Source organism: Telopea speciosissima, chromosome 8, assembly GCF_018873765.1.
Source record: "Telopea speciosissima isolate NSW1024214 ecotype Mountain lineage chromosome 8, Tspe_v1, whole genome shotgun sequence".
Lineage (NCBI taxonomy): Eukaryota > Viridiplantae > Streptophyta > Magnoliopsida > Proteales > Proteaceae > Telopea > Telopea speciosissima.
Genome location: NC_057923.1, coordinates 55,950,314 through 56,094,492, shown reverse-complemented (window position 1 = coordinate 56,094,492; position 144,179 = coordinate 55,950,314). Strand labels below are relative to the sequence as shown.

The 144,179-nt window shown below is 38.7% G+C and overlaps 6 protein-coding genes and 3 non-coding genes across 11 annotated transcripts; 5 read left to right on the top strand and 4 right to left on the bottom strand.

The window, feature by feature from the left end:
- The first annotated feature begins 5,880 nt into the window (after positions 1 to 5,880).
- LOC122671422 (ribosome biogenesis protein BMS1 homolog) lies at positions 5,881 to 24,312 on the top strand. Of its 3 annotated transcripts, none has more exons than XM_043868622.1 (18): positions 5,881 to 6,217; positions 6,339 to 6,485; positions 6,647 to 6,737; positions 6,880 to 6,998; positions 7,652 to 7,842; positions 7,999 to 8,209; positions 8,479 to 8,719; positions 8,995 to 9,467; positions 10,424 to 10,517; positions 10,840 to 11,030; positions 11,204 to 11,550; positions 12,575 to 12,671; positions 12,750 to 12,968; positions 16,457 to 16,696; positions 22,246 to 22,455; positions 22,726 to 22,995; positions 23,091 to 23,294; positions 23,860 to 24,312. In XM_043868622.1, the coding sequence occupies exons 1-18, from the start codon at positions 6,080 to 6,082 to the stop codon at positions 24,025 to 24,027; spliced, it is 3,651 nt and encodes a 1,216-aa protein (XP_043724557.1). In that variant the 5' UTR covers positions 5,881 to 6,079; the 3' UTR covers positions 24,028 to 24,312. The 3 variants fall into 3 exon arrangements, with proteins under 3 accessions (XP_043724557.1, XP_043724556.1, XP_043724554.1); XM_043868621.1 differs by having other exon boundaries at positions 10,834 to 11,030; XM_043868619.1 differs by having other exon boundaries at positions 10,831 to 11,030; positions 23,860 to 24,311.
- A 2,229-nt stretch (positions 24,313 to 26,541) lies between these two features.
- On the bottom strand, positions 26,542 to 26,614 carry TRNAA-AGC. Its single transcript has one exon. It is a non-coding gene; the product is annotated as a tRNA-Ala (tRNA).
- A 451-nt stretch (positions 26,615 to 27,065) lies between these two features.
- On the bottom strand, positions 27,066 to 27,138 carry TRNAA-AGC. Its single transcript has one exon. It is a non-coding gene; the product is annotated as a tRNA-Ala (tRNA).
- A 4,951-nt stretch (positions 27,139 to 32,089) lies between these two features.
- LOC122672464 (probable leucine-rich repeat receptor-like protein kinase At1g35710) lies at positions 32,090 to 34,397 on the bottom strand. Its single transcript, XM_043869932.1, has 3 exons — positions 33,876 to 34,397; positions 33,259 to 33,835; positions 32,090 to 32,465 (listed from the first exon to the last, which is right to left on the bottom strand). Exons 1-3 carry the CDS (start codon positions 34,395 to 34,397, stop codon positions 32,128 to 32,130), a joined length of 1,437 nt encoding a protein of 478 aa, XP_043725867.1. The 3' UTR covers positions 32,090 to 32,127.
- A 7,478-nt stretch (positions 34,398 to 41,875) lies between these two features.
- On the bottom strand, positions 41,876 to 41,948 carry TRNAA-AGC. Its single transcript has one exon. It is a non-coding gene; the product is annotated as a tRNA-Ala (tRNA).
- A 5,302-nt stretch (positions 41,949 to 47,250) lies between these two features.
- On the top strand, positions 47,251 to 48,130 carry LOC122671864 (protein LURP-one-related 10-like). The gene is made up of 3 exons (XM_043869322.1): positions 47,251 to 47,532; positions 47,615 to 47,842; positions 47,931 to 48,130. The coding sequence occupies exons 1-3, from the start codon at positions 47,284 to 47,286 to the stop codon at positions 48,075 to 48,077; spliced, it is 624 nt and encodes a 207-aa protein (XP_043725257.1). The 5' UTR covers positions 47,251 to 47,283; the 3' UTR covers positions 48,078 to 48,130.
- Positions 48,131 to 56,318: 8,188 nt separating this feature from the next.
- LOC122671863 (protein LURP-one-related 10-like) lies at positions 56,319 to 118,619 on the top strand. The gene is made up of 6 exons (XM_043869321.1): positions 56,319 to 56,600; positions 89,204 to 89,434; positions 108,810 to 108,936; positions 111,816 to 111,821; positions 117,818 to 117,827; positions 118,609 to 118,619. Exons 1-6 carry the CDS (start codon positions 56,352 to 56,354, stop codon positions 118,610 to 118,612), a joined length of 627 nt encoding a protein of 208 aa, XP_043725256.1. The 5' UTR covers positions 56,319 to 56,351; the 3' UTR covers positions 118,613 to 118,619.
- Positions 95,881 to 96,895, top strand: LOC122671066 (protein LURP-one-related 15-like). The gene is made up of 3 exons (XM_043868157.1): positions 95,881 to 96,153; positions 96,262 to 96,492; positions 96,716 to 96,895. Exons 1-3 carry the CDS (start codon positions 95,902 to 95,904, stop codon positions 96,893 to 96,895), a joined length of 663 nt encoding a protein of 220 aa, XP_043724092.1. The 5' UTR covers positions 95,881 to 95,901.
- Positions 118,620 to 126,950: 8,331 nt separating the features above from the next.
- LOC122672463 (protein LURP-one-related 15-like) lies at positions 126,951 to 127,756 on the top strand. Its single transcript, XM_043869931.1, has 3 exons — positions 126,951 to 127,211; positions 127,297 to 127,524; positions 127,610 to 127,756. Exons 1-3 carry the CDS (start codon positions 126,969 to 126,971, stop codon positions 127,754 to 127,756), a joined length of 618 nt encoding a protein of 205 aa, XP_043725866.1. The 5' UTR covers positions 126,951 to 126,968.
- Positions 127,757 to 144,179: the final 16,423 nt, after the last annotated feature.

Sequence of the window (144,179 nt, the reverse complement as noted above, 5' to 3'; positions counted from 1 at the left end):
CTATATTTACCTTAATTAAATTTTCTTCTCCTCGATTTTTTTTAATTACACTTAAACTCCCTCTGGGCCTCTGGCTGACGGTGTTAGTCTAATGTTAGTTTTAGTTTGAAAATATTTGAAATAAAATTACAATGCTACCCTTTTATTCATTTTCAACCTAAAACACTCATAACTATCATTCCTCTTCCACCCCTAGAACCGCCACCGCTGTCGCCGCTGCCGCCTCCTCCACTGCCTCTGTTCTGAGTGTTTACAGTGTTGTTCAAATGAAAATCAATTTAATTGAAGCTTCATCTGCTGGATCGACTACCAATCTAAGAGAAACACTAATCCAACGAAAATCGATGTTGACACAGGAGAAAGAGAACACAACAAACCACAACGAATAAGAAGACTTCGGCCTTCACCCATTCTTCACTAGTTGCAAGGTGGAGGACTCACAGAGCGATCGAGTTTTGAGACTTAGATTTACAAGGAGTCGACGACAGGCCATTGCTGAAGCGAGCAATCCGGCAACTCAGGTAATGCCTTGCTACTCCATCTTCTGTCTCTCTCTCTCTCCCCGTCCTTTCCCTATGCAACTTAGTTTTCGTTTCTCTCTGCCCCGTCCTCTACGAGTGTTCCAAATGTTAGGAACTTGCTTCCTGCGTTTGCGAAACAGACTGCAATATATGGGTTCTGCTTGCACATGCACGAGTCCTGAGTCTCCTGACAAGGTTCTAGATATTTTGAGGGCATCTCTGGCTCTGATATTTCATCTCGAGACTGGAGTTTACGTTTATGGGTATCAATCGATTACACTTCTCTATCTCTCTCTTATTTTGGATGTCTAGTTCTAATTAACCAGCTCGATATATTGGTCAGTCTAGTAGGAAATTATCAAATGATGAAACTAAGAACTTGAATATCTGATTCTGCTCCTTTTTAAGTCTTTGTTGTTTTAGAATTGATAAAGTTAGGTCGTTCCTTTTTCTTTCTTTATTTTATGGAGGTTGTTCTCGGGAAGACTAGTTTCATCGTATAGAAGAGTGGAACATAAGCTTCTTTCTGCATCTTTTGTGTCTCCTGCTGAAATCCCACCAGGCGAGTATGCACTTGAAATTGCCAGTGATATGGTGCCTTACTGATAGTTTCGTTAGCAGAGAATGTTTGTCTGGCCTCATGAGAAAACTATGGTGAAGAAAAATGAAAGAATAAGATTTTGAGGGATAGTTAGGAAAAAATTTTTAGACAGTGATAATAATACTAAGTTTGATCACTTGAAATTTAACCCCAAGCAAAAATCTTAAGCCCAAAACTCTGAAAATGCTTCATATTGTCCACAGTTTAGACAAAACAAATAACTGCAAAATAAAATTGTTGTTTTGCCACTTGTTGCAGCTCTTCTATTTTAGGAGCCTTTGGATAGAAAAGAGAATAGCAGTATTGTAAAGAGTTTGTCTTTCCTCAAAATATATGCATCCTTTTACTTTGATTCTTGTTCAGTCTCCTCATTGTTGCCATCCTGAAGCTCTTGTGTCTGTCATTTTGTTTCACCAAGTTTTATGGTCCTCATTCTTTTAAGAGCACCTACCACATCTGATAATTGATTGACGATGTTAAATATGCATTACAAATATTAGAAATAACATCCGAAATTTTCTGCCCGATTTTTTTGGGTAAACGAATAATTCCCGAATCCAAATCCGAATGTTATTGTGTCTGCTTTTTCGACCGAATTCTTAAATTAACAAAACGAATTGTTCTGAATAATTCTCCATACGAATAGTTCCCGAATCCGAATTAGATAACTATGGTCACAAGTACATCATGAGTTTATTTGGAGCATTTGGGCTTGCGCTCCGTTGGAGCTTTTCTTTCCAATTTTTTTTTGGAAACATACATGAGGTTTCTAACGTCAAGGTAACTACGACAAGGGTGACCTAATTAATGTAGATGGGGTTCAACTAAGAACCACTCTACAGTAGGATTGATGATAGGTTGCAACAGAACATCAAATTTGAAACAAAATCAGTATTAGTTACTTAGTAAATAGGAACCAAACCAGCCAGCAGAAGGTCACCAGGCTTAGGTTGAGTGGAGCAGGGGCTGGGTAGGTCTTGTGTTCCAAATCTCAGCCAGTTCTGATGGCTAAAAAGGGAGATATGAAGGGAATCCCAAAATAGAAGGTTAGGACAGATCTCCCAAATGGAATCTAGAACACCAAACTTGGGATCTAGTGTGGCCTTTGATTTTGGGATTCTGCTCTCCAAACCTCCAAGGAGTATGAGCCTTGGTTGTAGAGATATTAGCACTTGAAGTTTGCTGGAAAATCTGGGCAGAAACTGGAATCGCAGGAGGACTGCAACTCTCTGTTGATGGGAGGCAGTAGCAGCAATTCACGGAGGTGGTTAGTGGCTGATTAGGTCTTCAAGACTGTAGCACAGTGGCGGGTTGGAGTGTGTCAGCAGCAACAACAACTCCAACAGTAGTCTGGATCGAGTTCTGGTCCTTATCAGGTATAGCAACAGCACTTGGTTGGTGACTCAAACAACTATAACAACAGGGAATCGATTGAAGATAGGAGAATAGGATAGCAAAAGGCGGTAGGGGGATGGGCTCTCTCAGCCCTGGGTCTCTCACCCACAACTATCCCAGCTGTTGGACAGGGGTCTTACTCCCATAATCGAGTGCAAGAATGCCTCAAAACTTCGTTCATTAATTCTGTATCAATTAATTACAATAGCTGCCTTTATATAGACTGAGGTTGGGCTACAGAAATAGAAAGTAAAACTTAGCAACTGTTTGGAAAATAGAAACTAATGAAATAGTAACTAATGGAAATAGAAACTAAATGAAATTAGAAACTACTAAAGGCTTTATAACTCAACATTCTAAACATGCAAAGATAACCAAATTAGAAACTACCTAATATAAACTAAACTATGGCAGGATTAGGATAGAATCTTCCTCCACTTGATGGGCCCACAAGATCTTCTAAAAATCAATCCCAAACAAGGTAATTTTTTGCTTTGACACTGTTCACGTGAACAGTGACGTGAAGAGTGTTTTAGTCTTCAACTTGGGTCTTCTAGAAGGATTACCATCAAGGCAATATGGGCTGTGACACTGTTTACCCGAATAGTAATTCCTGACTGTTCTCTTCTTCATGCTTCAATGTACATTACTAATGTTCAAAATTTGAGGTTTGAGGTGCCCAAACACAAAAAAAAACTACTGTAGATCAATGATTGACAATGAAATGACCAAACTACCTGGCCTTCTACATCTTTTGAGTGATATTAATTCTAAGAATACAATTTAAACATCATGTTTTAACATTTTAAACTTTTAATTTAGATCATGGTGTTCATTTAGCATTTTAAATCATGCCAAACATAGTTTAGGATTAGACCAATCAGATCTTCTAGAAGATTTTAATTGGAAGGATATGCTTCACCCATCATCTTTTAGCCTATTTAAACATTTGATTTGGATGATAGTCGTTCATTTAGCATTTTAAATCATGGTAAATAAGATGATACAATTTGATATAAGATCAGCCCAGTACAAGATTCTAAGATTTTAATTGGAATGATATAGTTCAACTGTCATGTTTTAGGATTTATAAACCTTTTCATTGGGATCATGACCCTTTGTATTTAAATCATGGCAAACACAATGATATTGTATGATCTAAGATAAGTCCATCGAAAGCTTCTAAAAGGTTTTGATCAAAAGAATACCATTCAACCTTTTAGAATTTATAAGCCTTTTGATTTTAAGCATAATTTTTTGTTACCATGCAAAAGCATTCGATCATGCAGTAAATATAAATGTTTAAATCATGTGATTAAAGTTCAAACGAATGAGTTCAATGATTGTAACCATTAATTTAGTGAACCTTAGCAGTTGCCATGATTTAAAATGCTGAATAAACCATGCCAATCAAACTCAAAGATTTCAAATGCTAAAATATGAAGGTTGAATACTTGATCTGTTAAACTTAAATTGTTTAGTCATATACTTATAGGGTCACTTTGGTAAAAAATGAATGGATAAACATGGTACAAGATCTCGGCGAGATCTCGCTATTATCTCGGTTTCGATGGATCTCGAGACGAGATCATAGTCGATACCTAAATACTACAATATCTCGGCCGAGATCTCGGTATCTCGCCGAGATCTCGCCAAATATCTCGGTCTCAGTTCATCTCGGTTGAACCAGACCAACTTAAGTCTTATAAAATCCCCCCTTGGAGTCAAAATCTCACCTCTGTTGGTTTGCTGTGAAGGGAAAACTCCTACAAAGTGGAAGTTTTGTGATTTTTTTGGTCAAATCTCAACTCCAACTGAAGATTGAAGCTTCAACATCTCTCTTGGGAGTTGCATTGCATCTCAAGGACACTTTTAGGTAAAAATTCCTTCTAAAAAACCATTGTTTCATAGAAACATGATCTAACCTTGTTTTGTTGACTATGAAATTATTATATGTTATACAATGTCCACCGATGTATTGATTGAGCTTGATTCGACAACAACAACAACATGGTCATTATGATGATCCGGCCCAACACTCGTTTCAGTCTTAGTTTTCAAGGCGTCGCCTAGGCGTCCAGGAGCCTTGGATCGACTTGGGTGCCTTGGTCGCCTAGGCGGGTGCCTTGGACGCCTTGGTTGCCTAATTGGTGTCGTCTTGGATTTGGCCCCTCTCCAACACCTTGGGTCGCCGAGACGCCGTGACAACTATGGTTTCAGTACTAGCTTGTATTTATTTAATCTATGTGACTATGTCTCTTTCCAAGTTTCTAACAATTATGAACAAATAGTCGAACCATCACTATGTATAATAATGAAATATGAATTTGATGCCTAATGCTTAAATGGTTTATGGTTTGATGTATTTTAATTCTTAATGCTTATATAAGTTGTTTTACACCTCTACTTTAATTATATGAGTTCTAAATATTGTGTGGAAGAGCCTAGGGTAGATCTCACGCACGCTGTAGACTACCAACCTAGGGTCCATAGTCAAAGTACCATTTTGGGTTTGAATTTGTAAAAACTAGTGATTCCACTGTGTTTAGAAGGTCTAAAATAGGGTGAATGTCAAGTTTCACGACCTATCTTGGCCATATGGCCACCGAAACCAACCATCTAGTTGAGAAAAAAAAAAAATACAAGATCTCGCCGAGATCTCGGTTTCATGGCCTGGCGAAACCAGTGGTGAAACCGAGATCTAAAACCTTGTGGAGAAAGTTTTTCACACCGTGGTTAAGTTCGGGCTGATATGGACTGCTGGCTTAGAGATTTAGTTTCCTATTTGAGTTGTAATCCTAATTGGGAATCCTAGTTAGACTCAAGTTTCTATTTTAAAGGGGATTTATTCCTAGTAGTTGTCTTAGGTTTTATTATAAATAAGTATCTGGCTGAGCAGAAAATGGACAGAGGTTGAAGAGAAAAAAGTTATGGTTGAAGCTGTGATATGCGGCAATGGTGAGAGGCCCTGGGTGAGAGGATGATGGATTGAGAGAGCTGATCCTATCCCCCCTTGTATATCCCTTTCTTCTTCTTTTCCTTATCCTTTATGTTCTCCTTCATATGTAAACAGAAAATTAGTAATATAAGAAAAGAGTTTCAGTTATTTTATTGTGTTCCTTTTATTGTATTGATCCTGCTGGTTTCCCTGGTTGAGGTCGATTTTGCATTAGCGGGTGCACTATCCTAGGGTCATTATTACTCCCCTACTAGTTGAAGGTCCAAAACTCCTAGTTTGTGACACCCATCCCATGGCAAGGATGGGCTGTGGTGGACCGTGCATCTTATTCATGTTTTGAGCCAAAAGGCCCCAGAGCCAATCATCCCTCACTGGGAAATCAGTGGGGGTGGGGTGCAAGAGCTTCCAATTACCACACTTTTCCCCTTTCTTCTAGCTTGGGAACACAGCCAGAACTCGGCAGAAATTCAACCAACAGGGCACAAAAATCTCAAAAGTTCATTTTCGAATTCTTTTGCTTTCTGAAGTGATTGGTGAATCAGTTATCTATGCTCATCTACAAATATTTTCTAGCTTCAGGTTGGTTTTAGGGTTTAAGCGATAATGGCGGTTGTTTCTGGTAATCAAGACCAGCTTCACAAGGCCCATCGATCTCGTCAAGCAGGTCCATCTGCAAAGAGAAAGAAGAAATCTGATAAGAAGAAGGGCGACGTTTTGGAAGAGAAGAAACACAATCCCAAGGTTCATCTCTTATCCGATATTTATTGTCCTCTTGTTGTTTTCAGTGTTGAGAGGATTAATTCTTGATTCAGCGTTGACTTTTATGACGGTTTTGCATGTTATTACTTCTTTTTTATTATAGGCATTTGCTTTTAATTCAACGGTGAAGGCCAAGCGTTTACAAGCACGAGCCACAGAGAAAGAGCAGCGCAAGCTTCATATTCCTATAGTTGATCGTTCAACTGGAGAACCAGCTCCATTTGTTGTGGTGGTGCATGGACCTCCTAAGGTAGGCACTATTCAGCGAGACGGCAGTTGATCAGTAGCTTTTGAGCAGCCAATTAAGTCTTTCTCAGTTCTAGCAACTAGTAGCTGACAGAAAGTCCACACCTTTAATTTGGTTGTGTATGAATTGTTTCCTGAATAGCCTGCCACATGTGTTTGTCTCAGGTTGGGAAGTCTCTTGTCATAAAATCCCTTGTTAAGCATTACACTAAGCAGAACTTACCAGAGGTTCGAGGCCCAATTACCATTGTTTCAGGTTCTATGCTTAACTAAGAAGTTCCTTTTTTCATGTACTTGATTGTTGAACTGGCCTTTAGATGTGAAGTGAATGTGACGATCTTGCCTAATGATTCTCTCATTCTGCTCCTACTTATAATGCGCATTAATATTTGAATTAGGGAAGCAAAGACGGCTACAATTTGTTGAGTGCCCAGATGATATTAATGGCATGATTGATGCAGCAAAAATCGCTGATCTTGCTCTTCTACTGGTTGATGGCAGTTATGGGTTTGAAATGGTAAGTCTAACTGTGGAGAGATTTACTCAAATTATTGTATTTAAGGGCAAATTTTTTTTGGTTTTATTCTTGTTAAAAATTTCATTGCCAAGTTCTGCTTAAACCTTTTTGAGGCTATGGAATTTCAATGACATTGTCAAAGTTCTCAATGACTGTCCTGTGACCTCTTCCTTCCTGCCTCTGTCCTCCCTTTCTCTCATTCCTTCGAAAGTAATCAAGTTCTGAATCTAATTCTCCGGCAAGCTTTCTCATTTAACCAGTTTTTTAAGTGTCAACCTGCATTATATTCTTCTATTGACTTCAACATCATTCTCTTTGGCATTGTAGTTTGGGATTTTTTAATCCTTGGGTGGTTATATGAAATTTCTTTCAAATTTTATGTGAATTTGTGTGTTCGTTTGGTGTTGCATTTTCAAATTTCTTCCATTTGTGGGTGTGGATGGGGGATTTTTTTGTATTGGTTGGATAATTTAATTAGATTAATACTTAACTGTTTTGTGGTAGTTGTACAGCAGTGGAGCTCTTATTCTTCACTGATGTTCCTGAACAGTATTTTCCATAAACTCGTTTTGTCCAAGAGAAAAAGGTTTATTTACTACCATTATTTGTTCACTCAGATCTCACTGTTGATAAATGACCTTTGTCTTTTTCAGGAAACTTTTGAGTTTCTAAATATTTTGCAAGTCCATGGCTTCCCAAAGATTATGGGAGTTCTTACACATCTTGATAAGTTTAAGGATGTAAAGAAACTGAAAAAGACTAAGCAACGTCTCAAGCATCGGTTCTGGACTGAAATATACGATGGTGCAAAGCTGTTTTATCTATCTGGCCTCATACATGGAAAGTGAGTTCTTTGATGCCCATCAGTTGTAGACTATTGTGTTTTTGTGTTATATGCACATGAATATTAATGAACATGATGGTTTCTCGATCATTTCATGCAACTAGTAACAACATTTGATACTCCTAATGATTTATAATCCTTATACTGAATGAACAGATACCCAAAACGTGAAATTCACAATCTTGCAAGATTTATATCTGTTATGAAATTTCGCCCTTTGTCTTGGAGAACTTCACATCCTTATGTATTGGTAGATCGTTTTGAAGATGTTACTCCTCCAGAAAAATTGCAGATGAACAGAAAATGTGACAGAAATGTGACATTATATGGTTACTTGCGAGGTTGTAATATGAAGCAGGGCACAAAGGTACAGCATTTTGGCCACCCCCTGTGTGTGTGTGTATGGATGGATTAAGTTGCTGCATTTTGGGCCTCTCTCTCTCTCCCTCCCCTTCAATCCCCACTGTTCTGTGTGTTTGTCACTAGGCCGTTCATTGGTCTTGGTTGGGTATGGGTTGGTCTCTAACCTTGCCCCACCTGTTTGAGTTTCTGTATGCTTTCTCCTTCATCCCAAAACTGTACATATGAATATATTTGAGGATGGAAAAAGGAACTGACTTGCATTGTGTAAACTAGGTGCATATTGCTGGCGTAGGAGATTGCAATTTAGCTGGTGTGACAGTCCTACCTGATCCTTGCCCTTTGCCATCTGCTGCCAAAAAGAAGGGACTACGTGATAAGGATAAACTTTTCTATGCACCTATGTCTGGTCTTGGGGATCTTTTGTATGACAAGGATGCTGTCTACATAAACATAAATGACCACCTTGTCCAGTTTTCTAAAGTAGATGACGAGATTGCAGGGACGTCACGAAAAGGTATCCATAGTTTTCATATAAACTGCCTAAAAATTGTGTCTTCAAGTTCCCCTGATAATTCACTAACTCTCGTGGACTGTTTTCTATATGTTTGTTTTCCTCATTGTTGTTGTCATTTCTTTCTTTAATTTTTTTGATTGGTGGATTGATCTGGACAAATTCGGCAATAATGTCGAGTAAAGTAAAGCTTTTGGGATTGTAAAGTGAGATAAAGCCAGAATCTCATCTTGTGGTATCTCCTCCTTGCTAAAATGCTTGTTTTATGATCATTTCAGGAAAAGACCGTGATGTAGGTGAAGTATTGGTGAAGTCACTTCAGAACATGAAATATTCAGTTGATGAAAAATTAGAGAATAGCTTCATTACACTCTTTGGTAGGAAACCTCCTGTTTCAGCAGAAGATAAGGGTGATGCAAAGGCATCTTATTCTGAAGATTGTGTTGAGGATATGGTGCATATGGATGGCCCATTTGCTTCTGAGAAAGCTGAATCAGGGGAAGATGGAACTATTGATACTGACAGTATCTCTGAATCTTCAGAGCAAGATAAATCAGGGGAAAAACATGTAGTTGCTGAAAATGAGGATAATGATTCTGATGAAGAAGATGACGATGAGTGGGAAGGAGATGGAGATAAAGAGCAGCAACCTACACCAAATTGTGATTTTGAAGAAAAAATTGAGTTTCACAATGGAAGGCTGAGGAGAAAAGCTGTCTCAGCTCACGATGTTCATGATGGCGATCTGAAGGTAATATTCGAATATGTCTTCTGGGTTACAATTCCTAATTTCTGTCCCATCCCCCCCCCCCCCCAACCCCCCACCCACACACACAATGAAAAAGAAAAAAGAGCTGTTTGCCTGTGATTTTTGTGTGTTATTAGTTTTGGATTATAATGTTTCTTTTGTGTGATTTGTGGGGTCTGAGGTGAAAAATACCCTTAGAGAGTACTATAAGAACTCTCTCTTTCTCTTAATCACTCTCTTAATTTGTTGTAATATTAATGAATATGTTGTGCACGCATCATGCATGATTTCTGCTACCTAATGATTGGTCATAGAACTATTTCATTATCTCGACTGCAGTGTCGTTTCATAAAAAGCTGTCTTTTGAGCCCTTCATATGATCTGTATTGGCTTAATAGCAGAATGGTAGATAAATCAGTCGAAGATGCTAATGAGTGTTTGGTCTAAATCTCTCCGCTATCCGGTTCATGGTTTGGCATATTGGATCTTCTCATTCCTTTAGAAGCAAGTTACTGAATTTGTTGTGTAACATATCCATATAATTAAAGGAAATGCCATAATTTCTTGGTAAAGGTAACACCACACCTTGCTAATTTTACCTTTTAAAATAGGTTTCATAACATCTAGTTACGTTGTCTTTAAAATCTGGAATTTTGCTGTGTATGCACTGCTGTTAAGAACTCTACTTGCCATTTGCCGATATGGGATTTCCAAACTTAGGCATGTGATTACATTCTTAATGAAACTACATCTGTGCACACCTGAAAAAGAAGTTTGTTAAACTTTTATGTGTATGGTCAATTAATATTTATGATTTTTTAAAGATTATTTATGTTCTAAAAGGTTAATACTGGATGCGATGTATATTTTTCCAATAAAAACAAGGTTTTAACTAAAATTCTAAAGCAGTTTTTTTGTTGTGGCATATAATCATGTTCACACTATTCCCTTAATGATAGGATTCTGATGAGGATGAGGAAGATGATATGGATAGCAAGTCATCTGCTAGTTCAGATTTTGCTGTGGAAGATGAGGAGGACCACCAAACTGAAGGTAGAATTTCACTTCATTAATTAAATGTCAGTACTCTTATATGGGTGTTGGGAAATAGTCAGTCTTTTTTCTCTAACCATTAGTTACAACTTAGTAGCTGCTAATGGATCATATGCTTTTGTAGTTTTGTCAATAGAATCAATTGAACCAGGAATGAGTTAGGACTGGTTATTGCAAATTGTAATGAAGAAAGTTATCCTTATGTTTTGCTTTTTAGGAAATTCTTTCACTTCTAATGTGCATTATATTCATGAATTTCTGTTTGTTCTGAAAATGTCCTTATTTCCTCTTTATTTTCTCATTATCCTTATAGAAGAGGCAGGAAATGCTTCAAAGTGGAGAGAATCTTTGAAAGAAAGAACTGCCATGAGACAGAGTACCAATCTCATGCAACTTGTTTATGGAAAGTCTACATTGGAGTCAGTAACATCTATTCATGAAGAGCAGGCTAGTAGTGAGGATGAAGAAAGCGAGGACGATGACTTCTTCAGGCCAAAAGGAGAGGCTAACAAGGTACTTTCTAAAAGTTACTCATATTGTTCAAATGTCTTCTTTTGTTGCTCTTTTCCTGTTCAGTCTTATGGATGAATTCTTTTTGCCTTCCTAGATCTAGTTTATAAATCGGACTTTGATGGAGCAAAACTTATGTCTTCTGCAATTTTTTCCTGCTCTGATATGAACTACAGAAAAGTGAAGAGTTGGACAGTTACGATGCCAATGGAGAGGACTGCTCCAAATTCACAAATCATGGAAAACTCAAAAACTGGAAAAATGAAGAAATTATTGAAAGTATTCGTGATCGTTTTGTTACTGGTGATTGGTCAAAGGCTGCTCGAAGAGGTCAAGCCTCAGATGATGACAGTGAAGATGATGATGATGATGTCTCTGGTGACTTTGAAGATTTAGAAACAGGAGAGAAGAATGAAAGCCATCAGACAAACAATGTAGGTTCTAGAAGCCAAAATAATGATGATCAAGCAAATGAGGAGAGGAGGCTTAAAAAGCTTGCGCTTCGTGCAAAATTTGATGCTCAATATCCTTTTTCCCTTTGTAGTGTTCTCTTTTATTCTGTATTCTAATTATGTTTTCGAATTTTTATAGATGCAGCCGACCAACCTAGATTCCAGATTAAGATTCAAAGATTAGATCAGCTGCGCTGCTGTCAGTTTTCAAAGTTCTATTGATGCAGCCAACCACCCTAGATTCCAGATTAGGATTCAAAGATTATATCAGCTGCTCTACAGTTCCAGATCTGAACTATTTTCCTGATAAAATAGAGTTTGAAAAGGCTTGCTGATTTGTTGGTTTCAGTAGCCTGTTATTGGGAAAGAAAGAGAGAAAGAAGAGGAGATAGAGGCTGTTCTGGGACTGTGAACAATACCCATGAATAGTAACTGAAGAAAAGGAAGAGAGAGAATAGAGGGATAGGGGAGATAAAAAGGGAAAAGAGAGCCTTTTTGGCTACACATTTGAAACTCAAGCTCTTAATTCTATTTCTTTAACCATCATTATTGGGGGGAGGGAAATTTCTAAGAAAACAAAAGAAAGTTTCCTAAATCTTAAACTCTTAGGTAGCTAGACTAACTTAACTAATAAGGACTCTTTAATACTTAACTAATTAAAATTATTGAAGCCCAAGTCTTCTAGATAACTTGGGCCTCACAAGTCACAACTAACCAAAATAGTACTCTTTAATGATTAAACTATGTCCAACATTCACCAAAAAAAAATGATTAAACTATGTCCAACTGCATTACCTAATGGATCCCACTACTAATTAAATATCTATTTTCGCACATCTCTTTAGGCCTTCACTTTTGGGCCTTAAAATTCTGCCCATTACAAGTACAACACAGATTAAAAATCAGTACTCCATAGTTATTAAAATAGGACCAATTTTTGGACTGGGCCTGCATTATTTGTTGGTGGCAGAAATTGTAAACATTTTTCTGCAGTTTGATCTCATAAGAGCCACCATGGTCTCAGTGTGTGGATTATTTTGTGATTGTAGTTTTAAATCTTCTCTCATAGCTTGTGCAACCTTAACATGAGTCTACATATGAAGTATCGGAGCCACCAGATGAGGAAGCTGATGAAAAGAGTGGTTCTAAGCTCCACGGAAGTGAAGCAAATGATGGTGGATACTTTGACAAAGTATATTGGCTACTTTGTTTTAACCTTGCATTTTTCTTGAGTTCGAGATGCTTATGAGCTCAGTGATGGATTTTGCAGTTGAAGGAAGAGGCTGAACTCCGGAAACAGATCAATATAGCCGAACTCAATGATCTTGATGAGGCCGCTCGATTAGAGATAGAGGGTTTCAGAACTGGAACTTACTTGAGGTTGGAGGTCCACAATGTCCCTTTTGAGATGGTTGAGCATTTTGACCCCTGTCATCCTATTCTGGTTGGAGGCATTGGTCTTGGGGAGGAAAATGTCGGATACATGCAGGTTTGTTTGTGCTAATTGTATGGAAAAAAATTCACATCAGAAATGATAAAATTGAATGTGCTATTTGCACATGCATGGGTGAAAGTTGGTGGTGTAAAATGCGAACTTACTGGAGTAATTATAAAGATAGAAAATGACTTCTAAAACTTCTTGATTATTTAGTTTTTTTTTTTTTTAAAAATACTTAAAGAATTACAATCTGGCTGCAACTAACACTGTTTTCCTTATTTCTAAAGAAACAACAGGTGTGTTCAGTGTTTTAGATCTCACAGACCAGTCAGCCATTGATATCCCCAACATTGTAGGCCTTAGACCGTAGCAATCTTGAATTCTGATGCAGTTGCATTAGACTGGTTGGATCAATGTAGGCTTGAATTCTGTCCACATGGTGCTGGTGGCAGCAGTCCCATGGACTGAAAACAAGCTTTGGGTAGTTATGTTATAGGTTTGGCCTTTTATTTTCTTTAGTTTCATTATAAAGGGTGTGATGCAGATTCATCACTGAAATGAGCTTATTTTATTAGGAATAAGTCTAGGGTTGAGTTATATACATGTTGGACCTTTGATCCCATGGGTTTTCTATGTAATAGGGCACTTTTATGGGCCTAAAATATGGGTAATTAGGTTGCATACGGGTTTAGATGTTTTAGTCCTATACTTGATTTTATTTTCATGTTTTTTAATGTTCTAAATTGAACCGGTCCAAAGCTGGTTTGAACCAATGGTTCAATTTAAGTGATTTTATTAGTTTTCTTTTAAGTATTTAAGTTGGGCTGGATTAGGACTCTATTTTGAGTCTATTTTAGTTTCCTAGTCAATTTAAGTTCCTATAGGTTAAGGATTGGGTTAAGCTTTTCCTTTTTAGTATATGAGTCTAATTTTGAGTCTTTTATATACGGTTGTAAGGGGCATAGTTGTCATGGCGTCCTGGCGTTGGAGAAATGGCCATATCGACCTACGCCATGGCGTCTGTTTCCCTAAATCTCCTATTTTAGCTTTGCTCTCACCATTCGGTTGCCAGCAGAATTTTGGGGCTATTTCTCGTAGGTCTGGGCGATTCATCCTTCCAAACCTTTGGCTCAGCCCCTTTCAACATTGAGGCTCCATCGCACGTCAGACCTGCACCTCCATTACTACCATCAGATTTGGTTTAGTTCCATCGATCTCTTGGTTGCAAGTTCTTTCAATTAGATTTTTGGTGCCCTTGAGAGAACAGGTTTTGGTGATTCTTGCCTGAAGCTTCGTATCAATTGTGTTCTTACGAGGAAGGCCCACCTTCGAAATAACTTCCATTCTGCCACTGGGTTATGGTTCCTTCTTTAGCTGAGGAGTCGTGAGGTTGAAGAAAACTGAATTCCTTTGTTTTTTGTTTGTCTATTTCTTATCTATTAAACCCATTTTCCTTAGTTCCCAACATTACCCTTTTCTTTTACTTTTATTCCCACCATCTATTATTTTCCATTTTGTTCCAAGTATACCCTTTACCCATCAAACGTGCTATCCTACTTCTTCGTTTATTTTCTTTATTAAATTGATTTCTATTAATTACAGTTCTGCCACTCCTTCTTTACGACTTCAGATTAATTTCAATTCTGCCATTGCTCTTTTAAATCTTGATTTATCTACTAGTTTGCCATTCAACTTTGCCATTCAACTTTGGATTTAATTACAATTCTGCCATGGTCGACATGATCGCCATGGCAATGCCATGGCGGGCAACGTATCGATATATCGATCAAACACCCCTCCACCGACTTGGATTGCCGTGACAACTATGGTAAGGGGGCAAACCTTGAACTCAAATTTGATTAATAAAATTAGCTTTTGCTTGCTGCCATTGCTGCTGCTGTTTTGCTCTATTGAGTGTTGCCTTGTGAGTAATATCAAGGTGAAAGGATTGGTGGATCTCTAGTTGACTCCTTGCGTCTTGTAGACAAGAAGGATCTGTTTTAAGGGATTGGTGGATCTCCAATCGACTCCTTGCATCTTGTAGATCGGGAGGACCTGCTTCTAGTCTTCAAGCTACTGCCATTGAAGACCTGCCTTACCAAGTAAGTTGTTATTGTTATTAGTCATCCCCTTCTTCTCCTAATCCTCTAAACCCAACCCCATCGATCCCCATTTTCAATACTCAATCCTTACTACCTTCCTCATCCACCATTAATACCATAGATCCATTGGAACCCTAAAACCTGCAACTATTTTGCTTCCCTTCTAGAAGGTCACATACAAGGTGATTTTCGAGAGAATTCTACCCAGCCCAATCTAATCGTTAGAACCTGCTAAATTTGATCGAATCTTCCTCAAACCCTAAGAGAGACTTGATTCAAATTTCAGCACCATCCACTCAGCCGATTGTCTGAAACTACACTTTTACCCCTCTCTCCTACTTCTACTAAGAAACCTCCATAATTCCATATCTAACCATTTGATTTAGCTGTAAATTTCAGCATGTATTCCTCTCCACCCTACCCACACTTGACCTAAATATTCGGCCCATTCAACCACCTGGATTCCTGTTATTATAACCCTAGATTCTCTCATCTTTCCCCTTTCAAAACCCTAATCCTAGTTGCTGCCCAAATCCATCTATCCTACTTCTACTCATCCCAAAGCCAAAAACATAGTTCATTAGACTCCCCTACACCTGCCTAGCTTTACCATATAAGATACATCTTCATTGACCTAATCCTAACCCTAAATTTGACCTAAAACCTCAATTCTGCCCCCATCGAACCAGCAGCTCAACAGGTCCTGGTTGTCTGGCTCCTAGTAGGTCTCCTACCTATCTAGGACTACATTAGGGTGTGTCCATAAAATGAGGGTGAAGTTAGTACAGGGGTTTAGTCGAAACTGTGAGCAGTAGCTGCCACCTTGAACCAAGCTTCTTGAAACTATTCTTAAGAGGGAAGTACTAGACATGAATGACAGTTTACACAAGTTATGGGGATGATGCCTAATTGAAATATTTGAACACAATAAGCAAGAATTGGTAGCTTCCCCGCCTTGGACTGAGCTTCCTGCCGTTATTTGTGAAGTTGAAATGTCAGATGTGCGTGTTGAGGTAATACAAGTTCTAGAAAATAAGGGAGATAATACCAGAGTGAAATGGAATGGAAGCAAGATGTGAGAAGCGTCTACATTGAACAAAATAAAGATTTAGAATATAAGAGGTGCGAGAAGCAAAAGTGGTACCTTCCACCCTGTACCACGCTTCCTTGCAGCCATGCTTAAAGTGAAGTATTAGATGCTGGTCCCATTTTGAAGTGTACAGTAATGTAGGTTTCCTTTTTTTGGGGGGGGGGGGGAGGGGGTTAGTTGCGGAGAAAGAGAGAGGTTTAATATGAAATGAAACATGTATATTATGCATGGGGGGTACTGCTATTGGGGAAGTTGGCGGGAGAGAGGTTTAATGTGAAATGAAACAGGTATATTACGCGTTGCATTGGTTATTGTACTAAGGCGGTTTTTGTGTTCTCTGCTTTCAGGTTAGGCTAAAGCGGCATAGATGGCACAGGAAGGTATTGAAGACTAGAGACCCAATCATTGTCTCAATTGGTTGGAGGCGTTTCCAGACTGTACCAGTTTATGCCATTGAGGACCGGAATGGACGACATCGTATGCTCAAGTATACTCCCGAACACATGCACTGCCTCGCAATGTTTTGGGGCCCTCTTGCACCTCCCAACACTGGAGTGGTTGCTGTCCAGAATGTGTCAAACAATCAGGTATTATGTTTTCCTCAGTTTTGCTGTTGTTCGAGTTATCTACTTTTCATCGGCATTCTAATACCCCCGAGATTTGAGCACTTGTATATAATTTCTCCTAGTGCAAGAATAGGATTGATTACTGTCAGCAAAGAAAAGAAAACACCCATTTTCTTTTATCAATCATATAATAAGAATAAGCAAGTGTACTTAGCTTAGCTTAGCTTAAGCTTAGATTAAGCTAAGCTTAGATTGAAGAACTAAGTGTTGTTTTCCAGCTTCGGCGAAACTCTTCTTCGCTGTAACAGGGTCCCACACTCAACAATCCTTTAAAAGGTCAGCCTGGCTATCTGAAGGGTTCCTCTCGCGAAAGCTCAATAAAGAAGCAGACCAATTAGCAAAAGAGGCCAGGCTGCCTCAGGCAGACCCTGAGAAGGTTATGGTCGAAGCTGGAATACGGCTGGACGAACTGAAACCTTAGAAAGTATTGTCATTGGTATTGGCATTAATTTGTTTATTATGATTTTGAGTTTGTAACAAATATAGTTACAATCTTATGAATAAACATACTTTTCTATTTCATTCACAGAAGTTTTTTGGTTTACTTATCTTTTTTTTTTTGAAGACTTCCTCAAGGTCTTCATGGTACTTGGGGTGGGGGGGGGGTTAAGATTTTCCATCAAATTCTCTGGCCAATAACTACTGTTTGTTTCTTTGCGTCTTGAAATTCCTAGGGATCTAAAATTATTTTAGACTAGTGTTCTATTTTCTGAGGCCTTGTTTCCTCGTTTTTAGTAGCCTCAAATGTTTAGTCAGGGCTTCCCCATTTTTATTAGCCTTGAAATAGGAAATGCTTTGATATAGATTTATTACTCGTTTGGGAATTAAGTTTGTCTTTACTCTTCTGCTTCTGGTTATTAATTGAGATGCTTGATCATTGAACTGCTGACGAAGAAAGGAGACATGTTAATTTTCATTAATTTTTGGAGGCTTGTTGAGAGATACAATTCCTTCTGTATTTATTGCAGCGCATGTATTAGCCTTAATGAGGTGCCTGTGAATTGGGTGTATTTACACTGCAAATTTGGGCTGCATCCTTTGTTGTTGAGGAGAATGATGACTAAGGAATATTTTTGCAGCCATGTGCTGCACTGGTTCTGTTGGTAGACACACCTAAGCAAGTGTTGAGGTCAACCTATGGTTCACCTTTTAACATGGAGGTTATTTCAACCTGTGCATTTTGAATTTATAAAAAAGTGGAAGCATTTCCCTAATGCTTGTTAGTTGTTAGTTTCCTGTTTGAGCTCACATATACTTCAAGGATGGCATAAGTTCCACCTGCAAAAGGTTATTAAGAAAGTTGTGAGAGTTGTGAGACACCCTTTCAAAAATATTTCATGATACCTGATGCAATCTGAAAATCCAGATTAAGGATCTCAGATGCAAGTAGGCCCAATAATCAAATCTGAGATAAAGGAAGCAACTGTGTTGTCAAGGGAAGAAATAAGATTGATGGAAGGGGAGGGATGAGAGATGAGATCGGTCTTCTTGGGAGAAAGAAGAAAGAAGAAGAGAAACAAAAGAGAAGAGAAGATTTCAGATTTGGGACATCAATCCAGTAAGCACTGCTCAACAGCACCAAAACTCTGTAAAAAAAACTCATTCTTTATTCAAATCATCTCTAATTGATGGGGGATGTATTACATATATATAGACCTTCTAAAATTCCTACTTTGACTCATAAAAGGATTCCTAATCAATCTAATACACTTAATAAAGTAAATAAACTCAAAACAGAATTCTATCTATCTATTAAGTATCCTAATCAAACTCAAAACACTCAATATAACTACTAATCCCGTGTACTAACACTATCCCCACTTTATAGGCTTATAAATTAGGTCCATTTACATCAATAAACTCAAAAATAAGAAGCCTAAGGTCTATAGAACCCAACCATGGGCCCAAATAAAGTCTTTGAAGGCCAGTTGACCCAATTGGACAGTCTTAACTGCATCAATACCCCTTATTTCTTTTTGAGAACAGAAATACTCTTATTTATTTCATTATCTCCTCTCATTAATCGACTAAACTTATTGGTACAGATTAGAGAAGAGAGTACAATTGCCTTCATTGATGTGGATCAAGAGAGTTTCTAGCACAAGTATTCTCGCCGGAACAAGCTCAAATCCTAGTCTAATGGGTTAAATGACTAGCCTAATGGGTTATAGGTTAGTGTCATTGTTAGTTGTGAAAGACCTTGAAAATGTATGGTCCATTAAGTATCTTGAAAAGAGTCCCAATGTAAGTCCTGGGAAATGTACAGGCCATTAAGTCTAGGATGAAGTTCCAATGCGGGTCTAAAAACCTCCCAACCTCTCTATAATAAGAGCTGAGTGTAAGCATTTTGAAGAAGTTAAAAAAAGTTAAATGGAATTTCTGGTTTTATGCCAATAGCTGTGAGATGCTAGTCAGGTTCTGGGTGGTAGGCCTTCATATCTTTCTTTTTCTTCGCCCATTTGTAAAAAAAAAAAGGGGTTAGAAAATTATTTTAGTTTGTCCCTATATGCGATTCTGTTTCGAAATGATATCTCACTGGTTTTACTGGTTCAAGATTGAGTCTCCATTATTTGGTGTTAGAGCTATGGCTAAACCCTGTTCAAGGAATTCTGACCCAACAAATATTTTCAATCAGACCATTGACATGATTAGGCAGTTATTAGATTGCATGACTGCTATCAAATATAGGTTTGAAGCCAAATATGGGCACTTTGCTAAGTTCTGCCCTCAATGCCCAGAGAATGCTATCGTGGTTGCCGTTGACGCCAATACGGAGACTGAGTTATATGATGAACTTCCTCCTGAGGAGGTTGAAAAACAACCTGCTGATGATGAGGACAGTACAGTGGCACAAGGCAGTCACTTTTTATGTTTGGCTCCATCAACAGAGAATACTGAGGAAGACAGTGATGGGGAATCTAAGGCGGCTGCTTCTACAATGGAAGCTGAAGTGGATGGTGAAGAAGTCGACGATACTGTTACGGGAGACCACCTGGGTACATGCTTTACTCTTGATGATGATTGTGACATTGCACAAATTGAGTTTGTCATTCCACCCGAATACTTTGAAGAGAAAGTTCCTAGGGTTGAAGATTTTATTCCTAACGCCTCTACATCATCAGAGTATTGTTTGGAACAGGTCAAAGCTGCTACTCACATGCTGTTATCCCGTCGTCACTACAAAACTCGTGGATGAGTTTTTTTAAAGTCGGTGAGAGCTGATCTAGATCAAGAGAGGTTCCACCACAAGTATTCATGCCGGAACAAGCCCAATTTTAGTCTAATTGGTTAAAGTAGTAGCCTAATGGGTTATGGGCTTGAAATTTTCATGTTTTCTATTGTAATGGTCCTATTTTAACAGCTCATATATGAGGGATAAGTGGGCCATACGAATTTAATTAGTTAGTTGTATCTAGTCCTTTGAACTTGTGAAGTATTGGGGATGTCAATAGGTTAGTTTCATTGTTAGTTGTGAAAGGCCTTGAAAATGTAAGGTTCATTAAATATCTTGAAAGGAGTCCCAATGTAAGTTCTGGGAAATGTACAGGCCATTAAGTTTAGGAGGAAGTTCCAATGAGAGTCTAGAACCCTCCCAACCTATATAAAAAGAGCTGATTGCAAGTGTTTTGAAGAAGTTAAAGAAGTTGCAATGAAATTTCTGGTTCTATGCTAATAGCTGTGATATGTAGCATAGTTGTCAAGGTTTCCAGGCGCCTTGGGTTGCCTAGACATCGTGACAACTATGATATGCAGTGGAGCCTAGTGAGATGCTTGGTTGCTTGGTAAGATGTCTTGTTTTGGACTGGTGAGGTGCTAGTCGAGTTGTAGTTGGGAGGTCTAGTTTGTATCCTTCTTTGTTCTCTCATATATTAAAAAAAGTGTGAGATAATTATGTTCTCATTGTGATCAAGTGGTCACGGGTTCGAGTCTGGAAACAGCATCTCTGCGAAAGCAGGGGTAAGGCTGCATACATTATGACCCTTCCCAGACCCCGCAGGGGCGGGAGCCTTGTGCACTGGGTATGCCTTTTTTATTAATGGATTGTCCCTATATTCGATCCTGTCATGAATGATATTTTGCTAGTTTTATTTGTTTGAGATTGATTCTGCATTATTCATCAAAGACAGCCACAACCAAAACAAAGAGACAAAGCAAGCAACCCTACAAAGGTCCCAAACAGAAACAACAAAAAAATTACAACAGATAATCCCTTACCTCATACCTTCTTGGCCTAACCACTCCTTGCTTAGCTAGAAGATCTGTCAACTCATTCGCTGACCTTGACTTCCATTGGAACCAGCGGTTCATTTATGAAGCCCAATGCTCTATTTTCCTTATGATATTGGCAAACCTTCAAGATTGGTCTTCTGAGACTTAATTTGAGCAATAGCCATTGTAGAGTTCCTCTAAACCAATAAATCTGAAAATCCCTCCCTTATGGACATTTCAACCTGTGTAAGAAAAGCAACCAAGCAAGCATTGAGTCTCTTCTCCAATTGGGCCCAAAAACACCCTAGCAATATCATCCGAACTGCACCTATACCTCTTCCCACCTTGAAAGCCCCAGGTTCCTACCCATCAAAGTGGAGTTTTACCATACCAACTGGGTGAGGAGTCACAAAGACTGCTGTATCTTTCTCAATAGGTAGTCTCACCCTCACCAACTCTTATGACAAGCATACAACCTGAATATCTGAGGACTATTCAATCAGTGGACACAATGTCCGAACCGTGAACATCATTATGCATGAGATTTCATCAATAAATTTGAAATGCGTGTTATGGATTGGAGCCCATGAATTGATTCATATTATCTCCAAGATCTCATGGTCAAGGTTTGTCCAGATTGAGAATTGTGATTGATTTTTATTCCATTCATATTATTTCCAAGATCTCATGGTCAATATGATAGTTTATTGTAGAATTAGATGGTTGAGATCATAAAACTAGGTAAAAAATTAATGTCATTTAATTATATCCAAGGAAGAACGATTGATCATTGATCAAGTGGTGGCTCCAAAACCTTGTACACATATCAATGGTTATGTTACTTTTATCAGAGATACGAGTCAATGAATCCTGCTATTGATCAAGTTTGAGGGACTTGATTTCCACCTATTTTTGGTGAAATTACCATTACAGATGATCCTCCTACATCTCCTTTGAAGGTTTGCTTCTTTCATTGTCCAGACATTTTTGTGATCAATATTGCCTGAAGTGATCCTTGGACCATATATTCCATTTTCCATATGGCGTCCTCAATGCTATTGACCTTCTTCCTTGTTGTTTATATACTTTTCTCGGGGCCTAGCACTTTGATCTTCCATCATGTTAATCGGCCATACCTTCACATAGGAGATTATATATGTCTAGATACTGTGTTAGTTTGAATTAGGATAGTTTAGGAATACTATTTATTTGGAGTAAATCTGAGTGGCCTGATAAACTTTGTTTCCATTTCTACTTTGTGTGAGTTTTAGTTGCTAAATGTCTTTCATTTGGTTTGGCAGGCATCATTTAGGATTACAGCAACTGCAGTCGTTCTAGAGTTCAACCATGCAACACGGATAGCGAAGAAAATTAAGCTTGTTGGCAACCCCTGCAAGATCTTCAAAAAGACAGCACTTATCAGGGACATGTTCACATCAGATCTTGAAGTGGCAAGGTTTGAAGGTGCAGCTATCAGAACTGTGAGTGGGATACGAGGGCAGGTTAAGAAGGTAATGTATGCAGTATGATAAAACTGTTATTCTATGTTTGTGTTTCATGGTTGATGTGTACAATCTAGGTATTTATGTTTCGGTATTTTTGTTGTGATAATTGGTTGTACGGGCATCTTAAAGTTGATCAAAATTTCCTTTCAAAATAAATGTTCTGACAAACCCTTCACAATGTATTGCCATTGGCACTGGCTGATAAAGAGCATGTCAATTTACAGTCTTCATAGTGGGTTAGTTCTGCTTGATTGTTAATTGAATTTTCATTGGCAGGCTGCAAAAGAAGAGATTGGCAACAAACCAAAAAAGAAGGGAGGGCAACCTAGAGAAGGGATTGCAAGATGCACATTTGAAGACAGAATTCTGATGAGTGATATTGTTTTCTTGCGTGCATGGACTCAAGTTGAGGTTCCCCGCTTCTTCAACCCATTAACAAATGCTCTGCAGTCTCGCGATCAGGTCTGGAGTGGCATGAAAACAGTTGCTGAGCTAAGGAAAGAACAAAATCTTCCTGTTCCTGTCAACAAGGACTCATTGTACAAGGTGAACATTTAATGTTAGGCGCAGATTTGGTTGCCCTTTCAATTTATCCTTTCTCTACACTGTTTCTGATATTCCAGTTTCTCCTTGATGAACAGCCGATTGAACGCAAGCAAAGGAAGTTCAATCCATTGGTGATCCCAAAGTCTCTTCAAGCGGCTCTCCCATTTGCTTCAAAGCCTAAGGACAGGTCTAGTAGGAAGCGGCCACTTCTTGAAAGCCGACGGGCTGTGGTTATGGAACCACACGAGCGCAAAGTACATGCTCTTGTCCAACACCTTCAGCTGATAAGAAATGAAAAGGTACATGCTTCTGAACCCAGTCCAACCTCACTCTGCATGGCTGTGAGCTGCAGTTTTACGAAGTGTCTTAGACAGGTGCATGGGATGGGCCACCAACCTCCTCACCATGGCCTTCTCTTCATGGATATAAACCAAAATCCAGCTTCTAGGTGGGGGCATGGGATGGACTTCACTCCGTGTCGGCGAGCTTTCTAAGTTAGATCCTTGGTGATTAAGATGTCTTTGTAGTTATTTGATGATCTGGGCTTGGGAATTGTCTGTATGACTGTATGAGTGGTTGCCCACCAATTGAATTGTTTAGATTGATTATTTGGTGTGTACTGTGTTGTATGTCCTGCCATTCAGTTTCAAGTATCTTATTTGCTTTTTTTGTTATTTTGCCTGCTAAGCCTTCTTTTTTAGCCACTGGTTGGTCCCACCGTTCTCCCTCTTGTGTTTCCTTTGTACCTCTCTGGAAAATGCTATTTATTGACTGATGTTGTAAATATTTTACAATTACAGATGGCTGTTTATATTTCAAGTTCAAAGTTCCTGTCTGAGTTTGTCAATTTATGCCTTTATGTAGATGAAAAAGCGAAAGCTGAAGGAAGACGAAAAGAGGAAAGCACATGAAGCAGAGAAGGCGAAAAATGAGGAGCTGTCTAGGAAGCGGCAAAGAGAAGAACGGCGAGGAAGGTATCGGGAGGAAGAAAAACAGAAGAAGAGGAGAGCTGGGAGAAATGCTGAAATCTGATGTGATTCAAACCCCGGCAGTCAATGAAACATTTTGTGGCAGCAGAGAATCCCTACATTTGCCAGTTTTCCTTTCCAGGGGTAAATCAAGGTTTCATTTTCTCTCAGGTTACCTCACATTCGGCCCGTGGAGGAGCAACAACACTCAAGTTCATCGTCAGTAATTAGTAAGTGTTGAGTTAGATTAGTTGATGTTGGTTGATGCAGCAAAGCTGCCTATATGCCCTCAGGGTGATTTTTTATGTTGCCAGCCAATGTTTGCCCTGAGACATCAATCAGGGCATTCATGTTGATATCCAGAGAAAATATTTATTCTGAAGATTGGTTCCCGGGGAACACCAAAACCTGAGAGGATTCACAATGAGGCAGCTATGTGTATTAATAATAGTTGAGGCTTTTCCTGTATTGTCAATGAGGTTTGTCACAATGGGCGATTTAATGATGGGCCATTGATTTTGGAACATGAACCTTGTGAAAGATGGAAGTGAAATCCATTATTTGCAGATCAATATTTCGAAACATTTTTTCAAATTCATCTGTAAATACTTTCTCAGTCTGGGATTTTTTTGTTGTCTGATCGTGGCTCTAGATGTGGTTATAGGTGTTTGATATGATGGGTGACGAGCGATTGATTCTTTGAGCTCCTTTGCTTTGGTAAATCCAAATTGTTCACAAACCACTGTGTGGTGGGATTCATTATTATGCCGCTTCCTTAGTGCACAGACCAGCACATACGCTATGTGCGACTACCCAAGATTGTTATTAGGCCTAAAAGGGCTGATGTTCTCTGTGCCGCAGCGCAGCTTGCATCTAGACACATGGGTCTGTCATTCAGGGGGGGTAGGGTGGACATTTCACCCACCCCCATGTATCTTGATGCAGCCTACGCCCGGGCACAGAGAACATTTGGCCAATTTTTAGGAGCTGTTTGTCAATTTAGACTTGAAAGTTGATGGTAGCATTCACCGGGCAACCATTCTCTCCCTTCCCTCCACTAATTTCTGGTGGACCTGTGGCCTGTCTGCTGTTCGGGCCAGAGTTTGCAAAGTTGCATCGCAAGAGTCAACAACAGTTCTAGATTCGGCGCGTTTATTAAACATTCTATAAAGAGCCCAGGCCTAGCATCAGCTCATGACACACCAAAGCTGATAATGTGAACCGCCGACTGGGATTTTGGCTGGAATAAAAGTGAAAGGTTTATCTTTCTTGGCACGATGGAGAATGAAGCAATCCATTTCATTACGACTTTTTTGCCCATGATTTCTTTTATATTATTCAATATATTGAGGTTATAATAGTAATTTTACACACTACTAAACTGCACCAAACCCTACGGTTACTTCCCACTCTGGCTGCCCTTTGCCCTCTGTAATTCCCTCCCCTGCCTTGCCCTCTCTCTCTCTCTCTCTCTGTCTCTCTCTCTCTCTCACCCTCTTCCGCTTCAAATCCCGCAACAATCCCCTAACTCGCTTTCTCCCTCCCCTCCACTCTATCTCCCCCACTCCCCTGATTCAAGGGATAGGAAGGACATTTCAGACGACAACATATAAATAAGGAAACTACACTCGGAACAAGGTAACTCAAGGACCTAATTCTCCTTCTACTGATCTATTGGATTCATCTTGAAGCTCTACTATCAGCTTTTCGTCTCTAGCCCTGTTAACTGTTGATTTCTCCGAGATCTGACTTAGGCATGGGATAGTCCCTCCCCCCCCTCCCAGAGTCGGCTCTGGGCCACTCATCCACTTTGTCTTTTGGTTCTTGTGTGTAGGCCTGAACAAGACCACCGGAGAAGATCTCGGTAGCAACACCATCTATGCCTTCCTTTGCTTGCCTCAGCCCCTGCCCCTGCCCCCACCCGTGCACCTAGCAAAATGACCGTCGCACTCACGAGAATTTCTGCCTCTCCACGGGGTGCGATGGTCATTTTGCACGCCCTTATGTTTGGGCGTAGGGGTAGCGTTTGCTTTCATTATATTTTTTTTTGAAGAAAAGTTCTCTATTGGGGAGTGTACCCCCATGCCCAGACTTAGTGGTGGGGGGGTGAAATGATCGCCCCTCCCCCTGTGAAAGACGGAAATCCCTCCCCGAAGATGCGTCTGCACCGCCTCTCATTGATCCCCGCGCACACACTCCCCCATAGAGAACAGTCTCCCATATTTGTTTTGGTAAAGAGGTATTGTTCCAATGGTCAACTCAAAACCTTTGTATGATACCTTGGAAACCAAGGATCAAGTATTGGTATGGTGAAAACCCTCATCTCTAAAACATTTGAACCACCCCTAATGGATAGGGCAAAAGTTTCCCTAGGGGGTAGGTTGGGGAGGAATCCATGGAGGGGTACACTACTTCTGTACATGGTCAGAACTCAAAACCTTTGAATGATACCTTGGAAACCAAGGATCAAGTATTGCTAAGGTGAAAACCCTCTTCTCTAAAGGGAAGGAATCTATGGAGGGGTACCGTACTTCTGTCCATGGAAGGATGATGTAAAAAAATATAGCAAAGGAGAAAATGGAGATGCGGGGTATCAATCCCCGTACCTCTCGCATGCTAAGCGAGCGCTCTACCATCTGAGCTACATCCCCATGAAATATAATTAGTGGTAATTTTGTATATTATACTCATCTATTTATTCTCTGTGGGGTGTACATACCCCCACACCCAGACTTAGTGGGGGTGAAATGACTATCCCGCCCCCTCTGAAAGATGAAAATTCCACCCCCAAGATGCCTTTGGCCCCCTCTCATTGATCTGCGCATACACGTTCCCCCACAGAGAACGGTCTCCCATATTTGTTTTGGTAACTTGGTAAGAGGTATTGCTCCAATGGTTAAAACTCAAAACCTTTTTATGATACCTTGAAAACCAAGGATCAAGTATTGGTATGCTGAAAACCCTCTTCTCTAAAACATTCGAACCACCCCTGATATATAGGGCAAAAGTTTTCCTACAGAGGTAGGTCGGGAAGGAATTTATGGAGAGGTACCCTACAGATACATGGAAGGATGATGTAAACAAATATAACAAAGGAGAAAATGGAGATGCAGGGTATCGATCCCCGTACCTCTCGCATGCTAAGCGAGCGCTCTACCATCTGAGCTACATCCCCATGAGGCTTTAATTGAAGAAGATTGTTACTATTATATTTATTAATTTCTGCATACTGGATATCGACCTTTTGGAGGAGATTACTGGGAGTGAAAGGACTTAAAGTTTAGCCATCTTAGTTTTCAAACCCATGAGTGTGTCCTAAGCGCAATATGCCAATATTGGCACGAGCTGGAGCATGAAAGAAACAAATGAAGGTCTATAGAAATATTTAAATCATTTAAACAAATGATTCAAAATATTAGAGGGTTATCTCGTTTCTTAATAGGCACCTTAAATGACCAATAGATATGTTTACTTGAAGACATATTTGAATGATCAACGAACATGTCTTACGAGAAAAGACTTGGTATTTGGGCATGTATCTTGGAGAAGTACAAATGGGTGGTGTCTCTTTCTCTCCTATATATACAGCTAGAGGAGGTTTAGTCCATTACTCTAACAATTTTGTAAACAATCTTAAAGTTCAACTGAGTGCAACTCTTGGTACCCTTAGTGGCCTAGTAAGGCACCACTTATGCGGCATATGCCTTCCTTTACCTGCCTCAGCCCCGCCCCCACCCTGCCATGGCCACTTCTTTTGTAAACTTAATGGCGTCCATCCCCTGTAATATTCAACTTCTCCTTCCTTCAATGTTCAATACTTCTTTTTAGTTTTAGGTATTCAAAACAAGATAGGATGGTTGAGAGCCTCCAGAGTAACATCTTCGAGAGCCAAAGGTTGGTTTAGAGCACCCATATATCTAGGATGTGTTTTGATTTTTGAGGATACACATTTGCTCTGGTTTCAATAAGCCTCCAACAGTTTACCCATTTTTTAAGCATCGCTGTTGGTCCTTGGTGTTACTTATTTAAAGCTTAAATCATATACTGTGGGAGAATGTTCTCTGTACCGCAGCAGCCTGCGCCTAGGTACATGGGCAGCCTGTGCAAGGGGTAATGTGATTATTGTGTCCACCCCCATGTGCCTGGGTGCAGGCTGCGCTGCTGTACAGGGAACAACACTCCATATATATATATTGGGAAGAAGTATTGAGTATCCAAACATTTGAACCACCAACAAATAACCTTGGTTGTTCCAATGGTCAAAACCTTTATATGATAGATACTTTGGAAATCAAGGATTCGAACCATACCAAGTATTCTTTACTAAAAAAGAAAAAAACCATAGCAAGTATTAGTGTGGTGAAAAACCTCTTCTCGAATTCCAAGGGTCAAGTATTGGTCTGGTGAAAACTGAAAACCCTCTTCTAACTGTAAAAGATTTGAACCATCCGGAATAAATAGGGCAAAAGTTTTCCTAGGGAAGTAGGTCAGGAAGGAATCCATGGAAGAGTACCCGAAAATCCAAATTCGATTCCTATCCGTTTAAGGGTATCTGAATTTTTATTTGAATATTCCAAAAAAAAAAAATATTACCCATGGGTATCTTATCTGGGCACATCCCTACTTCTTTAGATGAGGATGACGTAAAAATATAAAGCAAAAGTATGGAGATAATGGAGATGTGGGGTATCGATCCTCGTACTTCTCACATGCTAAGCGAGCGCTCTATCATCTGAGATACATCCCGACAAGGTTCGAGTGAAGGTATATTTTATAAATTATAATCATGTATTTAAGGAAAAATTTTATTGCCACCCCCTGAAGTTTGTACTAAATACAGTGCGACCAACTGTGTTTTCAAAATATACAACCAGCACCTTTAAATGGGCGGTGTTAAATATAAAATTTAAGTGACAATTTTACCCTTCAATTAAAATAACTCTATTCTTTTTTTTTTTTTTCTAACATAAAAAAATGGGACCCACCACTATTTTTTCCTCTTCTTCTTTCTTCTTCTTCAACCACCACCCCACCACCGCTGCAACTTCCGTCCCACTTCTTGAAAATGGTTCAGAGGCTCATTACCTGGCAGGAAGCTGTGGAAAAATAAGAATCAATCTCCTCATCAAACCCCCAAAAATAAGAAAAAAAAGTTGTCGATTTGCTTTTATAGCGAGAAAATCTCTCTCCCTCCTTCGGATTTCCATCGTTTCAACGAATCAAATATCTTTCTTGGTATTTCCCCCCTAGAAATTTAGAACTGGAAAAACTGAATCCCCTCCTTATTCCTCCCTTTCTCCTTCAGATTTAATTTTGCTTATATTGCAAATCTTTTCAGTCAGTGTAACAGTAGTACGAAGGAACAATGCTATCTCAGACATTAAAACAATTTTATGTGAAAAAAGATGGCAAAATCAAATCAGTCAAACAAAAAATAACCAAATAATTGAATTGCATAGTCCAACCTAAAAGAAGCAAAATAACTCTCTGTACTGCAATTCTGTTCGAAGTTAATGGATGTTGTTGTTGTTCTTTTCTCGTTAAAGTAAAAGAAAAGAAAAAGAAGAACCCATTTCCCCAAGTAAAGGACGAGTTGAGAAGAAAGAAAGAAAGGAAAAGATTTTAATGTCATTTTTTTTTTGTTTTTTTCTCCTATAACAAGAAGACTTCCATGCTTGCATTTTTTAAAGAATTGCAGACAGAGCAAGAATCGAGGAAGGCTTCGCAGGACTTGCACGAACACAGGTGCCTAAAATTTGTTGGAGGGCATGGATCCAGGAATCTCTGGTATTGAGGAAAAACCCAACTTGTTGAAGATCGAGTTCTGGAATGGGGTTAGAGAGTAAAATTTGGGAGACGTTGAGTTCGAGGCGAACCTGTTGAAGATCGTTTCCAATATCTTGGTTGTTACCGTTTCCTTCTTATCGTTTTTCTTTGGCTCTTCTTTTGCTCTGAGATGTTGAGGGGCTGGAGGATGGCCGGTCAGCTGGTTAAGCAGCTTGGACCACGGCTCTTTTCCACGGCAACCAATGACGAACCAGCTACTGAAATTCTAACCGGGACTTCTACTTTCTTCTGCACAACAACGGTCGTGCCAGTTCGCAAAAGCTTTTAGCGCCTTTGAGACGATCAAAGGTGTAGACGACCTTGATTTCCAGATCCGGAATCTGTTGGAGGAAATGGATCCAGGAATCTCTGGTATTAAGGAAAAACCCAACCTGCTGAAGATCGAATTCTGGACTGGAGTTAAGAGAGTAAAATTTGGGAGACGTTGAGTTCGAGGAGAACCGTGTGCCTTCGTCTGAGTTCGTCGTAGGTCATCAGTGATGGCCTCAGCAGATCTCCACAGCAGGAACCTGAGGCAGGTCGTCGGTGATGAGTTTGAAGATGGAAGAATATCAGTGATGCGTGGATTGGAGCACCATATTTTTTTAACCTTTAACCCCATGCTAGTAGCATGGTCTAGACTTGATCGAATACCAAAAATTTCAGGTCCCATATCATTAGTAGTACTTATATAACCTACAGCAAGAAAGATGAATTTGCCATCTTTCAAAAAGATATAGGATCATCCTGCCTGACGTGGTCCAGGTATGCTGTATCCTACACAGATTAAAACAATATTGAGCACTGGGATGAAACTGACCGGGGGGGGGGGGATAATTTTAAATCCACCAACCATTTGCAGATATGTTTCATAATCTAAATTGGATTAGGCTTTCCAGACCCATTGACAACTTTGTTTCTAGTTGCCTAAATAAAGAAGCAAGTAATAATAAAGACACTGAAAAACAGGTTAGCGTTTGTTTATGTAGATGATGATTAAAGTAAAGTGCTTGGCAGAAATCTATCAAACTTTCATAAGCCAATAATTCGGTTCTCAGACCCAGAGGTCCGGCCACTCATAAGTGTTTAACCCAATCACAAGATAAGAACAAATGCCCGGAGGATTCGATACAATTTTCACATAGAGCACAGGAAGAGTCGATCTGAAGCCATTTTGAGAGAGTAGCTCTGATTGGAAGTCCTGCATTTAGCAAACGCCAGAAGAAGAATTTAAATTTTGGATGAATTTTGAGTTTCCAAAAGAAATTCCACCAAGATTTAATAAACAAATTATTAAGACCACAATTAGGAGTGATTTCTCTAGCAGCCAGTTTAGTACTGAGGGTACCATTTTTGACCATAGTACACCATTATCTATCCTCAGAATTTGACAGATTCATTAATTGAATTCGAGAACAGATAGGTGCAGGTAACATAGAATTAAGTGAATCAGAATTCCAGTTAGAACCCACTCTGAACCTGTCAATTTTTTCCATGCTTGCAGCAGAAGTAACAGGAGAGATGGAAAAGGAAGAGAGATTACCTGATAGAAAAGGAATCCATTTTTCAATCCAGAAAAAAGTGGAATTACCATTTCCTATTTTTTCACTACTTTCCTATACTTGGCATCTCCATATATTCAGAGAAGAACTCACAATGGCTTGACCCTTAGATGGAACTATATATGGCCTCTTTTTTTTTTTTTTGGTGAGAGAGAGACTTCCAATATAAATCCAACGAAAGACCAATTTAATCAGTATTCAACAATCTTGATTCGAGTAGACCAATCAATCTCTGTCCAATTTCCATATGTATCGGCTAATATCGTATCGTTGATGTTGGTTTTGATTCTGATCCCAGTCCTTGAAACCTTGAGGACATTGCCTAAGCTTTTTGAGCAGTAAATGAAAGAGTTTGGATTTCAAAATTTGATATGTGAGTAATTTGAAACATGTAATATCAAATATTGGAATTGCCTAATTAGTGGACCACATAGAAAGGTTTTTCTATTCGGATTATTCAAATCCAAGAAGGACCCCGTTTCTCTTAACCCATGATGAAGAGAGAACTTTCATTAGATCTAACCTTCTGATTGAACTGGAGAAGGGTATTTTGGACCTTCAACAATAGCGTTAATTGAGAATATTAGTTTTTACTCATGAAAATGATATGTGAACTACCATAGCATTCATACATAAACTATGAAGAACTAAAGAGTAAAAGATTTTAAAGAACAATTTCCGTTGTAACAAAAATTTAAATACAACAAGAAAGCACCTTAGTAACATATGATTCAGTTCCATCAAACTTTATGGATCTAATTTTATTTCAAGGTTTCCTAATTGCCACAATGAAATTGTGCAAAAGGGATGTTATGAGGGTTGGCAATATTTTCTAGTTCCTGAGAACTGTATTGCATAATTGGACGAGATTTTGGATTGGTGTGCAAGCATGCAATTGCAAGCATCATTGAGAAAGTCAAATATTGTGTTGCCGATTGTGTTGGTGGTTGGAGACGTGGGTCCAACAAATCCTTTAGTATTATACCATTTCCATTTGAGAAGGATAGTGAAGAGATGAGTTCACCCGGATGTCTTCCCATAATTGTCTCTGGTGTCAAGACCCCAAAGCTAAAAACATCGCATTTTTCCGTCACAACCATTGTATAAGCAAGCTCTGAAAAAGCAGAAAGATAAAACAACAAATTCAGCTTCTTAATAAAATTGTGAACACACTCATATTCAAAGAATATCAATTCAAGAAATATGTAATATGAGACAACAACAGAGGTAACAATTTTTCTTTTCACCTCTTTGCCTTTTTTTTATTTATTAATGTTTTTAGGTTTTTTAAGAGGCCTGTTTGTTCCTTATGTACTGATACAATGTATTCCCCTATTAAAAAATATTTCATAAAAAATAATGAGTAAATTTATTGGTGTTTAAATGAGGCTTGAATGAGAGTTTACCAAGGTAGACCAATTAATGTGTAGCTGTTTGAGGATGTCATAAGATAATGGGCCTTTGGGTTCCCTAGTGAATATTGTTGAACTATATTTTGGGTGGGCATACTTATAGATAAGTGCATATTCGGATTGAGAGATTGGATTTTAGATGGGCTTGAGCTTAGATTTGGGTTGGGGCCTTAACCATCCCTAATTTTGTTTAGACTAATTAATCCATCAAATGCACTTCCAGATTCTAAGTAAGGGTGTTCTAAGTGGGAATAGTTTCACTCAAACAATGCTTACCCTAAAAAAGGGAAGAGTGGGGAATCTGCATGTATGTGAAGAGTAAATAACATAGACATCTAGCAAAGAAACCACCGGCAACCTCTCTTAAAGTTTCCTCCCTTATGCATTTTTAAATTTTTATTCAAAAAATGGAAAATATTAGTAAAGTAATGAAAATCAATGTCAATGTATTTAAAATTATAAGCATAGGACAAGGATGAATATGTTTTAACTTACCTGGAGCAATATATCCATATGTGCCTACACGTACAGTGCACTTGGATGAATCAGGAATTAGAAATTTAGCAGTCCCAAAGTCACCGACATGAGGCTCAAGTTCTTCATCCAACAAAACATTATTGCTTGATATGTCCCGATGAATTAATGGTAGCGTGCAGTCATGATGCATGTAAGACAAAACATGAGCGACTCCTTTGATGATATTTAAACATTTCCACCAATCCAATTCCACAGCTTCTGTTTCATTTCCAAGTACATAAGCTAAGCTTCCCCTTTTGATATATTGGTAAACTAAAAATTTGCAGCTTGGATGGTAGCAAAACCCATAAAGTTTCACAATGTTCCGATGTCGTATTCTTGTCAATACATGGATCTCATTAATGAAGCTCTCATAATAGGCTCTCTCTTCAGCTTCTAGGCGATGAAGCTTCTTTACAGCAACTACCTTCCCAGTAGGTAGCTTTGCTATGTAAACACTCCCATAACTTCCATTATATGCAATTGTGCCATCGTAGTTCCATACGGAAAATATATCTCCATTTTTTTGTGCACTTGTATCAATGATGGAATTTATCTGACTTTTGTTTGAAAAAGAACTTGACAACAAGAGTTACAATTGCAACAATAAGTATGATACCAAAAAGAGAGAGAATGATGGAAATCTTGAAATTAAGCCTTTTCTCTCTGCTTTTACATGGAGTTTCTAAATCATTGTAGGACAAATCCAAAGAATCATGTTTCCCTATCTCTCCGTGCATCGGACAATGTAGCTTGTTGTGATTGAGATTAAGTAGTGAAAGCTGTTCCATATCTCCAATTTCCATAGGGATTGTACCATTCAACAAATTTTTACTCAGGTCCAATAGGTAGAGATTCCCAAGATTCCCCATTGTTGCAGGTATTGCACCTTGTAGTTTGTTGTGGCCGAGATTAAGGCGCGTCAGCTGTTCTATATCTCCAATTTCCATAGGGATTGAACCATTCAAGGCATTGTTACTTAGGTCCAATAGGTACAGATTGTTAAGATTCCCTATTGCCGGAGGTATTGAACCAGTTAACATGTTGTTACTTAGGTCTAACTCATTCAGAGCTTCCATATCCCCCAGTTCGGCCGGTACTGAACCCCGAAAGAACATTCCGGCTTAAGTCCAATACATTTAGATATCTCAGATTCCCCAGTGTTGCAGGTATTGGACCTGAAAGCATGTTACTTCCTAGTTCCAACTGATTGAGACTTTTTAGATTTCCTATCTCGTGAGGGATCGAGCCATTGATGCGATTGCCATAGAGGGAGAGATTGGTGAGGTTGCTCAACTTACCTATGGTATGAGGGATTTCTCCTTGGAGCACATTGTTGCGAAGATAAATGAAACAGAGGTTGGTCCAGGTGGTGAATAGATATCCATCAATTTCACCACTTATTTCGTTATTAGAAATATCCAACTCAAGTAATCGGGTAAGATTAGCTAGTGAAGAAGGCAATTTGCCTGAAAGTTTGTTCCCAGAGAGTTTAAGAGAGGTGATGATGATGATAATTCAGATGCTAGTACTGCTATTGTTGCAGGGCTTAGAATGGTAGTGATCAAAGAACCCAATACAACAACTACAAATCCAACCAAGGATGACGCCATGGGAACAGTTTGATTCTGTTTGGCTCAATTCTATGATCTCTCACTGCTACAAATGACTTCTTATTTGAACTTTCTTTAAGCAGTAAGAGGTTGAAAGGAACCTACCTAGCAAAGGAAATGAAAGCAACAAAAATTCCAGAAGGAGGAGCCATTTGTATACGTAGTTGTTGGTTTTTGTTATTTTATTCCAGAATTTTGATTGATTGGCCCTTGATAAGCCGTTCAATTAGACTTCAAATTTCCAACTCTGGAAATTTCCAAGTCTGGATTTTGGGACCAGAGGCTGCTTACCTCTTGAGTCAAAGTCATTATGGTCTCTGCCCCCACCGTGTCATTTTCCTTTGAATGATGCTCATAGAAATTGCAAATTTTTTTTTTTTCTTTCTGATCACACTTCTGGATCAATAATTCAATCGTGTCAAGTCAAGGCCTTTGCACATGCCCAGGGCCGTGCCCTGGTGTGTTTTCCAGGTTATTTAACTCAACCAAGAATTTTCCACACTAAATGGGGTCAGATTCAATTTTTTCTACCTTTCAACCCTGTTCAAAAATTGTCTTCTCTGCCTCTCCCTCCCTCCCCCCATCCCCCAAGAGACAAAATATGAAAGTCATGGCCTTTGGGTCAATGAAAACTGGAGTAATCAAAGTTTGCTGAGGAATAGTCGAGTTGAGTTGATTGGTCCAGTGTTGTGTTTTTGTTACTTTGGATGTACTGCTAATGCAACCTTTTGTGGATGGCTTTGGATTACTGCCTTTTCTTGGGGCTGTGTATCTTGACTGTTTGTGTCAACCCAAGTCAAGCAAAAGCCATTATTTTACGGATTAAAGTCTTCTGATGTGCATCGATCTTGCAGTGCATTGCAGTGCGAGCTTGAGAGCTCAACATGTGGATGATGCTTCATTCAATGGTGTGAGTTTGATTGACCCAGTTGGATATCACACCGATCCATGTATCGAGCTCTCAAACCTACACTGCAAGATCAGTGTACTACAGAGGATTTTTTTCCATTGTTTACTTTTCCTATTTTTTCTTGATAAAATTTAACATTAGCTATGCCTAGTAAAATTTTGCTATCTTTTATTAGTTTATTCCCTAAGATACCATTAAAATGCATTTTAAAGTGTGAACACAAATTCTTTGTGTAGGATAGTGACACAAATTCTTGCTTTCTAGATGGGTTCAAATCCTAATCAATTTGGGGAAAAAATTTTCAGTTTCAGCACTAATTGGTATTTTTATCATAAGGGCATTTTGGTCATTAGATTCTTTAAAACTAACGTCTAACGTCCCAAATTAACGAATTGGACCAAAGTGCTACAATGTTTTAAAAATAGGAAACAATTTACAATTAGAAAAATTGTAGGGGGCATTTGTCAAACCCTTATTTATTTGATAGCATATCGATTAATGGATGGGCTTTTATCAGTAATCACTGGGAGTTTTCATAAATAACAAAACAAAAAATAAAATGTTAAAAAACAGAACTCTATTATAAAAATTGGGTAACTTTCACAGACACCCCTTATAAGTATATGAAATATCACGAACATACCAAACTTTAGAAAAATATCACAGACTACCCTTACTTTATGTTTTTATTTCAACTTAGTCCACTCCGTTAGGTCTGTGCAGTTAAATTGCTGTTAATTCTTTTATAATGGTGAAATTACCCTTATCAGAGAATGAATTTACCATAATATCCTTAAGGGTAAAACCCCAAATACAAACCATTCTCTTCATCGTTGGAGACCTGCAACTTAGAGCGAGGCCGCCTGCAATCAAGATTTCTTCTCCATGTTCACAGAGGGAGGCGAACCCCAATCAAGATTCACATCGTTGGAGACCTGCAATCGAAGGAGACTCTGAAGATCGAGATGCCATCTCCGACGAAGTATTGAAAAACAAAGGTTCGATTGCCATGGAATTCACCCCAAATAAAGAGTTCGTTTTGTTGTTAACAAGAGCAGAATAATTCGGCATAGTTCAACCCTTCCTTCCTGTTCGTTTTTTTCTCCAAATCCTCTGTGTTCTCTGACGGCCAAGCCCTTCTCGGTGGGCAGATACAGATGAAATATGAGACAAAAGGAATATTGGTTTAACAATCAGATATTTTTACAAAAAAATACTCCTCTATAAAGTTATAAACAGAGTATTTCTGTCTCTTTTTCCCAAAAATTAAATATAGATGAAGGTTTTATACCCTGAAAGTTTTTTTTTTTAAAAGCCAGAGTGGAATCATTCAGTTTGGGCAGGTCAACTTTGATGGTGGTTGTTTCAATTCGAATGTCAAAGGAAAGCTCATAAAATATAACCGACAATGGAAAGAGAAGCATTTCAAAGTTATGAAACAAGTTAAACATAGACGAGAAGAGGGATCAATTAAAATTTGAAGGAAATCAAAATAACTCTTTATGATTAAATTCCTTAATCATCCCATACAGGGAAAAGCTGTGCATGAAAACAAGATTCTATTTTATTTTACCTCTTCTTAGTTCACCCACACAGATGTGGATGGGAAGACATCTTTGACAGCAGAGGATGCAGTCACTCGCACAACTGAAAAAGCTGTGCATGTAGAACAGGGGATTTATGTGAATATATTTTGGCTCCATCCTGCGCAGTACAGGACACACATCTTCAAGGACGGCACAAATTGCATGGGCCTACTCAAAACTGCATCTTTCCGGGCAAGTCGGAGAAGGAGAAAACATCGAGGGGAGAAGATGACGTGGCAGCAGTCTGTTTGGCTATGAAGCGTTAGGTGGAGGTCATGTAGGGAGAGATCATCTCGCTAAGAAGAGCCGCAGAGGAGGGGGACGGGTATCGGAGACGGAGAAGGAAAGGGATAGGGAGATGCCGCTGGCAATGATCACCGATGCCGGAGCAGGTAATGGTCGCCCAAGGATCCAGTTCACAGTTTTTTTATTTAAATAACTAAGGGGTAAAATGGATATTTCACCTTTAGATACTAACTGTTAAGGGTGTCAATTGGGACGGTTCCCGGTGTTTGGGATGGGACGGTACTGGTACCGGTACTAAAAGTGCCAATCCTAGTACCGTCTCATTTAGTTAACGATACCAAACCTAGATCCCAGTCCCAATTACTAGTGGGACGGGACGGTACTGGTTCTTAAACGGTTCTAGGCACTGTAGAAAAAGGGAGAAGAAGTTTAATTGCTTCTAATAAGGTGGGTTTATTAGTATTGTGGAATTTTTTCACTATCATGAAATCTAAGTTGTCTACTGCTTTTTATAAAGCAACTTAAATTATGAAATCATAGTTTTACTTCTTAAAACTCCCTAAGATCATATATAATAAGCTTCTCATTTTGTTAAATCTAAAAAAGTCCTACAAAATGGAAGAATCCCGTTGTTTTTCCTTTTTGATTTGCCCAAACAAAATTCTATTTATCACACATGTCACATGGTAGTATGGTACGAAATACGAAGTGCAAAAAAGAAGAACCTGGTAGATGTAGTTGGTTGAGGGAGGAGGGAGGAGGGAGTAGCACTGTAGTAGGTTCTGTGAGGAGAGACTTCAAGCTACGGCTGTTGACCTGTTGTTCCTCTTCGTATTCAAAAGGTAATTAGTGAAACCCTAATGAATCGTAATTCTTATACCCTTTCTTTTTTTTTCTTTTTTTTTAAAAAAAAGATCTTATATATTCTTTCTTTTTAAACGATACTAATAGTTTCGGTACCATCCGATATCTAATTGGTATTTTGGTACTAGTACCGTTGGGAATCCCGTCCCAGAACCATCCCGTCCCATTTACCATTCGATACCAAAATCAGATACCAGTACCGTCCCATTTACTAATGGGACAGTATGGTACCGGGTTTTAACGGGACGGTTCCCGGTTTCGATCCCAAATTGACACCCTTACTAACTGTGCTTAACGTCAGGGGGAAGGTTACCATTTTGACGAAGTTTGACAAGTCCCTGACATATTGAATACTGAGGGGGTATCCATGAAATTTGCCCTAAAAAATTTAAGAAAAATTACATTGCCACTCCCTGAGGTTTGTACTTTAAATACAAATAACCCCCTGTGTTTTCAAAATATACAATCAACACCATTAAGTGGACGGTGTTAAGTATAAAATTTAAATAACAATTTTGCCCTTCAATTAAAATAACCCTATTCCAATTTTTTTATTTTTCTAACATAAAAAAATGGGACCCACCACTATTTCTTCCTCTTCTTCTTTCTTCTTCTTCTTCAACCTTTCGTCCCACTTCTTGAAAATGGTTCAGAGGCTCACTTACTGGCAGGAAGCTGTGGGATGATAAGAATCAATCTCCCCGTCAAACCCCCAAAAATAAGAAAAAAAAGTTGTCGATTGCTTTTATAGCGAGAAAATCTCTCTCCCTCCTTTGGATTTCCATCGTTTCAACAAATCAAATATCTTTCTTGGTATTTCCCCCCTAGAAATCTAGAACTGGAAAAACTGAATCCCCTCCTTATTCCTCCCTTCTCCTTCAGATTTAATTTTGCTTTTCAGTCAGTGTAACAGTAGTACGAAGGAACAATGCTATCTCAGACATTAAAACAATTTTATATGAAAAAAGATGGCAAAATCAAATCAATCAAACAAAAAATAACCAAACAATTGAATTGAATAGTCCAACCTAAAAGAAGCAAAATAACTCTCTGCTCTGCAATTCTGTTCAAAGTTAATGGATGTTGTTGTTGTTCTTTTCTCGTTAAAGTAAAAGAAAAGAAAAAGAAGAACCCATTTCCCCAAGTAAAGGACAAGTTGCGAAGAAAGAAAGAAAGGAAAAGATTTTAATGTTCTTTTATTTTTTCGTTTTTTTTCTCGTATAACAAGACCTCCATGCTTGCATTTTTTAAAGAACAGCAGACAGAGCAAGAATCGAGGAAGGCTTCGCAGGACTTGTACGAACACAGATGCCTAAAATTTGTTGGAGGGCATGGATCCAGGAATCTCTGGTATTGAGGAAAAACCCAACCTGTTGAAGATCGAGTTCTGGACTGGGGTCAGAGAGTAAAATTTGGGAGACATTGAGTTCGAGGTGAACCTGTTGAAGATCGTTTCCAATATCTTGGTTGTTACCGTTTCCTTCTTATCGTTTTTCTTTGGCTCTCTGTTGCTCTGAGATGTTGAGGGGTTGGAGGATGGCCGGTCAGCTAGTTAAGTAGCTTGGACCACGACTCTTTTCCACGGCAACCATTGACGAACCGGCTACTGAAATTCTGACCGGGACTTCTACTTTCTTCTGCGCAACAACGGTTGTGCCAGTTCGCAAAAGCTTTTAGTGCCTTTGAGACGATCAAAGGTGTAGACGACCTTGATTTCCAGATCCTGAATCTGTTGGAGGACATGGATCCAGGAATCTCTGGTATTAAGGAAAAACCCAACCTGCTGAAGATTGAATTCTGGACTGGAGTTAAGAGAGTAGAATTTGGGAGACGTTGAGTTCAAGGCGAACCGTGTGCCTTCGTCTGAGTTTGTTGTAGGTCATTGGTGATGGCCTCAGCAGATCTCCACAGCAGGAACCTGAGGCAGGTCGTCGGTGATGGGCTTGAAGATGGCCTGAGGAAGGAGGTGAAGTTTGGGCTACCCTATGGGCAAAATGGTAAGCTCACACCCCATTAAGGGTATATTTGTCATTTTAAGGCATCAATGGCCAACACATCAGCAACTAATAAGAATGGTCTAAGGGGGTTGGGCTGAGTGTAACAAATACCCTAAACTCAGGGATAAGGATGTATATTTTAAAAACACAGGGGGTTGCACTATAATTAATACAAACCTCAAGGGGTGGCAGTGTAATTTTTTCTCTATTTAATTATGTCATTACCAAGTATTCTTTACTAAAAAGAAAAAAAAAATCATAGCAAATATTAGTCTAGTGAAAACCCTCTTCTCGAATTCTTAGGATCAAGTATTGGTATGGTGAAAACCAAGGTTCTAAAGCTCGGGTTTCGACTAGGTTTCGATCAACCAGAAACTGAGTTTATCTCGGTTTTGACCATATCTCGGTCGAAACTTGAAACTTTCTCCAAGTTAACTTGAACCCTGATTTCGAGGCTCATAAATTGTTTTTTTGCCCTGATTCTTGTTGTGCTGCCTATTTTTGGCTTTTTAAATTCAATCCATGCATTAGTTTCACATAGAGAACACTAAAAATAATACTTGTGATTTTGATCCAAGTTTGATACTGTATATTGTTCTTGGACATGATATCGAATAATGTTTGACCGGAACATCCAGTTTTTGTTCTTGTATTGAGGGTTGATTTTTTTTCTTTTTGGAATTTGATTTTGTAATTATTTTTATTGGATTAAAAAAGGGGTATTTGCTTATTTATGAATAATATCTTAAATAAATGAAATACAAATACAAAAACATTTACTTAAATGATGTTAGGCATAAATAAGTGTCTGGCCTGGTTACTGGCATACTTAAGTATCTGTACTGGTTTTGAGTCAGGTTTCCCCAAGTTTCGATAGGCATAAGTGTCGAAACTTGCAAAATTACCAACATCTGGGTCGAAACTATCGAATTTCGATCGAAACCCTTGATTTTTTAAAATCACCCTTCAACTCGTCTCGGAAACTTCTGAAACCGAGTTAACTCGGTGGTTTCGACAGGTTTCGGTCGAGTTCTTCTTCCATGGTGAAAACTGAAAACCCTCTTCTAACTATAAAAGATTCGAACCACCCGGAACAAATAGGGCAAAAGTTTTCCTCGGGAAGTAGGTCGGGAAGGAATCTATGGAGGGGTACCCTGCTTTTGTATAGGTATGTAAACGGGTACCCGAAAATCCGAATTCGATTCGTATCCGTTTAGGGGTATCTGAATTTTTATAATGTTAAAAAAAAAAAAAAAACCCCATAGGTATCCTATCTGGGGACATCTCTACTTCTGTAGATGAACGGATGAAGTAAAAATATAAAGCAACATCTCTACTTCTGTAGATGAACGGATGAAGTAAAAATATAAAGCAAACGTCTGGAGATGCGGGGTATCGATCCCCGTACCTCTCGCATGCTAAGCGAGCGCTCTACCATCTGAGCTACATCCCCATATGGGTGCAAAGAAAGTATATTTTATATATTATATTATAATCATATATATTTAATTATGTATACTGGATACCGAAACTTTAGAAGGAGATTACTGGGGAGTGGAAGGACCTGATGTTTGGGCTGCATACGCAGAGGACCTTTTACTCGCATTTGATAACAGAGCTAGAGGTTATAATGGCTTAGTCCAAATTTTTAAACATTATAATATAAGTTAGCAGAAAAGGATAGCCATCTTAGTTTTCCGACCCATGAGTATGTCTGAAGAGAGGCAATATGCCAATATTGGCTACAGTCAGAGAATGAAAGAAGTGATTGGTTAGCAAGAAACAAATGAAGGGCAGTTGGAATATTTAAAACATTTTAAAAAATTATTCAACATATTAGAGGGTTTTTTATTTTTTTAATAGACATCTAAATGACCAATATATATATTTATTGGAAGAAATGTTTGAATGGTCAACAAACATGTCTTGTAGGAAAATATTTGGTATTTGGTATTTGGGCAACTCTCCTGGAGACATACAAATTGATGGTGTCTCTTTTTGTCCTATATATAGAGAGGAGGTTTAGTCCATTACTCTAACAATTTTGTAGACAATCTCATCTCTGTTTTGCTCTGACTTTCTCTCTTCATTGTTTATGTCCAATTGAGTGCAACTCTTGGTAATCTTAGTGGCCTAGTAAATGAAGTGCATCACTACTAAATCGCCTTATACTTGGGGATTATTTTATCTTGGAGGTTGGTTCATAAGAAGCCGGTTTGACACGACTCAATCCTTTCAATTCCTCAAGTTTCTTCATGATTTTTCAGATTTCTTATGTTTTATATGGTGTTTGAGATTACCGTCATCAACTTCGATTTGTCTACAATTAAGATAAGTAATCTATCTCCCTTATTACATGTCTTACGTGTATGTTTTGGATGGTTATTTTCCAACAAGATCTCTAGCTTTCATTTTCATATCCTAAAGTGCTGTTGGGAAAATGCAATGAGAAGGGATGGCACAAGATTGATGAATTCTACTTGAGGCTAAAATTTGAGCACCAAATGTGTTGTCACAGGGAAGTTATAGCCTCCTCGTGTTGCTTATAGTCCCGCTGAACAATTGCTTTCCTACCCCTTCCCAAATAATTTTGTTATTAATTTTCTCAATTCGGGAAGACCTATTAACAAGGTGTATGTAGAGAGGCGTTTGTATATGACCTAAATATCTGCAATGTGCCAACTCTATAGATATTCAAAATTTATAGATGTATGTTGTTCACATTATCATCTATTAGTTTGGAAAGTTCTAAATGGGGGATCCCATTCTCCCACATGTATATAAGAAAGTGAAATTTAATTGATGATTCAACTTAGAAAGTCTTGAGTGTTAAAAAAAAAAGTGCATCGGAATTGGAGGTGAGTCTAGTTACTCTACACGTACATGCACATACATGTGAGAAGTAACCATCTGTCCTAATTTTGCCATTTACAAGGGGACAAGGGGTATTAATTGAAAACAAAAAAGACAAGTGGTTACCTCTCACATGCACTTGCACCTGCACGTTCGTGCAGATGATTCATTCTCGAGGGTGAAAACCCATTATAGAATTAGCTTCATTGAAAGACCCAAATGAATCTCCTATAACAACTATTCTGCTGGCCAAGGAATTAGAACTAATCCAAGCACCATCTAAGAAAATAATAGAGCATCCAAATGGAAGATGAAGATACAAAGAAGCTAATGGTGGCTGAAGAGATGAAAAGCCTTGTTCTGCTATTCAATCTGAGGCTATGCGGCATTCTACAACTGTAACATGGAATTAAGAGAAGCCTTGTATTGATTAAGGGTGTCAATTAACAACAAGAGCAATTAGGACAACTTAGAGAAGCCTAGTATTGAATTCAAGGGTGCTGATTTAGAATCGAAATTGAAAACGGCCGTTTAAAATAAAACCAAATCGAATCAAATCGAAATAAATTGGTTTGGTTTTGGTTTCAAAAGTTGGAATCTTTTGTTGATTTGGTTCGGTTTCATGCCTAAAATCGTTTAACTGAATCAAATTATCTATTTTTAAATCGAAAAAGGAATCGGATAAAATTATTTTCTTTTTAAATTTTCAATCAAAGGCTGATGATAAATTCTATTCCTTTTTAGTGTTCCTTTCTAACAAACAAGGGTTTTTTTTATTATGAAGATGTAAAAAGTTGGCCCAAACATTTCAAGTAGGATCTAAACAGAATATGAAATCAAATTAAAACTCACTAAGAAACTGAATAAAAATCGAGACAGAAGCAAACCAAGTCGATTCAGCTTTATTTTTGAAAATGTGTTCCTATTTTCAGTTCAGTTCGATTAGGTTCCTTAGTATTGATAACCTACGAAGAAACAAGAAAGCGATCCTTGTTTGAACACTCAATGAGAGAAGGGCATCAACACAGATGAGATCTTTTTATGCATATAAGTAAGTTTAAAAACCCAAAATTAAAACTTGACATGTCGTTTATCCAATGGAATTTATTAAAAAAAATTCCAATGGAATTCCTTCCATATTGTAGTCCTATTCAATTTGACCATAGTAGTGGTCGTCAAAATATTTTTTTTTGGTAGAAGTAGTTGTCTTCAGACTTCATGGTTCAAAGTGGTCGGATCAGATCCGACTCCGCGCTACAAATCTTGTGGCACAACACTGGAGCTCACCACGTGACGAGCTTCTATTTGAATGTCGTGGATTGAACTGGAAATCCAAATTCCAAAATTAAGTAATTCGCTTTTTATTGTGTGCGTCCATGCTTAGGATTTCCAACTCGATCTGCGTTGTACAAATAAGAACTCGTCCATGTAGCGAATGGCGAGCTCTGGTGCTCGTCATGAGCTCGCAACAAGATTTGTAGCTAAGGGTGTCAAAATGGAACCAGAACCGAATATCAGAATCGAAATTGATTTTTATGGTCGAACCAAATCTCATCATAGAAAAATGATCCGATTTTGATTTTATAGGTTCTTTTTTCGATTCGGTTTTGATTTGCACCGTAAAATCGCCGTTCTAAATCGAATAGAAACCAGTACCTCTTACTTGAATACTAATACATGCATCAATTGGATTAATTAATAACATAATAATCAATTTAATGGACAACAATTATTGCAACATATTTAAAACATAAAATAAGTAAAATGTATTGGGTTAACTAATATTATATTTGTTCAAGTATGAATTGAAAATGATGGATAATGCTAAAATGGATTAACAAAACCCTACTTGTTGAAAGAAGAAATAATTTGTTTATCATGCGAGAGTGGAAAGAAAAAAAATAGAAAAACAAAAAAGGTAATTTACACATATCACCCCTGAGGTTTGACGAAAGAATGATTTTACCCCCCAGTTTTAAAAAATTCTGTATACTCCCCTGAGGTTTACAAACGGTAATAAATAAATCCATTCCATTAGTTTATGACTAACACTATTAAAATCAAATGGTAAAATGACAAAAATACCCCTTCAAAAAAAAAAAACAAAAAAAAAAACCTACAACTCATCTTCCCCAAATCGACCAAGTCGATTTGGGGAAGATAAGTTGCAAGTATCGAAGAAGGGAACACCATTGTAGGGAACACCATTGATCTTCACCATTGTTGTTGTCCATTCATCTATAAAGTTGAAGAAGCCTTAACCTGAATCTAGGGTTTCTGCTTATACCAAAAAAAAAAATCTAGGGTTTCTACGCAAGGAGAAGATTCTGTCATATCCACATGGTTTTTGTTTTCCACTTTGTAATTGTTGATTTGGTATGTTGCTGCCTCATTAATTAAAGATCTGATCATATCTATTATGTTCCCTGCGGTACCATGCTCTCTATGATGCTAGTATGTCATATTGCTGGATTTTCTTTCCAAACCCTAATCTGAAAAAGGGAGTTTTCAAGATCTTACTCATTTGTAATCGGATTGATGCAAAATTCGAGGATAACCTTCTCTCTATACCAAGGGAGATTCGATTCTGATTTGAGGGCAATCAGAGCCCTCTAACTATCCAGTTTTGATTTTAACAGTGTTAGTCATAAACTGACGGAATGGGTTTATTTGTTACCGTTTGTAAACCTTAGGGGAGGTATGCAGAATTTTTCAAAACTGGGGGTAAAATCATCCTTTTGTCAAACCTTAGGAGTGGTATGTGTAAATTACCCAATTAGGAAAGGAAAAGAAAAACAAGTGAACATGGAAAGTTTTTTTTTTTTTATTAGCGCATGTGAAATATGATGAATGAAATTATGAAGAAGACCGGAAGAGAATGAGGAAACACGGGAATATAAACACTTTGAAATCCAAGGTTGTCCTCATTACTGTTTTACGAAACCGACACTATACAAACTGCATGTAAAACTAGGCCTGTAAAAGGATCGGACTCGGCTCGGATACGGATCGGATGTAATCGGAGTCAGATATTTTTTGGTCGAATACGGATGCCTCTAAACGGATTCGGATGGATTCGGATGCGGATCGAATTCTGATTTTCGACCATCCGTTTCCACTTCTGCCATGTGTAACCCGAACCTTCCTCCCCCTAGTGGACACAATTCACTCTCAATCCATAGTTTTAGATCATGATTCTCTTCTCCTCATATTATAGAACCTGTTGAATCTTAAAAAACCCTCAAGATTGTTATTTACTTAATTTTTTATAATTAAGTATTTGGATTTTTTTTCAGATATTTCTTATCGAATACGGATACTCCTAAACGGATACGGATGCGGATCGAATTCGAATTTTCGATTATCCATTTACAACCCTATGTAAAACTAGTTGTGAATTGAATAATAAAAATCGAATAGAAACCAATAAAACTATATACCGTATGCAAAACGGTTCCAATTTTGACTTATTCCTATCGAATTCGATTTTGATTTCACTTTAAATCACACCACAACCTAACCGGATAACTAGAACCGCACCAATAGACACCCTTATTGACTGTAGTGCACCACCGCAATACAGAGAACAAATTCTTTCGTCTTCTTCACGTCGTGAAAGCAAAACTGTTGAATAAAACACCATGAAACCGATATTTCGACGCTTTACAAGGGCCCACGTCCTGCAAAGAGCAAATTCTTTCGTCTTCTTCACCACATCGTGAAATCATTTTATCGAGACTTTAGGGCAAAACTTTGTCGCCTCGACCCCAGCGCTGAGGAAATGCTTGCCTTTGTCTCGTTCTGAATTCTTCTGTTCCTATCCATCCAAATTATATCTTCAGAGATTTCAAATAAGAAAAGCCATGTCCTTTATCCCTCGTCCCCCAGACATTGATAGAAATCCATCTCTATCTGGAATCGTCGGTGCCGTGACCATGGCTGAACCCTCTAATTATCCACCATTGACTAACCCCATCTCCGTCGTCGGAGTCCAATTCTGTGCTCCCTACCCTGTAGATCTCACCGTCATAAAGAAAGTTTTAACTCTTGGTGAAGGCAATTTCTCCGTCGCCGACGTCAACGGCAACATCGTCTTCAAAGTCAAGGATACCCTTTTAAGTCTTCGTGATCGTCGTGTTCTTGTCGATGCCAATGGAAATCCCCTTCTCTCTATGCAACAAAAGGTTCAGATCTGAAATTTTCGTTAAATTGTGATCTGGAATTTTAGTTTTATTTAAAGCTTCAATCCTTTTTAATTTGTTTCAGATACTGAGTGCTCATAGAAGATGGCAAGTGTTCAGGGGAGATAGTTCAGATTCGAAAGATCTATTATTTAGTGCGAAGAAGTCTTCTATGCTTCAATTTAAAACAGAACTCGATGTGTTCTTGGCTGCTAATACCAAAGAAGAAGTTTGTGATTTCAAGATCAAAGGGAGTTGGTTGGAGAGATCTTGCACGATCTATATGGGAGACTCTCTTAACGTAATCGCTCAAGTAAGTAAGAAACAGAAGAATGTGATTAATTAGTCTCTGGATCTGGGTGGGTTCTGTTTTAATTTTTTTATTAATTTTTGATTTGCAGATGCATAAGAAACATACTGCTCAAAGTGTGCTGTTTGGGAAGGATACTTTCACGGTGACTGCTTATCCGAACGTCGATTATGCGTTCATCGTTTCCCTAATTGTCATTCTCAACGAGATTAATGAGGATAAGGACGGGAGCGATTGAGAGTGAAAGATAGAGACAGGAAGTAAAAATCCTGCTTTGTTTATTTGATTATGTAATTATTGTTTTAATATACTATTTGACTCCCTAATCTATGTTTTTTCCATTTGTTAATTGTGTTTGTGTGATTACACTTTCCTAAAAACAAAAAGAAAATTGTGTTTCCATCATGCCTCAATCTCTGGTTCTCTCCCTCTGCCCGTTTCCCTGCCCCTCCACACTCTCATTTCCCTCCCCTGCAACAGCACCCCTCTGTCTAAAAGTTTTAACAACTTTGTTTTGAGGGTAAAATAAACATGGTTGAGTGGGAAAGAGGTAGTTGGCACTTGCAGCGTGTGAGGTAACACATGTCGAGTGGAAAAGAGGGGGCTAACCGCAGAGGCAGGGCAGAGGGGGAAGAGATCCGGTGGATGTTGTAGGGAGAGAGAGGGCGAGGTGGGGATAATGATGATCTCATCCAGTCATCCTTGGGTTACCTTTTGCTTTGAGACTAACTTTTTCCTCTCCACAATCTTGGCAAGTTCCCTTTATCTGTCTGTGATTTCGCCGGCGTTGGGGTGGGGTAGAGGTCATCTCTGTGATTTCCTCTTCTTACATGATCGGTGGGAAAAAGGAGAGTGCACAGAGGAGGGGAGAGAGAGACTTTTTACATGATCGGTGGGAGGAGTGCAGAGAGAGAGAGAGAGAGAGAACCTGAGCGGCCATGCAACACCATTTGTTGCCGAGCTTGGCGTGGAGCTCGAGAATGAGACGCACTTCCTCGGGAGAGAAGGTTACCTTTCTTAAGATTAGGCCTGAGATGATTATCGCACCGAGTGAGGCTGGTGTTTCTTTTGAACAATGTTCCAGTTATCCTTTTTCAATGATTCTTTCTGTTGGAATTTTTTATGTTTTAAAAATTAAAGATTCAAAATAGGTTTGATTTTTGTTGGGTGTGTTTTTTTTGATACACCGTTTGATTGTGTCTCTTCTTGTTTAATGTAAGGAGAGGAGTAGGGATGTAAACGGATCGGATTCGGCTCGGATAGTGCTATATCTGCATCTGCATCTGCATCAGCATCCGATTAGTTTGTGAACGGATTCGGATAGTGCTACATGAATATGGACACGGATACAGATTGGATATTTATCTATTTATATGTAAATATAGCTTTTCAGATAGGTATACTTATCTGCCTCTGCATCAGCATCCGATTAGTTTTTGAACGGATTCGGATAGTGCTACATGAATATGGACACGGATACAGATTGGATATTTATCTATTTATATGTAAATATAGCTTTTCAGATAGCTATAGTATACTTGTATCCGTATTCGTTTAGCTTTTGGACGAATTCAAATAGTGCTAAATGAATACGGACACGGATACGAAAATAGATTTCGGCTATTCATTTACGTCCCTAGAGAGGAAGTCTTGCCTTTTTCTCTAACATATTTTAGATATTGTTTTCATTTCTATCGTAATCTGTGAGGGTCAGTGAGTTAGTGGGTATAATCTTCAAATTTTCCTACACAATCACATTAAATAGGGTTCTTGTTTTTTTTTATTATTTTGGTGAATAAGAAAGTCATTACCAAAAGGAGAAAGAAACAAGGGCTCGAGAATCGGGAGGGAGAAAAAAAATAAAAAATAAAATCAGCTAGACAAACCCCAAACCTCTAGAGGAGGGGAAACACAGAACAACAGATAGAGCAACAATCAGATCACGTTAAAGAGAAACCACCCAAAGAGGAACTAAAGAACAAAACGGTCCCAAACAACAAATCACGAGATTTTAAACTTGACTGTCTTCCCACTTGGATTATAGGAAGGAATAGGAGGAACCACCCATCTGCTGCTAAAACCACTACCATCCGCTCTAGGATCTCCCCGAGTATTGGTGACTAAGTCAGAATTTAGGTCCCCCATAGGAGAGTTGCTGCCCGGAACAACACCCTCAGAACCTACATCATAATCATTGTGAGCATTGCTCTGGCCCAGACTAACAATAACCCTATAGTCGACAAATGATGAAATAGAACATGAAATCATCAAAATCTTTTGGCGAGAGAGGTCATTAACTTCAGGAGCTCCTGGATCCTATCTCGGAGGAGGTGGCTTACACACCCTCGAGCTTCTTCTACAAACACCCGACCCATTATTCTTTTTGTACATTGATTTCTTCTTCGACTTCTTTTTCAACTTCTTAGACCTTAACCCCAATGAGGAGGAGGGGGGGGGGAGAGGATGAGACAGATAGATTACCGTCATCCACAAACACCTCTTCCACTGCGGAAGTACCTAACTCCACCATCGAGTTAACTTCCCCCACATGAGCATAACAAAAATAGGATATGGGAGGAGGTGGGTCCTCTTGAATCTCACCTTCTTCAATCATAGACCCAATCTCCATAGTGGGCTTCACTTTTAAGTCAACGACTACTTGCAACTTTTCAGCCTCATGCACAGGAGAAGTCGTTGAAAGCCTAGGCCCAGTAGGACTCGAGGGGTCCAACATGGTTGAGATTAGAGGACCATTAGAGCCATCCTCCACACCCAACTCAGAGTAAGTACTTAGGATTTTAAAATGATGTTTATTTGGGGTCAAACTGCAAGCGACAGTTGTGTTGGAATAGAGCTGTAGAGCGGATGAAAGCTTAGAGTGTGCTAAGTTCAGGCCTGTAGACACTGCAGCAGAGGGAGCCTCAAGAAAAGGGCCTAAAGCAGTGGTTTCAGGAACCCCGGGCATTGGAGAGGGGAGGTTAGCGGAGGAGACACCCTCCATGGTCGGACCTTGCATCCCTTCCGATTGGGGCTGAAATCCAAAACCTTGGGTTCTAACTCGACTACCAGTAGGCTGGAATGAGTTGTGACCCGATCTTCTACCATTCCTAGAGCTAGAGTGACAAGTCATTTGGCTTGCAATGACCTTGCCACAATGAACTGCAGAGTGCCCAAAGGAGCAGCACATCTCACATCTTGGAGGCAACCATTCAAAGTAAACTTCTTGTTCAAAGTTGGTACCTCCCTCAGGACAAATGGTAATGGACTGCGGGGGCTCCGCCGTGGCTTTTATCTCCCCACAAATCCTGGCGTATGAGAGACGATTTTTTGAGAGGGTGATGTTATAGAAAACAATCCTTAATTGAGGGGAGAACACTGTTTTGGCTAATTTTGTAAATGTAAACACAAAACTATGTATTTTTGTTAAGTGAAACAACAATGGATAGTTTTGTAAAAACATACCTGATTTTGTCTACTCATGTAATTTTCCCTAAAAATTTTTTAAAAAAAAACTTAGAAAAGAATGAGGATTTTTTGTTTGGAGGGCGGGGGATAGAGAAAGGAACAAGGATTGAAATATTGAATGCATTTGCATCAGTCATATTCCTATTGAAACGAAAGATTTGACTTTTGGGGAAAAGTACGCTATCGGTCCTACGCAAGGCGCATCGAACATGTCGTAGACACAAAAAGCGCCTTGGGTGTCTGGAAATTTCGCTTTTTGCTTACCCCATATAAAAGCAAAATTTCCAAACATCCAAGACGTTTTTTTGTGTCTAAGCATGGTCGCCATGCTTTACCTTAGTTAGTAAATACGCGTATTATATGCATATCCAAATTTTTGAACGCATAATACTTCTGTCCCTGCATTTTCTCATATTTTTATAAAAAAATACGTTTTTTAATCGATGGAGTATTATATTCGTATAATTCATGTATTATACGGTTTATACTTTAAAAAAAAAAAAAAAAACCCACAAGATTAGAATTTAGGGAAACGATTTCACTTTCCCTTTCGTCCCTTTCGATTTGCGTTGAACATCCAACCCTAGCAGGCAACAGCAGCCGTCCTCCATCTCCAATCATCCTCCCCATCTCCGTTCAATAAAGCTTCGTCGGCGATGGCATCAGCGACGTTTCTCCTTCTTCCTCTGTTGTTCGGTTAGTACCTCTTTCTTTAGTTCCTATTGTTTGCTAATCGAACCAAAAATCACAAAGTTCCAACTGTATCTCCATGGAAAATAGAAACGGAAAGCTTTTCTGAAAACCGAGCAAAAAGGCTTTGAGATCATGGCAAGTATGGTTTGATTTGACAGTGTTTCTGAACATTGTGAAACAAATGTTTTTCTTTAGCTTATTGTGCTTGTCCGAGAAGTGGGTCTGTGGCAGAAAGCCCAATCATCCAGTTCAAGTTACTCAACTCATTCTCTTTTTGTTCTTATTTTTCTCCTCTTGTTTTTCTGGTCTTTGAACTTTGATGGTGGTAGTGAAGCAAATGAATCTGGTGTGATATTGGCGAGAACAGCTCAATCTCTATTCTATTTTATTCTTATTTTTCTATCTCTTGTAGCTAATGTGTATAAAAGAGAAATGAGTAACAGTGGAGATCCATATCTGGAACTCTCCCTCCTGTCTTGTCACTTGTGTCCTTATTAGAGACTATTTTATGAGGTTTTCATGGTTCGAGAACACATTATGTCTTACTTTTTTTTATGTTTGATGAGATGTAATAGACTATTATATTGATATTTTATGTTTTAGAGACAACTTTGTTGATATTTTGGTATGTTAAATGATAATCTTAGAGATGTAATATAGGATATTATATTATTGTATTTATTTTAGTTCATAAAATCATGATATTATTTTGTTTATTAAGTGGTGAATGCATGTTATATAATGAATATATGTTCATTTTTTTAAAAGTATTATTGCTGTCTATGCCGTATTATATCCGTATTAAATGCGTACCGTATTATTATTGTATGCGTTTTATGAAATCGAATTTTGGAAAAATATTATTACCGTCTAGTCCATTTTATTGTCGTACATATCCATTCCCGTTCAATTGCCGTTCCCGAACTTACTAACTAAGTGCCTTACCCACGACGAGGAAGCGTTCTATTACTCTTGACATTTTTTTAGTATTGATTTTTGGGAAAATTTCGCAGACACCCCCTATAAGTATTTCAAATATCACGGACATCCTAAATATTATCAAAATATCAACCTTCCCCTATTATTAAGCACAGTTAACACCCAAAGTTGAAATATCCATTTTACCCACTTAGTTATTTAAATAAAAAAACTCTCATTCCATTTCTTCCCCTCTTCTTCCTCTCATTCCAGATGTACGACCCCTCCACCACCGCCAAGTCCGGAGTACAGTTGCAGGAAATGAATAAGTACCATTCTGATTCCGGAGTAGAGTTGAAGAATTTACAGAAATTCTCAATGTCGAGGTGTGTACTAATTCTGGAGAGAGTAGGAATACCATATTTCAAAAGCTTTCATGCTAAAGAATTTAAAATTTGGGTGGATTTCAAGCCCCAAAATGGTTTTCCAAAGAAGGCAGGCAGTCTCTGTATATGGATGGTCTAGTTAGTGAGAAAAGAGGCTGCTACTTTTATGGAGAGAGGAGTGAAAAGATGATTGTCATGGGGAGTGGCCGAGAGTGGTATTTTGAGAATGGCTTCCGCACACAGGTTTGGAGAAGTGTTATAAATCAGAGATTGGTTCCACTGACGGCAAACCCTTTGTCGAGGGTGGTTTCAAGGGCAAGTGTTTCTCATGTGGGATGCGTGGCCATTATCGATTCCTCGGAGGTTGTGTAGAAGAGAGTCGACCGACGATTTAACTCGGTTGCTGTGTAAGAAAATTTGACTAGAGGCTTCTTCGCCACTCCTTTAAGCAACTCTTCCTGCTCTGTTTTTTCTTCTTCTTTCGTGCAATTGAGAGTTGATTTCTCAGTCGGTATTAGTGCACAAACGAGCTTCTCCGCAAAGCAAAGCTCTGGAGGTGTTGGTCGTTCGACGCTATTAGTACGACACCAGTTGAGAATAGTCGATGTAATGGCAATATTAGGGATTACAGTAGAGAAATCAGATTTTGACCCATCTGGGAGTATTGTTGTAAACCATAAGTCTTTACAAACTTGAACGTAGATTCGCTCGATAGTATGCTCTGAAGCAACAATCACCGGATCCGCCATTAAAGACCCAGAAATTGGACAGACGAATTCCTTTGGGGGCTCCTTCCATTCTGATTTTAATGCAGCCGGCTGGTACAGGAAGATCTTTCACCTGTGCTTACCGCTTCCCATCTTAGTAGCTCTTACTAATCTCTCCACTCTTCAATAATTCGTAAAATAGAAATCCCTTCATTGTTGTCGTTCATAAACACAAAAACCAAAACCAGACAATAGTCCGTGAACAGACACCAATAGTAGCCCTAGCTCTAACTCCTGGAAGGGAAATCCAGACATATTAACACAGGAGGAGAGCCGATAGTTTAGAGACCAGGTCTTAGCTTGAATCTCAATGGTTGCAGGTTTGCAGAGACAGCGATTCTGCGACAGATAAAGAAGGGTTGGGGTTGCTTCGCGTAGCTTTTTTTCACCTGAAATGATATTATGAGAAGAGAATGATTTGTATTTGGGGTTTTAACCTTAAAGGTATAATGGTAAGTTCATCCTGTGGTAAAGGTAATTTCATTATAAAAGAGTTGCAACTTAACTGTACAAACATGACGGAATGGACTAACTTAAAATAAAGTTAAAAAATAAGGGATGTCTGATATTTTGACACCTTTTGAGATGTCCGTGATATTTGATATATTTATTGGGAAAGCCTCTGAAATTTTCCTTTGATTTTTTTCTGTTGGATTGATCACAATCGATATAGAAAAAACGAGTAGCATTTCTTTTGTAAAGACTAATGATGATATTTTCTTTCAATTGCCTTGGAAGGAAAGTAGTATGGTTTTTAAACTCTCTTGGTTTGAGTGTTAACATAGAGATGATGAGGAAGATCAAAAGTGGCAACAAAGTATTGTTTTTAATTTCTCTTGATTTGCGCGTGTAAGAAGAGAAGGTGAGTTGTGAGTTGTGACTTTTGTCCATGATATTTGATATATTTATTGGGAAAGCCTCTGAAATTTTCCTTTGATTTTTTTCTGTTCGATTGATCACAACCAATATAGAAAAAACGAGTAGCATTTCTTTTGTAAAGACTAATGATGATATTTTCTTTCAATTGCCTTGGAAGGAAAATAGTATGGTTTTTAAATTCTCTTGGTTTGAGTGTTAAAATAGAGATGATGAGAAAGATCAAAAGTGGCAACAAAGTATTGTTTTTAATTTCTCTTGATTTACGCGTGTAAGAAGAAGAGAAGGTGAGTTGTGAGTTGTGACTTTTGTCCGTGATATTTGATATATTTATTGGGAAAGCCTCTGAAATTTTCCTTTGATTTTTTTTTCTGTTCGATTGATCACAACCGATATAGAAAAAACGAGTAGCATTTCTTTTGTAAAGACTAATGATGATATTTTCTTTCAATTGCCTTGGAAGGAAAGTAGTATGGTTTTTAAATTCTCTTGGTTTGACTGTTAAAATAGAGATGATGAGGAAGATCAAAAGTGGCAACAAAGTATTGTTTTTAATTTCTCTTGATTTGCGCGTGTAAGAAGAGAAGGTGAGTTGTGAGTTGTGACTTTTGTTATGATTCATGACTCTTGGATTTCTAACCATATCAGCCCCCCAACTATGGAATAAGTGTAATTAATAATACTATGCCCTCTCTCTCTATATATAGTCATATAGAGGACGAAAATGGTTAATGAGATGAATGTAAAAATGCTCTCTTGCTCTCTTATTTACTCTTTGATTAGTCTTACTTGTTTTGAAGATATTTTTTGTGAGTTTCTGAAGGTTTTTTTTTTTGCCTTTATTGATTGAGTACAATCCGAGTGTGTTTCAATATGGCCTAATAAATGAGTGCAACGATTATTGAAGGGATCTACATGATTATTTTATTCTGAAATCTAATTCACAGGAATCTGATTTTGCACTATAAGGGAACGTCTACAATCTAAAGGAGATTTGTGATGTCATGTATGTTGCTTGAGTTTGACATTATCAATTGTGATTTCTCTTTAATTAAGATAAATATTATATTCCCTTAACAAATAACACATATGTTTTGGCAGGTGTGGATAATGTGAAAATATTTAGCTCTTATTTTTTTGAAAACAAAAAAAAAAAATCTAGCCCTTGATGCAATGGTTGAGGAAGTCAAGGATATTAAATCCCAGCATAGAAATATTGACTTAGATATTCTTTTAGGACTTGTTGAGAACATCCAGTCTCTAACTCTTTATAACTTCATCGTTTGCTTTCTATGTATTCTATTTTGTTTTTGTGATAGAAACACTTCTTTACTTACCGGCGGAAAACAACAACAAAAAAAAAAAAATAGAAACCCATCTCTGTTAGATATCGTCTCCACCGTGGCCATGGCTGAGCATTCCAACTATCCACCATTAACCAATCCCATCACCGTAGTCGGACCCCAATTCTGTGCTCCCTACCCTGTTGATCTCACCATCGTGAGGAAGTTTTTAGCCGAGGGAGAAGGTAATTTTTCCGTCACCGATGTCAACGGCAACATCATCTTCAAAGTTAAGGGTACCCTCTTAAGTATTCATTGTCATCGTGTCCTTCTCGACGCCAATGACAATCCCGTCCTCTCTATTCGAAAAAAGGTTCCAATAATGATAGTTTCTCTAAATTCTAACATATGTTGTGATTCGGAATTGGTTTCTAAATTATGCTCCAGACCATTTAAAGAGTGTTTTTTTTATTTATTGTTTTTTCCAGAGATTGAGTGCACATTCAATATGGGAAGTGTTCAGGGGAGATAGCAGTGACTCGAATGATCTGTTATTTAGTGCAAAGAGGTTTTCGTTGTTCCAATTTAAGATTGAACTTAATGTGTTCTTGGCGGGTAATACCAATGAGGAAGTTTGTGATTTCAAGATCAAAGGGAGCTCGTCGAGTAGATCTTGCAACATCTATATTGGGGACTCCTCTAAACTCATCGCACAAGTAAGTTAAAAAAAAATTAAAAAAGCTTGTGAGATTAGCTAGTGGCAAGAAAGCGTTTGGTATGCATTCTTAGTCGATTTTACATTCTCGATCGATAAAAGTTATTATCATCGGAGAATGCAAAATCGACCTAGAATGCATACAAAGCACAATTTTAATTAATTTGAGAATGGATGAAGGTTGGAAGAAATTGATTAATTTTTTTTTTTTGGGTAAAATACACGTACCCTTAAAATACACCTAATATTCCTCATGTCCCCCCTAAGGTTCTGACAAGTCCACATGCACCCTCTCAAAGTTCCATGTATCACCCTTACTTTACCTCCTAAAGCCATTTAAGTCCACATTGTTAATTTTAGGTTTTAAATGCTAATTTTTTTTTTATTGACCAAACTACGCTTTCTTCTATCCTTTCTAAATTTTAAAGACGTAATTGCCCTGACCTACTTGAAAAGGCCTTTTTGCCTTAACCTAATTTGAAAAGATATTTTTACCCCCACTCTTGCGTCTTTGTTCCATCTTCTGCTCCTTCTGTGCTCCTTCTCTACTCCTTGGAGCAGAGAATCAAATCTTCCTGTATTGGCCTCCAGTTGTATGGAGAATCAAATCTTCCTCGGAGCTGTCAATGGTGAGAGCTGTATTGGCCTCCATGTCTGAGTTTCTGGGAGGAAGTACAGAAGGAATCTTCCCCAAATCTAGTTGGTGTAAATTGTTGTCAACTAGTTTAGGTATAGATATAGGTATTGGAGCTATGGTTTCATGTGGATGTCTTTTGAGCTTTAATTTTAGCTTTGATTCTGTATGTGTTTCCTTATTTGGGTTAATTGCAAAAAGAAATGTGAATCTCTTAGAACAATGTAGCCAAATTAATTAAAGATTTTCTTCTTTTCTCGTTGGGGTTCTATCAGTTTGGGCTGAAATTTGGGTATATGTCTACTTACCCTGGAGCGATTCAAATTGTAAACGGAGGAAGAAAGGTTGCCTGAGTTGGGGGTTCTAAGATCAAGTTTCAGGTTGGGTTCCTTCCTGCTCTACTGCCAGGAACAATTACAGATAGCTTTCTTTGATGATTCGAGGGCTGTTTCGCTGGATTATCACTTGGATTTCATAGGGTTATGAGTTGTGATTCAGGTCCTGAAATTCCAGATTGATCCATTCTATTGTAGGTTCCTGTTTTCCACCTCCTTGCTTAGGCTGGAAGTAGAAGACCATAACCATTTCCTCCCTCACCCCCCCCCCCCCCTCCTTGATTCGTTATCTTAAGTTTTGTCCTTTGTTTCAAAACTGAAACAAATTACCTGATGCAGTGCATCATTGTACTGCTGGCCCCGGCCAAGGCCTAGCTCTTGCAAAAAAGGAGTTCGATCGCCAAGGGAAAGGGAGAAAGGGCGATTTGGATAGTCTGTCTTTTTGTTATTTAGCGTAAGGGTATTTTGGTAGTTTAGCCTAAGAAGGATAAAAATGTATTTTACCTTCTTTACGTTGGCATTTAACGGCTAAAATTAACGGTGTGGACTTAAAATGGCTTTAGGGGGGTAAAGTAGGGGTGGTACATGGAATTTTGAGAGGGTGCGTGTGGACTTGTCAGAACCATGGGGGCATGAGGAATATTGGGTGCATTTTGCATTTTAGAGGGTACGTGTATTTAACCCATTTTTTTTTAATCTGCAGATGCATGAGAAACGTACTCAAAGCAAGATATTTTGGAAGAACAATTTCACGGTGATTGCGTATCCGAACGTCGATTATGCGTTCATCGTTTCCCTCATCATTATTCTCTATGCGATCAACGCGAGTACGAACGACATTTCAAATTTATTATGCGTTATTCGTTTCCCTCATCGTTATTTTCTATGCGATCAACGAGAGTGCGAACGACACTTCAAATTTCGTGTCTATATCCGTTTAGTACTATCCGAATCCGTCCAAAAGCTAATCGGATGCGGATGCTGATATAGCACTATCCAAGCCAAATCCGATCCGTTTACATCCCTACTTCTACTTTGTTTATGGGATATATCCCTTTCCATTTGTAAATAGTGTTTCCATTACGCTTCAATTAATGTAAGATTTGTGTGGCTAGAAGCCATTGTTTTGGATTTGTTTCTATTTTTCACTTGGGAGTTAATAAAAATATAGAATCATCACTCATAGATTAGGATGAGGATTTACACCGGATTAAAATCCTATGCAATTCCTTCATTTTGTAGTGCCTTGCAGTTTGAGCTTGAGAGCTCGACCCATGAAAGATGTTTCATTCAACGGTGTGAGCTCGATTGACCCAGTTTTTTTTTTTCTTCTTGAGTTTGGCACCTTTGGATGTTGCACCAAAACAAAAGAACACTATTTCAACGGTGTGAGCTCGATTGACCCAGTTTTTTTTTCTTGAGTTCGGCACCTTTGGATGTTGCACCAAGACAAAAGAACATTGTTTGACAGAAATAACTTATTGGCATATGTACTGGGATGACCGGATGATTATTCTAACGAAAAATTGTGTCTGTTGTCTTTTATTTTTTGGGTGAATCTATCTGTTGTCTTAAACAGGTTTTAATGCATGGTATTATATCAAGTATATCGCTCACATGAAAAACCGGTACATACGGGATTGCATGGTCGACTGCATCAAACCAATTTGTCTATGATTTTCTTTAAAAAAATGGATTTTTGACTGTTTTACCCCTTGTCCATACCATTTCACCATTCTCTTGGCTTGAATGTGTAAGAAGAGGAGGGGAGGAGATCAATTCTTTTATAGCCGTATGATCAATTGGACCTTGTTGGGGCCTTCTTGATGTTGTTTTTTAGTCAATTTAATTGGGAGTCTTCTAAATGGGTTATAACTACTTTTGTACACTCTCTTAGAGAAGCTAATGCTGTAGCCGATTGCTTGGCTTCTCTAGGAGCGACTTCTCAATCTGATCTGTTCTGGCAGGGCTCTCCTCCCCCTTGTATTCTCCTACCCCTGTACTCCGATTCGTTTGGAACTTTGTTTTACCATTAATAAAATTTGGTTATCAAAAAAAAAAAAAGATAGTGCTAGCCCAACTATGGAATAAGTATAATAATCCTATGAAGAAAAGTTCTCTGTGGGGGACACAGGGGTCATGTCCAGACACAGTGGGGGGGGGGGGAAATGACCTCCTCAACCCCCCATGAAAGACAGAAATTTCACCCCCAAGATGCCAGTGCGCTCCCATTGGTTGTTGCGCATATGTGGTCCTTGCACTCATCCATAGAGAACACTCCCCCTAATCCTATTTAGTTTTGGATCAAGTTGGACTCTTATTTTGGATTATGTTCAAAGTATAGAAAAAATGAGAATTTAAAATGTAGAAAAGAATGGAAATCGCAAACAAACAATCATACAATGCACACAAGGATTAACTTGTTCAGCAAAATTGTCTACCTCCACAGTGAGATGAGATCTGCTTCTCTATCAACGGAGAATAGGGTTACAACTGCTCACCCTTACACCTCTCTCAGATTGATTACAGAGAAAGATATATGTATATATATATATATATATATATATATATATATATATATATATATACTAGTAAACGTTCACGTGTAAATGCACGTGTGGTCATATTTTGGGGCAATGGAGAAACATGTGGATGTAGTCCCTTTTGATTTTTTTTCCTCTGGCGTGAGTCTTACCCTTCCTCCTCTGTGAGTGTTTTTTCTTCCCCGACGTGAGGTTTGTGAGTGCTTCCTCTTCCTCTAGCAGTTTGAGCCATCCCCATTGCAGCTAGCTTTCGCCTTTCTTTATCAAGCTATGGCTTCGAAAAGGCCACAACCCAACCCAGATGGTGGCCCAAGTGGACCACCACAGGCCTTCACTGAACCTGATCCCCTAGACGAAGATGATAACGGGGTTCTACTTGAAGATGAGGAAGACGATGGAGTAGTGGTAACCTGGGAGAACACTTTGGTGGGTTGCATCCTCCAAGAAAAGCCTTATCGAAAATAGGCAGTCTTCGAAGCTCTTCCGGCAGCTTGGAACACACGTTATCCAGTGGAGATTTCATCTATGACTGAAGATAGGTTCCTGATCCATTTCCAACACTCAACGGATTTACTCAACGTCTTATCGGAGGGACCATGGTTGGTCTCAAATAACCTGGTCCTCCTTGAACGTTGGAGAGATGATGAGCAATGGTAGTTCTCTCATGTAGATATCTGGATCCAGTTTCACGATATGCCCTCCGGCTTTATTAACCTTGGAGCTTGGTTGTCAACTTGCTGCGAAGATGGGTGCCCCAACTAAGACGATGGTGATACAAGGTACACAGGTTGGCCAGAGGGTCCATTATCTTCGTTCCAGATTGAAGATAGACATCAGTAAACCCCTAAAATTGAACCTAACCATTCATCGCCGGGCCGGCTCTAAGTTGGAGGTGTAGGTTAAATACGAGAGACTCCCATTGTTTTGCTATATCTGCGGATGTATTGGCCATGACGAAACCAGTTGTAAGATTTACATCCGTGAGGTTTCCAACCAAGGACAAATGGAGGTCAATATCTCCATGGAGAAACTTCGTAGTTTCTCTTCCAAACTCCGTGCCTCTATCCCTGATGCTCACTTGTTTGAATTTGCTCCATTATTGCGATTTGATGCCTCTGAGGTCTTCAGGAAAAGCCAGATTTCAGTAACCCCGTTGCTCCCTACAACTAAACCTACCGGAGAACCATCAACCGCCACCGGAGAGGATGACAACTCTGCCTCAGCATCAGGTATGAAATTACCTGTTGTCGCTTTGTTGCACGTGTTCTCCCACCTTCACCAGTCCCTGACATCGTACACCCCACCTGTACAACCTGACAACCATCGGTCCCCCAATCCTTCCTCAATCATCCACCAAATCAAAACCACATTTCCCTAATCCCGAGTCACATGATCCAAAGTGAATCACGTCAAATTGCTAGGCAGATTTCCCCCCACAACATTTTCCCAATGATCCATCTCATCAATTGTCTTCTCTCCTCGGCCAAATCACATCCTCGACAACTATTAATAACAACCCTATAAACATTCCCCCTCACATAGACCTATATCACAGCTTTTATCTACCATCATTCCCCACCTTTCCAATTTCTCACTTTCCCATAGCTAGGATTTGTACTTAGCCCATGCCCACTCAACTTTAGCTATTAACCCATCCTTACTGCCTGGCCCATCCATAACACCTAACCCGAACCCACCTGTACCCTTAAGCCCATGCTCCAACCCGAAAAGCCCACAGCCATCTCATGCTCATTCCCACCAACAGCGAAGCCAACACTATTCCTGCGCCTGGTTCTCTTCTGGAGCGGCAACCTCCCACAACCCAGGGTCAGACACCTTGTTTTCTTTTACCTAGCCCTCAATCTCCCTTGGTTTCTGCCGGTGCTAGTGAGGTGGGTAAATTGCATCAGTCCCAGCAAGCTTCTGCGCAAAGGGAGCACATTCCTAACATCGCTATCAAGATGCACCAAAATGCTTCTACTGTGGACTCTGGTAAATCCAAGGTGGCTAAACAGTGCTTAGCCAATGTTTCTTTACAATTGAAAGTAAAGATGAAAAAACAAAAGAGCATTGAAGCCTTCCGTCTCTCTCAAGCCAAGGATTGTAATTCTGATGGCCATTTTTTAATGGAAGCCCCCGTGGATGCTGTACTCTCACAGCTCCACGGGAACAAATGAGAATTATTAGCTGGAACTGCAGGGTTTAGGGAGGCCCTTGATAGTTTAAGCGCTTCTGAACCTATGTAGATCGGAGAAACCAGATATAATTTTTTTAATGGAAAGCAAGTGTAGTTCTGCAAAGCTGGAGAAATGTAAGGCGAAAATGCGGATGGATGGTTGTTTTTCTATCCCTTTCGTTGGAAAGGCTGGGGGTTTGGCTATTTTCTGGAAGGATCCGTTTGATATTCAGATTCTTAGTTCAAATTCCAGAGTTATAGACTGTTCAGTCTCTTCCCATAATAATTCCAATTTCTTATTGACGTGCGTCTATGGTGATCCGATCAAAGCACATCGTCAACAGGTTTGGGACGAGATCATTTCTATTAGTCAAGGGCATTGCGAAAATTGGATGGTGTTAGGGGATTTTAATTCCTTTCTCGAATGGCATGAAAAGAATGGTGGAAACTATAAAGGGAGTCGTGACGTTTTCCAGTTCAGGGATATGATGGAGCAAAGCCAGTTGATTGACTTAGGTGCCCAGGGCCCTGTGTATACTTGGAGTAATAAAAGGTTGGGTTCGGCTAATATAAGAATTCGGTTGGATCGTGCTATGTCTAATTTGGCTTGGCGCCTTTGTTTTGCTGAGGCTGTTGTCTTCACAAGAGTGGCGATTGGCTTGGACCACTGCCCTATTGTTGTCAACACTGAAGGCCAACCAAATAGAGGATCGTGCCCTTTCCGTTTCCAATCTATATGGCTGAAACACAAAGATTGCAAGCAGGTCATCTCCTCGGTGTGGTCAGGTTCTGTTTTCACTTCCAACTCTGTGGCTTTGTTTGATAGATTGGGAGTTTGTAGGGATAAACTTTCTCAGTGGAATACTAAAGTCTTTGGGCACATTCAAAAATGGATTCTGAACCTCCAAAAGGAGCTAGCAGATCTTCAAAATCTCCCTATTACAGCTGCTTCTCAAGCCTGGGAAAATGAATTCTCTAGGCTCCTGGCTGAAGCCTTGGCTCAGGAGGAGGAGTTTTGGTGCCAAAAGTCCCGTATTGACTAGCTTAGATGTGGAGATCGTAATACGAAATTTTTTCATGCTGCGACCATCCTTTGTCATCAGCAAAATCGCATCCTCAAGATTAGACTTGCGTCAGGTGAGTGGTCTTCCTGTGAAGCTGATATTTACAAAGAATTTGAGAACCATTATCTTTCTCTACTAACCTCTGAAGGTTGCGATGAGGAGTCCCTTTCGACAGTGCTTGGCAGCATTAGTCCTTGTATTTCTGATTCAGAGAGATCTTTTCTCTGCTCATCCCCGAACTTGGATGAGATTAAAAAAGCATTATTTGAGATGAGTCCCCTCAAAGCTCCGAGTGTTGATGGTTTTCCCCCAACCTTCTTTCAATCATTTTGGGATACTGTCCACGAGGATCTGGTTGCTTTTGTGGTTGGTGTTTTTGTTTCAGGTTCATTTCCGGTTCCCTGTAATGATACCCTCATCTCTCTCATCCCCAAGACGAGCAACCCGGAAGAGGTTGACAGCTTCAAACCCTTTGTGGGGGTAGCAGTGAAGGTGGTGACAAAAATTTTGGCTTCCAGATTGAAGATGATCCTTCCCTAATTGGTGTCCCCAGCTCAATCTGCTTTTGTCTCCGGACAGCTTATTTCAGATAACATATATACAGCCCATGAAGCCTTCCATTATGTCATACGAAAGAAGAAGGGGGGAAAAAAGCTCATAGTGCTTAAAGTGGACATGAAAAGGGCTTATGACAGGGTAGAGTGGAAATTTCTTGAGATGGTGCTCTCTTGGTATAGTTTCAACCATAAATTTGTTACAATTATCATCTCCTACACGTCTTCTGTTCATTATTCTATCTTGATTAATGGAGCGGTCCGTTGTTCGGTGAAGCCTTCTAGGGGAATTAGGCAAGGGGATCCTCTTTCCCCTGCCCTATTCGTCCTGTGTTCTCAAGCCCTAAGCAGTCTTCTCTCTCAAGTGTAAACCAGGGGCCTTATTCATGGAATTAGAGTGCATAACAGGGGACAACCTCTATCCCATCTTTTATTTTCTAATGATTGTCTATTGTTTTTTGAAGTTAGATTGCAAGAAATGCTTAACTTGAAGGATCTTTTGACTACTTTCTGCAAGGCTAGTGGGCAAGCTATCAACCTCAAGAAATCCAGTATGTGTTTCAGCCCTAACTCTGCCCCTAGAGTGAAAAATTGGTTCTCTCGGATCTTTAAAGATCCCTATGGTGATGGACCTTCTATGTATTTGGGCCTGCCATCGGATTTGGGTGTGTGTAAGTCTGAACTCTTCCATGACATCAGTGATCGTACAGCTGGTTGTCTCCATAGTTGATCCTAGAAATGTCTCTCCTTTGCGGGTCGTGAGGTTCTCCTCAGTGCTACTGCGCTCTCGATTGCCAATTTCGCTGCGTCTCATTTCAAGTTAGCATCATCTCATCATGACCGTACTAGTAAAATGGCAGCTTGTTTCTTTTGGAGTGGGGATGAGGAAGTTTCCAAGACTCACTGGCTTTCATGGTCTAAGCTTTGCCATTCTAAACAACAAGGAGGCCTTAGTTTCAGAGATTCATCTCTTCACAATAAGGCGCTATTGGCAAAGACGGCTTGGAGACTTTGGAATTCACTGGATTCAAATTGGGCTAGGTTTATGAAAGGCATTCATTTCCCTAATTGTAGTTTTCTTGAGGCTCGTTGGGGTAGCAACCCGTTCTGGGGTTGGCGGAGCATTATGGAAGGAAGGCAGGCTTTAGAAGAAGGGCTGGTGTGGCAAATTGGTGATGGGACCAAGGTTAATATTTGGGAAGATCGATGGTTGCCGTCTCTCAAGGGCTTCAAAATTCAGGTTATAGGGAGCAACAATGGTGATATCCAGCTTGTCTCGGACTTGATCGAGTGAGTTGGCAATCAATGGAATTGGAATATTATCGACCCCTTGTTTGGTGGAGTAACCAAAGAAGCCATTCGCCTTATTCAACTCTCTCTGTTTCCTAGGGAGGACTGCCTTGTCTGGAGGGGGTCCAAGAATGAGGTCTTCTCAGTCAAATCAGCTTATTTCCTTCTCCAAGCCAAGGGTCAACAACTCAACAAGCCGGCTCTCTCTTCTTCTTCATCTTCGTCAAACAAATGGTCCTCTACTCCCTCAGATGTGTGGAAGTGCAATTCCCTCCCAAAAATCCGTTCCTTCTTATGGAGGGCATGTTCAGATGGCCTTGCTTCTGGGGAGAGTTGCCTGAAGCGTCATTTTAACCTGGACCCTAGCTGTTTGAGATGTAGGGTTGCGGTAGAATCAATCGATCACATTCTTCTTCACTGCCCTTTTACCAAATCAGTTCAGTTTGGGTGCCCTCTGTCAGTTAAGATCCCCCTGGATTTATCTTTCTCTTTGGCAGACTGGGTGAGTAAATGGAAGGAGCTCAATATCAATGGTAAGAAGGAGGGAAGAAACCTGGAGTCTTTGGTCTGTTTCATCATTTGGTTTCTCTAGAAGGCTCGGAATGAATTGTCCTTTGGCCGAAAAAATTGGAGCCAGATTGAAGTAATTAATGGAGCTATCTGAGCCCATGATGAGTTTATTGCTTTCCAAGCCCCATCCATTTCTTCCTTAAAGGCCCAAGTTGACGCTGTTGAGCACCTTCCTTTGATGTGGTAATGCCCCCCAAGATCTGCCCTGAAGGATAGCTGCGATGCATCGTGGGATCTAAGAACTGAGAAGAGTGGTATTAGGATGGTCATTCGTGGGGACCATGGCTCCCCCTTGCTGGCAAAATCATTTGTGGAACCCTTCAGAGATATCTTGGTAAGCACTTGCAATTCGGTTTGGGCTTTTAGAAGGGATTTCCTTGGCGTTTGACCATTTGATTCTTGAATCGGATAGTGAAGTGGTTATTTCCTGCATCAATGACCATCTGAAGCACCCTCCCTTGGATATCTATCCAATTATTATGGATATCAGACACTTGGCATCTTATTCTCTCTCTTGTAAGTTTGAGTTTATTTCTAGAGAATCCAATGATGTAGTAGATTCCCTAGCTCGAAGGACCCTGTCTATGCATTGTACGACAGATTGGCCGATTTCCATTCCGTGGCTGTTGGACTTATGTAATTCCTCAGTCGCGTGTCCCCCAGTTGCTGATAAATAATCCCATTTCATACCAAAAAAAGTAAGAGAAACATGTGAGGGTAGATCATAGAGAGAACGGGAGATTTTGAGAGAGAATGAACATGAGGGAGAGTCAGAGATAGAATGAGGATCATGGGAGGAGGGGGGGTAGTGGAGGGAGGGAGAGTTAAGTCTAAAGCTCTGTGTGTGTGTGTATGAGAGAGAGAGAGAGAGAGAGAAAGAGAGAGTATCTAAGGGAGAAAGAGAGTTGAGTTAAATTAAATATATATTTATTCAAATAGAAATTAAATAAATTTATTATATTTGCAAGTGTGGTGATCATGGAGAAAGGGACAGATGGATCTTAGAGAAGAGAGAGGGGGAAGGTGGGACAGAAATTAGGGTTGAGGCAAGTTTGAAAATACACGGTATCAAGGAAGGGATTGGCTTCCATTGATTCCGATTGCTATCGTCCCCTAATCGATTAATCAATTTCTATTAAGTGCTCTTCAATTAATACGAAAGGACAATGGCACAGAAGAGACGCTTACAATGAAAAGTTCTCTCCACCACATCAAGAAAAAGCATTATAAGCTTCCAATAGATTGTCCTTGTTACATAGTAATATTTTAAAGGGGAAAAAACTCTGTACGGGACACATGAGAGTGTTGGCGTAAGCCACACTCCCAGACAAAAAACTACATCTCTATTTTAAAAAGCAAAATGTCTTTGAATCATCAACTATCAATATTACTAGGCCCAACATCCAAAGCATCCAATAAGGTTTGGTATTCCAGGATGCAACTCAGAGCACCCGCTTGATCTCCTATATGATCCAAAATGTTCAAGAAAGGGGTTCTCTATTGTGCATGGCTTTATTCCATGTGGCAGTTTAATTGGCATTCAAGATCACATGCCATGTATGTTGTTGACCTCTCATTTAACTAAAATCCCCACAATTTCAGTCTGATCAGACTTTTAACTCATGTTAAAGTAGAGTTTAGAAAGAAAAAAGGGCCATGAGTATCAGAGGATACTCTTGAATGTTATAATGCTCACCTTATTTTGTGCAAAATAAATTTTATATGTATAATCATGTTTTCTCTCAATTGTTCTCTATCTAAAACCGCATAACCATACACTTAAAAATAGCACCTCATTGTCACCACATTCAATTTTTGCAAAGGCATAGAATTATATCAGAAAACAAGTGCAAATATTCCCATGCTTCCTTTTGCTTCTATTAAAACAAAGCCTTAAAAGCAGTGACAAAGACAGAGTTCGTTCTCAAGTCATAGATTGACATAATAAGCTACTCTAATTTACACATCTCTTTCTTTGATGAAGGGTGTTCTCTTCATAATAGGCCACAACACAATTCGATCAATCAGCTCAAGGCCTAGACAAAGGAACAAAAGAAAGGAAAACAAACCAACAGAATTCCAAGATAAAAGTTCTACAAAAAAGGATGAAGCACAAAAACAACTTGCCAGTGTCTTCGAGTGAAGACTCACTTAGGTTCTCCTATGCTCTTAAGCAACACCATTAGCAAACCACCCTTTCTCAAGAAAAGAGGGGCTTTCAATTTCAAGAATTGGCTTGCTCTCATCTTGGAAGTGGATCTCCTATGAGAAATTGATTGTATCATCCATAAATATAGATTGAGGAGGTTGTATTAGAAAATTATGGTGAATTAACCTGCCTAGCCATAGATTTCAGTTTGAAGCTTTTGTGTTCTGCTGACCTTTGGAGATTTGCTGAGAATCTGAGAACATCATCTCTAGTATTGCCAACAAGGCCTGCCAGGAGCTTCTTCTTCCAATGAGAATCCAACAATTTATGATGTTGTCTACTATTCTTTGAGGAAGGTAGGAATCTATGTTTGCCCATTTGCACCCAAATCAGATCTCTATTAATATAATAAACAAAAAAATCTAATCCCAAAGAATACACAAAAATCAACACTTCTCATATCTGCTAGAATGAATCATGACAGCTCTTGCAAGTCCCTTGCATCGTTCCAAATTTGGTTTCCCAACTAGATTAACCAAAAGGAAGCCATCATTTTTATTTCAGTTTCCAAAATTTACAAAAAAAAAAAAACCTCATAAATATGGTATCTATAACTACATTCCAGTCCATGAGAAGAGGTCATGAGTTCAACTCTCCTTGGACCTACATATTAAAAACCTACATATTAAAAATTAAATAAATAAAAAGAGGTGCAAATTTTTTTAGTGGTAATAAAATCCTGAATGCTGACAATCTGGTATTTGAGCAAAATATTCATCAATTCATACGCTTGAACATAGTCATCACGGTTTGAAGCAATTTACTAAAATTAAAATTTATTTCCCTAACTAAAAGACAAAAACTGCTTTTGGAGGACAGGAGGAATGACACTCTATACATTCAACCTTTTTGTTGTTTCATTCACCATGGATATATGACATAAAATTGCAATCACAAGAGAACCAAAAAGTGAAATTTTCAAATACCCAAGACATTTTTGGATTTGGCTCCAGTCTAGCCGTGGCGGGAGCTGGAGCATCCAACACCCCCCTGAGATCTCTCCACCTGGCATTCATAGCATCCAATGGCTTTAAATTCAAAGACTCGTTTTAATCCCATTTGGCTTCCATCTTCCTCTCTCACCCGACCCAATGGGACAAATTTTGAAAATAAACCTCAAAACCCATGATCCCCTTTCATCGTCCCCCCTTTCTGCCATTCTCCATTTTCTGCTCTTGAACTCGCTCAAACCCTAAGAACCAACAGCTCCATCTTGCCATTTTGAACGGCAAATGTCGACCGGCGAACCAGGTAATGTGACTCTCCCCTCTTCTCTCTCTCTCTCTCTCATTTTCGTTCTAAAACCCTAATGAGGGGAATTTCGTTTTTGGTACAAGGGATTTACTCATCTTATTCATGGGATCTGAAACCTCTCACTCACCCTTTTAGTTCTTGGTACATGGGATCCGGCGACAGCGAGGACAGGAGCAGGTAATGTGATGGGAATTCTCTCTCTCTCTCATTTTCGTTCTAAAAGGATTTCGGTTCTTGGTACAGAGAAAGTGGAAGCCTATTTTTTGCTCCTGTCCAGCCGTGACTCATCTACTTCTAGGCATCCGGCAAGGCTAACCAGGTTCTCTGATTTTCCTTCTTCTCTCTGCTTTTTTTTTTTATTCACTTTTCTGTACATCAAATGCTTCCTCTTCAAATGCTCTGGTTCCTATTAGTTGAATCCTTCCTCTTTTAGCTCCTCACTATGTCTTCTGATAGGTACAACCAATAGGATTGGGTTTTGGGAGGACTTGGTCTTTGAGTGATGCAAACCATACCATCTAGGTTTTCTCACCTTTTCTGCACTTCTATCCTTCCAGTCCAAATTTGACATCATCTCACCGTGACCTTGTCTATGATCTAGGGCTTCATAGGGTGCTAAGAGATGCTGAAGTTGGTGAGTGTTCAACCCTCTTTGACCTTCTTCATGGTCATCCTACCTAGAAAGGATCAATATATAACAGGATTTGACATCTAGAACTAAGTGGTGAATTCTCTTTAAGGTCTTTCTTTTCCTCGTCAGGGTCCTTATGAGATCCTATGCTTTCCCTAATCAGGCCATTATGAAAATTCTGACCACTTAAGAATACAGGGTCCATGCTTGGGATATTTATTTTAAGTGATACTTCAAATAAGATGGAAGAAGGTGGTGCTTCCCCTGTTCTCATAGATGTGTATGTTGATAGGGAATTTGTTAATCATTTGATCATCCTAGCTATTTTTCTTGGGAAATTTTGGTGCCTTTTCTAAGGTTCTTTGATCTAAATTGGATTTATCCAAATGATGTCACTATTTAATTTGGAGCTGGCATGTTGCCAATTTTGCAGAGTGGGGCAAACTTTGGTGGAAAAGCTTTACATTGGCAGGATTATGGTGTGTGTCCGAAAGAAGCATAATAGCAGGATTTCAGGGAGAAGTACTTAACTTTCAGATATCTTCTATATTATCATGATCAGAATAGTCCATCACCAACAGAACTTGACACGTTTTAGGGGATATCAATATATATTCTGTCATCCATATTTGGTTTCAGAATTATTTTTTTTGCTTACTGGTCACTCCCACATATTTTAGAGTGTGATCACACCCTCCTGGGCACCATCGAACTAATCTTTGATGAAGATACCCATGCCATGAATTATATGAGAGACTCCACATTAGGAAGGTTTGTGGCAAGGTCCCCATTGGGTATGATCTTTGAAACATGGTTTGTGACACAATCTCATGATTACTTGTAAATCTTAAACTCTACTTGTGGGGTCTTTAGCTCAAATTGGTAGAGCACTTGGAACATGAGCATGTTCCAAGGGGATGGTGGTTCGAATCTACCGAGATCCTTTTATTCAACTGTTCATAGACATGAAAGACTTCCATATTGTGTGATTTCTAGGTATCTTGATCATCTCATTCTTTTTCAAATAAAATTTAAGGACAAATAGAAAGCATAGCAAGACTAGGCCTGATTTGGTATGATTTCTATTTCAATTTCAGGGGGTGATTTCTATTTTTGAAGTTGTTTGGTTTGATTTTTGCACCTTATTTCAGTGAAATAGAAATCAAGTGAAATAGAAATTCTGAAATAGCTGAGGAGCTGTTTCAGAATTTCTATTTCATTTGATTTAGCACTCTTGCTCTTGAATGAACACATGGTTAATTTCATGGGCAAAGTAGTATCCCGCTACTATCCCACTACCACCACCGCCACCACTGCTGCTGCCACCGCTACCGCAGCCACCACCACCACCATTGCCATCACCACCACCACCACCTCCACTACTTTCATGTCACCACTACCCTGTCACCACTACCCTACCACCACTACCCCGCAGCCACCACCACCATCCTTCCCAAAGAAATATAGAGAATCTTTCTTAGAATTTGAACTATCAAATGGATTTTTTTATTCTTGAAATATTTCATATTGATACAACTAAAACAATTTCAATTTTTTGACCAAAAATCTATTTGTTGACTATTTCAAGAAATCAATCCAAAATTGAAATAGAAATCATACCAAATCAGGCCAAAATAGGTGCTATGACTCATAGAAGAGCTCCCTCTTATTTATAAAGATCATAGCATAAGTGTTGGCAAGGGAAAATGCTTCACTATCACCCATATAAGTTCTTACTTTTTTATTTCATTTTGTTACATGTAACATTCATACAAAAAAGGAACATAGATTTGATGTAGTTTAGCAAGGACTTATGCCACATAGTAGGCCCAAAATCCAAAGAGCAGAAAATAAAGAGAGAGAACTACATAAGCTACAACCACAAGGACTCATGGAAACAACCACAATTGTAGCAAAAGGCTACAACTCAACTCCAATTCAATAAAGAACACAACTCAATTATTTAGCTTAGTCAACTGTGTTGCCCTTCATAAAGGCCATAATGCTTCGACAAAAATAGAAACTCCATAAGTTACTTCCTAACCAAAAGTTCACTCCTCTTTGAACAAAATAGAAACCTTGTAGACCTTCTAGACTGTCTTACTAACTCATATCAATGCCAAAATTTGAAAGAAAATTCATTAATTAGTTAATATGAGAGTCTCGATGGAGTCGAACCATCATCTCCTGGTAAAAAACTAGTTGCTATACCTTTTTGAGCTAAAGATTCACCTACCTCAATTAAAACCATTTTAATTTAATCCAACATAAAAAAAATTAAATTAAATTACACTAACCTCACCTGAGATATACCTCTAGTTGAATTGAAAAATTAAAATTTCAAAACAGAATCTGAAGTAGAACCTTAACCAGTTAACAAAATTGAAATTTGAAGAAGACGAGCAAGATAATAATATTTAATGACTATCAAATAGAATTAAGAAAATAGATGGAACTAAGCATGCACAAGAGAGATCTAGACCTGCATAACCAAAGAAGAAAAAGAAAAGAGAAGAAAAGACAACTGATTGAGGAAAATGGATGAACACGTACTCAATGCAAATTCCCAACATCAGAGATATGGGAAACAATCAAATGCGAGAAATAGACATAGGAAATCAAAAAGATCCAGGGTTACAGGAAGCTAAACATATAAGCTAAACATATAAGCACAGATCCATCCAAACAAGAATATTGCAACAAATCACTTTACAAGTCTTGATTGAATAGAGAATCTATATTCGCACCACTGGAACAAACAATAAAGAACCCTCACCAAAATCAGACAAAGGTGGAACAAATAGGGGCATTTAAACGACAACTAATAAGTAGATGAAATATGGAAAAGTTAAAAAACATTGAGAGTGGGTGCCCTCATGGTTTCCACCCTTGAAAACATGAAAAATTTTCAGATATTAGAGAGGCGATAAGAATAAGACTGTTTAACTTGCCTGAGACATTTTTCTGTGACCTACTAAGTCTGGAATTTTAAGTTGAAAATCAGAAAATCAAGTGCATCACAGAGAACGGCCCTGCAGTACAGGTTTTCCAGACTTGAGAAATAGGAAGAGGAAGTATTTGATGTACAGAAAAATGAAAAAAAAAAAAAAAACAGAGATACGAAGGAAAATCAGAGTACCTCCGGATGCCTAGAAATAGATGAGTCACGGCTGGACAGGAGCAAAAATAAGCTTCCACTTTCTCTGTACCAAGAACCGAAATCCTTTCAGAATGAAAATGAGAGAGCGATAGACCATGGCATGTAAAGAATCAAAATTCCAGGTAAATCCCCTGTACCAACAACGAAGTTCCAGGTTAGCCTGGTTACCTGATTAGCCTCGCCGTCCTCAAATCCCTTGAATAAGATGAGTAAATCCCCTGTAGCAAAAACGAAATTCCCCTCGTTACGGTTTCAGAACGAAAATGAGACAGAGAGAAGAGGGGAGAGTCACATTACCTGGTTCGCCGTTCGACGTTTGCCGTTCAAAATGGCAAGATGGAGCTGTTGGTTCCTAGGGTTTGAGCGAGTTCTAGAGCAAAAAATGGAGAATGGCAGAAAGGGGATCGTGGGTTGTGAGGTTTATTTTCAAAATTTGATTCCAATCGGGTCGGGTTCGTCAATCTGGTCGGGTGAGAGAGGACGATGGGAGCCAAATGGGCTTAAAACGACTCTTTAAATTTAAAGCCGTTGGATGCTATGAATGATAGGTGGAGCGATCTCAGGGGGGTGCTGGACGCTCCAGCTCCCGCCACGGCTAGACAGGAGAGTGTAGCATGGTTGCCACGCCTTACTCACGATGGGGTAGCGTTCTATTACTCTTGACTTTCTTTTAGTATTGATTTTTAGGTTTTTTTCACATATCCCCTGAGGTTTGATGTAATTATGAAAAAATTCCTCATTTTTCAAAAATACTGCATGCCCCCTTGAGGTTCTTAACAATTACTCCCATTCCGTTAGTCTAAATCTAAAATGTTAAAATTAAAGGATGAATTGACAAAAATGCCCTTACAAGAAAAAAATAACCTACAATTCATCTTCCCCAAATCCATATGGGGAAAATGAATTGTAAGTATCCTTGTAGGGAACACCATTGTAGGGAACACCATTGATCTTCCCCATGTTTGTTGAAGAACTAAAAAATGTGCCTAAACGCTTGAAATAGGAACCAAAACGAATACAAATTGAGTCAAAACCAAATTAATGAAAATCAAATAAAAATAGAATGGATTTTGGTTTTCAGTTCGGTTGGTTTGAAAAAGAGGCTTGTATTCGATTCTAGGTAGAGGATAACTTTCCTATTTCTCAGGGAGTCGGCTCTTATGCTGACTCTCTGCTCACCGCTTCCCATATTGAGATACGCTACCAGCAGAAGCCAATGATGAAGGGTGCTGGTCTGTGGTTGGTCTAATAGCGTCTTCCCTGGAATGAGGAATGGACGACCAAAGGAAACCCACTCTAGCCAATCCTCGCTGTGCTGTTGGAGCCTTGGAGGAAACCAGAAGGCCCAAATTTTAAAATTTCCGAAGTTTTTCTGCAAAAAATTGACGAAAACTGAACTCGGAGCTTCCGTCAGTTCCGTGTTCTTCTTGCGAGGCAGGTAGCGGGCTTTAGCGTCGCACGAGAGAGAGGGGGGGGGGGGGGGATCTCTTGTTAAGTGATCCCTCTCTCTCTCTCTCGGACCCTCTGAGCTCGAGTCTCTTGAGTAGAGATCCCATCTGCAAAAGGTTCCCATTTGGAAAATCACCTGTTCGTCTTCCAAACTGAGGGTCAGCAGCTGTGTTATGCCACTTTATAGTAGTAGTAGAGATGCCAAATTGGGAACTCAGAAACTGTTGTAATCATGAGCAAGTTGTCTTCTTAACCACCATAGGCATCGTCACTGTTGTGGTCCTCGCGGTATGCTCACATTCCTCCCTTTTATGTGCATCCTTACTTATCTTGTGCTGTTAAATTCACCCTAGATGGAATAGATTTTATGATAATCTTAAGGGTTTACAAACAAATATACATGGTGAAGATAAATGGTGTTCCCTACAAGGATACCTGTAACTCATCTTCCCCAACTTGCGTTGTAGGTTTTTTTTTTTTTTCTTTCTTGTCAGGGCATTTTTGTGAGTTCACTCCTTGATTTTATCACCGGGACACTTAGACCTAGACTAACGGAATGGGGTAAACTGTTAACTATTAAGAATCTCAGGTGGGCACGCAACATTTTTGAAAAGTGAGGGATTTTTTCTTAATTACGTCAACCTCAGAGGGTACATGAAAAAAACCCTTGATTTTTTCCGGTTGGATTGCTTACAACCCAAGTATAGAGAAAAAGAGTAGTATTTCGTGTGTAAAGCATGGAACAAAAACTCGATCGAAATCTATCGAAACCACCAAATTAACTCGGTTTCTCAGGTTTTCGAGACGAGTTGAAGGGAGATTTTATAAAATCCCTAGATTCGACCAGGTTTCGATGGTTTCGACTGATTTCGACCATATTTCGGTGATTTTGACACATATGCCCATTGTAACTAGGAGAAACTTGGCTCGAAACTAGGACAGACAGGTATTTATGTCAAAAACTGCCAGAAATCAGGCTAGAACCAAGACAGACACTTAGTTATGTCTAATATCATTTAAGTAAATGTATTTGTATTTCATTTACGTAAGATATTATTCATAAATAAGCAAATACCCTATTTGAATCCAATAAAAATAGTTAAAAAATCAAATTCCAAAAAGAAAAAAAGTCAACCCCATAGTTCAAGAATAAAATTGGATTTTCGACGATAGGTACAATTTTCAATTTTCTAATGCTGGGGTTTTTCTCAAATCTAAAAATTCCATAAATCTGAATATGGTAAAACATTACTAAAAATCAAAAGTGCGATAAAATATTCATTTGTTTTGATGTCCAAAAAATGTTTTCATTCAGAGCGATTTTGACAGTATTAACTAGGGCTGCAACAGGGTTGGGTCTGGCCGAGCTCTATAGAACCCTAGCCCAACCTTGAGTCCCCTTAGCTGGGCCCAAGCCCAACCTGACCCGCCCTCAGGGTCGGGCCGGGCCGGGCTGACCCTGATTGACCCTGATCATGGGGAGGGGGAAGGAAATGCATGAGCTGGAATGGGTCAGGAAGAAAATTATCAATTTTATGTAAAATAACATTATAATAAAATGTATTATATCACTTATTATTTTCATATATCATATATTATATAACAAAATTTGGGTGACGTCTAAAGTTTATACTATATATATTATATCAATATATATGTTATAGTATAACTTAAAACAGGGTCGAGTCGGGCCAGGCCAAGCTTAGCTCGATGCCTCGACCCTGACCCGATCCGACCCTTACTCAGGGCCAGAAATTTTCAGTCCTAACCCGCCCTTAGGGCCAAATATCTCAGCTTAGACCCTGTTCGGGCTCAGGGCGGGTTCGGGCTGACAGGGCCAAACTTGCACCCCTAGTATTAGCGCACACCAAATTAAGTTTGACCGGTACATAATTCTTTCAATATAAATTAGATTCAAGCAATCTCATTTATATTGAAGGAGTTATGTTCCGATCAAACCTAATTTGATACCATATACGTCCAAGAACAATATACAGTATCAAACTTGGATCAAAACCACAAGTAATATTTTTAGTGTTCTCTATGTGAAACTAATGCACGGATTGAGTTTAAAAGGTCAAAAATAAACAGCACAATAAGAATCAGGGCCAAAAAAAAAAATAATAATAAAAAAAATTTATGGGCCTCGAAACCAAAATTCGAATTAGTCTGAAAAAAGTTTCAAGTTTCGATCAAGATATGATCGAAACCAAGACGAACTCGTTTTCTGACTGATCGAAACCTAGTCGAAACCCAAGTTTTAGAACTTTGCTGTAAAGACTAATGATGACACTTTCTTACAATTGCCTTGGAAGGAAAGTAGTATCATTTTTAAATTCCCTTGGTTTGAGTGTTAAAATAGAGATGATGAGGAAGATCAAACGTGGCAAGAAAGTATTGTTTTTAATTTCTCTGGATTTGAGTGTGTAAGAAGAGAAGGTGAGGAGATGAGTTGTGAGCTGTGACTTGTGAGTTGTGATTCATGACATTTGGATTTATAACCATATCAGCCTCCAACTATGGAATAAGTGTAATTAATAATCCTATGCCCTCTATACATAGTCATATAGAGGACGAAAATGACTAATTCGATGAATGTAAAAATGCTCTCTTGCTCTCTTATTTACTCTTTGATTAATTTTACTTGTTTTGAAGTAATTTTATGTGAGTTCTTGGAAGTTTTTTTTTTTTTTTTTTCACTTATTCATTGAATACAATCCGAATGTGTTTCGATATGACCCAATAAATGAGTGTAACGATTATTGAAGGGACCTACGTGATTATTTTATTCTAAAATCTAATTCACAAGAATCTGATTTTGCACCATAAGGGGGTCTACAATCTAAAGGAGATTCGTGATGTGGTGTATGTTGCTTGAATTTGACATTATCAACTGCGATTTCTTTTTAATTAAGTTAAGTATTATAGTTTAATTTTTTTTTGATGAAAAATGAAAATTTATAAGATTACGAAGATAAGTATGTTCACAAGGATAAAAAAAACAACAGACAGTAGTACTCTGAGTTAACCTATCATAATACTTCAACCAGTTACGTATGGAAGGTTGAGGAAGAGTTTTAAAAGTCAATCCTTTGACACGGTCTGCTATCTTCAAAAAAATGGTCAAAATCTCAAAGGACAGATTAAAACTACACATACCATGGAATCAGAGTTAACAAGACTTCTATACGGACTGGATCATGCCATTTTGAGAGGTTTGAAACTGAAAGAAATATTATAGTCCCTTAACACATATATTTTGGCAGGTGTGGATAATGTGAAAATAATCTAGCTCTTTGAAAAATATATATATATATATATATATCTAGCTCTTGATGCAATGGTTGAGGAAGTCAAGGATATCAAATCCCAGCATAGAAATATTGACTTAGATATTTTTTCAGGATTTGTTGAGAACATCCAGTCTCGAACTCTTTATAACGTCATCTTTTGCTTTCTACATATTCTATTTTGTTTTTGTGATAGAAACACATCTCTAATTATCGGCGGAAAACAAAAAATAAAAAAATAAAAAAACCCTATCTCTGTTAGACATCGTCTCCACCGTGGCCATGGCTGAGCACTCCAATTATCCATCATTAACCAATCCCATCACCGTCGTCGGACACCAATTCTGTGCTCCCTACAATGTTGATCTCACCATCGTGAGGAAGGTTTTAGCCATTGGAGAAGGCAATTTCTCCGTCGCCGATGTCAATGACAACATCATCTTCTAAGTTAAGAGTACCCTCTTAAGTCTTCATGGTCATCGTGTCCTTCTCGACTGCAATGGCAATCCCCTCCTCTGTATTCGTAAAAAGGTTCCAATAATGATAGTTTCTTTAAATTCTAAAATATGTTGTGATTCGGAATTGGTTTCTAAATTAAGCTTCAAACCATTTAAAGAGTGTTTTTTTTTTTGGTTTTTTCTAGATATTGACTGCACATTCAAGATGGGAAGTGTTCAGGGGAGAGAGCAGTGACCCGAATGATCTGTTATTTTGTGCAAAGAGGTCTTCTTTGATCCAATTTAAGACTCAACTTCATGTGTTCTTGGCGGGTAATAATACCAATGAGGAAGTTTGTGATTTCAAGATCAAAGGGAGCTGGTTTGAGAGATCTTGCAAGATCTACATTGGAGACTCCTCTAACCTCATCGCAGAAGTAAGGAAAAAACACCAGAAGCTTGTGAGATAAATTAGTAGTAAGGCAGCGTTTGGTATGCATTCTTAGTCGAGTTCACAGTCTCTGACTGATAAAAATAGTTGTTCTTATCGTCCGAGAATACAAAAAATCGACCTAGAATGCATTTCAAGAATGCATACAAAACACAGCTTTAATTAATTTGAGAACGATGAAGGATGGAAGGAATTGATTAATTTTTTTTTGATATGCAGATGCATAAGAAAACTACTGTTCAAAGCGTGCTGTTTGGGAAGGACAATTTCATGGTGACTGTGCATCCGAACGTTGATTATGCATTCATCGTTTCCCTCATCGTTATTCTCGATGCGATCCACGAGAGTGCGACCCACAGCTAATCGGATGTGGATGCGGAAGCGGATATAACACTATCCGAGCTGAATCCGATCCGTATACATTCCTACTTCTACTTTGTTTATGGGATATATCCCTTTCCATTTGTAAATAGTGTTTCCATTAAGTCTCAATTAATGTAAGATTTGTGTGGCTATATTAGGGTGAATATTATTCCCCAATTCATTGATAGTCCTAATAGGGATATATATACATGGCTTACAAATATGTGTGAATAAGGTAACCCAATATTGGGTGATGTAAAGGATATGTAAGAATATTGAATAGAATATTACATGGCTAAAATAGACTGTCCATGATGCCCAACCGATTGGGTTTCCATAGGTGCCTGGATCCATATCACATGTGATAATAATCTGAGAAAGGCAGGTGTATCGGTCCAGTGATCTTTCTCTCAATACACCCCCTCAAGGTGGAGAGTCGGGTAACCGAATCTTCAGCTTGTCCCTCAATGTTTTAAATCTGGAATGTGCTAGTGGTTTTGTTAGGGTATCCGCCAGTTGATCCTGTGAGGAAATAAACTGGACCTGCAACTGTTTCTTTGCCACTCGATAGCGAACGAAGTGAAAGTCCACCTCCACATGTTTCGTACGTGCATGGAACACGGGATTTGCTGACAGATATGGTGCCCCAAGATTATCACACCACAGGATTGGTGAACCAGATAGAGGGTAGCCAAGTTCGAGTAGGAGAGATTCAAGCCATATAAGCTTAGCTGACGCATCAGCCAAGGCCTTGTACTCGGCCTCTGTGGAGGATCGGGCCACAGTGCATTGCTTCCTTGAGACCCAAGAAACTAGGTTTGGACCGAGAAAAATTGTAAATCCACCAGTGGACTTGCGGTCAGACCCATCTCCAGCCCAGTCTGTGTCTGTGAAGGCCTGTAGAGAACGGAAATTAGAACGCTCAAGTAAGAGACCACCTGATTGAGTGCTGCGCAGATATCGAATGATGCGCTTGACAAGTTGACAGTGCTCCTCGGTAGGAGAATGCATGAACTGGCAGGCCTGATTGACTGCAAAGGACACGTCAGGACACGTCAAAGTGACATATTGTAAGGCACCCACCATTGAACGATATTTGGTTGGATCGGGTAGTGGTGCACCCCCTGAATCAGAGAACTTTGTTGTGGTGGCCATAGGGGTCTTAACAGGTTTGCAATCAGTCATTCCTGTACGCTGCAGCAAATCTAAAATATATCGAGATTGGGAAAGGATGATGCCCTTGGGATGCCTGTTGACCTCAATGCCCAAGAAAAAATGAAGAGTGCCAAGGTCTTTGATTGAAAACTCATTAGCAAGGCGATGTAGGAGGGATTGAACCATAGAAGAATCGCTGCCCGTGACAATGATATCATCCACATATATGAGGATATAACAGACATGAGCCTCAGACCGTCGAATAAAGAGTGATGTGTCCGTCCTTGATCCAATGAAACCCAAACTGATTAGAAACTCAAAAAGACGGTGAAACCATGCACGTGGTGCCTGTTTTAGGCCATAGAGAGAATGGTGTAGCTTACAAACATGATCAGGAAAGGATGGGTCAACAAAGCCCTGTGGTTGTGACATGTACACTTCTTCATCCAACGACCCATGAAGGAATGTATTCTATACGTCCAGCTGTCTGATTGGCCAATCGTGAGACACTGCTATTGAAAGAACACATCAGATGGTTGTAGGTTTCACAACCTGGCTGAACGTCTCACTGTAATCCAGCCCATGCTGTTGATGAAATCCCTTTGCTACCAGACGCGCTTTGTAGCGTTCAAGAGAGCCATCAACCTTCCTTTTAATCCTGTAAACTCACTTATTTCCAATGAGATTCATAGTATTAGTGCGGGGCACAAGGGACCAGGTGCCATTTTTGAGCAGGGCATTAAACTCTTCAGTCATTGCTGTCCTCCATTCAGGGACCTTATTTGCCTACGAAAAACAGGATGGCTCAATAATAACTGCATTAGTAATATGTGCCTGGGGCTGGTGTGTGTGGGACCGAAGCCGCATAGGGTGTAATGAATGGGCTGATAATGGGTTTGACCGTAGTGGTGGTGAAGGTAAGGTGGGAGCGGGTTGTGGTTAGTAGAGCTCATGGATGGGCTGAGTCTTTAGAGGCGGAGATGGTGGTGTGGAGCCTAGGTCGGGGCTAGGAATAGGTGAACCCGTTGGGGTGTGGGTTGGATGAGGTGGAGTTATAGGTGTGGGTGAGTGCATAGGAGAGGGGGTAATGGGTGTGCCCATAGGTGAGACCCCCATGGGGAATGGTAACGGTGCACGTGGTGGAGACAGAGAAGATGATGCCCAAGGCATGGATGGGCTAGGTGGTGAACGAATAGAAGGTGAAGGTGATAAACCAGAAAAAGGGAAGGATTGCTCATCGAACCGAACATGGCGAGCAATAATTAATTTTTGAGATTGCAAATTTAAACATCTATAACCGGCGTGCAAAGGACTGTAACCAAGGAAGACACATGCTGTGGACCGGTAATCCATCTTGTGACGATTAAATGACCGTAATACGAAAAACACAGGCATCCAAAGACTTTAAGGAAACCATAATCTGGTGTTTTGTGAAACACCAATTGAAAGGGAGAGATGCCAAGAGAGACAGAAGATGGCATTCTATTAATCAAGAAAACAACAGTTTCAAAGGCATAGTGCCAGTATTTCTGTGGCACAGGCCCATGAGCAAGAAGGGTGAGACCTGTCTCAACGATGTGTCGGTGACATCTCTCAACGGAACCCTGTTGCTCATGTGTGTGTGGCGCAGAAACACGATGGGCAATTCCAAGTTTTGAAAAATATGAAGGAAGGGACCTAAATTCCCCGCCCCAATCGGATTGTAGGGCCTTGATTTTTCTACCAAATAGCCTCTCGACCAAGGCCTGAAATTGTGGAAAATTTTCAAATACATCAGATTTGCGGACTAAAGGATAGAATCATATGAATTTTGTGTTATCATCAACAAATATGACATAGTACCGGTGATTAGAGATGGACGGAATGGGGGAGGGTCCCCAAACATCAGTAAAAATTAAATCTAAAGGAAACATGCTTGTACTACTAGACGAAGAAAGAGAAAGGCGACTGGCTTTGCCAAGTTGACAAGCCTTACACATAGATTTAAAACGAGTACTATTAAAAGGTAAATTATTAATACGAAGCATATGCTTAAGAGTGTGTTCATTTGGATGCCCAAGACGGTGATGCCAGAGATCAAGAGAGCTACAGACAGCATAATGCACAGATGGGGAAAGTGTGGAATGTAGTTCGTATAGACCATCCTTACTCGGTTCGAAAAGCAGCGTTTCCTTGGTTACCTGATCCTTCACAAGAAAGTGAGAAGGGTGAAATTCAAAGAAAACATTATTGTCCTGAGAAAATTTTTGCACAAATAAGAGAGACTTGGAAAGGGATGGAACATGCAGAAAATTGTGTAAATAAAAAGAACTAGAAGACAAAGACGAAAGTGAAGACGAACCAATATGAGAAATTTGCAAACCCTTACCATTACCCACATGCAATTGATCTGTCCCATTATAGTCGTCATACTGGGAGAAGGCTTGAAGGTCAGGGGTGACATGGTGAGATGCACCAGTGTCAGGGTACCAGGGCAAAGCTGTAGATGGATGAGATGTGGGTAGGAGAGCAGGGTTTATTTGAGGATAAGATGGGAAATGTGAAGTCGGGTTTGGGTAGGTATGATGGGTTGATGGAGGGACAGTGTTGGGAAATGGGTATGATGAGTTTGGAGGGTAAGCGGCCTGTGGACGATAAAAACACCTATCTGTGGAATGGTTGGTGCGCCTGCAGATAGAACACCAAAACCGTCCATAGCCTGTAGAGGGTCCATGGCCTCCACGGCCCCAACGGCCTCCACGACCACCATGGTTTGGTGGAGAGGAGCCAGAGGGGCTAGAGGCAGAAGAACGTTGCACATTATTGGCAGTGATCTGAGTGGAAAGAGCAGCAGCAGCATCGGTAAAGGTAAGCTTCATCAACGATGAGCCATTAAGAAACTCATGACTCAATAACATTGCATGTAAATCATCATAACCAATCAGATCAGTTCTTGTCAAGAGGGAGGACACCATGGATTTAAATTCAGGCTTCAATCCCTGATACACATGGAGATTGAATGCTCCAGAGCGTAACGAGTGACCTGCAGCAGCGAGTTCATCTGCAATGGATTTGGCACACTGCAGAAAAAGAGACACCGATCCATTGGACTTGTGTTCAAGATCGATCAAGGCCATGTTCAGGGCCATCAGGCGGCCCTCAGAGGGAGAGGAGAACGCAGTCTGTAAAGTGGTCCATATGTCACGGTTGGTCCTTTTACCAACAATCAGTGGGAATACTTCCTCGGACAGAGAGGAAACCAGCATACTTCGAATGAGAGAGTCTTGTCGTCGCCATGCCGTAGCTTCAATTGGATCCGAAGGGCATGGGGTGGAACCATCAATGTGACCAAATAAGTTCTGCCCATCTAAGACTGGTTCTACTTGGGTTTGCCAGAAATTGAAGTTCTTAGATGTGAGCTTAAGGGAAATATAATGGTGTGCATGGTTTAATGAGGGAGGGGAGATGGTAGAAGACAGAGGAAGAGGAGTGCGCAAGTCATTTGTCGCAACAAAGGAACTGCCATCGGCAGCATCGGTATTGCCTTCAGCCATTGCAATAGGGAAGAGAAGGGAGAAAGAAAGACTGAAAAAAAAAATCGATCAAGGTTTGCTCGATGGAGCTTTTGTGGCTCTTGATACCATATTAAGGTGAATATTATTCCCCAATTCATTGATAGTCCCAATAGGGATATATATACATGGCTTACAAATATGTGTGAATAAGGTAACCCAATACTGGGTGATGTACAAGATATGTAAGAATATTGAATAGAATATTACATGGCTAAAATAGACTGTCCATGATGCCCAACCGATTGGGTTTCCATAGGTGCCTAGATCCATATCACATGTGATAATAATCCGAGAAAGGCAGGTGTATCGGTCCAGTGATCTTTCTCTTAATAGGCTAGAAGCCATGCATTATTTTGGATTTGTTTCTTTATACTTGGGAGTTAATAAAAATATAGAATCATCAATCATAGATTAGGATGAGGATTTACACCGAATTAAAATCCTCTGCAGTTCCTTCATCTTGTGGTGCCTTGCAGTTTGAGCGTGAGAGCTCGACCCGTGAAAGATGTTTCATTCAACGGTGTGAGCTCGATTGATCCATTTTTTTTTTCTTCTTGAGTTCAGCAACTTTGGATGTTGCACCACGACAAAAGAACACTGTTTGACAGAACTAGCTTATTGGCGTATGTAGTGGGATGATCGGATGATTATTTTGACGGAAAATTGTGTCTGTTGTCTTTTATTTTTTGGGTGAATCTGTCGGTTGTCTTAAACATGTTTTAGTGCATGGTATTGGATCGAGTATAACGGTCACATGAAAAACTGATACAATACGGGATTGCATGATTGGCTGTATCAGAAAAATTTGTCTATGATTTAAAAAAAAAAAAAAAAAAAAAAAAGGACTTTTGACTGTTTTACCTCTTGGCCATACCGTTTCACCATTCTCTTGGCTTGAATGTGTAAGCAGAGGACGGGAGGAGATCAATTGTGATTTTTGTTATGATTTATGACTTTTGGTTTTATAGCCGTATGATCAGTTGGACCTTTTCAAGATGTTGGGGCCTTCTTGATGTTGTTTTTTAATCAATTTAATTGAGAGTCTTCTAAATGGGTTATAACTACTTTTTATTTATGGGTCTGTAGATAGCACCAGCCTAACTATGGAATAAGTGTAATAATCCTATGGAGAAAAGTTCTCTCTAGGGGGGCACAGGGGTCACGTCCAGACACAATGGGGGGGGGGGAAATGACCTCCCCGCCCCACATGAAAGACAGAAATTTCACCCCCAAGATGCCAGTGTGCTCCCATTGGTTGTAGCACATATGTTGTCCTTGCGCTCCCCCATAGAGAACACTCCCCCTAATCCTATTTAGTTTTGGATCAAGTTGGACTCTAATTTTGGATTTTGTTCAAAGTATAGAAAAAATGAGAATTTAAAATGATGTAGAAAAGAATGAAAATCGCAAACAAACAATCACACAATGCACACAAGGATTTACATGGTTTGGCAAAATTGTCTACCTCTACAATGAGATGAGATCTGCTTCTCTATCAATGAAGAATAGGATTACAACCGCTTGCCCTTACACCTCTCTCAAATTGATTACAGAGAAAGAACTCTTACTATATATATCATACTATTATATAAATGTACGAACTCATATTTCGTGGCTACTTTTTCACTTGATTATTTTACCCTTATTATTTTCTTAAATATCATCTTTCCTTTTTTATCATTCATGTATTTTCTTATAAATTTCTCATATTCTTAATATCCTTGATCATAATTAGTTTTAGATTTTTCTTAAGATATAAAAATTAACAATTCTTTTTTAGTTTTAGGAAAGTCTAGATTCCCCCCCCCCTCTCTCTCTTCTCTCTAGAAAATACCTTTTATTATGATTTGTTTTCTCCATTAATTCTTTTCCTCTCCGTCTTCCTTGCCACACTCTGTAACTTCCTAAACTATCATTTAGTTTCCTTATCCAAAAAAACTACTAAATCTTTAGTTTCAACTTTCAAAACCTTCCCTAAGATTCTTTAGCTGAGCCACCTCCTCAATTTAGAGAATAAAACTACCAATATCATCACCTCCTCGCTCGTTACTTCAACTGCCTCAAAGCCACCACCACCATTTCTGTATCTGCCGCTTCCCTCACTCGCTTCGATGGAGCTTGTCAAGGCAAAAGTGGTAACATTGGCGCCGTCGCTCTTCAGTGGTCGTCCAATGCTTATTTTAGCCGGACTGCTCTGCTCCACCGTTTGTTTCCCTATTGAGAGAGGGAGGAGTGACAATGAAAGAATCGATCGGGTTAGATTAGGGTTGGGTGGGATGAATTCAGGATAGGTTAGAGGTGGATGGGTAAATCAAATGAATTCAATCCTGATCGTTCGATTAAAATCTGCCAGGTGACGTTCTCTCAGATATGCACTTGAGCTGCACTTGTCGATCGTGCACTTGAGACTATAAAAATCCCTTGGGTGTCTGAAAATTTTGCTTTTTACTTACCCCCATATAAAAGCGAAATTTCCAAACATTCAATACCTTTTTTTTGTGTTTAAGCATGGTCGCCATGTCTTACCCACAACGAGGTAGCGTTCTATTACCGTTGACTTTTTTAAGTACTGATTTTTTCCTGTTCGATTGCTCACAACCTGTATAGATAAAAAGAGTAACATTTCGTTTGTAAAGACTAATGATGACATTTTCTTTCAATTGCATTGGAAAGAAAGTAGTATCGTTTTTAAATTCTCTTGGTTTGAGTGTTAAAATAGAGATGATGAGGAAGTTCAAAAGTGGCAAGAAATGCGTGTAAGAAGAGAAGGTGAGGAGATGAGTTGTGACTTTTGTTATGATTCATGACTCTTGGATTTATAACCGTATCAGTGCAACTATGGAATAAATGTAATTAATAATCCTATGCCCTCTATATATATAGAGGACGATTTAATGAGATGAATGTAAAAATGCTTTCTTGCTCTCTTACTTTATTGATTGAGTATAATTCAAGTGTGTCTCGATAAGATTTTTATCACCCCCAGTGCGGTCCAATGCACCACACTTGAGAATCCAACCATTAAACCATGGGTAGTGATGTCTTTTTATCTTCTCAAATGTTGGTTTAATGGTTGGATTCTCAAGTGTCGTGCACTGGACAGCGCACCGCACTGGGGACGATAAAAATCCATCCCAATATGGCCCAGTAAATAAGTGCAACAATTGTTGAAAGGACCCACGTGATTATTCTATCCTGAAATCTAATTCACAAGAATCTGATTTTGTATCATAAGGGGATGTCTACAATCTAAAAGAGATTCGTGATGTCGTGTACGTTACTTGAGTTTAACATTATCAACTATGATTTCTCTTTAATTAAATATTCTATTCCCTTAACACCCATGTTTTATTTTTTTTTTATGGAAAAAAGAAAATATATAAGAAAAATTAGAGGTGTACAAAGTTATTGAGGCAAGCATTCCTAAGGCACGTCTACAATCTAAAAGAGATTCGTGATGTCATGTATGTTACTTGAGTTTAACATTGTCAACTACGATTTCTCTTTAATTAAGTTAAGTATTATATTCCCTTAACACATGTTTTATTTTTTTTTATGGAAAAAAGAAAATATATAAGAAAAATTAGAGGTGTACAGAGTTGTTGAGGCAAGCATTCCTAGCCATATTCCTAGGTATAGTTAGACAAATGTGATTACCATCCTTAATAAAATTTACATCTTGGGTTTGGTTAGATATATATAGAAAATCTTTCAACAAATTCCATGGCGATGAGCATTTGGTTGGAGATGGAAGAGTATCAGTAATGAGCTTGTTGTCAGTCCATACTTCTTTAATCTTCAACCCAATGCAGGCAGCATGGTCAAAACCTTTGCGGATCGCAAAAATGAGTGTTGTTATCTCGTCCGAGTGGTGAATAGTCTCTATATCAAAACACTTAATTCTGCCATCTATCAAAAAGAAATAGGACCACCCTACGAAGTTTAGTCAAGAAATATAGTGTCCTGCACAGATTAAAACAAGAAACTTGAGCATGAATAAATTAAAATAGGAAGCACTAAGCGAGATAGCTTCATTATTGTCAATTACATCCAGGGACGGAAAAGAGGGAGGGAGCAAGTTCTGATCAGTGATCCATTTGTGGGTGCAATTAACCACCCACATTGGATCAGCCTTTTGAGAGGCGATCACCACCTTGTTTCTAGTTGTCCAGATAAAGTAACAAGTTATAAAAAACACACCAAAAACCCAGGAGACTAGTTGTTTATCCGACTTGAGATTAAAATAAAAAAATAAACAAAAAGATTTAAGATTATCAAAAACCAAAGAATCAGTTCTTAGCCTCAAAGGTCCTACCGTCCAAATGTGTTTAATCTAATCACAAGATATGAAAAGGTACCATGAGGATTCAACACCATTTCCACAAAAAGCACATGAGGAGTCAATCTAACCGGATCCATTTTGATAGAATGGCCTTGGTAGGAATTCATGCATTTAGCAAACACAAGAAGAATAACTTAAATTTTGGGTGAAACTTAACACACATGTTTTGGCAGGTGTGGATAATGTGAAAATGGATAATATGAAAATATCTAGCTCTTGATGCAATAGTTGAGGAAGTCAAGGATATTAAATCCTAACATAGAAAAGTTGACTAAGATATTTTTTTATGACTTGTTAAGAACATCCAGTCTTTAACTGTTTATAACTTCATGTTTTGCTTTCTATATATTCATTCTATTTTATTTTTGTGATAGAAACGCATCTCTACTTACACATTATCCATCTCTGTCTGTTAGACATCGTCTCCACCGTGGCCATGGCTGAGCATTCCGACTATCCACCATTAACCATTCCCATCACCGTCGTCGGACCCCAATTCTGTGATCCCTACCCTGTTGATCTCACCATCGTGAAGAAGGTTTTAGTCGCTGGAGAAGGCGATTTATCCGTCGCCGATGTCAACGGCAACATCATCTTCAAAGTTAAGATTACCTTCTTAAGTCTTCATGGTCATCGTGTCCTTCTTGACGCCAATGGCAATCCTCTCCTCTCTTTTCGAAAAAAGGTTCTAATAATGATAGTTTCTTTAAATTCTAACATATTTTTTGATCCGGAATTGGTTTCTAAATTAAGCTTCAAACCATTTAAAGAGTGTTTTTTGTTTTTGTTTTTTTTTCTAGATATGGACTGCACATTCAAAATGGGAAGTGTTCAGGGGAGATAGCAGTGACTCGAATGATCTGTTATTTTATGCAAAGAGGTCTTCTATGGTCCAATTTAAGACTCAACTTAATGTGTTCTTGGCGGGTAATAATACCAATGAGGAAGTTTGTGATTTCAAGATCAAAGGGAGCTGGTCGCAGAGATCTTGCAAGATCTATATTGGAGACTCCTCTAACCTCATCGCCCAAGTAAAGACAAAAAAACAGAAACTTGTGAGATAAATTAGTAGTAAGGCAGCGTTTGGTATTCATTCTTAGTCGATTTTACATTCTCGACTGATAAAAATAGTTGTTCTTATGGTTCGAGAATGCAAAAAATCGACCTAGAATGCATTACAAGAATGCATTACAAAGCACAGCTTTAATTAATTTGAGAATCAATGAAGGATGGAAGGAATTGATTTTTTTTTTTTTTTTTGATGTGCAGATGCATCAAAATACTGTTCACAGCATGCTGTTGGAAAAGGACAATTTCATGGTGACTGTGTATCCGAACGTCGATTATGCGTTCATTGTTTCCCTCATAGTTATTCTCAATGAGATATTCAACGAGAGCGCAAACGAGAGCGCGAACGAAACTCAAACTTCCACATCCGTTTAGCACTATCAGAATCTGTTCGAAAGCTAATCGGATGCGGATGCTGATATAATATTATCCAAGCCGAATCCGATCCGTTTACAAACATACTGGGCTTGATTGACCCAGTTTTTTTTATTTTTTTTCTTGAGTTTGGCACCTTTGGATGTTGCACCAAGACAAAAGAACAATGTTTGACAGAAATAACTTGTTGGTGCATGTATTGGGATGACCAGATGATTATTCTGATGGAAAATTGTGTGTCTGCTGTCATTTATTTTTTGGGTGAATCTATCTGTTGTTTTAAACATGTTATAGTGCATGGTATTGGATCGAGTATATTGGTCACATAAAAAATCGATACAATACGGGATTGCATGGTTGGTTGTATCGGACAAACTTGTCTACGATTTTCTTTTAAAAAATGGATTTTTGACTGTTTTACCCCTTGTCCATACCGTTTCACCGTTCTCTTGGCTTGAATGTGTAAGCAGAGGAGGGGAGGAGATCAGTTGTGATTTTTGTTATGATTCATGACTCTTGGGTTTATAGCCGTATGATCAGTTGGACCTTTGCAAGTTGTTGGGACCTTCTTGAAGTTGTTTTTTAGTCAATATAATTGGCAGTCTTCTAAATGGGTTATGACTACTATTTATTTATGGGTCTACAGATAGCACCAGCCCAACTATGGAATAAGTGGTAATAATCCTATGGAGAAAAGTTCTTTGTGGGGACACAGGGATCATGTGGGGGGGGGGGGCGAAATGACCTCCCCACGCCCCATGAAAGACAGAAATTTCACCCCAAGATGCTAGCACGCTTCCATTGGTTGTCGCGCATATGTGGTCCTTGCGCTCCCCCACAGAGAACACTCCCCCTAATCCTATTTAGTTTTGGGTCAAATTGGATTCTAATTTTGGATTATGTTCAAAATTATAGAAAAAATGAGAATTTAAAATGATGTAGAAAAGAATGGAAATCGCAAACAAACAATCACAATGCACACAAGGATTTACGTGGTTCGACAAAAATTTCTACCTCCACAATGAGATGAGATCTGTTTCTCTAACAATAGAGAATAGGGTTACAATCACTCATCCTTACACCTCTCTCAGATTGATTACAGAGAAAGAACTCTTTTATATATATATATATATATATATATATAACGGAATCTTGTATAGGTAATTTATTGAAATTCCCACATAGCCCTAAAAACCAATTTCTTGGCCTACAACTTCTTAACAAGCCTTCGGAATCAGCCCACTTATGCAAACGACAAAGTAAAGACATCGTACCCCAGCACAAAGCCCATATTGGAACTAGTTCTTTTTGTTGCATGGCACATGAGTGATGATCACGGCCTAGTACATTTGAATCCAACCATCATTCACTTGGAATTGTTTGGGTCTAGAAACTCGGTTGTTACAAAGACTAGGCTGAACATGTTGGCAATTCAAGTCATGTAATGTTACATTGCTTAGTTTACCAAAAAAAAAAAAAAACTTGTTACATTGCCTTTTACTTGCTGGCCTCTTTAAGTACACCATGTGTAAGGGAACATGGGCTAAGTTATCCCAATGATAATCTTATGATGCAACAGTTTTATTATTTATTATGTTATCTTGTATCATGTTTGTTGATAAGATGTTCAATAGAATTTTTTTGATCGTGTTGATTTTATTGTCATACTTTTTGGGTATTAACCCCTTGGTTTTTGAAAAAACTCAAATCACCCCCTCTACAGTAACGGTGTTAGTCTACTGTTAGTTATTGATGTGAAAAGATTATTTTACCCTTGTACTAAAACATTAAAATTAAATTTACAATACTACCTTTCCTTCATCTTCAACATTGGTCAAGGGTAGCTTAGGGATTTAAATTTATTTAACTAGCTGACATCATCACTTAACAGCATAAAACTAACGGTAGGGACTAATTTGTCATATTGGGGTCTAAACCAGGGGTGATTTGAGTTTTTTCAAAAACCAGGGGGTGATCTGAGTTTCGTTTGAAAATCAAGGGGTGACCTGTAATTTACTTAATTTTTTTTAATGATTTTAGCTCAGTGACTTAATTTATCGACTTTGTTTATTGTCTCATCATGCCAAGTGGCATTTAATTGATTAAACGTCTAATGGTTGGATATAAGTTCAATTTCTATGGATAGTTGCAAGCATGTTTATTGGTTATTTACCATATATGATTATACTATTGTTTACATCCCGAAATGGTTCGGTCTGGAAGGCGAACCTGACGGCCCAAAAATGGCCGGTCCAAGGTGATCAATGACAATTTAGCCCAGGGGAACCGTCATGGCCCACGAAAGAAAGTGGCCTAGGAAGTTTGAAGCAAACAGGACTTTTACTAGTGGTTATCAGTGAGTGGCCAGTTGGGGTTAATGATAGTGTGCCTTGGGAAGTGGACATGACAAGTTAAAGGGTCGGAACTGGCTGCGTTAAGGGAGATGTAAGAAATCCAGCCGCTATTAATAAGAAGCGAGAAGAGATACAAGGGGATTTTTCAACTGATTATCCAAACCTCGCATTTAATTTCTATCTAGGAGTAGGAGTAACTTAGCGTAGTGTAGTAGAGTTCTTTCCTTATTGCAAGGATTGTTGATGTGTTGTTTGTCGTTCTATACAACCATTCCAGTAGAGTACTCTGTTTTTATCCAAAGATTGAGTTTTCTTCTGTTATTTTTCCTGTTTTCATGTGCGTTCAAAAATCCTTGGAGCAATCGAGGCAGAGGTAGAGTTAACCCACTTGTTGCCTGAGGAAGAGTAGGAACGATCCTTATTTTTAGCATCTCGTGGTTTTCGGTCGGAAGACCGAAAGTTCGAAGAAACAACTGTATATACTTGTCAATATGCAATTGAAAGTGCTTGTTTATTATCGTGCTAAGAGGTATTTTGGAGTGTGGGGGGTTTTTCATTTTTCCGGCATTCTCATTTTGTTATCATATAGTTAGCACATGGAATATATGATTCGAGTAAAACCCAAAATTTGATGGTATTATTGAGAATGCAAATTATTGCATGCTATTCTTGTTCAAAGAGATGAATGGATTTAAATCTCTACTCCGAAAACTATAAATAGAATCAGTAAGACGAGCTTATATATATTCGGTTATTGAAATTGAAATTGAAATTTGTTATCAAGTTTTCCATCTAACATAAAAAGAAATTTTGATTGCTAGTGACAGTACGCACATATTTAATGCGAATTTTTTTTGTCTACGGTTCCCTAATCGGTGCAGTTCCTTAATGCCTCTCACAAGAGGAGGGTGGACCCCACTTAGGCAGAATGTTAGATCAGATATCCCAAGTGGATCCCACCACCCTCTTATGAGAGGCCCTAAAAAACCACACCGGTCAGGAAACCGCAAACGGAACGATTTTAGAAAAATCAGTTAAACGGACTTCTGATATTGGATCCACCAAGGATGTACAAAGTCTCCGGCCTTAGAAAAATCCAGTAGAAAGGTCAAATGGCCAAATAACTTAGTGGTTGACAATCCATTATAGCATAAGCTGGTATTTCCCATATCACAACATTCTGATGGTTAGGTTTCTATTGTTAAATCATAAGACAAAATATGATGGAAATATAAAGAATATATACCTTGGACACAGTTTAAATCATGGCTGAAAAACAATTCTCTCACCCAATTAAGGCTTTTCAATGTGGCTGGGGTGGGGAATATAACAAATTATGCCGTTCTCTTCAAAATCATTGAATAATGGGTAAATTACAGATCACCCCCTGGTTTCTGAAAAAACTCAAATCAACTCCTCTACAGTAACGGTGTTAGGAAGAATGCAAATTATTGCAGAGCCACACGAATGATCATCACGTCCTTAGGGAATTTTGTATTTCCATGGGGGTGCAGCGGCCATTTCTTGTGGTCTTGTGATTGGGCGTAGGAGCCGTGCATCGCATGCAACCAGATATTGTTTTTTCTCCCTAATCCTATTTTAGTTTTGGGTCAAGTTGGACTCTAGTTTTGGATTATGTTCAAAGTGTATAAAAAAATGAGAACCTGAAACAATGCAGAAAAGAATGAAAAACACAAACTATCACACAATGCACACAAAGATTTACATGGTTCGATAAGATTGCCTAAGTTCACGGTGAGATGAGATCTGCTTCTCTATCAATGAAGAATACAGATCATACAAGAGAGACACCCTTCCCTTCATGGATAAGACCGTGAGAAGGAAGAAAAAACCAGCAACACTACAATAACAACAACATAATCAAAAATCACAAGAAGTTTCCCTTAAAAATGGGAGCAGGAGGCTTGCACTTCCCATTTTTCGCTCAAGTAGCAATTTTGGCTAAACCTTCCATTTTTTATAAGAGCCTTTTTCGCTCTGTCTTTCATATCCTTCTGGATTGATAAAAGAAGTTGAGGTTTCATCTTGATATTGTTGCGAAATACTAGCATTCCTTTCACTCTAATTATGACTACTATGGTTCACTCATTTGATTAGATGGTAAAGTAATACACACCATAATGAAAGGAGGATGAATCTTACAACTCTCAATCAACCAAATATTCATGAAATGTGGGGGTTAATTATGACGCGCACTAGGGCCTAACTTAAATGGAATGTAGGAAATGATGTCGCGCCTGATAAAAAATTTGAGGGCACACTCTTTAAACATTCATGATAGTGAGATGCAGACAAGACTAAATTGAAAGAGACACAAATAGAGACAGAAAGTAAGATATGGATGGTGAGTCAGTCGGCTACATAGATGAGGAAATGTTTAAAAAGTTTGAGTTCTCCCATACTCTGTAGAAGGACTTACAGACTTAGTAGTGATTCAAGTCAAGCCATCTACAACGACGTGTCGTACTTGTTCTAATGTGATCATCAATTTCGGTTTTTGTTGGATCGGTATTTTGAATTTGTGAGGGAATTGTTGTATTTTAAAAGTTTTATAATGAATTTAAGATTTAAAACTCTTATTTATTTTTGGTTTCATTCTCTAATCCCTACAAGTGCGTGCATCCATTTTTTTACATGGTTTTGTCTCCTGGTTGACCGGACTAGATAAGTAGTCGACCATCTGGTTGATTAGCGTGTGTTGGTCGATGTTTCCCAAAAGCGTTGTTCTTAGTCACATAATCGTTGGGAGAAGGTGATCGATTGGATCGCCAAGGTGATCAACCGGCAATGACCAAGCATTAAAAATATAATGCGACAACCATCTCGTTTGGGGTGTTCTGAATGAATGTGTCAAAGGGACACTTTCCCTCTATATGTATAGAGGACGAAAAATGGCTAACTAGATGAATGTAAAAATGCTCTCTTGCTCTCTTATTTACTCTTAGATTAAGTTTACTTGTTGTTTACCAAAAAAAAAAAAAAAGGTTTACTTGTTTTGAAGTAATTTAATGTGAGTTTTTGGAAGAAAAAAAAATTTTCCTTATTGATTGAGTACAATTCGAGTGTATCCTGACATGGCCCAATAAATGAGTACAACGACTATTGAAGGTATCAGTGAGATTGTTTTATCCTGAAAGCTAATTAACAAAAATTCGATTTTGCACCATAAGGAGACGTCTGCAATCTAAAAGGGAGTGATTGGTGGTACGATTCAGCCCGTTGATTCCCTAAGATTATTATGTTTTATGATAGTTTCCAAGAAAAAAAATAGTGTTTTAAGCTTCATGATGTTGTGTATGTTGCTTGAGTTTGACATTATCAACTGTGATTTCTCTTTAATTAAAATAAATATTATATTCCTTTATTACATGTGTTAACACATATGTTTTGGATGAATATTTTTCAACACAGAAATACACAGGTGTGTATGATGAGAAAATAATCTAGCCCTTGATGCAATGGTTGAGGAAGTCAAAGGATATCAATTCCCAGCATAGCAAAGTTGACTAGATATTTTTTTAGGACTTGTTGAGAACATCCTCCAGTCTTCATAACTTCATCTTTTGCTTCCTATACATTCTATTTTATTTTTGTGATAGAAACACATCTCTACTTACCGGCGGAAAAAAAAAAAAAAATAGAAACCTATCTCTCTGTCTAGCATCGTCTCCACCGTGGCCATGGCTGAGCACTCTAATAACTATCCACCATTAACCAATCTTATCACCGTCGTCGGTCCCCAATTCTGTGCTCCCTACCCTGTTGATCTCACCATCGTAAGGAAGGTTTTATCCATTGGAGAAGGCAATTTCTCCGTCGCCGACGTTAACGGCAATATCATCTTCAAAGTTAAAAATACCCTCTTCAGTCTTCATGATCGTCGTGTCCTTCTCGATGCCAATAGCAATCCCCTCCTCTCTATTCGAAAAAAGGTTCCAATAATGATAGTTTCTTTAAATTTTAACATTTGTTGTGATCCGGAATTGGTTTCTAATTTAAGCTTCAAACAAACCATTTAAAGTGTTTTTTTCTTCTTCCAGATATTGAGTGCACATTCAAGATGGGAAGTGTTCAGGGGAGATAGTAGTGACTCGAATGATCTGTTATTTAGTGCAAAGAGGTCTTCTTTGTTCCAATTTAAGACTCAACTTAATGTGTTCTTGGCGGGTAATAATACCAATGAGGAAGTTTGTGATTTCAAGATCAAAGGGAGCTGGTTGGAGAGATCTTGCAAGATCTATGTTGGAGATTCCTCTAACCTCATCGCACAAGTAAGGGGGGAAAAAAAAAAACTTGTGAGATTAGTCAGTAGTAAGGCAGCGTTTGGTATGCATTTTTAGTCAATTTTGCATTCTCAACAATTGATAAAAATAGTTGTTTTTATTATCTGACAATGCAAAATCGACCTTGAATGCATTCTTACAAAGCACAACTTTAATTAATATGAGAATCTATTTAGGATGGAAGGAATTGATTAATTTGATTGATGTGCAGATGCATAAGAAACATACTGTTCAAAGTGTGCTGTTTGGGAAGGATAATTTCACGGTGACTGCGTATCCAAACGTCGATCATGCGTTCATCGTTTCCCTCATCGTTATTCTCAATGCGATCAACGAGAGTGCGAACGACACTCACACTGCCGGAGTCTCAGCCACGGCTGCTATTGGCTGAGAGGGAGAGAGAAAAAGTATACTTCTACTTTGTTTATGGGATATATTCCTTTCCATTTGTAGATAATGTTTCCATGAAGTCTCAATTAATGTAAGATTTGTGTGGCCAGAAGCCATTGTTTTGGATTTGGTACGTTTCTATTATTTACTTGGGTGTTGATAGAAATATAGAATCATCAATCATAAATTATGATGAAGATTTACACCTGATTAAAATCCTTTGCAAATCCTTCATCTTATGGTGCCTTGTAGTTTGGGTATAAGAGCCCGACACGTGGAAGATGCTTTATCCAACAGTACGAACTTGATTGACCCAGTTTTTTTTTTTTTTTTTTTTTTCTCGAAATCAGCACCTTTGGATGTCGCACGAAGACAATAGAACACTGTTTGATAGAAAAGAACTTGTTGGAGTATGTACTTGGATGACTGGATGTTTATTCTGACAGAGAGTTGTGTGTCTGCTGTCTTTTGGGTTAATCTATGTCCGCTGTCTTTTATTTTTTGGGTGAATCTGTCTGTTGTCTTAAACATGTTTTACTGCACGGTATTGGATCAAGTATAATGATCACCTGAAAAACCGATACAATACAATATCAAATGATCCGTTGTATTAGACAAATTTATCTCTGATTTTCTTTAAAATATGAATTTTAACTTTTTTACCCCTTGTTCATACCGTTTCACCGGTCTCTTCGCTGTTGGACCTTTTCAAGTGGTTGTGGCCTTATAGATGTTGTTTTTTAGTCAATTTAATTGGGAGTCTTCTAAATGGGTTATAACGACTTTATGTATGGGTCTATAGATAGCCCCAGCCCAACTATGGAACAAGTGTAATAATCCTATGGAGAAAAGTTCTCTGAGAGGGACACAAGGACCATGTCCAGACATAGTGGGGGGCAAAATGACCTCTCCCCTAAGGGTGTCAAAATTAAACCGAAATTGAATATCGAACCCGAAATCGAGTCGAATTAACCAAACCAAATCGAACCGAATAAATTCAGTTTGATTTCGGTTCCGGTATATGAGCATCTAGTTCGGTTCGTTTCGTTTCGTTTCGATTTTACTTAAAAAACCATCAGTTTGAGCCGAAACCAAATTGAATACCACACTTAAATTCAAAACTCTATAACTTTTATTTTTTATTTTTTATCGTGTTGCCTTTTCTTTTGTAACTATAATTTTGATGGGATAAAAATCCTCTCCAATTCTTTAATTTTGCAACTCCCGGTAATACCACCTTCCCTATGCGACATGTTTTGTGAATACAACTACTGATTACTATTCGTCACAGTAATCCCACCGTCAATTTTTTGGGTGAATCTGTCTGTTGTCTTAAACATGTTTAAGTGCATGGTATTGGATCGAGTATAACGATCACATGAAAAATCAATACAATACGGGATTGCATGATTGGCTATATCCAAAAAATTTGTCTATGATTTTTTCAAAAAAGAAATGGACTTTTGACTGTTTTACCCCTTGTCCATACCGTTTCACCATTCTCTTGGCTTGAATGTGTAAGCAAAGGAGGGGAGGAGATCAGTTGTGATTTTTGTTATGATTCATGACCCTTGGGTTTATGGCCGTATGATCAGTTGGACCTTTTCAAGTTGTTGGGGCTTTCTTGTTTTTTGGTCAATTTAATTGGGAGTCTTCTAAATGGGCTATAACTACTTTTAATTTATGGGTTTGTAGATAGCACCAACCCAACTATGGAATAAGTGTAATAATCCTATGGAGAAAAGTTCTCTCTATGGGGCACAGGGGTCACGTCCAGACACAATGAGGGGAGGGGGGGAAATGACCTCCCCGCCCCCCATGAAAGATAGAAATTTCACCCCCAAGATGCCAATGCGCGCCCATTGGTTGTAGCGCATATGTTGTCCTTGCGCTCCCCCATAGAGAACACTCCCCCTAATCCTATTTAGTTTTGGATCAAGTTGGACTCTCATTTTGGATTATGTTCAAAGTACAGAAAAATGAGAATTTAAAATGATGTAGAAAAGAATGGAACTCGCAAACAAAAAATCACACAACACACACAAGGATTTTTACACGGTTCGGCAAAATTATCTACCTCCACAATGAGATGAGATCTGCTTCTCTATCAATGGAGAATAGGATTACAACCGCTCACCCGTACACCTCTCTCAGATTGATTACAGAGAAAGAACCCTTACTATATATATATATATATCATACTATTATATAAGTGCACGAACTCATGTTGCGTGGCTACTTTTTCACTTGACTATTTTACCCTTATTATTTTCTTAAATATCATCTTTCCCTCTTTATCATTCATATATTTTCTTATAAATTTCTCATATTCTTAATACCCTTGATCATAATTAGTTTTAGATTTTTCTTAAGATATAAAAATTAACAATTCTTTTTCAGTTTTAGGAAAGTCTAGAATCCCCCCCCTCGCTCTTCTCTCTAGAAAATACCTTTTATTATGAATTGTTTTCTCCATTAATTCCTTTCCTCTCCGTCTTCCTTGCCACAGTCTGTAACTTCCTAAACTATCGTTTAGTTTCCTTATCCAAAAGAATTACTAAATCTTTAGTTTCAACTTTCAAAACCTTCACTAAGATTCTTTAGCTGAGCCGCTTTCTCAATTTAGAGAATAAAGCTACCAATACCATCACCTCCTTGCTCGTTACCTCAATTGCCTCAAAGCCACCACCACCATTTCTGTATCTGCGGCTTCCCTCACTCGTTTCGATGGAGTTTGTCGAGGCAAAAGCGGTAACATTGGCGCCGTCGCTCTTCGGTGGTCGTCCAATGCTTATTTTAGCTGGACTGCTCTGCTCTGCCGTTTGTTTCCCTATTGAGAGAGGGAGGAGTGAGAATGAAAGAATCGATCAGTTTAGATTACGGTTGGGTGGGATGAATTCAGGTTAGGTTAGAGGTGGATGGGTAAATCAAATGAATTCAATCCTAATCGTTCGATTAAAATCTGTCAGGTGGCGCTCTCTCAAATATGCACTTGAACTGCACTTGTCGATCGTGCACTTGAGACTATAAAAATCCCTTGGGTGTCTGGAAATTTTGCTTTTTGCGTACCCCCATATAAAAGCAAAATTTCCAAAATTTCCAAACACCCAAAACGATTTTTTTGTGTTTAAGCATGGTCGTCATGTCTTACCCACGACGAGGTAGCGTTCTGTTACTGTTGACTTTTTTTAGTACTGATTTTTTCCTGTTCGATTGCTCACAACCTGTATAGAGAAAAAGAGTAACATTTCGTTTGTAAAGACTAATGATGACATTTTCTTTCAATTGCATTGGAAGGAAAGTAGTATCGTTTTTAAATTCTCTTGGTTTGAGCGTTAAAATAGAGATGATGAGGAAGATCAAAAGTGGCAAGAAATGCATGTGTAAGAAGAGAAGGTGAGGAGATGAGTTGCGACTTTTGTTATGATTCATGACTCTTGGATTTATAACCGTATCAGCCCAACTATGGAATAAGTGTAATTAATAATCCTATGCCCTCTATATGTATAGAGGACGAAAATGGTAAATGAAATGAATGTAAAAATGTTTTCTTGTTCTCTTATTTTATTGATTGAGTACAATCCAAGTGTGTCCCAATAAGATTTTCATCGTCCCCATTACGGTCTAGTGCACCACACTTGAGAATCCAACCATTAAACCATCAATCCAGATCTTCTACGGCTTAGGCATAGCGGCGATCTTTCTAGCGCTGGAATATATCGTTGACACCTGTAAAATGTGGCATCTAACGGTACATTTTAAACTTTTTTGAATTTTTGAGTTTAAATGGTTTTAGAAAAACAAACCAAATCAACCCAAAACAAAACCGTTATTTTCAACCGGACCACTCTAAAACCTAAACCAAAGTAAAACGATTTCACAGCTTTCCTCCCTTTTTCAAAATCAAAACGTAAAAACCTAAAACGTCTCCTTCCTCCTTTCTTCCTCCTTCGTTTCCACCCCATCGTCCTCCTCACCTCATCTGGTCTGCCGAAGGGCAGCATCTTCTACCTCATCGTGACGGCACACCCTGCATTCAGTTGGCACCTCGCATTCGACTATTCAAAAACTCAGTTTTGTAAGGAAAAATCCCTGTTCCATTTTAATGATTCTTGTTCTTCTTTTGTGGATTTTAGGTTTGAATCTTTATAGGTTTGAGTGGTGGAAATAGGATTCATTCTTGGAGTTCAAACTTCCATCTAATCTCCACTGTCTCTGGGTTTACCAAGCCGGACCCGTCTATAACTAAAACTGATAAGGCATAAAACACCTCACCAATTAGAAGCTGCCACATGACCGAACTGAGTTCGGCGAAAAATCGGGCCAACCCAATCTTCGACGAACCTTACTGTTTGGCCGAGCTCGTCGGACACATCCAAGTCAACCGGACGCTGAGCCGAACTCATACGGGTTGGACGAAGCCGACCTAATAGGCCAAGCTCTTCGGCCGATCTCTGGCCGCACGGCACGGTAGACCAGTACCAACCCAAAGATCTCCCATCGCGGCTGAGCAGTATGCCCGCCGACCCCACGGTCCGAGCCTACTCAGGTAGGTCTTGATTGGAGCACCATAGCGCGGCCAAGCTCACACAACTAGTGATGACCCTCAGGTCATACACGCCGGGGCCGATCTCCTAAGCCGACCTCCCAGGCCGAGCCCTCCTCCACAGAAGCTACCATAACGTCCCACCAGGGATTGCGGGGCCACGTCAGCACTCCCATGAGGACTCTTACCTTAACAAGAGTCCGACCCCGAAAGAAACTCTCCACTCCACTCCGCTCTGCGAGAAGAGCCTTATCAAACAAGGACTCTTACCATATTAGGACTCCTCCAACCGCCTCATCTCCCTCTATAAATACTAAGGTATGGAGCTCTATTGCTCATCTCACTTTTACTAGCTGTTACGTTGTTGCACTGGTGATCTAACTTGAGCATCGGAGAGTCCTAGGCCGGAGCCACACCGGCTCTCTTGTGCTCATCACTTGGTTTTTGCAGGCTCATCCGTGGGCGAACTAAACATCAGAGGTTTCCACACGCAACAAAAACAAAAGATTTGAAGCCAGCTTTTCCGCCAAACAACGAACCATCGTCTTCCTCCTCTGTGACGAAATCTCAAACCCTAGATTTCTCTTCTTCCTCCTGGTTCGATCCCACCCCCATCGTTCCTCCTCTGTGACGAAATCTGCATCTCTCTTCCCTCCACGATTCCTCTTCTTCTGTCTCAACCCACGACACCCACGACTGCTCTATTCCCCTTCTTCCCAGCGAACCCAAACCGAGGAGCCTCCTCTGTGACGAAATCTGCATCTCTCTTCCCTCCGCTGGTTTGGCGAAGGTCGAAGGTATGTAAGTCTTTGTCTCACTTTCACAAACTTTTCAGTTTTGAGCTTCCCTGGTTCCCAATTCAACCCTTGGAGATGTCGTCTAGAACTACAGAGATGACACAAGTGACCTATCTCAGTAAAGGGAGTCTTCTATTAGTTGGTTCTACAGGGGAATTTTCAAAGGTAAACTCATGCGTTCAAAATGGAGATTGTAAAAGGTTTGCTAGTAGCACAAAATCTCACTTAGAATTTCATTATAGATTTCATCTCTTTGAGGGAGTTCTGTTCTTTCGTTCTTGGATTTTTAGTCACAAAAAAAATCCAATTTGTGCATCGACCAGCCAGGCAGACGATGGGTTAGAGCAATTGGTTATTCGATTTTAATCGATGGATAATTTCTAACTAGCTTCCTCTGTAATGTATTGGAGCTAATTAGGCATGGTTGTATTATTTCTACTGAAAGGATGGTGCTTGTTGCACGTATTTATATGGTCAAAATGCAAGTTTATCATTTGCAAAATAAGATCTGTACAATGTGAAATTATTGCAGTGGTGCTTGTAAATACCTGCTTTAGCTAGCATACCAACTGCTTGGGAACATGTCTGAATCAACTAGTGCATTCTTGTTTTTTGGGAACATGACTGAACCAACTAAATTTGGTTCTCCTCATCTTTTCTCCTTCTGAGTTCCACTAAATGCATTCAATTCTGTAGTAATTTGTAGCATTCATTTTTTTGGCCAGAGTACAAATGCCTTCTTTAGAATTTTGTTAGGAGGGGAATGCTAATACAAAAAACCTTGTGTTGAAATGATACAGAACACACTTGAATCCACTAAAGCAGGGGGGGTTGGGGAGTCTCCTTTAAATTCTCTAATCTAACTTTCTTAATATTGCAAGACAATGTTTGCTTTTGTCATACATATTTGATCTTAAAACCCATATTGGTCAAACAATAATGCTTCTTTTATTCTCCATACCTTATTTTCAGCTCAATAAAACTTAAAATCCATATTTATGTGGATAGGTGAGTCTTTAGCTCAAACGGAAGAGCACCTAGGTTTGTTCCTAGGCGATGATGGTTCAAGTCCATCAAGATTCATACAAACATTTTTCCTCTCTACCTTTTTATCTAAAATTGATAAACTGTCCTTATGAAAAAACCAGGTTCATTTTTTATGACAATTGAAGCTAAGCCCGACTTATTTGAGGGAGCATTCTTTCTATACATCGATTGGAATGGCAATGCCTTAGCAAGCTTTAGCTCCTTGCTGTCAACTTCAATGCTTGCCATTAGTGTAGATATCCTTTTACTTCTGTCACTGCAAAATCCATGATCACTGGCACATACAGCCATGAATTAAGGAAAATCCTGATTAGGCTGCAAGTTTGTTGCCATTTCACCAAGAACTGGAATGCAGCCCATTGCTATCTTCTAATGGGCAAATCAAATTAGTGTCATCCTGCATCAATCCGGGGTTAAGCTAAGAAATCCAAAATACCAAGAAGGTTTCAACAATTAACCAATCAATTGGAAAACTCTCAACTTACTCTCTTCCAGTTAATTGAGTCGTGTAGCAAACTCCACAGCAATTAGTAGCATTTGTGTGGAAACAGCTTCAAGATTATCAATTTTAAACTTTCTGCTAGATACAATGGCATCTAAATTTCTTGCCTCTGTTATAGCATGGAACTGATACCGATGGCATTCAAGCATAAGTTTCCACATTCTAACTAACCTGAAACATAAAAGAAGATACTGAAAATTACTTCCAAAAGTTAAATGTATAAACATCAGCAGAGAAAGAAATAAAAAAATACATAGAAGGATGCAAACCAGAAACATCTTCTAAGTCCCCTATCTTCTTAAAACAATTGTCATTATCATCATTTACTCTATCTGGATCTTCACCAAGAATAAATCAGATAAGCTTCAACTGATTTTCCTTGTCCTAGGTAGAATATACTCCCATACGCTTCTACCATCAGATTTAGAAAGGACTGCTTTTTCTTATACAACTTTACAGATAAATGGCTGTAAAAATAAATAAATAAACGACTTGAAACGATAAAAATAAACTAATCAAAATCCAAACGTTTTCTGATGCATATAATTAGAAAAGGAGAAATGCATTTCTCATACAAAACCAGGTTTATCAAAAACAACTGTGATAGCAAATAATGGACCACTGATTCATCCAAAGAATTGTGGTAAAAGGAAACAGGAATGGTTCTCAAAGATGAGAAGAGATGTACTGACTAATCTGAGAAATACATATAATTCTAAAGTAGAAATCAAATCAGTTCAGATAAGGGGAAAAAAAAAAACTAAACATAACACTCTACGAGTCCCGATGGGTTCGAACTATCATCTCCTGGGAACAAACCCAGGTGCTCTTCCTTTTTGAGCTAAAGACTCACCTATTTGGTCGGGTCAACAAGAGTAAATAAATATAAGACCATGTAAAATTAAGAAATGTAATATACTACAAGGGCAAAAAATTACGATTACTTTCATCAACTTTGATTACAAGAAGATTTTCCAATATATGTAAACAATGACCTTGTAATGTAGAGAGAGATTGATTTGGCAATAGATCAATATGTAAAGCTCTTTCTAGAAGCAGAAACTAGTGGTGTTGGGCGATAAACCCATGGCAGATCGAGTTTGTGAGAGAGATAACAGAGAAACCAGAGAAGCTCAAAACTGAAAAGTTTGTGAGAGTGAGACAGAGACTTACATACTTTCGAACTTCGCCAAACCAGAGGAGGGAAGAGAGATGTAGATTTCGTCATAGAGGAGGCTCCTCGTCAAACCCAACCTACAATAGTTCATACACATGAGTAACAAGAGTAAATAAATATATGATCATGAACTTGAACAACCAATATACCAAATGAAGTAACTAGGATAATCTAGTTGAGTTCATGAATAAAATTTATATTACAAAGAAAAAGGGAAGACTTGGGAAGTGTCAATGTAATTAACATCTATATATAAAGGCAACCTAAATGATCTATATTTCCAAAATCCAAGTGTAGTAGTAACTATATATTAATATAAAGACAACCTAAATGAGAAGCAAGGACACGATGGATCTTATATACCTCAATTACATGAAGGAACAAGAGGGGGGTTCTTTAATTGAAAGTCCAAAAGATCATGTCCTTGGAATGATTTCAGATTCATGGAAGCAACTCAATAGAGAATGCCTTTCAAAAAACCATTTCTCACCCTCCTTCAAAAGGGCCTCACTTAACATTGCGAGGATTGTCCCTATGATGTATAGTTATAATGACAACCAAAGCCTTCCAATCCTGCAGGGAAGAGCAGGGATGCATCAATGATGCCAAGTGCATGTGTGGAGTATTGGTTCTTTTCTAGTCTTTAATTGTTCCATTATTGCTGAATTGGAAACTCTAATTGTGGAATATTTTGGTTTCATGATGACAATTAATACCCCCTTGCAACACTGGTCTTTTTTCAAAGAAGTGTTTGTGTTTTTCCCCTAAAGGGAATATTAGGCAATGGCAGCTCCTATTTTGAAACTTCTGAACTTCTAGTCTTTTCTATAGCTGCTCTTGGTAACTTTGTTTCATTGTGAATCAAGCAACACACCATGTTATGGTGTGGATTCTGTTATACCAAGTTTACGGTAAGCACATTGGCATAGGATTGAATATAGATCCTCTCAAAGTGCATATCTGCCCATGTCATCAATTCTGAACTAAGATCTTGCCAACCTTAGGTGGCTCCTCCAGTCTCCTTAATCAACAAATTTGTGATGGGCATTAAAGACTATGTGGCCTCTGTATCTGGTTGCACCTCCCCGGCAGCAATTTTGATGTTTGGAGCAAGCTAATATTATTTGTCATTTCCAGCTATGAAGAAGCTTGAATTTTCAGAATTAGTTTTGTTCCTTGTTTGATTATTCCCTACCTTCTTACTGCTGGTTTGGATTATGCTCTAGGGTCAACATTCTGACATGAAACCTGTTCTTGATAAAATGGGTAACCATTGTCTTGTGCATTTTGGTTTTCATTCAATATCTGTCTCTTCTTCATATTCCTAATATTTCATTTTTTTAATGTAAAACAAATTTAGCAGGCTTGTGGTGTTATCCATGAAGGCTACTTGTGTTTGTTGTATTAGTGGTCTGTTGGGTATTTGACATATATATGATAGAATACTTGCCTGCTATGGTCTCTAATTTTATTTTTCATGTCTTCTTATTTGGGAGATGCTAAGCGGTCTCCAATTTTATTGGGTTTTATTATGTAGTTTACAGTCTGCTGCTGGTCATTAAAAAAATATTGCGGGTAATGAGTGTGGTTCCTTCTTATATAGCCACAGATTCCTATTCATCTTCTTCAATCACTATACACAAAACAATGGCAAAATACAACATCTTGATAAAGGGTGAAAATACCCTTGAAAAATATTAAAATGATAGGTCATCAATGAATAATGTACAACCGGAGCTGAATGACTAGGCAGAGGGAAACTATCCCTCCCCTGTTGTGTGTTTTCTTAAGACGTTCAGTAATAAATCCCAATCACAAGCAACAAGAGAAAGTGGAGATTAGATGGAAGTTTGTACTCCAAGAATGAATCCTATTTCCACCACTCAAACCTATAAAGATTCAAACCTAAAATCTACAAAAGAAGAACAAGAATCGTTAAAATGGAACAGGGATTTTTCCTTACAGATCTGAGTTTTTGAATAGTCGAATGCAAGGTGCCAACCGAATGCAGGGTGTGCCGTCACGATGAGGTAGAAGATGCCGCCCTTCGGCAGACCAGCTGAGGTGAGGAGGAGGATGGGGTGGAAACGAAGGAGGAGGAAGAAGACGTTTTAGGTTTTTACGTTTTGATTTTGAAAAAGGGAGGAAAGCTGGGAAATCGTTTTACTTTGGTTTAGGTTTTAGAGTGGTCCGGTTGGAAAAAACGGTTTTGTTTTGGGTTGAATTGGTTTGTTTTTCTAAAACCATTTAAACTCAAGAATTCAAAAAAAATTAAAATGTACCGTTAGATGCCACACTTTACAGGTGTCAATGATATATTCCAGCACCGGAAAGATTACTGCTATGCCTAAGCCCTAGAAGATCTGGATCCTTAAATCATGGGTAGTGATGTCTTTTTATTTTCTCAAATGTTGGTTTAATGGTTGGATTCTCAAGCATCGTGCACTGGATAGCGCACTACATTCAGGGCGATAAAAATCCATCCCAATATGGCCCAATAAATAAGTACAACGATTGTTGAAAGGACCTACGTGATTATTCTATCTTGAAATCTAATTCACAAGAATCTGATTTTGTACCATAAGGGGACGTCTACACTCTAAAAGAGATTCGTGATGTCATGTATGTTACTTGAGTTTAACATTATCAACTGTGATTTCTCTTTAATTAAGATAAGTATTATATTCCCTTTAACACATATGTTTTGGCAGGTGTGGATAATGTGAAAATAATCTAGCTCTTGTCTTGATGCAATAGTTGAGGAAGTCAAAGATATTAAATCCCAACATAGAAAAGTTGACTTAGATATTTTTTTAGGACTTGTTAAGAACATCCAGTCTTTAACTCTTTATAACTTCATCTTTTGCTTTCTATATATTCATTCTATTTTATTTTTGTGATAGAAACACATCTCTACTTACCGACCGGAAGAAAAAAAAAAAAATAGAAACCCATCTCTGTCTGTTAGACATCGTCTCTACCGTGGTGGCCATGGCTGAGCATTCCAACTATCCACCATTAACCAATCCCATCACCGTCGTCGGACCCCAATTCTGTGCTCCCTACCCTGTTGATCTCACCATCGTGAAGAAGGTTTTAGTCGTTGGAGAAGGCAATTTCTCCGTCGCCGATGTCAACGGCAACATCATCTTCAACGTTAAGAATACCCTCTTAAGTCTTCATGGTCATCGTGTCCTTCTCGACGCCAATGGCAATCCTCTCCTCACTTTCCGAAAAAAGGTTCTAATAATGATAGTTTCTTTAAATTCTAACATATTTTTTGATCCGGAATTGGTTTCTAAATTAAGCTTCAAACCATTTAAAGAGTGTTTTTTGTTTTTTTTTGTTTTTTTGTTTTTTTTTCTTTTCTAGATATGGACTGCACATTCAAGATTGGAAGTGTTCAGGGGAGATAGCAGTGACTCGAATGATCTGTTATTTTTGTGCAAAGAGGTCTTCTATATATGTTCCAATTTAAGACTCAACTTAATGTGTTCTTGGCGGGTAATAATACCAATGAGGAAGTTTGTGATTTCAAGATCAAAGGGAGCTGGTCGGAGAGATCTTGCAAGATCTATATTGGAGGCTCCTCTAACCTCATCGCCCAAATAAGGACAAAAAAACAGAAGCTTGTGAGATAAATTAGTAGTAAGGCAGCGTTTGGTATTCATTCTAAGTCGATTTTACATTCTCAACTGATAAAAATAGTTGTTCTTATCAAGAATGCAAAAAATCGACCTACAATTCATTCCAAGAATACTTACAAAACACAGTTTTAATTAATTTGAGAATCGATGAAGGATGGAAGGAATTGATGTTTTTATTTATTTTTTTTTTGATGTGTAGATGCATAAGAAACATATTGTTCAAAGCATGCTGTGTGGGAAGGACAATTTCATGGTGACTGTGTATCCGAACGTCAATTATGCCTTCATCGTTTCCCTCATCCTTATTCTCAATGCAATCAACGAGAGTGCGAACGAAACTCAGACTTCCACACCCATTTAGCATTATCCGAATCTGTCCGAAAGCTAATCGGATGCGGATGCCGATATAACATTATCCGAGCCGAATCCGATCTGTTTACATACCTTCTGGGCTTGATTGACCCTTTTTTTTTTCTTGAGTTCAACACCTTTGGATGTTGCACCAAGACAAAAGAACAATGTTTGACAGAAATAACTTATTGGCGTATGTACTGGGATGACCAGATGATTATTCTGACGAAAAATTGTGTCTGCTATCTTTTATTTTTTGGGTGAATCTATCTATTGTCTTAAACATGTTATAGAGCATGGTATTGGATCGAATATATCGGTCACTTGAAAAATCGATACAATACGGGATAGCATGGTCGGCTGTATTAGACAAATTTGTCTACGATTTTCTTTAAAAATGGTTTTTTGACTGTTTTACCCCTTGTCCATACCGCTTCACCATTCTCTTGGCTTGAATGTGTAAGCAGAGGAGGGGAGGAGATCAGTTGTGATTTTTGTTATGATTCATGACTCTTGGGTTTATAGCTGTATGATCAGTTGGACCTTTTCAAGTTGTTGGGACCTTCTTGATGTTGTTTTTTAGTCAATTTAATTGGGAGTCTTCTAAATGGGTTATAACTACTTTTTATTTATGGGTCTACAGATAGCACCAGCCCAACTATGGAATAAGTGGTAATAATCCTATGGATAAATGTTCTTTGTGGGGATACAGGGGTCACGTCCAGACACAGTGGGGGGGTGAAATGACCTCCCCACCCCCCGTGAAAGACAAAAATTTCACCCCAAGATGCTAGCACGCTTCCATTGGTTGTTGTGCATATGTGGTCCTTGCGCTCCCCCCACAGAGAACACTCCCCCTAATCCTATTTAGTTTTGGGTCAAATTGGATTCTAATTTTGAATTATGTTCAAAATTATAGAAAAAATGAGAATTTAAAACGATGTAGAAGAGAATGGAAATCGCAAACAAACAATCACAATGCACACAAGGATTTACGTGGTTCGACAAAAATTTCTACCTCCACAATGAGATGAGATTTGTTTCTCTAACAATGGAGAATAGAGTTACAATCACTCGTCCTTACACCTCTCTCAGATTGATTATAGAGAAAGAAAACGGAATCCTGTATAGGTAATTTATTGAAATTCCCACATAGCCCTAAAAACCAATTTCTTGGCCTACAACCTCTTAACAGGTCTTCAGAATCAGCCCACTTATGCAAACGACAAAGTAAAGACATCGTACCCCAACACAAAGCCCATATTGGAACTAGTTCTTTTTGTTGCATGGCACATGAGTGATGATCGTGGCCTAGTACATTTGAATCCAACCATCATTCACTTGGAATTGTTTGGGTCTAGTAACTCGGTTGTTACAAAGACTAGGCTGAACAGGCTGGCAATTCAAGTCATGTAATGTTACATTGCTTAGTTTAACAAAAAAAAAAAAAATACTTGTTACATTGCCTTTTACTTGATAGCCTCTTTAAGTACACCATGTCTAAGGGAACATGGGCTAAGTTATCCCAATGAAATCTTACGATGCAACAGTTTTTATTATTTATTATGTTATTTTGCATCATGTTCGTTGATAAGATGTTCAATATAATTTTGGAAAAATTACATGATTAGCTATTTTTGAGTTTTCATTTACAAAATCGTCCACTCTATGTTTAAGTTAACAAAAATAGACAAGAACAAGTTAAGGTTTATAAGACTGGACAAAATAGTCTCTCCTTCCCTCACTTACTTTTTTAGACATTTTTACCCCTACCATTGCTTTCTCGTCCAGGCATCCTCCGTTCCCTCCAACCCCACTCCTGTCCCCGCCACCACCATTGTCTACTACTCCAAACCTTCCCTTCCCTTCCCTTCCCTTCCCTGTGATTACCCTGCCAGTTTTGATCCCAGTTCAAATAAGTGGGTTTGAAGTCGATCACTATTAGCTAACTAGTGCAATTTGGCAGTTAAAAGAATCCAGAACTAGACTAAATAGAACTTCCCCTGCTACAACCCCAAAATGTTGATTGCCAAGCTAGACGTGTTCTTTCAGTAATATCTCTTTCGGTGTATCGATGAAACCCTCCAAAAAACCCATCCCTCAACCTCCCCACCATCCCCCGCCCCAAAATAAAAAGATGCATGTTTTCTCCATTTGCACCGACGACAAACTCATGAACTTCGAGATGGATTTACAGGCCGATGCATGATGTTTTCGACAATCGCTGCTATAACAGTGGGACAAATTGCTTCTATCTTACGAGAAAAAAATGAATCCACGTGATAAATTTGAGCTGCAGAATCAATGAAATCAATAAAAAATGGTTTCTCTTTCCTCTGCATCTGTTATTTTCTTTTCTTCTTCCTTCTTTCTAGAATAAGAGCAAGGAAACAAAAAAAAAAAGCGAAATTAAAGAGACCCAAAAGGGCGAAAAAGATGCCGTCATTGCAGGATGAGCTCTTCCCATCGACGCCGGGGAAGGTGAAGATCGAAAGAGCCCACACAATAAATCGCCAATTCCATCAATGTTTCGCTTCTACAAGCACTATGTTCCTTTGGCTCTCTTCTTTATGGCTCTCACCGCTTCCTATCTCAGCCTCCAAAGCTTCGTCGATTCAGGTAGCCGATAATTCGCCGCTTCTTGGGGTGGAATCCGATGGGAGAAACAGGTTAGAACCTCCGCCCAGATCCGCCGATCTGGTGGCATGGCTGTATTGGTCACCGGCACCGCCGGTTTCATCGGCACCCACGTCTTTCGCTCTCAAGAGACGCGGTGATGGCGTTGTGGGTCTCTCACTGAAAAAAACTAGAAAAGCTCTCCTCAACAATCATGGCATCTTCATCGTCGAAGGAGACATGGGTGATGCTCGCCTTCTCGCAAAGCTCTTCAATGTCGTAGCTTTCACCCACGTTATGCATCTCCCAGCCCAAGCTGGTGTCAGGAACGCCATGGAGAAAGGCAATGGTAGGGATAAAAATATATAAAAAAGTAAGTGAGGGAGGGAGAGACACAATTTTGTCTAGTTTTGTAAACCTTAACTTGGTTTTATCTATTTTTGTTAATTCAAACATTGAGTGGACAGTTTTGTAAATGAAACCCCAAAAGTAGCTAATCATGTAATTTTCCCCTAGAATTTTTGTGATCATGTTGATTTTATTGTCATACTTTTTGGGTATTAACCCCTTGTTTTTTTGAAAAAACTTAAATCACCCCCTCTACAGTAATGGTGTTAGTCTGTTGTTAGTCATTGATGTGAAAAGACTATTTTACCCTTGTATTAAAACATTAAAATTAAATTTACAATACTACCTTTCCTTCATCTTCAACATTGGTCAAGGGTAGTTTAGGGATTTAAATTTATTTAACTGACTAACATCATCACTTAACAGCATAAAATTAACGGTAAGAACTAATTTGTCATAATGAGGTCTAAACCAAGGGTGATTTCTGTTTTTTCAAAAACCATAGGGTCATCTGTGTTTTGTTTGAAAATCAAGGGGTGACTTGTAAGTTGCCTAATTTTTTTTTTAATGATTTTAGCTCAGTGACTTAATTTATCGACTTTGTTTATTGTCTTATCTTGCCAAGTGGCATTTGATTGATTAAACGTTTGATGGTTGGATATATGTTCAATTTCTATGGATAGTTGCAAGTATGTTTATTGGTTATTTACCATATATGATTATACTATTGTTTACACCCCCAAATGGTTTGGTCTGGAAGGTGAACCTGACGGCCCAAAAATGACCGGTCCAAGGTGGTCAATGACCATTTAGCCCAGGGGAACGGTCATGGCCCAGGAAGTTTGAAGCAAACAAGACTTCTAGTAGTGGTTATCAGTGAGGGGGCAGTTGGGGCTAATGATTGTGTGCCTTGGAAAGTGGACACGACAAGTTAAAGGACTGTAACTGGCTGCGTTAAGGGAGACGTAAGAAGTCCAACCGCTATTAATAAGTAGCGAGAAGAGATACAAGGGGATTTTTCGACTGATTATCCAAACCTTACATTTAATTTCTATCTAGGACTAGGAGTAACTTAGCGTAGTGTACGTAGTAGAATTCTTTCCTTGTTGCAAGGATTGTTGATGTAGTTCATCGATCTATGCAACCATTCTAGTAGAGTACTTCGTTTTTATCCAAAGATTGAGTTTTCTTCTGTTATTTTTCCAGTTTTCATGTGCGTTTAAAAATCCTTGGAGCAATCGAGGCGGAGGTAAAGTTAACCCACTTGTTGCCTAAGGAAGAGTAGGGACGATCCTTATTTTTAGCATCTTGTGGTTTTCAGTCGGTAGACCGAAAGTTCGAAGAAACAACCGTATATAATTGTCAATATGCAATTGAAAGTGCTTGTTTATTATCGTGCTAAGAGGTATTTTGGTGTGGGGGTTTAATTCATTTTTCCCACCGTTTGCATTCTCATTTTGTTATCATACAGTTAGCGTATGGAATATATGATTCGAGTAAAACCCAAAATTTGATGGTATTAATAAGAATGCAAATTATTGCATGCTATTCTTGTTCAAAGAGATGCATGGATTTAAATCTCTACTCCGAAAACTATAAATAGAATGTAAATTATTGCATGCTATTAATGTGAGTTTTTGGAAAAAAAGTTTTCCCTTATTGATCGAGTACAATTCGAGTGTGTCCTGACATGGTCCAATAAATAAGTGCAACGACTATTGAAGGTACCAGTAGGATTGTTTTATCCTGAAAGCTAATTAACAAAAATTCGATTTTGCACCATAAGGGGACATCTGCAATCTACAGGAGACTGATTGGTGGTATGATTCGGCCCGTTGGTTCCCTAAGATTATTTTGTTTTAAGATTGTTTTAAAAAAAAAACGGGTAAAGTACTCGTACCCCCTATAATGCACCCAATATTCCTCGTACCCCCTAAGGTTCTGAAAAGTCCACGTACCACCCCTACTTTACCCTCTTAATTCCAAATAAGTCCAAACCGTTAAGTTTAGCCGTTAAGTGCTAAAAACTTGACCATTTTACCCTTTCTTCTACGTTTATAAATTTGAAAAGACCTATTTGTTCATAACATGAAAAGACCTTTTTACCCTAGTCTAATTTGATAAGACCCTTTTACCCCCACTATTTGTTCTTCAGAACTTAGTCCAACCTAATTATTAAAATGCCCTTGCTAGGGCATAATTACCAAAATACCCTCATCTTCCCCAAAACCCATCTTCCATTTCTGAAACTTCTCTCAAACTTCTATCAAATCATCAAAAGGGATCTGTTATGAAACTTCTCTCAAACAGATCTCTCTCCTTCGAATTCAAGAAAGCAGCCATCATCTCTGCGTTGGGGAATTCTTCGACAAGCGTTTCTACACTGTCGTGCCGCTCAGCCCGGTTCGTCTCCTCCTCCGCAGTTCTGCTTTTACTCTGTTTGAAGTTTGATAAGATCCTTAATTTTGGTTGTAAAACCTGAAGGGGAGTGAACAGTAATCAATTCATTGATATGATCTACTCGAGTGGTCACTTGTCAATTAGGGTTTTGGTTTGTAGCTTCTCGTTGCTTAGGCCAATGCTAGCACATTGGGTTCAGAAAAGAAATAACAAAACTACTGACATACTTTCTCAGGTTAAAAGGTAGGGATGATGATCACCCTTCATAGCAATCTATCTTTATCTGAGGCTATATCGTGATTCATCTCTCGTTGTTCTGTATTTGAACCATGGAATCAAAACGCGGTCAAAACCTGTCGAAACCGCCTAGACAATTCGGTTTCAACGGTTCCGAGACGAGTTAAGCATAAACTTTAAAAAATCCCAGGTTTTGTACTGGTTTTCGCTGGTTTCGCAATGGTTTATGGTTTCGGTCGAAACCTATGGAAAACCGTCGAAACTAAGGCTGTTTTTAACTTTTTCAATGGGTTTTGATTTTTCAATGTTTTTCAATGGGTTTTTACGTTTTTTCAATGGATTTTCAATAGTTTTTTAAGAATAATAATACACAGACATACATGTTGTTTCTTCTTTTTTTACTTTCAAACTATTTGTCTTTTTCTTTTTCTTTTTTTTGCTTTCAAATTCTCTGTCTTTTCTTCTTTTTACAAAAATGACTCCCTTACACTCCACTTAAAAGTTTTTTTTTTTTTTTTTCATTTTACTTCACTTTACTAATTTACCAATGTGCAATCTGTTTATAACTTCATTTCACTGCAAACCAAATGGGTATTAAGAGTTACTTTGTATGAGTATGAGTCCATCAATAAAATGCACATTTTATCAAGGATAGGTATAGAAAAATTATAAAAGTCACAAACAGTAAATCTTTATGGTCCTACCTTCAGATCAGCTTACTAAAAGACTAAAAGTTTGATCCCATGAAATAATGGCAACCACATGATATGTCATCGATCTTCAGTCAAATTCTAGAAACTGTTTGGGGTAGGGATCCAAAAAAGAAAACACAAAAAGAAAATTACCTAAAGTATTCATTATGATGATGACTTCGTGCGTCATCTTGCGTAGCAGAAACCCCTAGTCCAGCACAACATCATGGTGGTGGCTTCGAGAGCGTCGGATCAACATCACATAGAGGGTATGGAGCGTATGGGGGTGGATATGCTGGTGGACCATCCTTTGAGAGCACTGCTATATATATATATGGGGATAGGTCAGGTACTGGGTCATCTCTTGTCGATAGTATATTCGGGTATTCATCCGAGCCATCTGTGTCGGCTTCACCTTCTTACATTCTCGGTGAACTCTTCCCTAGATTGGGATATCCTGGACAAGTTGATGATGGGGCTTATAATTGGGCAGTAATGGACTATCAGACCAATTGGTCCCATAACATGTCATGAGATACATATGTTGTGCATTCGGAGGAACGGTTTTGCAATCTTCAGTGGTACGCTGCTCGTGGATTAGACCCACCAAGAAACTCCGCATGAAATTAAAGAGGGGCATTTTAATATTTTATTTTGATTCAATGTATTATTCAGGGTTCAAGTACTTTATAATTATGTGAACTAATTATAAATTTATAATACCAGTGTAGTGTCTGTATCGTATCAGCGTGTACATTAGTAAACTTGGGTCAATAACCACAAGTACTATTTTTAGTGATTTTTTTGTCAATGTAATTCATGGATTGTGTTTAAAATGTGAAAATAGGCAACCTGCAAAAAAATCAGGCCTAAAAAACCTTGTTTTAGGGTCGAAGCCTTGGTTTCCCCATCAATGGGAAAAAAATCCCTGGTTTCGACTGAGATATGGTCGAAATCGAGACGAACTCAATTTCTGGCTTGTCGAAACCCGAGTTTTAGAACCTTGGGTCAGGGCAATTAGGTCTTTTCAAATTTATAAACATAGAAGAAAGGGTAAAATGGTCAAGTTTTTAGCAGTTAACGGCTAAACTTAACGGTTTGGACTTATCTGGAATTAGGGGGATAAAGTAGGGGTGGTACGTGGAATTTGCATACAAGCCTGATTTGCTTCTTCTGTGTCCTTGAAGGTGGATGCTTTTCCTGGTCTCTCCCTATCAGAATGGATTTTAAAATGGAATTGCTTACCTGGGGCATCTAAGAAGGAGCGCAGGATTTTCTTCTCTTCACATGCGATTGCTGCTTGGGAAATCTGGAAGCTTAGGACTGCTAGATGCTTCAAGGCTTCGATTCCCCCGTTTCGGTCCTGGATTGCTTCGGCGAACTCGGGAATCGATGCGGTTATCTCCCTCCCCCCGAGCACCATCTCTTTGGCTGCGGGGGTTTCTACTAGTGTGGTTCCTTCTTCCCCCCCCCCCCCTCAGGAACCTTCTCCCTTTTTGTTGATGCGGCTACTGGATCGAGCCCCAAGGCCCTTGGTGTGGGGTGTGTTGTCTTTGATCCGGGGAGCGACATCTGTTTGATCGCTTCCGATCATTTTGCTTTGGCTCCGGTGGTGATTGGTGAGGCATTGGCAATCTGGCTGGCTCTCTCGTTGCTTGCAAGTTGGGGATCCGATCTCTTGTGGTTTCGTCGGATTGTCTCTCCCTTATTGAATGTTTGGCCCCGTCTCCCCCCCCTATTCCCCACTGCATTTCTTGTATTGCGAAGGATATCGGCATCTTGAAAGCCTCCTCTTTTTGTGATTTTGTCTTTATCAGCAGATCTGGGAACAGATTGGCACACAACTTGGTTAAGTGGGCACTCTCCTGTCTTGTCAACTGTTTTAGGGAGCCTCCCTTTCCTAGGGATCTTCTGAGCATTGTAACTCCTTTTATCAATCAAAGTGAGTAGATCATTGCACCCAAAAAAAAAAAAAAAGGATATTAATTCCCAGCATAGCAAAGTTGACTAGATATGTTTTTTAGGACTCGTTGAGAATATCCTCCAGTCTTTATAACTTCATCTTTTGCTTCCTATACATTCTATTTTATTTTTGTGATAGAAACACATCTCTACTTACCGGCGGAAAAAAAAAAAAAAAATAGAAACCTATATCTCTGTCTAGCATCGTCTCCACCGTGGCCATGGCTGAGTACTCTAACTATCCACCATTAACCAATCTCATCACCGTCGTCGGTCCCCAATTCTATGCTCCGTACCCTGTTGATCTCACCATCGTAAGGAAGGTTTTATCCGTTGGAGAAGGCAATTTCTCCGTCGTCGACGTCAACGGCAATATCATCTTCAAAGTTAAAAATATGCTCTTCAGTCTTCATGATCGTCGTGTCCTTCTCGACGCCAATGGCAATCCCCTCCTCTCTATTCAAAAAAAGGTTCCAATAATGATAGTTTCTTTAAATTTTAACATATGTTGTGATCCGGAATTGGTTTCTAATTTAAGCTTCAAACAAACCATTTAAAGTTTTTATGTTTTCTTCTTCCAGAGATTGAGTGCACATTCAAGATGGGAAAGTGTTCAGGGGAGATAGCAGTGACTCGAATGATCTGTTATTTAGTGTAAAGAGGTCTTCTTTGTTCCAATTTAAGACTCAACTTAATGTGTTCTTGGCGGGTAATAATACCAATGAGGAAGTTTGTGATTTCAAGATCAAAGGGAGCTGGTTTGAGAGATCTTGCAAGATCTATATTGGAGACTCCTCTAACCTCATCGCCCAAGTAAGTAAGAAAAAAAAAAACAAAAAACCAAAAACTTGTGAGATTAGTTAGTAGTAAGACAGCGTTTGGTATGCATTCTTAGTTGATTTTGCATTCTCGAATGATAAAAGTTCTTATCGAGAATATAAAATCGATCTAGAATGCATTCTTACAAAGCCCAACTTTAATTACTATGAGAATCTATTAAGGATGGAAAGGAATTGATTAATTTGATTGATGTACAGATGCATAAGAAACATACTGTTCAAAGTGTGTTGTTTGGGAAGGACAATTTCACGGTGACTGCGTATCCGAACGTCGATTATGCGTTCATCGTTTCCCTTGTCGTTATTCTCAATGCGATCAACAAGAGTGCGAACAACACTCACACTACCGGTGCGAACAACACTGACACTGCCGGAGTCTCAGCCACGGCTGCTATTGATTGAGAGGTAGAGAGAAAAAAGTATACTTCTACTTTGTTTATGGGATATATCCCTTTCCATTTGTAGATAGTGTTTCCATGAAGTCTCAATTAATGTAAGATTTGTGTGGCTAGAAACCATTGTTTTGGATTTGTTTCTATTATTTACTTGGGAGTTGATAGAAATATAGAATCATCAATCATAAATTATGATGAAGATTTACACCAGATTAAAATCCTTTGCAATTCGTTCATCTTGTGGTGCCTTGTAGTTTGGGTATGAGAGCTCGACACGTTGGAAGATGCTTCATCCAATGGTACGATTTTGATCAACCCAGTTCTTTTTTTAATTTTTTATTCTTCTCGAACTCGACACCTTTGGATGTCACACCAAGACAATAGAACACTGTTTGACAGGAAAGAACTTATTGGTGTATGTACTGGGACGATCGGATGATTATTATGATGGAGAGTTGTGTGTCTGCTATCTTTCGGGTTAATTTGTGTCTGCTGTCTTTTATTTTTTGGGTGAATCTGTCTGCTTTCTTAAACATGTTTTAGTGCACGGTATTGGATCGAGTATATCGGTCACCTGAAAAACCGATACGATACAATATTGTTTGATCAACTAAATCAGACAAATTTATCTCTGCTTTTCTTTGAAAGATGGATTTTAACTATTTTACCCCTTGTTCATACCGTTTCACCGGTCTCTTCGCTGTTGGACCTTTTCAAATTGTTTTGGCCTTATAGATGTTGTTTTCTAGTCAATTTAATTGGGAGTCTTCTAAATGAGTTATAACTACTTTATGTATGGGTCTATAGATAGCGCCAGCCCAACTATGGAACAAGTGTAATAATCTTATGAAGAAAAGTTCTCTGAGGGGGACACAGGGACCACATCCAAACACAGTGGGGGGGGCGAAATGACCTCTCTGCTAAGGGTGTCAAAATTAAACCGAAATCGAATATCGAACCTGAAATCGAGTCGAATTAACCGAACCAAATCGAACTGAATAAATTTTTTTTTATTTCGGTTCTGGTACATGAGCATTTAATTCAGTTCGTTTCGATTTGGGTTTCGATTTCGATTTTATTTAAAAAACCATCGATTTGAACCAAAACCGAACCGAATACCACATTTAAATTGAAAACTGTCTAACTTTTTTATTTTTATGGTGTTGTCTTTCCTTTTGTAACTATAATTTTGATGTGTTTCTCTTACTTTTTTTTATGGATAAGCTAAAAGATAAGATCTAAAAATGAAGAACTCACTTGAGAATTCTTATTTATTTATTAATATTTCTAATTCCATCAAGGTATAAAGCATATAAACCTTGGGCACAACTTGGTGATGGAATACATAAATGGTACCATTGTTATCAACCATATAAAGTCAGAAGAGGAATGTAGCATAAATGTTTACAAAAGCCTCGATTCACCAAGGTTATTTATATGTTTCATCCAAAGGAATGAGCTTAAGGAAGTGTATATGTGGTTTGCTAAGTCTTAAGAATTTGAATCTACGGACTCATGATTCTTACCAGAAAATACCGTTTGGTTGAATGTGAACTGGATTCTACGAAAATCAGGTGATTCTTCATTTCAACGTAAAATTGACTCATACAAGAATTCACATCATTAGGTGAATTCCAAAGAGAAATATACTGGTGAGATACCTAGTATATAAATTAGAAATTTGGGTGATTCTCACCCTAAATCTACCCAAATTCCAAAATCGTGATATTCCAACGAAGAGGAACCCTATCGTTTTCTACCTCCAGCACCCCATCGCCTTCAACCTCCAGCACGCAAGGTGAACGAAGAGGAACCCTACGGCTGAAGGAGGAAGGTACTTCTCACTGCTCTCTGCTCTCTCTCTCTCTCTCTGTTCTCTCTGCTATCTGCTCTCTGCTTTCTCTCTTTTTTTCGCTCTGTCCCTCTTTGCTCTCTCTGACTCTTCATCGTTTGTGAGTTTTTCTTACTGTTATTATTGTTTGCATTTGCAGAGATAGAGACAGTCTCCCGAGAAGCCCTAATCTTCAGTTTTTCATTCTCCGATTGAAGCACGAGACGCTCGATCCAAGTCTCCCGAGTGGCCGAGGTATGGTTCTCTCTGCTATCTGCTCTCTCTCTCTCTTTTGCTCTTGCTTTGGGTTTGTGGTTGGCATTAGTTTTAGTTTGATGTGTTAAAGAGTTAGCTGGATCCATTGATAAATAAGCCAGGGGTTCCCTCGCTCTTCTGGTTAGCCACTTTTCCGGAAAAATGTCGAGTTAACCATTTGCGATTCTGAAAAAACAAGGCAAGCAATTGTACTCCTGTAGTACACCTCTCTCTCTCTCTCTCTCTCTCTGTCTCTCTCTCTGTCTCTCTCTCTGTATGTTTGCTTTGTGTCTGCAATTGTGAATTCTTCGGTCAAATGCAAGCCTGTCGTCAAGGTCTTTGCGTTTGAGACCTAGATTTCATCAGTGCCAGTGTTTGTGATTAACGGAGGTTTCTTCTTGTTGTTTACTGCTCATTTAACTGTGCTAGTTAGTCATTCATGCATCTATCAATTTTTTTTCTTTCCCTTTTTTGTTCTTTGTTTTTGATGATACTTAAATTGTGTGTCGGGAATTTAATTTAATGAATCTATAGATTACTTTGATCATTCTTTTTGCTTTACGAATGTTAGAAAATTGTTCTGTTCTTGTGCATTTCCTGTTGTTCTTTCGATTGAAAATATTTTGATATCTACTGGATCCGAAATCTTAGGTTGTCATGAGATTTGCATTGTTTTAACGTTAGATGTGTGTTCGGAATCGGATTAAAGGAAGAGAGATCATCTATCTGAAGAAATAGAAACTATTTGTTAAACAGCAGGTTTAAATGGATCCAATCTTATTGAAACCTTTCAGCAGATATAACTGCTAAGAATTGTAGGGTCAGTGTTTTTGCAAATGTAAAGGAGAAAATGTTGTGGACTAGCAATTAGGAACAAGATTTTGGGTTTTTTTTCACCTTTCCATAAATTCTTCATGAAAGCAAAAGAGGGGGGGAGGAGGGGAGAAGGAAAAGAACATTAGGACACTTAGGTTAGGGAAATGAAATTGAATAGGGGAGAGGAATTGGAAATATTAGGGAATAACAGGGGAGAATATAAGATATTGATGGGAAGTACATGGAGGATTGTTGAGGTTAAAGAAGAGGAAGAGAGGAAGAGAAAAAGAAATCGATTGAAGTTAAATTCTACAAGGGACCTTGTTCTGGTCTGCCAAGCCTTCTGTTACAATGATTTTGCAATATCAATTTGTATACCAAAAACATGCAAACCTTGTATTAAATATACATTTACAAGGCGCTAGAGAGAGCATTTGTGTGGGAGCAAGAGCATGAGGGCTCCAAATTGAAATTTAATGTAAAGTTGGGCTCGGCCCTTGAGTTTATCTTTGCATACATATGCATGTATGTATAATTTTAAGTTTCTTAAAGCTTAAAATAAGATATAAGGAACAAGGAAGCACCTAACCCAGTACAGATTTTAAGCTTAGAGGTGTCCAAATAAATTAAGATATCTTCAAATGCATTCCCTAACCATGGGCTGTAAGTGTCTCTGTCAGGCACTTGAATTCAAGGACTTATTAAGTCCTTTAAACTAGCATAATGTGAATACAAAGATTGAGAACAAAGAGTGCCTCGGTGGATTAATTGGGTCACTAGGGGTTATGCAAGTGTATAGTAAGACACTTGGGAGGCTACTACATCCTCTCTTAGGGTTTCTTTTAAACCTCCAAAGGGAGGAGAGAATATTATGATGCTAGCAAAGCTAAAAACATCAAACATTATCATACCTAACCCCCCCCCCCCCCCAACCCCCAAACAAATTAAAAAATTAAAATAAAAATGTCTTATGGAAGCACCACCAAAGCAAGAATTCTTAAAGTTTTTTTTTTCTGGTTAGTAGAATTCAAATGGGTTTATGAGTACCTGCATTGGCTTGCGTTTGCTTCTGCTTCTTGTGCTTGTAACAGTGCAAAAGTTAGAAAGATGGTCAAGAGCTCCCATTTTTCTTCTCTTTTTGGCAGTACACAACCAATTAGATTCAAACTACAGAGAGAGAGAGAGAGAGATGTTTGGTTGGTTTGGGAAGAGAGGAATGGGTTTATGGAGATACATGTAGTGTGATTTGGTATTTATATAAGAAGGGAATGATGGGTTTAGAGGACTAGAGGAGAGAAGTGTGAACTGTGAACAAGTTGTATTTCAATTAATTAGTTTAATTTTTTTCAATTAAAATTAAAATTAAATTTTATGAACCCAAATTTTGCTAAGTGTCCAGGCCAAGGGGTCATGAGGGAGCAGTAAGGCCAAGGCTTTTGGGGGTGAGTGTGTGGAGGGGCAGCAAGGGGTGGGTGAGTGTGAGTGTGAGTGTGTGTAGGGGCATCATGATAGGGATGAAGTTATCTCTACGGTTCCGGCTTAGATAGACTATTTTTTTCTGGGTTTTGGGAGTAACTAGAACATCCAGAGCTATTGAAACCAACCTGAAAAAACCCAAACAGAAAACTTCTGGGAATTTATTTAGCAATTGATCCACATATCTTCTCTCACACACATTCACTTTTGGAATTCTCTTGAATGCCTTGTCACAATACCCATTTCCTAATAACTATTGTGACAAAAAGATGTTTTCATATACTCATTACAGTATAAGTTGATTACAGAATATACCTGATGTATTTGCAGGTGGTTATGGGACTCTTGGAGAACTACTTGAACTGATAACATGGGCTCAATTAGGCATACATGATAAGCCAGTAATTTTCTTTTAGAAATCTTTGTTTCTTGTGTTCATTCAAGACTAAAATATTCATCTCTATTTAACATTTTTCCTCCACTTTTTATGATAACTTGGGCTCAAACGACTTAATATATGTTGCTTCCCTTTTATTGGAAATATTTGTTTTCTTTTTATGTTCTAACTCTTACTGCAAAATGCTTTGGGTATAAATAAACAAAGGAAGGAAGGAAGCAGACGCCAGTGTTGTAGCTTTCACTTTTAAATCATGTAGTTGTGTCATGAAATCTTGATACAAATTTAATTATTCAAGATGGAAGACAACACTAAACAAGTGTTCCAGCAAAAATGAAAGCAAGATAAGGAGATTGCTGTAGGAAAATGACATGAATAATTTTATTTTAGTAGAAACAAGCCTTGGATTAAGTTACATATGTGTTGGGCCTTTGGTCGAAGGGGTTTTCATTGTAATAGCCAGCTAAGGGTAGGAGCTGTGACTACGGGATTAGTCAAGTAGAATTAGTTTAGTTTAAATATAGAATGGAATCAATTGTTACTATTTCCTATATATTACTTGGTTCATAAATTACACTCCACTGAATTATACCTGATTGTATATATCGGATTCTAGAACTTTAGGACTGTGTCTTCCCAACATCATGAATGTCAAGGTTTTGTGGCAAGGTCTCGTGGTTATTTGTAAATTCCAAGCTCCACTTGATGGGTCTTTAGCACAAATTGGTAGTGCACTTGGAACATGAGCATGTTCCAGGGATGGTGGTTCGAATCCACCAAGGCCCTTTTTATTCAACTGTTCATAATATAGTTATGACAATAATCTAGACAATTTCAAGTGGTGTTTTCCATTATCTTTGTCTCTCTCACACATCAATTTCTTTCTTTGGGATATATGGATCACAAAATGATGTCATTGACGCTGTTCAAAAGCTTTACTTCAATTAGAAGTAAGAATTAAGTGATTGTGATACACTCTGTTTATATATTTTTTTATTTATGTTGGATTGCAAGGTAATGACATCATATAGAAGTCATTGTTTTGTTTCAAATGGATCTGTTTCTACCATTTCAATTCTACCATTGTTCATTGTAAGGGAACCCAGTTCACTGCACCCTGGCTTACCAACCAATCAAGAAAGCGATTAACAAACCCATTTGTGTGCACAGCACAATGGAACACATGGGTCACGTACAAGGCTGACCAAGGATTAAGAAGGAGAAAAAGGGTCCAACCTTATTCTTTGTTTATCAGATAAGGAACTTACCATCCATTTGTAACAGTTGTGAATTACTGTTAGATAGAAATTTTGATCTCTCAAGTCTCTCATTGAGATTGAGAGCCTTTCAACTGAGAAAGGGAAAAGAATTGAGATTTCCATATTATATATGTTTGCTTGTATAAGATGAAAAATCCAAGATGATATGGGAAAAGATGTAAAAAACAGTTATTTAGATAGCTTCAGGATAAATCCAAGTCACAGACTCAAGGTAACCAAACGGTTATTCATATGGAATCAAAAGAATCCACCTAACAGACTCAGGTAACCAAACAGTATTTCAAAAAGAATCAAGACACAAAATCAGGGTAACCAAATAGTTATTCATGAAGAATCATGTTACAGAATCAGGGTAACCAAACAGTTAAATTTTAAAATTACGAATCCACAAAACCTGATTTTAGAGAACCTGATCCAGAATCAAAATCTAATTCTTCAAAACAACCGAACCAAACACTTTCTAAAGGTGCGAGACATAAGTCATGTGGAGGACACCCGACCTTTGTAAGAGGAAGTCTCTAAAATTAGATTCAAAAGATAAAAAACAAGTCACAAGATGATTTGTTAAGTACTATTATTGTATGTTCATCCGGCTAGATAGTAAAATAGTACTCACCACAAAGAAAATATGAGTGTTAGAACTCTCAATCAACCAAATGTTCATGAAAATTTGGAGGTTAACTATGGTGCACACTATTGGTAACCATATGGATGTAGGAAGTGAGGTTGCTTCAGTTAAGAGTTTTAAGGGTGAACTCTTTAAATATTCACAAACTGAGAAGAGTGTAAAGACAAAATGTTTGTCTTATCGAAATAGACATAAATAAAGATAAAAGATAGGACATGGATGATGAGTCAGTCGGCTACACCGATAAGGAAAGGTTCAAGAAGTTTCGGTTCACCTATATTATATAGAATGACTTATCAAACCTAGATAGAGTAGATTCAAGTTCAAAAGCAACCAAGAATGGCGTGTCCTACTTGTTCTATTGTGCTCATCAATTTCGATTTTTGTTTGATCGGTACTTTGAATATTTGGGGAGGTTTTAAAATGAATTAAGATTCAAAATTCTCACTTTGTTTTTGTTTTCATTCCCCACAATTGTATGCATGTTTTTTGCATGATTTTTGTCTCCTGGTTAACCAGATTGGATAAACAGTCAAACATATAGATCTTTATCCCTTCAATTTACCTGCCCCTCAATTTGTTCAATTTCATCTAATAGGGGGCAAAAATGACCACCCTATCCCTTGCTCGAACACATTTTCTGGGTGGGATCCACCTCCCTCTATTAGAGGGAATTAAGAAAATTAAAGGACATGCAAATTGAGGTGATAACTTTCCTCAAACATACGGCCGATTGGAGTGTGTTGGTCGGTGTTTCCTAGAAGCAGTGTTTCTTAGTCATATAATTGTTGGTAGGAGGTGGTTCATTGGATTGGTTAGGCAGTCGACAGGCAGCGACCATGCATTAAAAATATGATGCGACAGCCACCACCTCCTTTGGGATGCTTTGAACTTGTGTGTCCAAGGGACACTTTCTCTCAATATATAGAGGACGAAAATGGCTGATCGATGAGATGAATGTAAAAATGCTCTCTTGCTCTCCTTTTTACTCTTTATTAAGTATACTTGTTCTCAAGTACTTTTATGTGAGTTCTTGGAAGTTTATTTTTCTTATTGATTGAGCACAATCTAAACGTGTCTTGACATAGTCCAATAAGTGAATGCAATGACTACTGGATGGGACCGCAAGATTGTTTTATTTTCTTGGAGGCTGATAAAACTTGGTTTCACACTACAACGAGACATCTACAATCTAAACGAGATTAACTAATGGCACGACTCAACTTTGTTGATTTCCTAAGGTTTTCCATATCTTTTAAGTTTCATGATGCCGTGTATGGTGCTTGAATTTAATTAAGAGTACTATTCTATATTTCCCTTGTGGCCTTGTTACATGTGTTTAACATGTATAATATTTTTAATAAATATTTTTCAACACAGAGTTTCTCTAGAGTCTAGACGGATTGTGATCGTCTATGGTGTGTTGCCCATAGCGGCCTGAGCAGGGGTAAGGCGATCATTACACTGCACCCTGTTTATGCGCCGCTCAGACCGTTACGGAAGCGTGCCGTAGGATCTGAATTGTACTCTGGAATGGATGATGAGGAAATAATATGTTCCAGATGGTAGCTTTTATTGCAATGGTTGAGGAAGTCAAGGATATTAATTAATTCCCACCATAGACAATGTTGACTAGAGAATTTTTCAGACTTGTTGAGAACATCCAATCTTTATTCCTCCATTACCAATTGACCAGTTGTTGTGAGGAAATGGTAAAAGAAAGGAAAGAGTAAATGAAATAGGGGATAACCCTTTATTCTTAGGGCTATTCCTGATCAGAAAACAGGTAGTGCGCTAGAAACTCATCTCTGTCTTGCATCGTCTCTGCTCTGACCATGGCTGAACTCTCCAATTATCCACCGTTGCCCAATCCCATCACCATCGTTGGACCCCAATTCTGTGCTCCCTACCCTGTAGATTTCTCCATTTTGAGGAAAGTTGGGAAAGGCAATTTTTCTGTCGCTGACGAGGTTACTGGCAATATTCTCTTCGAAGTCAAGGTTAACCACTTGAGTTTTCATGGCCGTCGTGTTCTTCTTGACTCCAATGGAAATCCCCTGCTCTCTATACGAAAAAAGGTTCAGAAATGAAAGTTTCTTTAAACTGTAACAATGTAATGATCTGGAATTGGATTTCTAAAGCTTAAACACTTTTATTTTTCAGATATTGAGTGCACATTGGAGATGGGAAGTGTTCAGGGGAGATAGCTGGAAATCGAAAGATCTGTTATTTAGTGTAAAGAAGTCTTCTTTGTTTCAATTTATGACACAACTGGATGTGTTCTTGGCGGCTAATACGAAAGAGGAAATTTGTGATTTCAAGATCAAAGGGAGCTGGTTGAAGAGATCTTGTATGATCTATATTGGAAACTCTTCTAATGTCATTGCTCAAGTAAGGGAAATTTAGTAGAGTTTCAATTTGTTGAGTAATTAATATGAGAATGGATGAATTAATGATGGAATTGATTGATGTGCAGATGAATAAGAAACAGAGTGTTCAAAGCGTGTTGTTTGGGAAAGACAATTTCACGGTCACTGTGTATCCGAACGTCGATTATGCTTTCATCGTTGCCCTCATCGTTATTCTCAATGCAATCGACGACAATAGGGATGATGAGAAGTAAAATTCTAATTCTTTTTGTTTTTTTTTTAATGGAAGTAAAATTCTACTTTGTTTATTGGACAATGTAATTATTGTTGGGGTCCGCATTCTTTGTGAGAGCATTGTATTCATAGTGGTGGGATTTTCATCTTTCATAGGGTGAGGTGGTCATTTCACTCTATCTCGTGTCTTAGCGTGGTCGCCACACTTTTCCACGGGTTGGACTCTTCGTAGCATGGCAAGACGTGCAGGCACATCCAATGGTCTGTAACGTTCGGGTACGCAGCCCAACACCCCACCCATGTGTTGGCTGCGTGTCAAGCACTGCGGACCGTTGGATGTGTGCTACAAGCTCTGTCGCACTACAGAGGACCCAAATCCCTCTCCCAGAGAGATATTTTCCTCCTTATTGTTAATATATTTATGAGAGAAAAATGAAACCTTATGGTCGTGTTGCGGTATGCGACTCCTATGCCCGGATATAGGTAAGGGTGTCAATTTGGGACCGGCGGGAACCGTCCCGCTAAAACCCGTGCCCGACCGTCCCATTAGTAAATGGGGCCATCGATATCTGATTTTGGTACGAATGATAAATGGGACGGGACGGTTCGGGGACGGGACTCCCAATGGTACTAGACAATACCAATTAGGTACCGGATGGTACGAAACTACTAGTACCGCTTAAAAAGAAAGAGTATATAAGATCTTTTTAAAAAGAAATAATAAAGAAAGGATATTAGAATTACGACTCATTAGGGTTTCACTAATTGCCTTTTGAATATGAAGAGGGACAATAGGTCAACAGCCATAGCTTGAAGTCTCTCCTCACGGAACTTGTTACAAGTCTTACTCCCTCCTCCCTCCTCCCTCCTCCCTCGACCAACTACATCTACCAGATTCTTCCTTTTTGCACTTCGTATTTCGTGACCATACTACCATGTGACGTGTGATAAATAGAGTTTTGTCAGGAAAGTCAAAGAGGAAAAACACAACGATTCTTCCATTGTGTAGGATTTCTCTAGATTTAAAAAATGAAAAGCTTATTACATGTGATCCTGGGAGTTTGAAGAAGTAAAACTATGATTTCATAATTTAAGTTGTTTTATAAAAATAGTAGACAACTTAGATTTCATGATAGTGAAAAAATTCCACAACACTAATAAACCCGCCTTGTTATAAACAATTAAACTTCTTCTCCCTTTTTCAACAGTTCCTAGAACCGTTTAAGAACCGGTACCGTCCCGTCCCGTTAGTAATTGGGACTAGGATCTAGGTTTGGTCCCGTTAACTAAATGGGGCGGCATCGGGATTGGCACTTTTGGTACCGATCGTACCGTCCCATCCCAAATACCGGAACCTTCCCAATTGACACCCTTAGATATAGGGCCATACAAAATAATCGTCACATCCCATGAAAAGACGGAAATCCCTGGGGCAAGACGGTCATTTCACCAAGCTTTTTCCCAACACTAAAAATGAATAGAATTTATCATCCACATTCGTTTGAAAAAAAAAATAATAATAAATTTATCTCATTCCTCCCTATACAATCGTTTGAGGCAGAGTAGGGATGGATTCAGAAGGAGTTTTCAGACAACTCAGCTTGTGACATTGCAATCAATATTGTGTTTTGTGCTACAGTGTTCCACATTTGGTGGGAGAGGAATTTGACAAGGTGATCCTCCTCTTCCCGTTCCTTTAGTCAAATCTAGAATTCTATTAAATTTGTTGTCAAATCCAAAGTTAATTATCTTTAAGTTTCAGATGTGGATTGTGATAAGAATCCGCATATTGCCTCCTCTTGGGGCTTCCAAATTGGGCTTCGATGAGAGGCCTTGGTTTTGTTTTCCATCTTTTTCTATTTTGTGCTTGTATTCATTTCTTTTTCCCTTTAATAAGGTTTATCCCCCACCAAAAAAAAATTAAATAAATAAATAGTAGGTCATATTATTGAAAAAGCTGTTTAAACTTTAAACTCTCAGTATGAAATCAATCTGAGACTCATAAAATTATTGCGTACATGATAAGAAGAGTTGATGATCTCAAACGAATTTGATGGACTCAGGGGTGCAAGTTTGGCCCTGTCGGCCCTGGCCCGCCCTGAGCCTGAATAGGACCTGGGCTCAGATATTTGACCCTAAGGGCGTATCAGGGCTGAAAATTTCTAACCCTGAGTCTGGGTCGGGCTAGGTCGGGTCAGGGTTGAGGTCTCGGGCTAAGCCTGGCCCGACCCGATCCTATTTTAAGTTATACTATAAAATATATATTGATAATGTATATATAAACTTTATACGTCATCCGCATTTTGTTACATAATATACTATGTATGAAGAGAATATGTGATATAATACATTTTATTATAGTGTTATTTTACGTAAAATTGATAATTTTCTCCCCGGCCCATTACAGTCCATGCATTTCCTTCCTCCTCCCCATGATCAGGGATAATCAGGGTCATCCCAGGGCGGGTTAGGGTTGGATTTTTCTGACCCTGAGTTAGGGTCGGATTGGGCTTAGACCCAACTAAAGGGACTTAGGGTTGAGCTAGGATTCTATAAAGCCCGGCCCAACCCAATCCTGTTGCAGTGACGGACTACCTAGACAGAGCTCTTCTTCTCTATTCCACTGTACAGTACTGGAGCAATAGATTCCGTATTGACCAAGACAATGAGTAGGTAATTAGGTGTGTGCATATCTCGTGTGGTCAATTGGAACATAATATAATTTTTTAACAAAGTTTCATAAAAAAAAATATAAAAAAATTTCTAACCAAGACGCCTGATTGTATATAATTTCTATTTTAATTTTGGATTGATTTTCCTGAAATAGTCATCAAAAAGATTTTGTGCATGTCAAGAAATTTATAAGTCCAATACTAATTAGAATGCCCATAATACTTAACTACAGCGGTAAAATTATTACCCATTACCTAGAGGGCCATTAACACTTAACAACAGTCGTAGTAATTTAAAAGCTCTCTTCTTTTTTTTTTTTGATCGAAATAAGTTATAAGCTCATTACCACTTACAAAGCCCATAATATAATAATGTTCCAAGCAACAATAAAAAAAAAGGCCATAAAAGAAAACCCACACAATATAAATATCAGTTGGTTACTCTAACCGTTTATATATCCCTCTTTTTTAATGTAAAATGGAATCGGCATCTTCACCGAAAAAAAAAGAAGAAGATCGGCATCCCTAAACTCCGGAAAGGGAAGGAAAACCTGGAATGTAATAACCTCGCAAGCACATAAGCATATTGTTGCTGCGGCTAAGGTTGGGATTGAGCTCCTCTGTAAGGAACCCAGCGCCCAGGAGGCATCTAGTCGGTAGGTTGTGCTGCACATATCTCAATGGTTGAGTGGGCGTGCATTGGGATGTGTGCAGCCCATCCCAACTGTTGGATGCCCCTTGGGCACTCCCTGGGCGTTGGGTTCCTTGGAGAGGAGCTAGATCCCTTTAGAGTGTCAATTTGGTATGGTACCAGTATTTGGTACTATTTCGGTACGATACCAAAGCCAAACACACCATATCGATACCGTACCATACCGACTATAGTAGCATTTTCCCATAACGATATCATACTGTACGATACCGGTTCAATATATGGTATGTATTTGGTGTGACGCTTCGCCAGGCTCTTTGGATTCCAAGGGATAAGTTGGATGGCTCTTCTGAATTTGGTGGATCGAGGAATCGATACGCTACTTTGACAGATATCGCCCACAATGCGGAGGCACATAGAGTAGTTGAACTTGCACCAGACATTACACAAGTTCGAATTAGACCTGCTTTAGAGGTGGGTTTCACATTCCCCCCTCCCTGTAAAAATTCCGTCCTCCAAATTGTCATACCTGGCAAACCGAAAAGATGAGGGTATCTCTACCACATGAAATCTACTCGCTCTCAGGAAGTTTAAATGATTGTATTAAGTTTGAAGATTTATCTTCATAGTTGGTTTATGTACCTCATGCGATTAAAATAAAAAAAATTGTTCAAGTTTCTTTTTATTTATGTATAGCTGAGAGTTAATATAAAATATTTCACTCGTAACCGTATATGTTTGGTGTAGGAAATATCTCCGCACTTTAATTTGGCAGGCATTAGCCCAACCTAGATGGATATCGATGCAAATCGAATTTGGATTTTCGACTATCCTTTTACATTCTCGACTTGAGTAATTCAGACTTTGCTCCACCCAACATATTTGATTCACTCTTAATCCATGTCTCTTCGTTATTGTAGTCTCATGATTCTCATTTCTTCATTCAGACTGTCGAGGATTTAGGGTTTAGGCATTTGGGTTTAGGGTTTAGAGTTTAGGGTAAAGGATTTAGGGTTTGAGGTAAGGGTATAGGGTTAGGTTTAGGGGGTTTAAGGTATAGGGTATAGGGTTTAGGGTTTAGGATATAGGGTTCTTGGTTTAGGGTTTAGGATTTAGGGTTTAAGGTTTAGGGTTTAGGGTTTAAGGTTTAGAGTTTAGGATTTTGGGTTTAGGATATAGGGTACAGGGTATAGGGTACAGGGTATAGGGTTTAGGGTTTAGGGTATAGGGTATGGGTTTATGATTTAGGATATAGGGTATAGTGCATAGGTGTTAGGGTATTGAGTTTAGGGTTTAGGGTTTAGGGTCTAGGGTTTAGGGTTTAGGTTATTGAGTTTAGGGTTTAGGGTTTAGGATTTAGGGTTTAAGGTTTAGGGTTTAGGCTTTAGGGTATAGGGTTTAGCATTTTGGGCTTAGGGTTTAGTGTTTTGGGTTCAGGGTAGAGGGCTTAGTGTTTAGGGTTTAGGATTTAGGGTTTAGGGTTTGGGGTTTAGGTATAGGGTTTTGGATATAGGGTATAGGGTTTAGGATATAGGGTGGTTTAGGGTTTAGGATTGAGGGATTAGGGATTAGGGTTGAGGTTTTAGAGTTTATCATTTAGGGTTTAGGGTTTGAGGTTTAGAGTTAAGGGTTTAGGGTTTCGGGTTTAAGGATTAGGGTTTAGGGGTTAAGGTTTAGGGTTTTGGGTTGAGGGTATAGGGTATAGGGTTTAGGTTTGGGGTTTAAGGTTTAAGGTTTAGGATAATAGGTTTAGGGTTTATGGTCTAGGGTTTAGCGTTTAGGATTTAGGGTTTAGGCATTTGGGTTTAGGATTTAGGGTTTAGGGTTTATGGTTTATTTCTTGGAGTTTTGGATTTAGGGTTTAGGGTTTAGGGTGTAGGATTTAGGGTTTAGGAATTAGGGTTTAGGGTTTAGGGTTCAGGGTTTATTGTTTTGGGTTTAGGGTATATGATTTAGAATATTGGGTATAGGGTTTAGGGTTTTGGGATTAGGGTTTAGGGTTTGGAGTTTAGTGTTTTGGAGTTAGGGTTTATCGTTTAGGGTTTTGGGTTTGAGGTTTACAGTTAAGGGTTTTGGGTTTAGGGGGGTTTAAGGATTTGGGCTTAGGGGTTAGGGTTTAGGGTTTATGGTTAAGGGTTTAGGGTTTTGGATTTTGGGTTTTGGGTTTAGGGCTTAGGGTTTAGGGTTTAGGGTTCGGGTAGAGCGTTTAGGGTATTGGGTTTTGGGTTTAGGGTTTAGACTTTAGGGTTTAGTGTTTAGGGTTCAGGGTTCAGGGTTTAGGGTTTAGGGTTTAAGGTATAGAGTATGGGGTATAGGGTCTAGGATTTAGGGTTTAGGCTTTTGGGGTTAGGGTTTAAGCTTTTGGGTTTAAGATTCGGGGTTCAAGGTTCAAGGTTCAGGGTTTAGGGTACAGGGTTTGGGGTTTTGGGTTTAGGGTTAAGGGTTTAGGGTATATGGTATTGGGTAGGGTATAGGGTATAGGGTTTAGGTTTGTGGGTTACAATTTTTGGTTTAGGGTTTAGGTTTGTGGGTTACAATTTTTGGTTTAGGGTTTAGGGTATACGGTTTGGGGTATGGTGTTTTGGGTTTGGGTTTTATAGTTTGGGTTTAGGGTTTAGGGTTTAGGGTATAGGGTTTAGGGTTTACGGTTTAGGGTTAGGGTTTCTTGTTTAGGGTTTAGGGTATAGGTTAGGGTTTAGGGATTAGGGATTAGGGATTAGGGTTTACGGTTTACGATTTAGGGTTTAGGGTTTAGGGCTTAGGGTTAAGGGTTTAGGGTTTAGGCTTTTTGGTTTTGGGTATAGGGTTTTGGGTTTAGGGTTTAGGCTTTAGAGTTTTGGATATATGGTATTGGGTATAGGATTTTGGGTTTAGGGTTTGGGGTATAGGGTTTAGGATATAGGGTGTAGGGTTTAGAGTAATTCTTATATGATTCTAAATTCTATTTTCCTTTTTCTTTTTTCCATATCAGATGAGATACCCGTGCCTGGATTGTTCTCGATTGTACATGCATATATGCCTCGAGAGTTATAAAATGGTCCAATCCAATTTGATTGGCCAATCAATATCAGTATCAGCCAAGACTAATACAACCACCCGTATAGTATTTTAAAACATGCATTGTGGGCTTTTAGAGGGATTTTTTTTCCCCATTTTATTAAGTATATCATCACATAAGTTTTGCTATTTATTGAGCCATCCGATTGGACCTATTGTTAATTTTATTTTGTACCATTCAAATGAATATGATGAAAATGCTGAACTCATGATACAAACTACATGTTAGAGTACAATGCTACCCATTAATGCTCTGTCATTCACATTATTTATGTTCTCTCGTGTATAATTAGTTTTGCATGATAAGTTCCATCGTTATGCCTATCTATTTAAAGAAAAGTTATTTGTAGTTTTTTGAGTATCAAATCCTTTTTCAGATTTTAAAGAGCTAGGGTTATTGAAATTTTTTTTTTTTTTTTAAATGTTGAGAGTTTTTTTGGAGAATCATTGCTAATTGGATGTTGGAGGAAATTAAAAAAAAAAATTTCTTGTCGAACACAATGAGCAAACAAATGCAATCGATCAGCTCAAGTACAATCGAAGAAGCGTTTTAACGTAGTTTCAACTTTGGAGTCTTAATCTACTCTACTAGTTGATTAGACCTGCTTTAGAGGTGGGTTTCACATTCCCCCCTCCTTGTAAAAATTTTGTCCTCCAAATTATCATACCTGGCAAACCGAAAATATGAGGGTATCTCTACCGCATGAAATCTAGCCGCTCTCCGGAAGTTTAAATGATTGTATTAAGTTTGAAGATTTATCTTCATAGTTGGTTTATGTACCTCATGCGATTGAAGTAAAAAAAATTGTTCAAGTGCCTTTTTATTTATGTATAGCTGAGAGTTAATATAAAATATTTCACTCGTAACCGTTTATGTTTGATGTACGAAATATCTCCGCACTTTAATTCTGTAGACATTAACCCAACCTAGATGGATATCGATGCAAATCGGATTTTCGACTATCCTTTTACATTCTTGACTTGAGTAATCTAAACCTTCCTCCACCCAACATATTTGATTCACTCTTAATCCATGTCTCTGAGTTGTTGTAGTCTCATGATTCTCATTTCCTCATTCAAACTGCTGAGGATTTAGGGTTTAGGCATTTGGGTTTAGGGTTTAGGATTTAGGGTTTGAGGTATGGGTATAGGGTTAGGTTTAGGGTTTAGGGTTTAGGGTATAGGGTTCTTGGTTTAGGGTTTAGGATTTAGGGTTTAGGGTGCAAGGTTTAGGGTTTAGGGTTTAAGGTTTAGCGTTTTGGGTTTAGGGATTAGGATTTAGAGTTTAGGGTTTAGGATTTTGGGTTCAGGGTATAAGGTTTAGGGTTTAGGGATTTGGGTTTAGGGTTTAGGGTATAGGGTTTAAGATAGAGGGTGTTGGGTTTAGGGTATAGGGTTTAGGGTTTAGGGTTTAGGGTATTAGATATGGGTTTAGGGTTTAGGGTATAGGGTCTAGGGCATAGGTTTTAGGGTATTGAGTTTAGGGTTTAGGGTTTAGGATTTAGGGTTTAAGGTTTAGGCTTTAGGCTTTTGGGTATAGGGTTTAGCATTTTGGGTTTAAGGTTTAGGATTTAGGGTTTAGTGTTTTGGGTTCAGGGTAGAGAGCTTAGTGTTTAGGATTTAGGATTTAGGATTTAGGGTTTTGAGTTTGGGGTTTAGGTATAGGGTTTTGGATATAGGGTATAGGGTTTAGGGTATGGGTATGGGTTTAGGGTTTAGGGTTTAGGGTTTAAGGTTTACGGTTTATAATTTAGGGTTTAGGGTTTGAGGTTTAGAGTTAAGGGTTAAGGGTTTAGGGTTTAAGGATTAGGGTTTAGGGGTTAGGGGTTGGGGTTTAGGGTTTAGGGTATAGGGTATAGGGTTCAGGGTTTGGGGTTTAGTGTATAGGGTTTAGGTTTGGGTTTAGGGTTTAGGGTTTAAGGTTTAGTGTTATGGGTTTAGGGTTTGGGGTCTAGGGTTTTGGGTTTAGGATTTAGGATTTAGGCATTTGGGTTTAGAGTTTAGGGTTTATGGTTTATGGTTTAGAGTTTAGGATTTAGGGTTTAGACTTTAGGGTTTAGGGTTTAGGGTTTAGCGTTTAGTGTTTAGGGTGTAGGGTCTAGGATTTAGAATTTAGGGTTTAGGGTATAAGTTTAGGGTTTAGGGTTTATTGTTTTGGGTGGAGGGTATATGGTTTAGAATATAGGGTATAGGGTTTAGGGTTTAGGGTTTAGGGATTAGGGTTTAGGGTTTGGAGTTTAGTATTTAGGATTTAGGGTTTATCGTTTAGAGTTTTGGGTTTGAGGTTTAGAGTTAAGGGTTTTGGGTTTAGGGTTTAGGGTTTAGGTTTGGGGTTTTTGGTTTAGGATTTAGGGTTTAGAGTGTATAGCATTTAGGGTGTTGGGTTTATGGTTTAGGGTTTAGGGTTTATAGTTTAGGATTTAGGGTTTAGACTTTAGGGTTTAGGGTTCAGGGTTCAGGGTTAGTGTTTAGGGTTTAGGGTTTAGGGTTTAGAGTTTAAACTTTTGCGTTTAGGGTTTAGGGTTCAGGGTTTAGGGTTTATGGTTTAGGCTTTTTGGTTTTGGGCATAGGGTTTTGGGTTTAGGGTTTCGAATTTTGGATTTAGGGTATAGGGTTTAGGGTATTGGGTTTTGTCTTTAGGGTTTAGGGTTTAGGGTTTAGGGTATAGTGTTTAGAGTTTAAGCTTTTGGGTTCATGGTTTAAGCTTTTGCGTTTAGGGTTTAGGGTTCAGGGTTTTGGGTTTAGGGTACAGGGTTTAGGGTTTTGGGTTTAGGGTTTAGGGTATGTGGTATAGGGTTGGGTATTGGGTTTAGGTTTCAGGGTTAGGATTTACGATTTAGGGTATGGGGTTTAGGGTTTAGGGTATGTGGTATAGGGTTGGGTATAGGGTTAAGGGTTTAGGTTTCAGGGTTAGGATTTACGATTTAGGGTATGGGGTTTAGGGTTTAGGGTTTATAATTATGGTTTTGGGTTGAGGGTTTAGTGTTTGGGGTTTAAGGTTAGGGTTTCTTGTTTAGGGTTTAGGGTATAGGTTATAGGGTTTTGGGTTTAGAGATTAGGGATTAGGGATTAGGGTTTAGGGTTGAGGGTTTACGATTTTCGGTTTTTGGTTACGGTTTAGGGTTTAGGGCTTAGGGTTGAGGGTTAAGGGTTTAGGGTTTAGAATTTTGCATATAGGGTATATAGGATTTAGGATTTAGGATTTAGGGTTAGGGTTTAGGGCTTGGGGTATAGGGTTTAGTGTTAGGGTTGGGGTTTAGTGTATTGGATTATGGGTTAGGGGTTTAGGGTTTAGGGTTTTGGGTTTAGGGTTTAGGGTTAGGGTTAGGGTTTAGTGTATAGGATTAAGAGTTTGGGGTTTAGGGTTTAGGGTTTGGGGTTTAGGATTTAGGGTTTAGGGTTTAGGTTTTATGATTTATACTGATGATAACCGTACATCAAAAAAGGGGAAGAAGACTGATTGGATTATGCACGACCGGTGATCACCACCGGCTTTTGACAAAGGTGGTTGTCTCTAACCACTCTATCTCCTGTACTCGCTCTCCAAAAACCATTACCAGCTCTACGCTCAGGTCTGGAACTGTTCTCCGATAACTTTCTCCAAGGAACAAAGAAGTAGAGAGATTTTTTGGTACCATTGTTAATTATGTCAGCCCCTAATTGTAATTGAATTCGGAATTCCATTAGTAGTAGTTCTAACTAGGTGATCATTGAATAATCAAACCAAAAAAAAAAATTATAGAAAGAATTGAAGAAATTAAGTAGGTAAAGTATGTAATACCTGGAAGTAACCATGGCTCCTTGGTGTAAACATCAAAGTCCTTTACTGCATTTGAAGGGAGGTTTCTGCCACTCAATCTGTTTCCGAGTTAATCGACCAATAGAACTTTGTCGGACGGAATGAATCGAAACCCCCATGGCAATCTCTTTTCTTCTTCTGGTCGTTCATCAGATATGTAATTAACAACATTATTAACTGACTCAGACTCATCTGTGGGTAGCATTATATTTATTGCGCTGCTGCTGGTTATTATCTCTTCTTCGTTTTCTTGATCTTCTGGAGGTTGCAATAACCTGCTTATTGGCTTCTCGGTGTTGCAATCATCATTAATTAAGCCCAAAAGTTCATCCACATTGAAGAACATTTGATCCATATTGTTAAATTCGTCTGCTATCAACCATTTCAGGGGGGCCTCAAGGCTAATGGCATCCGAAGGCGGGAAATTCAGTGGTGTTAGAGAAGTCATTATCGTTTATGGAATTGAAGATGGGATGTTCAGAACTAATCAGAGAAGCTTCGGACCTTACAGAATTGAAGAAGGAAATCCCTTCACCTTTTCAATGAGTGATGGTCAGTGTTTAGAGAGCATATATAGGGTTCCATGTGAGCAGTTTTCAAACCCTAACCTTTACCGTCAAGTCTGAAAAGGAATGATAATTGAACGGAAAATTAACCTCGTTACCAACATTGTTTCAGTTTGTTCCTTAGTACTTTATATATATAGTTGATCGAATTTTTATCACCTCCAATTCGCTGCCCACTTCAATTCCCTCCAATTCTTCACATAAGAGCAAAAATAACCACCCTACCCTCGAATTTTTTTCTATGCGGTTCCCTAACCGATGCGGTTCCCTAGTTCCTCTCACAAGAGGGGGGTGGACCCCACCAGGGTAGAGTGTTAGGTCAGCTACCTTGGGTGGGTCCCACCCCCCTCTTGTGAGAGGAACTAGGGAACCACACCGGTCAGGGAACCGTAGAGGATAACGTTTCCCCTACCCCTGGTGATAACGATTCATAGTTGATCAGTTTAGCAACTAGGAATCCTAGTAGAACTCCATCTATGTATTTGGACAACAAAATTAAATTAAGCGATAGAATTGTGTTGAGTAGTTGTAGTTAGGGGTGCAAGTTTGGCCCTGTTGGCCTGAACCCACCCTGAGCCCGAACAGGGCCTAGGCTGAGATATTTGGCCCTGAGGGCAGGTTAGGGCTGGAAATTTTGGCCCTGAGTCAGGGTCAGGTCGGGCTAGGGTTGAGGCCTCGGGTTAAGCTTGGCCCGGGCCGGCCCGACCCTGTTTTAAGTTATACTATAAAATATATATCAATATAATATATATATTGATGCATATATATATATTATAAACTTTAAACATCACCCATATTTTGTTATATAATATAATATTTATGAAGACAATAAGTGATATAATACATTTCATTACAGTTTTATTTTACCTAAAATTGATAATCTTCTCTCCGGCCCATTTCAGCCCATGCATTTCCTTCCCCTCCCCATGATCAGGACCAATCAGGGTCAGTTCGGCCCGACCCCGAGGGCGGGTCAGGGTTGGATTTTTCTGGCCCTGAGTCAGGTTCGTGTCGGGTCTGGCCCCAACTAAGGGGACTTAGGGTTGGACTAGGGTTTTATAAAACCAAGCCCAACCCGACCTGTTGCAGCCCTAGTAGTAGTAGTAATGATATATTTCAAATATTTAGGAACTTGGGGCTCGTGGGTCCCATCCTTGCGATAAAAGATTACACCCTTTATTTACAGGGTTAGCTAGTATTTCAAATCCCGAATCCATCCCCTAATTAATGGCACTCGGGCAGAGGTAAGACAGGCATTGCGTGCAGTGCTCTGTCTGGGCCGCACAGTCCGCTATGGGCAGGGTGCCGTAGAAGATCTATATTGCTAATTAATAACCTGTTTATGTGCTATTTAACAAGCTTTATATTTTTAGGTGTCCTAGTTATTTGCCAAGGTCACTGTCTAACTTCCATGTAAGATAGCCTAATACGATTGGAGGACTACAAGAATTGTGCCGTGAATCACAATCTTTGTTTATTATTAATATTGAAACAAAAAGAAAAATACCATCAAATTAGAGTAATTCTTATATGATTCTAAATTCTATTTTCCTTTTTTTTTTTTTTGTTTTTCTTTTTTCCATATCAAATGAGATACCCGTGCCTAGATTGTTCTCGATTGTACATGCATATATGCCTCGGGAGAACCCCTTCACTTCCAAGTTATAAAATGGTCCAATCCAATTTGATTGGCCAATCAGTATCAGTATCAGCCAAGACTAATATAACCACCCATACCGTATTTTAAAACATGCATTGTGGGTTTTAGAGGAATTTTTTTTTTCTCCATTTTATTAAGTATATCATCACATAAGTTTTAGCTATTTATTGAGCCATCCGATTGGACCTATTGTTAATTTTATTTTGTACCATTCAAATGAATATGATGAAAATGTTGAACTCATGATACAAACTACATGTTAGAGTACAATGCTACCCATTAATGCTCTGTCATTCACATTATTTATGTTCTCTCTTGAATAATTAGTTTTGCATGATGAGTCCCACCGTTATGCCTATCTATTTAAAGAAAAGTTATTTGTAGTTTTTGGAGTATCAAATCCTTTTTTAGATTGTAAAGCGTAGAGGGTTATTGGATTTTTTTTTTAATTTTAAATGTTGAGATTTTTTTTGGAGAATCATTGTTAATGGGATGTTGGAGGAAATCAAAAAAAAAAATTTCTTGTCGCACACAATGAGCAAACAAATGCAATCGATCAGCTCAAGTACAATCGAAGAAGCGTTTTAACGTACTTGCAACTTCGGAGTCTTGATCTACTCTACTACTCGATCTTATTAAGGAATTAGAAACTTGATAGTGAACTCTACTGAAGAGAAGAGATGTAATGATCGATCGATCACCTGTCACTGTTTAGAAAGTGCGAAGAAAACAAATGAGCGAATTAAGGTTTCATGCAGTAGCGGTCGGGGAGTGAAGTGAGTGTACCCTAAGGTTGAATGTCAAATGGTATATATATATATATTGTTGGTAAGTTTAGCAACTAGGAATAAGACAACAACTAGGAATCCTAGTAGAACTCCATTAATTCGTGTATTCGGACAACAAAGTTAAATTAAGCGATTGCGTCCGAGTAATAGTAGTGATATATTCCAAAGATTTAGGAACTTGGGACACATGGGTCCCATCCTTGAGATAAAAGATTACATCCTTTATTTACGGGGTTACCTAGGATTTCAAATCCCGAATCCATCCCCTAATTAAAGGGGCTCGGGCAGGGGGTAAGGCAGACATTGCGCGAGGCGCTCTGTCTGGACCGCACAGGCCGCTATGGGTAGGACGTCGTAGAAGATCTGTATTGCTAATTAATAACATGTTTATATGATATTTTTAAGTGTCCCAGTTATTTGTTGTAGGCCGAGATTCCGTATCCGATCACTCTGTTTTTTCCTATCTGTAGGCTTCCCCTATCCCTGCTGATGGACATGCCGAAGGTGGGGATGAGGTTTAGCATGTTTTATTTTTTCTTGGCTGGTTTTGTAATTCTTTTTTGATTTTTTTAGTACAATTGATCCTTTAGCGAAAAAAATGTCCTAGTTATTTGCCGAGGCCACTGTCTAATTTGAACATATACATGCATGGAAATGACATGAACTATCCTAACATGGAATGCCATACCCGGTCACTTTACCAGTCTACATTATGTCAAACTTGGAACGAAGCAAGAAGGTGACAATACTTGGATACAACCTTCCACAAAGATTAGTAAGGGAAGAAATTCTGTGCAGAAATTTTGGCGGCTCTTCCGCTCTTTTAGACGGGATTCTTTGATAAAATTCGGGCGGATCACCGGCTTATCAAACGATCTTTTACTGATGAAAATTGAACAAAACCTCGGTGTACCAGAGGAACTTCATCAGAAATCGGACAGAACCCTGGCTCAAGTGGAGGGGAAAAGACTTCTTCTCTCTAACATGAAGGGTTATACCTCCCACAAGTTAGGGTTTGGAAACATCCCCATTATCTGTGGATTCGGGACTTCGAGGGACTTATTGAGGGACAACGGGGCATCGGGAGGACAAAACCATGTTAACAAAATAACAAAATTTTGAAAATGAAAGCTATAGGAGAAAAATCAAGCTTTGGATCAAAGCATACAAGATGTTTCTCCAAGTTAGGAAGTGAGCAAAGGCTCTTTGGAGATGAAAGAAATATTGATTTTCCAAAATCAATCCTCAGAGACAAAGAAAGTGCTGATTTTCCAAAAATCAATCCTCCATCTAAGGTAAGAGGGTATTTACTGTATGATATTTATAGGATATTTGAAGGATATTTACTTTTTATCATTATCTGAAGGCTTCCACTAGTCCATTTTGCTTACATGGATCCATGTAAACTCCACGGATCTGTGTAAGCTACACGGATCGATGTAACCACAAAATGGTCCCATGGGAGTGCTCCATAGACCGTTTTGTGGTTCTACGGACCCGTGGAGTTTACATGGATCCATGTAAGCAAAATGGACTCGTGCAAGCCTTCAGATAAGTTTTAGTCCAAGATTAGGTCAAAAAATATTTTAATTTTGAATGGAATCTTTTATCATTTTTGGATCTTGCTTCGCGCTCGGGTGTCTGAGTTTCACACAAAATATATCGTTAGATTCGTCTTTTCGAGCACTATCCAAAGGTATAAGTTTTAGTATAATATTAGGTCAAAAAATATTTTAGTTTTGAACAAAGTGATTAACCCTAATTTGGTGCCGGAGAAATTCCCGACAATGTTTCCAATCATGCTTCTACACTCTTAGCTATCATTGAGTATTTTGCACTTAAAAACACTTATCCGAATGTTATCGAGGTCAAGGTGCGATAGGTTAGGTGGTCAAACCCTTCTTTATTCGATCATGGAATATCTGAATCCGTTGACATCCGATTTATATCCAATCAGTATTCGATCCGTTTACATCTTTTATCAAAACTAGGAAGAGGATATCTTGCATCAAGGGCCCAATTTCACTTGGATGAGAATTGCAGCAGTACTCTTAGAACAACTTTCAATGTTGCATCATTGCCATGGATTTTGCACGTTATTGGGGCAATCTACCACAATATATATGCTCAAAGCAACTACATGCATGATCTGTTTGATTAATTGCTCCAAAAAGAAATTCAATTTTATAGCTAATGGAGCCTGATACAGCTTCCTATATATAGCCAGGCCATATCGTAGGTGATCGATGCTATTCTATACTGATCAGATCTCATACATGAATAGTGGCTGCAATAATATTCCTCTAAAGTGACTTCTTTTTGGGACTTCAACTAATTAATGGTGATAAGCTGACGAACCATGCAGGAGTAGGGATCTAAATGGATAACCTAAAATCTGAATTCGAATTCGATGCGAATTCATATTCGTTTAGAGACATTCGTATTTATTTTTAGAGATATTCGGAAAAAAATTTGAATACTTCTATAAAAATTCATCCGAAAAAAATCCGATTATTTAATAATAAAAAATTTAATAAATAATGATCTTGAGGGTTTTTGAAGATTCAACAAGTTCTAGAATATGAGGAAAAGAGAATCATGGTCTAAGAGATATGGATTGAGAGTGACTTGTATCCGCTAGGGAGAGGAAGGTCCGGGTTACACAAGGCAATTCAAGGATGTAAACGGATGATCGAAAATCCAAATTCGATCCGCATCTAAATCCATCCGAATCCGTTTAGAGATATCCGTATTCGACCAAGAAATATCCGAATCTAATCACATCCGATTTGTATCCAAGCCGAATCCAATCCGTAACAGCCCTTGCCACAGCAACAAAACTGTTTACCCATCCCAATCACGAGTGGTTTCCACGAGTATACCATTTTGGATTAGATTACATGCATGTCTGAATGCCCACTTGATGTAGTCATGAACCTTAATTCATTTCTCTCTAGCTAATGGCATAAGTGTGTAACTGATTAATCCTCTACTATACTGATTCTATCTACAGGGTGGTGTTTTATAAGCCCCTAGCATGGTTCTTAATCCCGGATCGGTCAAGGCCGAGATCGATCCGATACTGATCCGGATTGGTTAAAATCAATCCATATCTGACAGATTTACCTTGTTTTCTATTAATAAAATCAATTTTTATTACCTTTTTAAAAACCCTTTGACCGTATGTCAAGATTCGGGATCGGCTCGGCCAAGATCAACAGATTCGATCCAAGATTACGAACCATGGCC

Bases quoted from the DNA above. Each gene is read 5' to 3' on its own strand.
- LOC122671864 (XM_043869322.1), top strand. From the start codon at position 47,284: ATGGCTGAACCCTCTAATTATCCACCATTGACTAACCCCATCTCCGTC. The intron at 47,533-47,614 runs GTTCAGATCTGA...AATTTGTTTCAG, and splicing joins TTCTCTCTATGCAACAAAAG to ATACTGAGTGCTCATAGAAG. The intron at 47,843-47,930 runs GTAAGTAAGAAA...TTTGATTTGCAG, and splicing joins CTCTTAACGTAATCGCTCAA to ATGCATAAGAAACATACTGC.
- LOC122671863 (XM_043869321.1), top strand. From the start codon at position 56,352: ATGGCTGAGCATTCCAACTATCCACCATTAACCAATCCCATCACCGTA. The intron at 56,601-89,203 runs GTTCCAATAATG...TTTTTTTTCTAG, and splicing joins TCCTCTCTATTCGAAAAAAG to ATATGGACTGCACATTCAAA. The intron at 89,435-108,809 runs GTAAAGACAAAA...TTTGATGTGTAG, and splicing joins CCTCTAACCTCATCGCCCAA to ATGCATAAGAAACATATTGT.
- LOC122671066 (XM_043868157.1), top strand. From the start codon at position 95,902: ATGGCTGAGCACTCTAATAACTATCCACCATTAACCAATCTTATCACC. The intron at 96,154-96,261 runs GTTCCAATAATG...TTCTTCTTCCAG, and splicing joins TCCTCTCTATTCGAAAAAAG to ATATTGAGTGCACATTCAAG. The intron at 96,493-96,715 runs GTAAGGGGGGAA...ATTGATGTGCAG, and splicing joins CCTCTAACCTCATCGCACAA to ATGCATAAGAAACATACTGT.
- LOC122672464 (XM_043869932.1), bottom strand. From the start codon at position 34,397: ATGTTCTTTCGGGGTTCAGTACCGGCCGAACTGGGGGATATGGAAGCT. The intron at 33,836-33,875 runs GTAACTCTTGTT...AACAAAAGTCAG, and splicing joins TCATACTTATTGTTGCAATT to ATAAATTCCATCATTGATAC. The intron at 32,466-33,258 runs GTAAGTTAAAAC...CTGCTTTTTCAG, and splicing joins ATATGGATATATTGCTCCAG to AGCTTGCTTATACAATGGTT.
- LOC122671422 (XM_043868619.1), top strand. From the start codon at position 6,080: ATGGCGGTTGTTTCTGGTAATCAAGACCAGCTTCACAAGGCCCATCGA. The intron at 10,518-10,830 runs GTAGAATTTCAC...TTATCCTTATAG, and splicing joins GGAGGACCACCAAACTGAAG to AAGAGGCAGGAAATGCTTCA. The intron at 12,969-16,456 runs GTTTGTTTGTGC...CTCTGCTTTCAG, and splicing joins AAAATGTCGGATACATGCAG to GTTAGGCTAAAGCGGCATAG.
- LOC122672463 (XM_043869931.1), top strand. From the start codon at position 126,969: ATGGCTGAACTCTCCAATTATCCACCGTTGCCCAATCCCATCACCATC. The intron at 127,212-127,296 runs GTTCAGAAATGA...TTTATTTTTCAG, and splicing joins TGCTCTCTATACGAAAAAAG to ATATTGAGTGCACATTGGAG. The intron at 127,525-127,609 runs GTAAGGGAAATT...ATTGATGTGCAG, and splicing joins CTTCTAATGTCATTGCTCAA to ATGAATAAGAAACAGAGTGT.